The 144,179-nt window shown below is 40.5% G+C and overlaps 6 protein-coding genes and 1 non-coding gene across 18 annotated transcripts in view; 4 read left to right on the top strand and 3 right to left on the bottom strand.

Annotated features, from left to right (window-relative positions):
• Positions 1 to 35,846: 35,846 nt before the first annotated feature.
• bcl11bb (BCL11 transcription factor B b) lies at positions 35,847 to 63,141 on the bottom strand. Of its 4 annotated transcripts, XM_068342559.1 has the most exons (5): positions 62,921 to 63,141; positions 62,489 to 62,793; positions 53,834 to 54,217; positions 36,585 to 38,627; positions 35,847 to 36,019 (listed from the first exon to the last, which is right to left on the bottom strand). In XM_068342559.1, exons 2-5 carry the CDS (start codon positions 62,550 to 62,552, stop codon positions 35,970 to 35,972), a joined length of 2,541 nt encoding a protein of 846 aa, XP_068198660.1. In that variant the 5' UTR covers positions 62,553 to 62,793; positions 62,921 to 63,141; the 3' UTR covers positions 35,847 to 35,969. The 4 variants fall into 4 exon arrangements, with proteins under 4 accessions (XP_068198660.1, XP_068198658.1, XP_068198661.1 ...); XM_068342557.1 differs by having other exon boundaries at positions 62,489 to 62,973; XM_068342560.1 differs by having other exon boundaries at positions 53,834 to 54,214; positions 62,489 to 62,973.
• Positions 62,960 to 75,920, top strand: ccnk (cyclin K). 3 transcript variants are annotated; one of them, XM_068342565.1, is made up of 11 exons: positions 62,960 to 62,979; positions 71,057 to 71,295; positions 71,678 to 71,759; positions 71,849 to 71,980; positions 72,117 to 72,222; positions 72,312 to 72,369; positions 73,163 to 73,332; positions 73,415 to 73,623; positions 73,739 to 73,769; positions 73,984 to 74,055; positions 74,487 to 75,920. In XM_068342565.1, the coding sequence occupies exons 1-11, from the start codon at positions 62,977 to 62,979 to the stop codon at positions 75,032 to 75,034; spliced, it is 1,650 nt and encodes a 549-aa protein (XP_068198666.1). In that variant the 5' UTR covers positions 62,960 to 62,976; the 3' UTR covers positions 75,035 to 75,920. The 3 variants fall into 3 exon arrangements, with proteins under 3 accessions (XP_068198666.1, XP_068198665.1, XP_068198663.1); XM_068342564.1 differs by lacking the exon at positions 62,960 to 62,979 and adding an exon at positions 70,342 to 70,453 and having other exon boundaries at positions 71,060 to 71,295; XM_068342562.1 differs by lacking the exon at positions 62,960 to 62,979 and adding an exon at positions 70,347 to 70,453.
• Positions 75,921 to 76,531: 611 nt separating this feature from the next.
• ccdc85cb (coiled-coil domain containing 85C, b) lies at positions 76,532 to 120,199 on the bottom strand. 5 transcript variants are annotated; one of them, XM_068343353.1, is made up of 8 exons: positions 120,068 to 120,085; positions 118,806 to 119,921; positions 90,665 to 90,744; positions 89,396 to 89,437; positions 84,936 to 85,040; positions 81,652 to 81,744; positions 79,656 to 79,754; positions 76,532 to 78,710 (listed from the first exon to the last, which is right to left on the bottom strand). In XM_068343353.1, the coding sequence occupies exons 2-8, from the start codon at positions 119,521 to 119,523 to the stop codon at positions 78,621 to 78,623; spliced, it is 1,227 nt and encodes a 408-aa protein (XP_068199454.1). In that variant the 5' UTR covers positions 119,524 to 119,921; positions 120,068 to 120,085; the 3' UTR covers positions 76,532 to 78,620. The 5 variants fall into 5 exon arrangements, with proteins under 5 accessions (XP_068199454.1, XP_068199453.1, XP_068199456.1 ...); XM_068343352.1 differs by having other exon boundaries at positions 118,806 to 120,199; XM_068343355.1 differs by having other exon boundaries at positions 84,936 to 85,037; positions 118,806 to 120,199.
• A 1,592-nt stretch (positions 120,200 to 121,791) lies between these two features.
• Positions 121,792 to 127,493, top strand: LOC137613891 (cholesterol 24-hydroxylase-like). Its single transcript, XM_068343347.1, has 15 exons — positions 121,792 to 122,079; positions 122,237 to 122,314; positions 122,512 to 122,593; positions 122,749 to 122,822; positions 123,241 to 123,327; positions 123,542 to 123,680; positions 123,819 to 123,929; positions 124,013 to 124,175; positions 125,307 to 125,372; positions 125,520 to 125,592; positions 125,676 to 125,760; positions 125,897 to 126,007; positions 126,789 to 126,877; positions 126,986 to 127,052; positions 127,141 to 127,493. The coding sequence occupies exons 1-15, from the start codon at positions 121,931 to 121,933 to the stop codon at positions 127,288 to 127,290; spliced, it is 1,524 nt and encodes a 507-aa protein (XP_068199448.1). The 5' UTR covers positions 121,792 to 121,930; the 3' UTR covers positions 127,291 to 127,493.
• Positions 127,494 to 127,630: 137 nt separating this feature from the next.
• LOC137613892 (cholesterol 24-hydroxylase-like) lies at positions 127,631 to 139,501 on the bottom strand. Of its 3 annotated transcripts, none has more exons than XM_068343351.1 (15): positions 139,375 to 139,501; positions 137,414 to 137,488; positions 137,117 to 137,198; positions 136,956 to 137,029; positions 134,596 to 134,682; positions 134,314 to 134,452; positions 134,043 to 134,153; positions 133,797 to 133,959; positions 132,889 to 132,954; positions 132,676 to 132,748; positions 132,509 to 132,593; positions 132,271 to 132,381; positions 130,484 to 130,572; positions 130,304 to 130,370; positions 127,631 to 130,216 (listed from the first exon to the last, which is right to left on the bottom strand). In XM_068343351.1, exons 2-15 carry the CDS (start codon positions 137,458 to 137,460, stop codon positions 130,067 to 130,069), a joined length of 1,344 nt encoding a protein of 447 aa, XP_068199452.1. In that variant the 5' UTR covers positions 137,461 to 137,488; positions 139,375 to 139,501; the 3' UTR covers positions 127,631 to 130,066. The 3 variants fall into 3 exon arrangements, with proteins under 3 accessions (XP_068199452.1, XP_068199450.1, XP_068199451.1); XM_068343349.1 differs by lacking the exon at positions 139,375 to 139,501 and adding an exon at positions 137,640 to 138,068; XM_068343350.1 differs by lacking the exons at positions 134,043 to 134,153; positions 139,375 to 139,501 and adding an exon at positions 137,640 to 138,068.
• On the top strand, positions 139,240 to 139,312 carry trnat-ugu (transfer RNA threonine (anticodon UGU)). The gene has a single exon. It is a non-coding gene; the product is annotated as a tRNA-Thr (tRNA).
• Positions 139,502 to 143,657: 4,156 nt separating the features above from the next.
• Positions 143,658 to 144,179, top strand: part of LOC137613859 (cholesterol 24-hydroxylase-like) — a 4,868-nt gene continuing 4,346 nt past the window's right edge. The window contains exons 1-2 of the mRNA XM_068343314.1: positions 143,658 to 143,668; positions 144,022 to 144,099. Of these exons, the coding sequence (XP_068199415.1) occupies positions 143,658 to 143,668; positions 144,022 to 144,099 (89 nt within the window). The remainder of the gene's footprint in view (positions 143,669 to 144,021; positions 144,100 to 144,179) is intronic.

Below are 144,179 nucleotides of genomic sequence, written 5' to 3'. Positions count from 1 at the left end.
CTCTCTCTGTGAGTCCAAAAATACCTGAGGACCTGGAACTCTTGTATAGAGTTCACATGCCCCTCCCATGTTGATGTTATTCCCTGCAGGTTCTCTGGCTTTTTCCCATTATCCAAATATACACTGTGGGTGAACCGACTTCTGTAAATTGACAGTAGATATGAATGTGAATGGTTGTTTGTCATGGCAACCAACCCAGGATGTAAATCGCTGCTGAAAATGTACGGATGATTGTCTTAAAATGTCATTTGAAACATAATCTGTGAGATCATTCAATGGTAGTAAGATATTCTAAATTCTTCGGATCATATCAACATTGTTTTACTTTTTATATAAAAGTAGTAGACCATTTTTGGTTGAATGCATTTGTGTCACCATGTAAATATACTGTTATGTGGTTGGCAATAAACCAACTTTAAAAAAGTTAGTTTAAAACATTAAAAGAATTGGCATTAATCACTGGAATGTCTGTGGCTAAAACAGTGTTTAAAGAATTTTAATAATGTTCTGAGAATTACCAGGTAAGAACCCTAGCAAAAAAAAAAGTTTACAAAATGTTACCCTTCTTACATGTCACGGTTTGCAAATGTTATTTTCCAGATACTAACCAGTATTCAGACAGTTATTAGGCAAAGTAGAATAGATACCTTAGTCAGCAACTTACATCAAGTGGTCTCTTTTACTTAAAGTACAGTCAAGTTGCTGAGAGCAACTGTGTTGCTGACAAGCACAGGATGTAGTGGAAGTGATGTTTCAATCGACTTTCCTTCTCTATAAATGACATGAAGACTGAATTTCCATAACAAAACCACATTCCCATCCTCACTATGCCAAATCCACACGTTGGCATTCAGGCATGTTGATGCCTTCTTGTAATTGTAATTCAATATGAGTTGATTTTGAGATATGACTCAATTCTGACTGTTTTAAGCAAAAGCTCAAGTTGGTTATTATTTTTTTGTACTCAAAATACATTATGCCTTTATACTCATCTCATTATTCCCCAGCACTAGAGAAAAACAACCATGAGCCAAGATGGTGTTAATATGTGTGAAAGGTGGATTGAAACCAAGGACCTTCCTGCTGTGCTGCAGCTAATATCACACCACTGTTATGCTGTTGTAGTACAGTGTGTGTTAGCATTGTTATAGACTTCCCTGCATTTCCCTGTACAGACTGGGATATAGTCCAGTTCTTTGAAATCTGTGGCATCCTCTTAAAAAAAGTTCATTTATATTTTCAGTTAAAAGTCCACATTAATAATAGTGAATAATCTAGAAGCTACCTTCAATGTTAAATAATACACTTTCATGTTTATGTGAGTCCTTGTAAAATAAGTTATATACTAAATTACAGTACATTTTTTGACATTTTGCATTAATGTATTTTTAATTTTAGAGGGCCATAAAATATTGTATACATATTACAATAATTGTTCTGTAAAAAATAAGAAATAAATGTAATTTGTCATTATTTTTATCAAATATAAAACAACAAATGTTTGATTAATTTACTAACAATGTCTGGAATTTAACAGAGTTCTGTGCATAATTTAAACCCCCCCCCCCCCACAAAAGCAGTGTTAAGAAATTTATCATTTTAAGTTCAATTCTCTTCCTTTTAACAATGAAAGGATACCATCTTGGAATGATTTCTCTCTCTCTGTTTTGAATCTTTTTGGGGGAAATGAAATTTGAAAGGCCCCCCCACACCCAGCTCCAGAGGCCCCTGTCATCTCGGCATAGGCAGAGATTCATCCCTGCAGTTACAGCTGTAGCTGTGCTGTGGTGCTGCTGCTAACGCTACTGTAGGTAAAGCAGGAGCTACTGAATGCAGCTGCTGTTGTGGGTTCTTCAGCTTCCGAAATGATGAGTTCATCTTTGTTCTCTGTAACATTTGCACTGAACGCATTAATTAATTAATTTTTTTGAATACTAAAACTGTTTGAACACTTCAAAATTAATTTTACTTTCTATTGCTGCTGCCTGCATGACAGGCTTCCTGGACGTGTGTTATTGACAGCAAATCATTTGTCCAAAAGTAAATTAAATTCTTGGCAACCATGTCCCTCAGTTTTATGTCACACTATACCTATAAATACAGACACTTTTTTTAATTTTTTTTTTACAGTTTTCAGGGACTCAAATTTGAGTTTTAAATCAAGGCAGTTTCAATGCCTTTTGATAAAAGTGTCTTTTTTTTAGGTGAGAAGATTTCAATTGCCGATTAACAAAATCAGCTTATTGACAACAAAATGAATGACAGAATTAAAGAATTTAAGACAACCACTATTAGGAGCACAGTGTTCAAGTTGCTTTAATAGAGACCAGATAATTGTCATGAAACATCACACACAACTTGTAAAAGCAATAAATGAACTCGACCCTTCTGTATTTCAACATTTGTTCAGGCTGAGGGTATATTTTATTTCTTCTATTAAAGTCAATTACTTCCTGTGTGAACCTGGCCTTGACTGAAAATGCCCCATAATCCAGTTCTGGAGCGAGAGTAAAAAAAAACAACATTGCAACATGCTCATTTTTGGAGGAAGAAACTTTTAATACCCACAGCTCTTAATGACAGCACTGCAATTAGAGTGGCTGCATTTTTGCTCTAGCCGCGAGTCAAAGGAAAACAAATAAAGCAGCTCAATTTAGAAACCTTATTAGACTTTGAGTCCCTGAGCAATTAAAGTATTACAGCTGAAGTGCTTCTGTGAACCCACCAATGGAAAGCATTTATAGGTGGTCTCTACTTTACTGGTGGTCTGTAAATGTTTTTTTTCTCTCTGTTTTTTCTTATTTTGATCCAGTCAGAGCTGCAGTCGTGTCCTTGTTTATATGTAAGCATGTTGTGAAAAGGTATTAAACAATGAGGGCTGTTGATGATTTTCTGCATCTGTCAAGGACAAATTAAAGGTTTTTGAGAGAAAAAAAACACACACGCATAAATAAGGGAAAGGTATGAAATTCGCATAAAGCAAATTGAAAATATGTTTGAAATGTTACGATTTGAGACTTAAACACATCTTATCTATTTAAGTATTCTCTCTTTAATCTGTGATCTGCAGTTTGCGCCATGCAGTGTCTAAATTGGCTTGGCTGTGATGATGCCCTTTGTGATGCAATCTCTCAAATGTGATGCCTTATCAAATTACTAACCCAGAGGAAATGAATGGTATCATCTGTGTCAAGCCACTGATGTAGTTTCACTTAGCCTGAAACAAAATGGTCCTAATTGACTGATTAGATTCCTCCAGATTTTCTATCTTCCTTATACTAATTACAGTTGAAGAGGAAACCAGATATGCTTACATATTATTTCAGAACATAAAGGCAAGGTATAAGGGATGGTGCTTTAATCACACAAGATTTATGATAAATATGTGTAATTGGTTGTAATTAAAAGTTAGGCATTCTAAAGAAAACCTGTTATTCGTCTCCACAGACATATTCTAATTCCATCAGTTGTTACACGTTTTTAGTAGAACACTGATGTAAAACTAAAACCTGGTTTGCCACCAGGGGGGGTGGTGATGCTTTTCGGGCCTGTTGGTATGCATTAAAAATGCACTACATTCAAATGTTCTGTCTCATTGATACACACAATTACCCACAACAGGGAGAGGGAGTGACTGGGTTTAAAGGGGGGAGAATATGGAGAAAATGAGAAGTACAGCAGGAGAATGTGAGCACATGACTGCATGCATTACAACTACAGCTCTATCCTGACAAACTTTGGCGCGTAGTTTCGACCTCCACCGGCTAATGCCATAATCCTTCCACAGTGACCTCCTCCTCTCGGGCCACTCTTGACACCTCCGGCTCGACCACCTCTGCTCCGGTTTTTTCCTCTCTGATCACTCAGCGAGAGTCCCCGCCATAATTGACTAATGACCCCATATCAATATTTGGCTGTGGTCACAGGCTTTCAGTACTGTTGTAATTTAAAGTGGATTAGTGTTCGCCTCAGCACGTTTCTTTTGGCAGCCAGCCAGTGGGACGAGCTTTTGATAACAGGTTCCTTCTTGTGTGAGTGTATGTGTATTGCCAGTTTAAGTGTCTGTGGGTGTGTGTTTGTGTGAACTACATAAGCTGCCCATTGCCCTACGGGACTTACACACCAAAGCAGCAAAAGGGCCTGAAGTTTTTCCTGATGAGGAGATGGGAAGACGCACAGATACATACAGGCTGTGGCTTTCTAATTTACTGCCTGAGCCTGTTCCTGTGAAATCCCAGTCTAAGCGTATCAGTGGCAGTCTGTCACAAGTGGAGAGGGAAACAAACAAGACAACAAATAGAAATCTTTGTTTAAAACAGAAGAAGGAATTGTGAGACTGAGAATGTGTGATGTAAATAAAATGCGTCTCATCAAGAAAGAATGAGTAGTAGAGTTAACCTTTCGACTTCTGGTTCATGTCATCTTCAAATATTATGGCTTTACTCCTCACACAAAATAATTAAGCTGTGTACATTTTACTTCTACATTGCCAGAAGTTACTGAGTTTTCCTTCCTGGATGATTTTAAGGAATAAAATATAGAAAAAAAATATCCAGCAATCCACATCTAATATATATATATTTTTAAAGTCTCCTATTAAATACTGATGTTTTTCTTTTTACATATTTTCAATCATCTCATATTCCAGATGGGAACTGTTACTTTGTTTAAATATGTAAACCACATTAAGACATACAGACCCCCCCCCCAACCCCCCACCTGCACCCCCCGCGCCCCGTCTATTGATGTCTGCTCTGTGGATGATCAGACGCATCCAGGCCCAGACTTGTCAGGACACAGACTCTGTCTTTCTGCTCCGCTAAACAAACCAAGCAGCTTTACGAGGGCAAAACCCGGACAGACAGCAAGACAAACACAAAGAGAGTCTGACCGTGTCTTACCTCGTCTCTGCACCGCTTTTTGTATGCAGAGCGTGGAGGCAAGGTGTTTATCTCTCTCGCTGGTGGAATGTTTGTGTAACTGAATGCAACGCTGATCGAGTTCAAATCACGGCAGGATAATTAAAACATGTTGATCCCTTCAGTCATGGGAAAGGGGCAGATTTATTAATGATACACTTACCACAGCCTGTGGACTGCATGCATAGCTGAGAGATGGTAATATTGCATGAAATCGTTGGTTAGATTGTCATTTACCTGCGGGCCCGTGCCAGTATGAGTGGTATTTCATGTAAATGAATTTGTCTAGAGAAATGAGAGAAATGAGAGATGGAGGGAGGAGTGAGAGATGCAATTAATAGCTCTGGGTCATGGGGATAATGATTTCTTCATGGACCCAGTCAGAGTCAAATGGCCCAGGCATCTTGTTTGGTTTCGCTGAAAGGAGGAATGAATGTAAGGTTGAACATTATATTGAACAGGGGCATTTACTGAATATGTAAACGCATTTGGTTTTATGACAAGGTCTACATGCCAACAACGCTTCCAAATGACCCACTTTGTATTCACGCAATGCAAATTTGCCACTGCATCGTTAGATCTCGTTGATTGAGTGGTGCTCCCATATGTTGAACAACAGAATATATAATTTGCTCGTGATATCAAAACATTGTGACACTTAGTGGTGATTTTTGATTTTTTTTTTTTTCACCTGCAAGTCTCGCTCAGCATAGCAAGTTCAAGTTCTGGTTTGATTTAACTTATGTGCAAGTAGATTGTGTTTCAAGAGTCAAATTCAGCAAGCTTGACATGACATATCCCTCTGGTCTTAAGAGTGAACACACGCATAAAGGTGCAGGTGTGCTTTCTACCCGCACTCATTAATATGTGAATGGTGGTGGCTGCGTCAAAAGCTGCTGGTCAATCTCTTTGCACATCTTTTGTGAAGGGGGCAAGTCTGACAGAGTAAACCAGCACGGACACATGTGAACATAAAGGGCATACCTCACACCCCCACTGCCCCATGCTGAAAGGGCCCACTAGGGTGTGAGCAGGAGGGAGGGAGGAGGCAACAAGGAAAAAGGGCCAAGGCCAGGGTCTAATGGTGGGAACAGTGCGGAGGTGAAGCCGTCTTTTTGTTCGCCACAGATAAAGGAGGCTTTTGAGAGGCAGCGCGTGTTTTTGTTCCACGGAGGGCCATCGAAGCTGGAGGCCATGCTTGTCCTGAGATGTGTTGTTGGGGGGTGGGAGGACAGGAGTGTGGACACAGGCAGAAGACAGAGTTACTCGCTCCAGGGAGAGAAATATGCTACTCCGAGGGTGTTGGAAGGAGGACAGCGTATCAACTGTCTATAAAAAAAAAGGAGGGGAGGTGAGAGAGTAAGACAGGGCTATAGAAAGAGACAGATGGAGGGGGGGGTGTAGAATGTGAGACACACAGAGAAGGGAAGGCGTAAAGGTGCTTTATGGGGTACTTAGTAGCTCATGTATCCAAGGTGCTGTCATTTCAGGTCATACATTGTACTCTGTGCAGCTGTACACACTGGATTTTCATTCGGAATAAAAAAAATCCTATATTCTTAAATATAGCCTCATAATTGCTTGAGTTTGGGCTGAGACTGACTAGTTTCTGTACCTGACTGTGACAATCAACTAATTTTCAACCTGACGGAGAGACAGCTTCAGGCTGCACACAGTGAACTCTCGATGCTCCCTGACCCCTCTGACCTTTCCAGCAGTTCAACTTCCAGAGAACAGCACTGACTGATCTGCCTTGAGGGCCTTCAACCTGCTCCTTGTCTCATCACTTCACAAAAAATATGTGATTCCTGCACTGAAAGCTGATCTTTATATAAAACTTTAACTCAAGAGTGTAACCGTGAACTCTCACGAGGCAAGCCACTGTTTCATCTTTCACAGCGCTACACCTCAAGGCCTGAGAGGATTTCAGAAATCCTGGTAAGTAATCAGTAAATATGTTCTAAAAACTTATTTTTCATCTAATGAAACTCATTTTGCAATTTTGTAATGAAATCCTGGATAGCTAACAAGAAATATTTGCTTTTTGTTTATCCTTTCTGAACAAGGTTATTTACGGCTGATATCACATAAACATGAATAACCTTAATAATTACTTACTTTATATTTAAAAGAAATGAAAGTAGTAAGAGCAAAAAAATATGTCACCGTAGAATTACCATATAATTTGTTGTTATACAGTAAAGGTTAATGCTACAGCTTAGGATGAGAAAAACCAACACTTTTTTTTTAAATTACGGAATGCATTTTAAAATTCAGTGGATTATTTTGAAAATGCCTCACAGAGTGTCACATTTTAACTACAGTAATTACAATTTTGATAGATGATATTCTGCACCTGATAATGATGGATGAACATACACATTGCATACACATGTATAATTACTTGTTCTACACTGCCCATACATGACACTGGACTACAGGAACAAGCAGAAAGCTCTTACAAGTATCAGGTGTCAGATTTTACGGTCAAATCACCATTCTCCTAAATGACCCCGGGTAGCTCCTCTTTAGTCTTTTGACATTTCGGTTGACTGTCAGACATCTAATCTCCTAAAATGTCCATTAAGGTGTGAGCAAGAGTTTGTCTGTAGAGCAGATTGTAATTGATGGGATCAGGTGGCATTTCAAACTGGCAAAGAAGGGATGGATTTCTTTATGAGCTGCACAGAAAAGGAATTAAATTACTGGAAGACTGTAAAATTTACTACTCTTTTGTATAAGCACACTGCAATACTGTATTTTCTGTAATGTATTAAAAAAAAAATCCTACAAATAAAGACGCTGCCTTCAATGGTTCCTTAAATGCACACAAAGTTGCTTCTTTAACCTTGAAGACCAAAGGAAAAGGTGGAGAACTAAGTAAACTGAATAATGCTTTACAAACATATGGATATATATGGATTCTCTGCGTGGGAATGTTTCACTTTGAATCAACACCAAGTTAACCTGAATGTACTAATAAAAGACATAAACAGGACGATGCTGTTCGAATAGTTGCTTGAAAAACGACCTGCCAAATATAAGGTGCAATCACCACAGTAAGAATTGGCGACGCTAATTAGTCTACAATGTGTTTTCCACATTTTACATGGCAGTATATCATGGTTTGATATATTGTTACATGGCCAATTAGCATCTCATAATGCTCAGTCAGCCACAGAGCTCTGGGTCGGAGGTCACGTTCACTTCAGTCTGAGAGAATTGAGACAGAAGCAGCAGCAGCACAGCAAAAAGGGAATGTGGAAATAGACTATTTCAAGGTTCATTTTATTGTGATGGATCAAAGATAACAGAAACTTCTGCTATTATTATTATAAATAGCACTCGATACAGGCAAATGTAGCAAATGGCAGATGATATCTCACCATGACTATGTGTGAGAAACATCACAGTGTCTGGGTAGCCTGAAGATTAAACACTGACTTCCTCAAGCCATTTCTTATCTCCCGTTAGATTCTATCTTCACACAGGTACTGACAAAATGTTCCTAGAAAAGACATTACAATGCACGCAGCCGTCTGTAAAAGGAAAATAAACTTTAATAATAACCTTTATCTGAGCACTAATTGCCATAATCCATAAATTATCATCAACAATTACATCACCTAGGGGCTGTCAAGTTTCATAGATGCATGATAAAGAATTAGAATCACTTAATCACTTGTGACAATGCATAAAAATGACTGAACGACTCCTCATCATAAGGAGCTGTGTTTGGATAAGCTTAGACATGCGATGAGCAAAGAAAAAGGACAAGAGCATCAGGGCCTCACAGCTGGTGGAGGTGAGCAGTGTGTGTTTCAGTGTGTAACCCATTGCATTTCCCATTTACCATTTATTATAGCAGAGCTACTGCAAAAACATTACCATCACACCATTGCACAGTAGTCATGATTTCCCGCCATCAGCCCTTGTATCGACCCAGACCCTCCATTAGCCTGCACGTGTGTTTACATTCTAGGGTTCTGTTCACAAATGATTCAAATGCATTTTTTGCAGCTACTGTTATTTATCACATGCAAAATGGTCTGGGACATGGTGATGTATGCTATCAACGGTGACAACGATAACCAGGACAATAATTACACAAAGCCCTGCTCATCCATCACTGTCACTTATCACTTAAACAATCAGGCATTAAAGAGGAAGAAGGAGAAGGGAGGAAAGGAAGAATCCTAGACTGGGTGTCCTCCTTTTCATGTGTCAGTCAAAGCAAATCCAGCTTGGCTGCCGAATAAACAGGGATTCATCTATGAAGTCATTTCAAGCAACATTTATTGGAATATACAGTGGGTATATTAAAGCAAGCACAATTCAACAACTTCCACTTTTGATTAAGTCGAAGACGTAATTTCAAATATCCTTTTGGAGATATCCATCAGATCATGTGATCTTTGTTTGCTGAGTAGCAGAATGACTGATATTTCTGTTTGTTTTAAGGACTTCTAAGCCACAACGTTTAGGTTCAAAAATAATCTAACTTGAAAAGTTGAAAAGACCTGTCATTGTTTCAACCCGGCCAATGTGATTGTACAACACAAACAGAACCAGCAGGTTTGTGAAGTATTTTACCTCAGGGTGCTGGATCGCCGCGATGTGTCTGAGCTGACAGTGAACTTGAGCCCTGAACACCCTGGAAGAAGAATAAGGGAGTAAACTGAACAAGCCGGAACAACTGAAAAAAGGAGCCTCCCTAGTAAAGAAATATCACTGGTTACAGACATACTAAGAAATCCTCCTCTGCTCTTTCGAGTAATGAGGTTAACACCTCAAGGGACTTATGACTTCTGAACTCTGAACCTGCAGCGTATTGGCTCGCTGGAAGAGACATGCCCACATTCCAATGGTTGAGAAGAGATAGAAAAGGCGTCCAACCTTTGACCTCCAGCTGTGCACTGTGAAACCTCAGCATCATCAGTTTAGATGATCTTTAAGTGCAATGTACATTCAAAATCATGACCTGTTTGAGCAAATGTGTTTAAAAGAATAGAGAAAAGAGGAAGTGACAAGCAAACATCTGCTGCATGCTGGAACCAAATTAAAAGCCCTTTATTCCAGCGCTTCATTCCCTTGTTTATAGCAGCAGGATTGTGAATAAGTTTCCTTTGAACATGATGGATCATTAAAGTAATGGTGTACCATGGTTTTGTTCTTTTTTTGCTTAGATGTTTCTTCTTTTTAATACAAATTTCTATCTGTGTTTGTGTCTCTCCTGAGGACTGCCACTGCTCTACTTACCAGGAAATACTTTCTAGATATGCAAATGTTCAGTCATGAGAGAGAGCGAGAGCAAAAGTGTCTGTGTGTACATGTGCACTGAGAAAGGGAAGGCGGGAGACATGCATGGATGGATATCTTGTAGTATACGAAAGGAGCAGCATTTACTGTAAGTCACACAATGTGTCCCTGAGTTCATGTTCATACAGTTTGTACATGGTTGTGTCTTGTTGTGTCTGCTTATACATGCACTTGCATATTATACCACATGTTAAACAGCTTATCTCCTTGACTTATGGAATATTTCCACAATTTTGGAAATGCACTCATTCACATTTTTCCTATACATTCGATATTAAGCAATAGTAAGCTAAAGAAAGTGTACAAACAAAAAAGACTTCAGCCTTCAGATTGCCCTCTTATCACAACATGTCTCATTTAAGGCTTGAATAGATCATGAAATAGTTGCATCCTTATACATATTAATTTAAATAAATAATTAAATAAATGATATCCACTCAAAAGACAAAAGAAAACCTTGTGACCTGTGGTTTGCTTGTAGAAAATGTTTTGATGTGAAATGGCCAAAAATATATATTTTGCTAGACCAAAATACCCATAGCCTAAGTCAATTACATTCGGAACAGCTCATAGCTAAAGGCAATTGCATTAGAAAGCCAACATTAGGCACAAGCATGCGGTGAATATTATCTGACAGCATGTTGATGTGTTCTTGTTTATCTTCATCATTGGTAAACCAACGTGGCATGCTAAAGCTACAAACTAGTATTCCACAATGAGCAGTAAAGGCTCAACTATCAATTGCTGATGGCTTCTTATCAGGTTAAAAAAAAAGGGGGGGAGGGCACTGTTTTCCCATCAGATGTTGGGTAAAAGTTGGAGATGGGTTACCCACATGAAAGGAAGGACGCCCCCATTAAAGAAGATAGGGCGAAACCATTAAAGGTCACTGGTTCATAACAGCACCAACATGTAGGAAGCCAAACAACCATCCAGGCTCACATTCACAGCTATGGGCAGTACAGAGTCAACACTTCATCTACATCACATGTTTTTAGACTGCGGGAGGAGCAAACACAGTAAAAACATGTAGGTTTCAGCTCAGGATTAGAACCTACAACATTCTTGCTGTGAGTGCTAACCACCACATCACCATGTCTACAACATTAGTGGTGTAATATAAACATAACAGGGCTTACTACTGATTAGCTTCATTTAAATAATTTTCAAGAGCATTCTCGGCAAACCAAAAGCATGCAGTATGACATAGTGACATGTTTGCCTGCTAAGGTTTTTAGGAGAAACCAATGGGTGAGAATAGAGCCACATTAAGGTAGAGTAGAGAAAGCGGTTAGCTGCACGGAGAGGCTGCAGGATTCAACTGACTGGGGAGATAGTCACTTCAGTCAGAGTTACAAAGTAAGTTCTTGTCACCTTTCACTCACAGCACAAATAGAAGAATTGTCCACTGCTGTCACATAATATACAGTATGTAAGGCAGTCAGAGACTGCAACATCCCGCGACATCCCTGAATTCAAAATTTTACCCTGACCTACTTTCAGGGTAGGTCAGGGTAAGTCGCAGGATGTTGCAGTCTCTGAATTCAAAATTTTACCCTGACCTACTTTCATAGGTCTGGTTAAATCAAAGCATAGGTGGATCAAAGCACTAGCTTTGATCTATGGTCTTACTCACGCTGGCCTTCACCCTCGTCTTTCTATCTTATCCGGTTCCTGAGTGTACAAAAGTTGAAATCGACCTTGACCTAGTTTTCTCAAGGTCAAGGTCATCATCTCATTTTCATCCCCTTTATTGCCCGAGTAATGTGCTTTTTGTTTCATCTTTCTATCTGCAAAGATTGTGAAGATATTCTGTGGACTGACGAACGGATGGACGAACACACAAACACTGACTATTACAATACATCCCCTTCACAGGATGTAATAATCTCAGTCAAGTAACCTCGGAAAGTTTAATGTTCCATTCAAACTCTGTAACGTCCCTTCAAAAATTATTCTCATAGAAACCCCTGTGATAAGTAAACACATTTTCTTATAGGACATTGACATAAAAAGTTGCTCCCATTACAAAATTTCCCTTTTGGCACTATTGAGATTACACAGGTACCGGTTTAGTTATTAGAATTTCTATGACACATGAAACATGTTGAATCATGTTTTTATGTAGACTGAATTCCAACAAAATGTGTCGAAGGTAATGATTGACAGTAAACTCTTTGAATTATGAAGTCATTTTGTACTTGGGAAATATAGAATCAATTAATAAAACCAGTTTAATAAAACGATACTCGGCGTGTGGCCTGTTGTTAGAAATACACTCTGTAATTGATCATTAAATTTGCTGATCACAATATTTCTTCAGCACTTGCAATAACAATCCTGTGTCATTTCACAATGACATAACATCACTCCAGGTATGAAATTCCCCTCGTTCATCTTCTGTCGACAGATCAGAGACCACCCTCCCTCTCATGGTTGTGTGTGGTCCCCTCTAGTTTTCCTCCGCCACTCTTTTGAAGCTCAGGGGCAAGTTTATCAGCAGTAAGTGACTAGAATAAAAGTAAGAGTGGCCAGTAAGTTCCCGAAAAGAGTCCAGCCCTATATATTTGAGGGAGCAGTTTCTCTCTGGTGAGACAGCCCATTACATATAATAAATAGGTGCAATACACCCACCTACTGTTGCTGCTGCTGGTGAGGAGGAACAAGACATTTAAATGACAAGCAGAGGTTGTCGTCATTTAACTACAATCAGTAAGCAGCCTCATGTCCACTGCTGAAGATTTTCTCTCTGTTTATATTGTCATGAGATTTTATTGTGATTTCAAGCAGTAAAAAGCTCTGTAACCACAACATCCAACATGTACCATAATGGCCTTCCACCACAGCACTCACAGGCTCGTATTCATCCCTCAACTGTTAATATCTTCACCAGTGTCAAACTACGCAAAGATTTGTAAGACTGAATTACACAGAAAAATAGTAATATATTACCATTTTAATATTGATGGTCATTTTGACAAATAATTAATTTCATTGTTGGAAAGTGATGGGTGTGTGTGTGGCAGTCTTCCTACACATGATGCTGGCTAATCAGGAAGAAACTAGAGAGATCAGTTCAAATCCCATAAACATTACAATACATAACATACATACATACATACATAAAACTAAAGTACTGGTCTTTCCTTTAAAGGTTACCCGGTACTAGGCTACTATAAGAAAAAACTAGAACCAAGGCAGTCAGAGACTGCAACATTCCGCGATACCTTTGAATTCAGAATTTTACCTAAAGCACTAGCTTTGATCTATGGTCTTACTCATGCTGGCCTTCTCTCTCGTCTTTCTATCTCATCTGGTTCCTGAGTGTGCAAAATTTCAAATCTGACCTTGACCTAGTTTTCTCAACGTCAAGGTCATCATCTTATTTTCATCTCCTTTGCCACCAGAGTAATGTGCTTTTTGTTTCATTTTTCTATCTGCAACGGTTGCGAAGATATTTGGTGGACATACTTACGAACACACGGACAGACGGACAGACGGACACACGGACACACGAACACACGAACACTGACAATTACAATACATCACCTCTTTGAAACAGGATGTAATAAAACACTTCCTTGAGGAAAAGCTGCAATTCAGGTAACCAAGTCGAAATGTCTGTGTTTCTTTAAAACTCATCCAAATTAGGCTTTTAAATATTGAGAACACTCTTTAATCTGAACAAACACAAGACAGCAAAATCAACTTTGGTTTTGTCTGGTAATATCTGTCATCAGCAGAATACCAAGGTTGACCTAATAATTAATAAGAAACGTTGTTAGACCTTGACTGACAAAGGCATAAAGGTACAGGGTGTTCTCAATCATTGTTAAGGAGTGTGTCTCCACACCCTGAAGAATGGGTGTTCTGAATGTCCTTAAATCCACTGCACAGCATTAGCATTCAGCAAAAATCAATTGGGGAACGAGAACTGACAGCAAGTATCAAATAACAGGACTACTATAGATGGTTATCATATTGTCAAGAGTACTCTGTCAATACATGTGAAGATTTCTTAGGAATTAACTTATTATTCAGGTTGATTTTTAAGGATTTTTTTAATCTGACTGTTTGTTTGTTTTTTCTCCACAATGAGGAAGTTATTTTCTAATTACCAAATGCGTTGCGTTGAACTTTGTTTGGCTTCAGTTGGCACAACTTTGCTCCTCAAATATTTTGCTGTTGTTGATTCATGGAAATGTTTTCTTGTTGGTGAAGATGTGGCCAAAGATTAAAACAACAGACAGGAGCTTGAGTCAGGTGACCTCCCTTAACCAGCTCTCCAAGTGGCCCACCGTAGTGACAGAAGACCCTGTGGCACCCTTGTCAGAAAGTCAATACATGATAAACACTGCCCTTCACTTGAGCCCCGGTTCACCACTTTAGCAGCCAATTGCCTTGACAGTCATTACCTAACTACTAAATCACCACGACATGGATACAAGTAAATAACACAGTCGCTAAATTAATAGCTGAGTAAAAGAGGTGAACAGCAGTGAGAGGAAACATGTTGCCCTGCATTTTTACACGGATTCCCTCTAAGCAGAACGTGAGCATGTGTTATAGAAAATGAGTCTGTAAAACGTTTTTGTATTTTCTTCTCCCTATGGCTCTGGAAGCAAGTGTCATTCAAGATGTGGCCTTCCTACACACATAAAGAACACATAAAACACACATTGTGCTGTCGTAAAGTACTTGCAGAGGTGAGATTTATGTGCTACAGTCTGGATTTTCAAATAGAGACCAATGGTGTCACTAAAATGCTTTTGATTTGCATTACTAAAGTACTGGCATGATTAACAGTGATGGGAAAAAGGTTAAGATATGTAACCAAAGTAAAACTGCTAACTCCACGTGAAACCACTCCAATACTAAGAGCATTGAAAACCTTACCTATGTAACATAACTGCAAAATTATCAGTGTAGTCATGTTGCAGGAGAATGGTTTTACTATTTGTATGTTGCACTTTACTGCTTTAGAGGTTTAAGGTCATACAAATAAACACAAATATACACTCTGAGAAGCAGAAAATCCCATAAAAGAACATCAGCTCTTTCAGTTCATCATACATTTTGAGTCAAAAATCACCTAAATTGTAGATGGGTGTAGTTTATTGGCAGGTAAAAGGATAAATATCTGCCTTTGAGATGAAGGATGGTTTAAGTAGTGCTAAAGTTATGAATTGCCTAAAACATCGTGGATTTAAATATGATAAATATATGCAAAGATTACAGCACATTATTTTATATGTATTCACTGTTCTAAGCCAGGAGCCTCCTCATAGCACCCTTTGCAAATTTGAAAGGGAGCCCTGCTCCTCCTATAAGCCAGGCTACATGTGTGTGCCATCAGGCATACAGTCATTAAACACTGCTTCACTCATATAAAACTGATACTCTACATCTACAATAAAAAGAACCTGGTGTATCTTAAACTCACTGCCTGAATTAGGACAGGTGCTTTACCTCTGCTTCAGCTGAGAGAGGAACATATTCCTTTTCTGTGTCGCTAACTTTCCTAATATGTCTTCAGCGTGTATAGTTGTCTCACATTCTTGGATGTGGGTATCAAAACATTTAAATTGACCTGCTCACTGGAGGCAGAATCTTGTAAAATGAATTATTGATGCCATGCGGGGCTCGTCTCTGACTGGGAACAATGTAACTTGCCCTGGTGGATTCATCTTGGCTCTTTAAAATCAAGGTCTCTCTGCACACTTTCATGTTCTGACAAGGGTTCAGTCCCCATGCCACAAGACATTCCTTACCGACGATGTCCAAGTCTTCCCTCGGAGACACCTCAGTCCTGTCAGGACAGAGCACGTTATTGTTGGAATACCTGCATAGCTGCATGATTGGTGTCAAATAAACATGGTGCTGAGCTACAGTGCTAGAGGTCTTTTTACCTGCAATTATGGCATGGCTAGCTTTCCACTGTGAGACTGCTGCCAGCTTGCTTTGGCTTTTATGGGGCTTCTGGTCCTTTCTTGTGGTTGTCATGCTGCAATTAAAACTGTCTCCAATCGCTGGGTGGCAAAAGGCGCTGAGACAGACTCTTGTCTCTCTCACACACAGACACACATATGCATGTGTACTTGTATACACACACAAACACACAGGAGCCTCTGGCTGGAGGCAATGGGAAAGCGTATGATATAGGAAAAACATAGTTAATTACATTTGACAGGTATCTATTAAAGCGCATTCTTAGACCTTAGAGGCCTTCACACATCTAATGGAAATACACACTCAACTGCTGCCCATGAATAATAGGGCTTCTCAGCCAAAAGCTTTGGCTTTTTTCCCTTATCTTGCCAACATCAAGCATCTGTCAGCGAATAGACAAATCACCACTAATCAAATCCGCAAAAGTATAAACCAAGGTCTTATACTGGTATTCAGATGCTTTTTAATTAGTTATTCAGGGATTCTTTTCACTTTTAAGTGTACAAGCACTTCAATGTCTCCTCTAGAGAAGCACCAGCTTGCCTGTTTATTACAGACAATAGCAGTATGATTGTAATCATGGAACATTTCCTTGATTTTGCTGCAATACAGATGATACATGCATTGCATATATGCTAAGATCTTGGCTTGCAGGTGAAATGTCCAGATGTACCTGTGGACACATCTCTACGATAAGACATACATGACAGGAATCACTGTGATAAATGTGTATGGACTGTGAATAAGTATTTTGCTCTCTCTTCATCTGTCTGCCTCTCTGTCTGGTTTGGGTTCACCCCCGTCTGCGTCACCATTCTTTACTGTTCTTTCATTAAATCTGCCCGAAGACGCCGTCAGATCAGCTGTCTTGAAAATCCAATTTACGTGCTTGATGCTAAGTATTGCAGGCAACAAAGGAGATAAACTGATTGTGTTAAGAATTTCTGTTGAAGTATCATTTCATGATCTTTGGCAGTATTTTTAGAAATATAAAAATTTAAAGTGTAGAAATATCAATCAATCGATCAACTTTTATTTGCATAGCACTTGATCAAAGTGTGCTTTTAAAGTGTATTTATACATCAAACTAGTGGACGACCTAAAGAAAGCTAGTCAAAATTCCAGACAGGCCTATTCCTTGGCAGAGTTCTTAAAAGAAATTCTTCACATTATCAATGCACATCAACATGAATATGTTAGTTATGGTGAACTATATCATCACCCATTATCAATATAGTCATTGGCAGCAAACATTCTTTGCACATCTATATATTTAATGAGACTACAGTCATCTAGCTTTGCATAGGTTGCAGGAAGTTTCTGCGGTGTTGTCACAGTAAGGCACTAGGTCAGGTACTCATTGTTAAATGCACACAAGACAATCTTGAAAACTACGGACAGCCGCTTTGACCAATAAGACAGATGATCGCATCAGTTGGCTAAAGTTAGGATTTACCTTTGTGCTGACCCCAGACAGTTTGTCTTCCTTCTTCTACGTAGTTTTAATAGAGTAATCCAGTTACATAATATTGATGCCATAAGGAGATGCTGCAGGTATTCAGAGTTGTTTAAGGCATTTGATATTGATAGTGTTTGAAATAATGGCATTTTTGATAAACAGATATAGAATTTTGTTTACTGAAAATACTTATGTTTACACAAAAAGGTTCTGTTTTGAGGCTGACTGTATGTAGTGAATTTAAGGCTAAATCAGCATTTTGTAAAGAGGCTGTATGTCAAAGTATCAGGACACAACAACCCTTTTACCAAACAGAAAAATCCTGTTGTATGAAAAGTCATAATGCAGGGATGGATTGTGGGATGTCTGTTGTCATACATGTTCCTACTGGTCCCCTGCGCACTTAAATGCAACATTTGTTATAGCATACAGAGATCAGATAAATATGTGATTTTGTTTGTTGGCATTTAACTTGAAATCTGAAAACTGTGTTAATCACTGTTTGTAGTGGAACTAAATGACTGATTTATTGATTTGTGAGTCGTCTTTCCCTTTAGTGTTTTTCTGTTCTTTATTTATTCTATTTCTTGGAGCACTTTTATGAAACTCCCTTGAACTCAGTCCTCAAGCACCCTTATGTTCCTCCCTGTCCTATCTCCTCTCATTAGAAGGGCTTGAGAATCACAAACAATGCCAGGGATAGATTATGATGATAGCTTTGTAGCACACCCCAATCTTTCTCTGTCCACATTCCTCCCAAATGAAAGATGTCGGCAATTACCTTTGTGTCTGATTCCTCAAGTCTGTTGACATCACTTTGAAGAACAGGTCTAGTTCCCACCCTATGGCTATAGGTGCAGAATTGTCTTTTGTTCCAATTACTGTCCGTGTCAAGATGGCGGAAAACTGGGAGTGTCATCCTCTTTTGCAAAGTTGCACTGGTTGAGAGCCAAATCTTTTTGGCATGGAAAGCTGTTCTTCATATAAAGGCCAAGCTTTTGTAGAACAATTGACAGAACAAGTTTCTTAAGTGCTGCGGACAGCCTGTCATGATTCACTCAAAATTTCACCACAGGTCAGGAGTAAGGCAGTGTGTGCTATTTAAATAGACCGTACATCAAAGTGTAGCAATTTAGGAGTGACATGTGAGTCTGGAACGTCCTAATAGCCTTCCTGAGCTGATTCCATCCAATGCCCTGCCAATGTCAGAATCCAGCTGAATTTGCTCTCCAAGATGTTCTTCTGAGGTGAAAGCCAACAGTCAGTTGTAGCTCCACTGGTAGCCGTTTCCGATGCTTTGGTAGTAAAGCATCAAAGTCACGGGACACACATATATTCCGCAGGATTAGAGTAGCGTAAAAGGACAGCCCCAGCCCATTCACTGTTGGCACGGCCGCCACAGCCTCGGCACAAGTGAGTTTTTAATGCATTCCATTTAACTTTAATTACTCCAATCTCTGCGAGGGCACACAGGAAGAAAAGGCCCGGGCGTTTGTGCCGAGCAGATTACCCCACTGCCCTGCCAAGTCCGTGGCGCGCTGCATCCTAAGATAGAATTCAAATTCAAATGTGGGCTAAAGAAAGTGCAGCTGTCACCCCTCTGGCCTGCGAAGCCCCAACCGGATCAAAGATGAGCTGTCCTCCTCCCCTGCCCGTGTAAAAATGAGCTGTCCTGGCCGTGCCAGTGTCTCGTCCCCCTGGGGCACCTAATCCTCCTCTCCTGACTCCACACTGACAGTCTGAATAAAGGCATTAAACCCCGCAAAATAATTACCAATTAAAACGGATGGAGAAGTCATCAGGTATCGGCTGGGGGGAAGAGCAGGCAGAGGCGGCAGAGAGATGAAGCTTCGGTGGGTTTCTCTCCTCCCTGCCAAGAACAACCTGTATTTTCTCCTTTATGGGTTATGGTTTTGCAGTTCTGGATGAGTGAGTGACCTTACAGGGTGATATCAGACCAGGAACAGACTTCTGAAAGCTTCTAGGATGTCGAAGAAAGTTTCTGTGAAGCATCCCAACTGTGCGGGAGCCAAAAATCTGTGCAGAAGTTTTATAAGCCACTGGAATTAAGAATACTTGTTTTCTCTGGCATTAACCATCTGGGATGTGCAGACCTAAGATACTGAGAAACTCTAGAGATCACCGGACATCTGTTTGCAGATGTCCGGTGACTCGACATCTGTAGAATGTCAAGTCACCGACAGGACAAGAATGCATTTCACAGCATTGGATATGCATATGGAAGATTAACCTTGAATCCAAGAGAGTGCTTGTTTACTGGCCACTGTAAATGAACGTGTGTCTGCATGTGTGTGTGCATGCGAACCTGTAGAACAGTATTATGAGGGTGTTTGCAGACTAGCGTGCCATGAGGCCCAAGGCACTAATCCACCAGCGCCACACTGCTGAATCCAGGTAAAGTGATCCTAAAGCCTTCTTACCCCTTTCCCTCCTCTGTTCTCCCTGCTCCCCTTTGAGCTCTGTCTATTAGCAGTGGCAGAGATCAGACCAGTGAATATCCACTCAAAAGACCAGTCTGGACCAAGACCCACATTTTGACAACTTAATCTCCTTTTTGACGGCACACAGAAAAGGAGTCAATTGCCATGTGACAAAGCGGCTCTCACTTGACCATATTCTTTTGAAATTTCTTCTTCTTCTGGCATGGGAAACAACCTGTATACTTATGAGTTAGTCTGGCCTAAACATGTTGTTTCAAGCGCATCAATGTCTAAAACATTTTCAAATGTAGATGTTTATCTTAACATTCAAGTCTTTTTTGGAGAAGACACATGGGGACAAATTGGGAAACCGACTCTCACGCACATGTTATAAATCAAACTTACATACAGATATCCTCCATTTAATAATTCTGACTGAGAAAAGTTTCCACCCAACTGCTTGTCAGTCTGAAACTTCCTGTGGTATTCCACTGATGTTGAACAATTTTGACCTGAGGGACAGTTTGCTTTGCTGATATTACTTGTCTTTTACTTTCTGTGTCTGTGCCAGAATCACCCTGGGCTAAGTACACTGGGTGTGTACACTGCTGTGGACGTTGCAATGTGTTTGGTGCTCACATGTGTGTGTGTGCGTGCGTGTGTGTGTGTGTGTGTGTGTGTGTGTGTGTGCGTGCGTGTGTACGTGCATGTGTGTGTCTGCGTATGTGTGTGTGTGAGTCAGCCTGTGAGAGAGAGAACATGAGAGGGAATTACATTTTTTTGGTAACATATATGGAACACATAATTAGACCTTGATCCGCTTCCAAACACACGTTTACTGTAAATGTACAGTACATACCGTGCACAAAGGTTCCTCACACACATTTACCTTCACCAGCGTTTTATTAGAAATGGTCACGTGTGTGTGTCTCTTTCTCTCTGCTTTTTCACTGTGTCTCCATTTTTGTGGTAAGGGATCAATTGAAATCTTCATTTGATTAATCTCAGTATCCTATGTTATCAAATGGTTGTCTTGATTTTACAAATTATAAATGTGCAGCTATTATTTCATTTATTATGCATAAGTACAAGTCTCTTATGTCTTTAGCTCTTCAAGATGAAGAATCCAAACACCATTGGCTAATCCATCCTTTTCCGAAGTCTTGTTCAGTAGGACTGTAACCTTGAGAGAAATAAGCTATTTATCACATAATTAAGGCAAGTATTTTTGGTTGTTATTTTAGATGGAAGACATCTGGAGTTAAGACTGACCAGCACACTGATTACTTTATATGTGTGAATGAGAGGCTACTTTTGTGTTTGCACTTAGATATGCAGTTAATTTAAGTATTTATTATACATTTCTTTGGGGTGTCCAAGTCACCCGTGTGATAAATATTAATGCTTTCTGAAATTAAATGCTTTTGGATTCCCTTCTATGCGACTTAACAGTTTATTTAGTAGTTGGTTAACCCTTAACCACATTTTTGCAAATCAAAAGACGTCAAAGATGCTCTTTAAATAGTGTCATAAGGCAGAGTTGGTATATATTGTCCCCTTTTGTCTGTTCTAACAGACAACAGGCCAGCCTGACATTGTCAGACAAACAGGTGGAGCCGCTTTTGTGCCGTAGGCCAGCTGACGTGTGACAATGGACAATCTGTAACACAGAATGATAGCAGGGAGTGATCTATGGGAAGAACTTCTTTCTATATAAAAGGAGCATTTTTCAAACTTTTTTATTGATCTGTAATCCATTATCTAACATGGAAATGATCTATTAAGAGGTGAGAAATCATCCATAAAGAACCTTGCATAAGTAAAATATTGATGTAAAATGATTAAAAGACATTAGGAAAACATGAAAGTATGTGTTATACTAGCTCAGAAAATGATTTGAGCAATAAAAAATAAATCTTTGTACCCTAGAAGGGTGTGCTTGCTATTTGACCTATATTTGTACTACAAAAGGTGTTGAGAAACAGATAAATGTGTGATTGTCTGGAACTTCTCCACATTGACCACAAACTAATCTGACAGCAATTTTTTTTTAAACTTGTGCAACTCTTGTAATTAACTTTTGTATGTAGACATGGCATTCATACAAACATTGAATGAAAGGAATTGAGTTAGTCATTCGCATGTTATTGTTTCAGACAGCAGCAAACTCCACTTTCCTCTCGGTCAGCTATTCAGTCCTAAAATAAAGGACTCTGAAAACCCAATATGCTACTTAAGTAAACACAGAATTTAATGTGCTTGAAAGTGTCTTTGATAGAAAGATGAGAAACTCTGTGGCATGCTGAGGTCGAAGGACAATTTCATAATTTGAGGAGGGCAAGGATTCATCTTTTCATAAGAAGAAAGAGTTCCATATAAGAGACAGAAAAGTCCTTCAGGTCTTGTCAGCCATCTTCATTAGAAACACCACTTTAATCTTAATGCATCTGTAGACATTAGCCAGGGCACGATATGTCACAATTCTACTCAAAAGTGTATGTACACATTGTTCAAATAATTGCCCCGTGAAGGACAAACAACCGGCATGTAAAAAGGCATCATTATTTAGGTGAAATCATTCGTGGGGACTTTCAGGCATTCCCTCTTCACTGTCATTGTTGTAGAAGGCCATCTGATGTCAGTGCACCTCTGCAAAAGGGAGAATTAGAGTGATTTGCCAAACTGCAACATGAGAGCATCTGTGTAGACTCAAATGTGCTTTAATCCAAGCTGCTACCACCAGGATAAACACTTACATGTAAAATAAGAATCATATTCCCTGGTTCTAATGATGGTTTTCAGAAATGGTGTATTATTGTAGACATACACACACTCACCACTGTATTTTCTGTGTGAACAATACGCATATTTGTTGTCCCCCCCACCCCCAGGTTAAATGCTGGTGACCTTTCACTCTTTTCAGTGTCTCTTTTAATCTTCATCTATTCATCTTCTTCCGTTTCATTCCGCTGCGGCAGGTCGCGGGGGGCTGGAGCCTATCCCAGATGACTGAGGGCGTGAGGTGGGGGAAACTCCGGGCGCGAAGCCAGTGCACCGCGGAGCCACACGGAGACACAGACAAGCACACACGCATTACCTATGGGCAATTTGGAACGGCCAATTAAACTGAAGCGCGTGGTTTTTTTTGTTTTTCCTGCCAAAAGGCATATGAAAAGATTGATAATGAGGTTGTGACTCTATGAGAAAAATGACACCACAGCTAAAGCCTGGTTGACTCGACTTAACAAGTCTTAAACAAGAGGAAACCGCTGGATTGACTCTGTTCAAGGGCTTTGAAAGTGCAATAATATAAATGCCGTGTCTACTTTGTCTTAGTATAATCAGCAGGGAAAACAAATCAGGAATAAACCTATATCTGTTGCGATGACTGTTATTCCCTATGTTTCCTGTATTTATGCTAAACTAAACTTACTGGAAGCTGGTGACAGTGGTCCTTTAATATAGATATTTGGGTATTGATAAGACCTGCACTTCCCTTTATGTACAACCCCAACTGATTAAATCATGAAAATGACGTAGAGACGTGTCTTATTGAAGGAAGATTAAAGCTCAAACAATACTTAATCTGCTCTAAAATTTTAAAATATGGTTATGTGATTCTTTTGTTTTTGTAGGAATGATTTCACTTGATTGCAGCATGAAGATCCTTTAATTAGATGCTTCCACAAATGATGTTTTGCGTTGATATGTAGACTTGAGACTTGTGATGCTGAGGCTGCAGCATAGGTTTGGTGAAGCCTGAACGCTGACTTGGACAGCGTTTTAAGTCATATCCTTTTAAAAGAAGAAGAAGAGGGAGAAATGTACCGCTTGTATGGGGACGGTGCCTTTCTCAATGGTGCCTAGGAGGTGCTCAGGAGTTGAACTGGCAGCTCTCCAGTGCCAGGTCACATTCTGAAATTTTTGGTCCACATGGGCCTTGAGCCGCCCTCCAGTCCCCAGCCCAAGACCTCGTGGAGTGAGCCACTGCCGCCTGTTTTCAAGTAACTGAAAAACAGTATGAGAGCTAAGGTGACTGAGTGTAATACCTATTTTGCCTGCCAAAAGAGCAAAAGCAAGGGTAGAAAAGGACACATCTTTGGCAGTCCTTGATCAAAAGCATAGAGCAGTGGCCACAAGGGGAGACGGAAACAGATTAGAAAAGCTCTTTCCACATTTCCACATAGCAAGGAAGGGTTGTCCAGTAGCGGCGAGGATGATGAGCTGTACAGGACTTCTGTCACCCTCATGGGGTTTTTTTTGCATTGTGATCACAACTGATCGTGAGAGAAATTAATCAATAACAATGCCGCCAGGATGTGTGAATGACACGTGCCATCCCACTCCCTACTTCAACACCCTTTGCCACACACCTCCATTCTCTACCCTCCTTCAATCTCCTCACCCCCATCCATTTTGATACGGGGGGCCTGTTGTTCGCCCACGTCTAGGTGAGAGATTTTTACATCCCCGGCGTGCTTGGAGGAACTCCATATGGCCGGGATCAAAGGTGTTGCTGGGTGCATGGTTCTGCTTGGTTGCCAGCCACCGCCGTTAATTAGAAAACAAGATCAGAGGCGGTATTAAAATCCAATTAAGCCCGTATGAACAGATTGCCAAGTGATGTTCACTAATGCATTACTGAGCACCATGCAAATTTTAGTGGCAGCATTTGGCTTTATGTTATGTGTTTGTGTCATTAAGAGTGTGTGCGTACTTGGGAGTGCATCTGACTGCGTGCAGGAGTGTGTCTATGCACGTGTCACTGGCTATCCACAGCTCTGTGACATTGCCTGATTTTTTTCCTTGATACACGGCTCTAATCGCATATAAACAATCAGCTAAAGCTCTGCAGAGCAAAACACCTATCCACACAATAAGATTGGATGATATTGCTTCTTACAATTAAAGCATAATTGAGAATGCTGAATTATTGATCCATCATTATTGAGTTGTCTTCATTTGATTTGTATAAGAAACAAATTTAATGCACTAAAAAAAATACAGTAAATTTGAATAAATTGCCTGGGAGTATTGAGGTTTGAGGGATATGTAACCTTTTCATTTAGTCTTCACTGGCCATTCACAACCTACAACATATGAACTCTCTATTTAGATCATTTTAAAATTTGATATGGCTGTCAGCAGATATAATTAAACTATGCTAAGGAATTGGATGAGGCATATTTAAAATGCATAGATAAAATCATTCTGCTCAATAAGTGCCAATTTAGTCCATGAGTTTCATTTGCCACAGCAGATAAACAGGGCATCCGTACCAAAGACTGACAAGTGGATGCAGCTGGTGGCCCGTGGCCCAAAGCATCCACATTATCACAGACGAGGGCTGTTAATGTTGGGCTGAATGGAGCCTCTTTTGAGATACAAAATAGCATTCTGATTAGAAAGCCAGGAAACACACATGTGAAGTGCCGGAAATTGCCACAATGCAGAGCCATGGCACATTTGGCACAGTCTCAAGCTGAGTATAGAGGAGTAAGATCTTAATGATGGGATATGCTACCATCAAGTTAATTTACATTTCTCATATATTTGTGCTTTTGATAACTTTCCTCAAAATATTCTCTTTGTGGCAGAGGTTGGGCCACAGTTCTCTTTTTGATTTGATTATGTGATAAATGCTACCGTCCTGTGGTTTTAGACAATTTCATCATGTTGTTCTAATAGTTCCTCATCTGATTCCACATGATTGGTTTTTTTTTTACATGCATTTCATCTTGTCCTGTGTTTGACAGCTCAGAAACAATCAGAAAACTAAAGAAATATTGATGAGCAAAACAAATAAACAATCTCAAACAGCTGCTGTATTACAGAATGGGCAGGTCACACTCTGAATAGTCATTCAGAGAAACTGTAAAACTTGTGTGTAAATAAGATTTATGCACAGAAAAGACAAACAAAACGCAGAATAATAAGGAATGTGCAGAAACAAAAACACAAAATTATGTTAATTTATTTTCCTGAATAAATAAATATAAATTCTGTGTTCTAGCTCAAAAAATGTTTAATGTAATGCCTCATCATTAATGTCTATATTTAAAAAAGTCAGAAACCTGAACTCACTTTTTTATTGTGGTTCAAGAGGAAGGATTAATCCTCATCAAGACTCAGTGACTCCTGAGGATATGATTGGTTAGGGATGGTGACTGGAAAATATCTGTAAACCGTTAACAAGGTCAAGACGGTATGAATTCTGCTTATTCATAACATGATGGTGCTTTTGACATTTCAGGCAACCAGCAAGTCTGTTGCAACTAGTTGTTAGTCAGTTAGGCACATTAAGTAGTTAGGCAGGATATTATCCCAGCGTTGACCAGGTTGATACTGAATCCCCTCAGCATGTTGCTGCAGGTGGCTCATCGTCTCAACAAGGTCGAGTGTTGGTTTTCACGAATGTAGTTATCAGAATATTCAATGCTTGAGATTGTGGTTTGTTTTTCAGGCTGTTTGCAAAACTCCTGCAGATGACATGTGCTGCATCAAAATGTTTAACTTGTGTGGCTGGTTGATTGATTGATTGATTGATTGATTGATTGATTGATTGATTGATTGATTGATTGATTGATTGATTGATTGATTGATTGATTGATTGATGCTATTTTCTGTCAGTTGTTATTTCTTATGTTTAAGCTGATTTTTTTTTTTTTTTGCAGTGTACTCCAGTGAGAATTTCTAGCTAGGAAATGATTAAAATGCTTAAATCAATTTAAAGTAATCAAATGAAATGGTTCATCTGAAGTTCCCAGGAAGGAATTTCCTCCACTTGTGCAGAGAATTCATACGGGAAACATCACAGTCATCAGTCCTGGCAAATAAAGATATCTAAAATTCAAACTTCCGCTGCTTTTACTCACTTCATATTGTATTACCCACATTCCTGTTCCTTTTTGGAGTGCATGGTTTGTGTATTGTAGCTGACTGATATCATTTCGTATAACTTTCTGGCTAGCAAATAAATCCACTTAGAGGTCCAGGTTTGCTCAGAACCCTCTAAAAAGGACTACCAATAGACATTGAGGATAATGGACGTGAAATCAACTCTAAACATTCCTTTCTAATGGCTGATGCATTGTTCAAATGCAGAAGTCTAATTACTGAATATGGGAGCATTGCTCATTCAAATTTCAGTCCCAGCATTAGACACATACCGTGTATCCATCTTCTGATGCAATTCATTAAAATAAGCCACTTTCAAATGTGACTGTGGCTTGAGCGGGGGTTGCCATTAAGGGGTGTCTGCTTTTATATTTTTTTTCATCACTGAGTAAAAGCACATTCATAAACAAATTGCCACGTCTTGTCATGATCTATAGTTAGAGTTGTGTCTCAAACAAGGGTGAATCAATAGCCATTCTGTTACAGTGACATTGCCTGATGCCATTAATGGACAGTGGGCATCCTAATTCATACAGCAAATCACCTCAGAAAGACTCTCCATTGATCTTTAATTAGAAGTAGCTGTTTATCACCTTTACGACTCTCCTCAGTGGCACCATAATGGTTTCTGCAGTGAAGCCATAGTCGTCTGTTCCAGCTGAAGAACAGCAGCATCAGCAGGGTGTTTAGTGTGTTTATGTACAGCACAACACCAGTAATGTATCTGCTTAGGATTTAAGAATATTTTCCAACTGTGATTCTTATTAAATGTACTGTATACCTAAAACAAAAGAATTGCATCTTCATCTTAAACTCCGCAAAAGAAACATCCTAAAATCCTGTTTTTCTCATGGACGTTTGAAGTATAGCGATAAACAGTGACCCACAGGAGAGAATTGACAATTACGTTAGTAAGGTGGCCACTTTACACACCTGTCACAACACAGATGAACCCATCATATGAGGCTGGAGGAGTGGGATAGAAATGAGAGTTCCTCCTCAGAGGCCCTTCAGCTTTCATAGTCTCCCCTCTTCTTCATCCATTAACAACATACTATTAAGACATAAAGGGGTCAGTCCCCAAAAGAGTTCCATCTTCTATCCCTCCCTCACACACTCCAACAGAAACACTATGTGCTGTTTTCTTATTGGTTCTCACCATGCATATACAGCAACATTATAATTGCACACTGGTGTTTATTCGGATATAACGCCATCTTCCGAGATTGTTTTATAACTTGATGTTGGTGTTATTATTATTATTATTATTTATTGTAGTTATATTATTATTATTATTTATTGTAGTTATATTATTATTATTATTATTATTATTATTATTATTATTATTATTATTATTATTATTATTATTATTATTATTATTATTATTATTATTATTATTATTATTATTATTATTATTATTATTGGTAGTGCTATTATTTGTGGTATTAGTAGGAGAATATTTATATTTTTTGTAATTACATAACTATATTATTATATAACTATTGTCAGCATGGTGGTGAAATTGGTAGTGCTGTTGCCTCACACCAAGAAGGTCCTTGGTTCAATTCCACTTGGGGCCTTTCTGTGTGGAGTTCGTGTGCTCTTCCCATGGTTCTCTCAGTGTTTTCAGGATTCACCTCTAAAATAAGCAAGTTAGTGAACTAGTCACTCTAAACTGACTGTAGGATTGATAAAAACACGAATGGATGTTTGTCTTTTTATGTGGCCCCGAAATAAACTGGTGACTTACCTCCCACCCAATCTCAGCTCCAGTGTAAGCCTGTGACCCGGATTCAGATAAGCAGCTGAAGATGAGAGGATTGATGATTGCCTCTTTTTCAAGCAAATGAATCAATTAATAAGTATTGGAGATACTTACATAGATTTTTATTTGCATTGCGTAAAATAAATGTAAATTGAAAATGACTTTGAATATAAATAGATTACAAATTATTTAACTGTTTGAGCAATTCAGGAGTCAGAGCTAAAAAGATTAATTCAATGAATGACAGCAAAAAAAAAAGTCATATGTAGCTTTGCATCTGCCATCCTCCTGTGTAAGTTGATGTGAAAATTAAATCTGGTTTGACTTATAGCCATGTGGAAAATAGACCTATACAAACATGTATTTCAGACGTCTGGTTGTAAAATCCAGATAAAAAGCCACCAGAGAAAATAATTTGCTCATAAAATTCATAGATCCCTTTACTGTAGCATTATTCTTTAAAATGCTTTATGGCTTCCTCTTAAGATAATGAAACAGAAACAAAATCCCACAGGAAAAGATCCAAGTTTCATTTACGATCATTCACATCAGTTGGATTTTTTTTCATGAGATTTGATCATTTGTTGTCAAATTTAAGTATTTATCTTTCTAACCTCACACACTCAATTTGAATCGCACAAAGGATAATGAATCCTTTATTGTCAGTAGATTCCTCACATTTGAATACCTTTGTGGTACGAAAACCATATCATTAAGTGCACCGCAGAAATACAGAAGGCATCGGGTTCCATTATGACCAACAAACGCTTAACACTTTTTGTTCCAGAATATGTAGGATGTGTACAGACCAGCATTGAAAATCTACCTCTAGCCATTGCAAAGGGCCCAATTGCCTTGTGATTAACTCACAATAAAAGAATGTGATAGCTTAAAGAAGCAGCAGGGAAAGCTGCCCAGTGAAAGATGGGTGTATGGCACACTCTATAATTAAGCCAGTCTGCACTTGATGAAAGTAGATCACACTGGCGGGCCACAGCTTCACAGCCAGTTTGTTTTTACGACATAATTACAGTCCAAATCAAATGAGAAGATTTAATATTGCACAACGACAAGCATGTGTCCAATGCCAACAATGACACTGACCCCTCTCCCCCACCTTTTTTTTTCAGCAAGTAGTGTATATGTGTGTGTGTGTGTGTGTGTGTGTGTGTGTGTGTGTGTGTGTGTGTGTGTGTGTGTGTGTGTATGTGTGTGTGTGTGTGGGGGGGGTGTGGTTGTGAGAGAGAGAGGACGGTGAGAGAGGGGCTTGGTTGGGCGTCAGGAATCTATTGGTAGCTATCTACCTGTGTCTGGGCCCACCTGGGAGGTCCGAAACCGGTGGAGTTGCATCCACAGTGGGACAGGGGCAGGAGAGAGAGAAAGGAATTTGTCTGTCAAATAAAAAGGGAGGGGGAGCGAGGAGCAGAGGGAGGGAGAAGGATCTGTGGGTAGAGGCAGCTTATCTGGAAGGAATCTATCTAAGAGAAGCAGACAACAGAGAGGAAAGACAGAACAAAGAACTGAGAAATGAAAATAGATATGAGGGGTTATGACAGTTGGAGCAAGTGAAAGAAGACTGAAAGGAAAGACAAGGAGCAGATCCAGATATGTGGAGGGTAAGGGTGTGGCTGAAGCACAGAGAAATAAACGTGTTTGTGTCCCCGGCGAGGTGATAGCAAACTCGGCTCACGAATTGAATTGTTTCGCTGATTAAAGTTAGAGGTGTTAAAGTAGATCTCTCTCCATCAGTCCTGCTACAAAGGATCACGCGATCTAATCAAAGGGATTGTCTGAACCCAGGGGAGGAAATTATAGAAAACATACATTGTCATTTCTGTTTTGAGATGAATGCCATTGTGACGCTTGATGACATGGTTGTGTAGTAACTGACCAAAACCTCCCACTGAGTGGCTTCAGTGTTTTTCCTTCCTCTGAAAAAGTCTGGATTTCCTGTCCTTTACTTACACGCTCGCCGTGACCACAGAGCCTTTGTTCCTCTGGGTCCGGTTCTACCAGAAGAGCGAATCTTCCTAAGCCACAGCTGTTGAGTGACCACGCTCGACCGCACTGGTCTCTGTCTCCTGACCACCTCCCAAATTGTTCCCCCCTTCATTCATTTCTCCCCCTTTATCCCATGAGCTGGCAGCTGGACCGTATTTACTCCGACTTAGATTTACTCACCCACTCTGCTCATTGGGAGGGCAGTCATTTGACTGAATACTGGTCAGGATCGGTAGATTAGTAACTGGATATCTACAGAGAGGCCAGTGGGGCCTGAGCCTTGTGATCCAGAAGAGACTCGGGTCTCTGCGGTGGCCTTGTGGTTCTGTGTGGCCCAGGATGTGAACCACAGTCCCTGCTGACACCCTGCTCCCCAAGGACGTGGTTTTTCTCAAAACCATGATTTCCCATCTCCTGCACTGCGTCTTACTGTCTGTGGGCCTCTGTCCGGGGCTTTCTGTCGAAGAGGATATAGCACCTCCTCACTGCTGATGCTCGAGGACATTTTTCTCCCACAGAGCTGGGCACACAGGAGGGGGCCTACTTCTAAACAATCTTAAAACAGAGCTTTTCAACCTCATATCACATGTGAACTGTGCAAGATGGGCTCGTGGCAGAGAAGTGGCCAGGATGGGTCTGTGAGCACCCAATTATGTGGTCCCTGATTATACAGAGAGTAGCCCTTCAAAAAAATAGCAGTTCTGCATGGGGACATGATTCTGCCAAAATAGATTGTATAATAAGACACTGAAGGACCTTGCATCCCTGACAACTTTCTCCTGTATGTCAGTTTGATAAGAAAAATACAAGCGGTGTCGTGAAAATTGCATCCTGTTTGTGTTTTAAATACATATTAAAAGTTAGAAATAAACTAAGCATGACATCCTCTAACACTGTGAGCTTTTTGAGTTGCATGTTTTTTTATTACCTTTTTGCAATCATCTGCAGCCATTAAACATTTTGCAAAAAGCCATGCTATTTCAACTGTTATGTCAATGTTTATGCCATTGCTAGGATAAGAGTTGTGGGAATGTGACATCTTCAAAACACGAACATTTCTGCTGACCAGAAGACCAGAATCATCAACATGGCACCCAGATGTCGGCCTTCAGGCACAAACACAAACACACACAGAGCTGGGAAAGTAAAAAAAAAAACAAAAAAAATCCTTCTCAAGACAATAAATCTTCTAAACTTCATATATGTGAAAATATCACAGCTGCTTTCTTGATTTTTAAAAAAAAAAAGTTGACCAAAACAAAGAGGGTATTTTTACATTCTATTATGCATAATGTTTAAATATGCCATTGGTTGTGTGCAACAACAGCTTCTAATTATCAAGAATTCTTCCTGATAGATTTCATCAAACAAAACAACCCTCCTATTCTTTTTCCACTCCTTAATCTCCACTCTATTGATGTCTGTTCTCTATCTCTTACAAATTACCACACACACACACACACACACACACACACACACACACACACACACACACACACACACACACACACACACACACACACACACACACACACACACACACACACACACACACACACACACACACACACACACACACACACACACACACACACACACAAACACACACTATTTCTGTTAAGGTATCCAATGGCCTGGAGGCTCAAGCGAGGACAGGTTTGACTGCTGTTGGCCTGGTATCAAGAATTACCTGATGAGTCTTCACACTCATGCCAGGACTCATTTGTGAAGCATGGGACTGTCAACATCTCCCTTCGGAAATAAACCACATGAGTCACATTCTCATCTTCATTGTCCTTTGAGAAGAAGGGAGTTGTACCTGAAGTCACTTCTAAAACACAGTGTATAGATGGGTCAAGCAACACAGCCTAAAACATATCCTGATCAGGATTTACTACCTTCTATCTATGTGTGTCCTTACTTGCCCAAAGAATGTTTGGCCAAATAGCTGTGAGCAAAGAGATTCCTGTCTGTCAACATATGGGTAAAGGTTTAGTTTCAACCACACAAGCATCAACTCAGAGAGCCATCACACACTATTAGAAAATGCTGGGCTCCTTTTGCATCTGAAAAATTGGCACTTTGTACGATGATTTAATTTTTTAAAAATAACCTGACTGTAATTTAGAGGGATTTTCCCTTTAATGTTCCTTAAAAATATTTTAAAATTGTGATATAAGCAAAAGCACCTCATGTCTTGCAGAAATACATAATGTAAAAGCATGAAGGCAGCAGTAAAGTCAAGCAAAGCGAGGCTGTGGAATAAATGCTTGTTTTGTGTTGTGGTGACTTTTGTCTGACTTGTTCACTCTTCTCCACTGCAGGGAAGTCATTGTTTTAACATTTATCATCCTGACTCATAGGCTGTGTATATGCTGAAGTTACATATCTTTTTGTAGCCTCTACCAGTTTAAATACACCTTCTAGCCAATAAATTCCACATTACACTTTATGATTGATAGGTGGAAATATTAGTCTCTGTTAAGTCTGTGAAGGCTTTGTGTAAAAGTTTATGAGAAGGCTTTTGTTAAATTTACACACTGTGTGGGTCAGCCTGTTGGCACTGAAAATCAATATCAGACTAGAAGTCTAATTCATGCTAGATTAAATTCATCTATTCCTATGTGCTGTGTGATTAAAAAAATTACTATCTTTGCAAATTTACAAAGAGAAATAATAATTTTCTTAGGATATTATACATTTGGTGTATACTATAATTTTGTTGATCAATACGTGTGTGAAGAAAGTAAGGTGAAAAAATCAGAATAAAAAATTGCTTCAATCATAGAGCAATTGCAACATTTATTGAAGTGTTGGCTTTCTTGTATTGATTTTTCAACACATTACAAAAATACATATATGTTCAAAACAGCAGATGTATACTGTTCTGAAATCACTTTTTTCACAATGATGTACTCCCCCCCTCCCCAAAAAAAAAAGACCAAGGAAACTATTTTGTACAAAGAATGAAAGTGAAACTTGTGAAAAGTGAAATATGAAAATGTATTTAAAATTACAGTTGCAAGTGCCACCACAAGACCTTCAACCAACCATGAGGAAAAGCAATATGTTCATGAACATCCCACGAAGTTGATTTAGAAAAACATTCCCGCTCAAAAACTGAAGGTTCTTTCTTTACGATCTTCTTATTTTTCCAATTTGTTTTTTGAACCACTTTGTTTTATATCCACGAAGGATACCTTCACAAAACCAACGGCAAGAAATTTGCTTTTTTAATAATTAAATAAGAATGTAAAAAAAAAAAAAAAAAAGATCAAAAGTCACAAATGGCACCACTCTTTTTGAAAAAAAAAACAAACCCCAAAATAATCTGGTATGAATCTGCAATATTACATTTAAAAAAAATTGTCTTCCCATACAGTGAACAAGTAATCATACAGAAACATATTCATGAAGATAAATCCCTCCACCAGGATAATCATACAAAACCGCTATGGCATTCAAAAACATTTGAAAGAACATTGGAGAAAACAATACTTTATTATCATTTTAAACACTTACACAGAGTATTTCATTAATGGCATACTTCAACACTGTAAACATATTGTAAGACTCTATGTCCATGTGTGACTAGGATCTCTCTCAGGATTCCTCTGTTCATCCATTGAATGTATTTCATAGCAGTTTGGCTCATTTTTTGCCTACCTCTGAGCTGAGTTTTTGCTGGAATTATATACTGTGGATCTCGATATTTGCACTCATGCGTCAATGTGTATAAGCAAGCTAAAGGCAACTCTTTAGTGCTTCTCACTTTTTGCATTAAATCATGTAAATATACGAGCTAGATAGCTTATGGGGAGCTGCTTATGGAGAATTGCATTCAAGAGACAGTATAATCCTTTTTCTATCAAAACAAAATGACACAGATAAAACCTGATAATGGGCCAGCAAAGCAGGTCGAACTCTCAAGCGAAGATGATTTTGATGATGGAGAATTGCAGTGCTAAAATGAAAAATGTCGTCTGAGTCTCCTTTTATGTGGTTTTGCTGTCTCCCTCCCTCTCGCGCTCACTGTGTCTCACTCTGATGGTCCATTATAAGATGTGGCCAGAAGATGTGCATTTGGGTACCAGAAAAGCACACTTTTCATATGCTTCCAATTTTATATGATGACTCTTCTCTCTGGTCAAGGTCTTGCTCTCTCTCCCTTCATTCCTTTCTCACGTTTCTTCATTTCTCAGTTCCAATCTTTCATTTTTTACCATAAGAATAGCCCAGACTCAAGGTCGCACAGCCGTCCCCCGTTGCAGCTGTGTTCAAAATTATCATAACTCATATAACCATTTTTTTTTCTCCACCAGATTCATTTCAGGATGAACGATGCAGAAAATAAAAACTGTAATCCCCAAAAGTCACGAACATGCACAGTGTCTCAAAATCTGTTACTGGGAGTTAAACCCGTATCACTTTGTGAAGCGAATGAACAGGCTTCCTTTTAAAAGCCGCTCTAATGCATGAATCTGAGCTAGTGAACTGTGAAAAGACGCCGTCGGAAAGAGGCTTAGCGCACACTGCAGAGACTAGAACACACACGCTAACACACATATTGATATGAATTTCATTTGAAACAATTTTGTGGAATGCGGGAAGTCAACCTGGGTCAGAGAGATGCAACACCAGAGAGAATGATTTTGTTGCAATTGTTGAAGTGGCTTTCATTTAACAAATTGCCTTGAGTAAGCACATGTGATTTGGGGGTTTGGGGTAAGATAATCAAGTGGATTTGAAAAAGCAATAATGAACGGTAGTTAGACTTATATACTGAGGATGTTACAAGCAGCTGGTCTCCTGATTGTATAATTTTAGGCCATCTTTCACGTACAGTCGGGGCTACTTTAACATTTATTAAAAAAAAGAATATATTTACAAACAATTAACAGGACTGTTTTCCTTCTCACAGTTATCACAAGTAGTCTTAACTTATTCAACATATTAAATATGATGGTTTAATCCTACATTGGGAATGTACTGAGCCTCAGTTAAGGGTATCTCCATTAAGTGCAACCTTTATTTATGTCCTGACTGAAACAAGGACAGCAATACAGTAACTGCATTTGGAATTTTTTTATGTGCCAATATTAAAAAAAAAAAAAAAAGAAAAGCTAATTAAGTGAATAAATTAAATTATTTATCACGTCTCTAAGACAGTGTTGGATTTTTAAAAAATCCATTGTGATGTTTTATTGTCAATCTGACATTCAGTGCTTCAGGCCTGTGTGAGGGAAGGGATTGTAGTCCGCTGCTGCATCTAAAAAATGAAAGAAAATATTTTTACTTTTAAAAGCTAACTGCTTCACACAATATTACTCTCACATGATAATAAGCTTCCTTAAAGGAACAAATCAAATTTGCAATAAGGGTGTGTTCTTTCCAGTTATCTTTTTTTTTTTTAGAAAAAAAAGTTTAGCACATTTCAAAACTAACTCCATATGAAATCCCACAAAGATGTACCTGCACATGCCAAATATCATTACAAAAATCCAATAAATACAGAAATTATTGCACAGTAGAAAGGCTCCATGGATTCCTAACTGATAAAATCCTCAGACAATGTTGCCAAGAAACACCAAGTTGGGCATTCCAGACAAGTTCTCATTAAAGTTTCCCTTTGTTTATATTCTCAGGTGGCAGTTTCTGTGACAAGAAAAAAGATGAACATTAATTAGTCTTTAATTTTTTTTAAGAGAGAGATTATCCAGTCAAGCCGCATAGCTGAAGAAGTGGTTATAGGGATTTTGTGTGTGCATGTGTGTATATGTGTATTCTCTTGTATGTGGAAGTGTTTACGTTGTATAAATGTCTGCAGGCCTAACCTCTGTCTGCCTGCTCTAGTTTGACCTCACTGGCCAACAAATGTTCACCGTGCCATTTCTTCATGTGTTTCTCCAGCGTGCTATAGACGCTGAAGGGCATGTGGCAGATGTCACAACGGTACACCTCCTTCCCAAACTGCCCATGGGTCTTCATGTGGCGGGTCAACTTTGAGCTCTGGGCGCAGGCGTAGCTGCACAGGTCGCACTTGTAGGGCCGCTCCCCTGTGTGGCTGCGTCGGTGAACCGTCAGGTTGCTGCAGTTCTTGAACACCTTGCCACAGTATTCGCAGGTATCACTTCTCCTCTCCTTAGAGCTTGGCGGCCTGCCTGGTCCAGGTCCCCGTAGGAGGTGAGGAGTGCTGCTGCCGCTGCGGCCCGAGGCGCTCCCTCCTTCCATCAACTCCCCAGGCGGGGTGGAGAAGCGGAGGCTTCCTGTCTCTGAGGAGGAGTGCTCAGAGGAGGTGGCGAATGGTGACTGACGAGAATCTGTGAATCCCAGGAAAGGTTCTCTAATGAAATGCCGCGAAGCAGCGTACCCGGCCAGGAGCTGAGAGTAGACATTCTCTGGGGAGATGAGGGGCATGGCTGGGGGAAGCTCCAGCTGTTCCTTCTCTATCTTTATCCTCTTGTTGTTGGAGGGACTTGGGCTGGTGATGGGGGTTGGCCGACGCTGGAACAGCCCAGGGAAGGAGAACGCTTCAGATGCACTGATCCTGCCATTCATCACAGGTCTGTGGTCCTCCTGCTCGTTTTGCTCTCTGTCATGCTCTCTCTCTTCTCTTTCTGCTTCACCCATCTCTCCACCATCTCCATTAGGTTGTCTCTCCAGGCTTCTCTTGTTAGGGTTCAGTTTACGATGATTGTCCAGATGGTTGAACGGGTGCATGATTCCCACTCCGCCACTGTCAGTTACTCTATCTACGGATTTGTCCTCCAGAGACTGTCGAGGACCGTTCTCCCTACTCTGAGTGAATTCCTGGGAGTCCTCACTTAAGTTGGAATCTGGTCGGCTTCCATTCCTCAGTTCTTCCTCCTCTTCCTCTTCCTCCTCTTCTTCTTCTTCCTCTTCTTCCTCCTCCTCATTGTCCATCCCCATCCTTCTTGATTCATCCTCTCTAGTCTTTTCTTCACCCTCTCTTCCCTCTACTCTGTTTCCCTGTTCTGGGGAGCCACCCATAGACCCAGGCTTGTTGTGCATATGTGTCTTCATGTGCCTCTTAAGCTTGCTAGCCTGTGAACAGGCGTGGTCACATAGATGACACTTGTACGGCCTTTCTCCTGTATGACTGCGTCTGTGGACAATCAGGTTACTCTGGAACTTGAAAACCTTGCCACAGAACTCACAAGATTTGGATTTCCCTGGGGTCTGGTTCTGTCCATGGGTGTCAGGAGGGCTGGAAGATCCGTGTCCCCCCTGAGGGGTGGGAGGTTGTGGTGCGTATGTAAGAAATGCTGGAGGCTTGGCACCCGGCTGGAAAAGTGTGGGACTGAGCAGGCGGTGCATGGGTGGCACAACGTTAGGGGAGAGAGGAGGTGTGGGCCCCCCATTATTGGTTGTATTACCTGCCAGTTCCCTTAGACGTCGAGAGAAGTCCATGGAAGTGGGCTCCATGGGGGTCATCCGCATCACCCTCTCAAAGGCACTGGGGTGCTGGGACAGCAGCCCCATCTCCTCAGGGCCCAGTCGCTCTAGAGGGGGTCTAGGGGGTGGTGGAGGGCTGACAAAGGGTGGAGTCGCCGGCAACCGGGTCTCCAAATACCCCGGGGGAGGGGCGTGTTCCCTGAGCAGAGGGGCAGCCATACGGAGGAGGTGGAATGGGTTGTTGGTGTCACCAAGAAATGTTGGGAGAGGGGAGCGAGGCAGGGCATCAGTGCATGGTGGTGGAGGCAAAGCCATGCGGGGAGTGAAGGAGCAGTTTCCTGGTTGGTTGTCCAGGTAGATGCGGATACCGTGAGTGTTCTGGGCGTGCTGAAGCAGAAACCAGGCGCTGGTGAAGGTCTGTTTACAGGTGGTACAGATGTAGATGGATGGCTCATCTTTATCTGTGGGCCAAGAGAAACAACATCACCGTCAAAATTGGAAAGAGCACATCAACAAGAATATAAGAAAGAAAAAAAAAAGGCTTTCGTGTTCGTTAACACCTTACGTGAAGTTAGTAAATATCAATCATGCAAGATACAATGACAACACCCTTTTCTCGGTGCCTGTGTATGTGGATCTTCCGTGGGCTTTGTCTGTGTGTGTCTGGATTTTTGAGTGCATGCTTGTCTACAGGCAAATGCAGATGGCAGGTACTGCCCTGAGGCCACGACACATTATGCTAATTCTAATGTCAGCTAGACTTTAATATACAGATCCATCTCGTCTACTCTGTCATTTCCATATGGAGACAGGGGAGGCCGCAAAGGAAAAAAAAACTCTGATGGGGAGAAAAACGAAAGATGGGAGGAGGGGAAGGAGGTGCAATCTGGCATGAGAGACGGAAGGACGTAAAACGAAGAGACAGGAGAGGTGATGGAGACGATACATAAAGGAGTAAGGACTGGTCTTAATGCAGCATCCACGTTAAATAAAAGTCTACATCATGAGAGTAATAACAACTACAGTAAAGCCATTTGTTGTGGCTACACACACACTCATATAGTGTACATCACTCATTGACACTGTGCCCCTTTAAGTGGCATGACTTAATAATACCAAATGAATCTATCTGTCACTCCAGGATGGCCCTGTCAGCGTACTTGTGAGTCATAACAGCCTCGGTTGGGATTCATCTAATTCAACACAGGCTAGAATTGAAGAGGCTTTTTTAGCAGTCTTGTGTTTGCTCGCAAGACATCTGCATCTACTTTATCATCAGCCGCTACCGCAAGTGGAGTCAAGTTGGTACGGTGGTCCCATAGCTTGGAGGGAAAACAAAGATGGAGAGGTTACTTTTACCCAAAGTCTTATATGATGAAGAAAAGAGCCCTTAAGAAGGCCGACTGCCTCAAAGCAACCATTGTCATCGAATGTAAAACACACATACAGACACATACACAACAGTGTCCTCTTCTTACTTTCCTTTTTCTCCCTCTCACGCCTCTCGCAGCACACTTGAGTGCACGCACAAATTCACACACACTTGTATCATGCAGAACAGATGAGCTAAAGCTGATGTTGGATCAGTATCTGGTACAGGAAACTGATTTGGCGGTGTGATTCGTTTGGCTTTCCCCCGGGGAGACGAGGTCAGAAAAAGTTAATGAGGGGCTCATTCACTGATTCTGTCTGTTTTCCTCTGCTATTAGTGAGGCTCTGGTGTAGCCGTCACTCTCACTGTTTGTGTGTGGTTGGACACGACCTGACTTCCGCTACCGAGTTGTGCGTGCGAGTGCATTTGTGCGGACATGTGTGTGAATGTATATTTGTGCGCGCGTGTGTGTGTGCGTGTGTGTATGTGTGTGTGGCGTATATGAGTAGGGCGAGTGGCGGGCTGCCTGCCCGTGTTTAGTTTGGCTCGGCTTCACACGGCCGCTTGGCAGCAGAGAGCTGGACAGCTTAACAGCTTGGACGGAGAGATGAGAGTGAGATGGAAGGAAAGAGGAGGAGGAGAGCGGGTACGAAGAGAGGTGGAGGGACTTTAAGGACCAGACATGCTTGGGCACACGCATGGTGACATACACGTATAGGGTATTTACATGCCCCCAGGGACCAAGGGGGCTCTGTAGACGTGGTAGCTTCATAATCTCATCAACACGTGACGATCAAGATGAAATTGAGATGTGAGATTGGGACATCTCTCTGGATTATTCGATTTGGGTCTGCACACACGGACTCATTGTAAATCGTCCAATCCTAGAGGGCCGCGCACATGACCTTCCACCCCCGCCGCTACTACAGCAACACATTTGCATCTTGTCATATCTTACACAGCTGTGCCATATGCTGTTTAAGGAAGCATGGCGGCTAATAGAGTGGCAGCTGATGGTTGCTGCCTAATGACGGCCAAAGACAGATTTCATCAAGTCCCAAACAAGCAGGAAGGTGGGGGGAGGGCGAGGAAAAACAGAGGATAGATGGATAGATAGATAGATAGATAGATAGATAGATAGATAGATAGATAGATAGATAGATAGATAGATAGATAGATAGATAGATAGATAGATAGATAGATAGATAGATAGATAGATAGATAGATAGATAGATAGATAGATAGATAGATAGATAGATAGATAGAAAGACAGAACACTTAGTGCTCCAGCCAATGAAATCCTTCATTAAGGAATCAAGGCCAGCCATGTCATGCTTCAGTTTCTAGTAATTATAGTTGTCTGCCTGACACACAAGCAGGAACCCTTCCTCTGCTGACCACCAAGGTCAACTACCAGTTACAATAGTCACATTCCCCTCTCCAGGCAGTCAATGTTGCTGGACCTAATCACCCAATTTACTCTGGCGCATCACAGGCACACACACAGGGACACACACACTGACACACACCCACACTCCCGTTCAGTGATTGTGATTCAGATAAAAGGTTAACTGAATTGGAGTCACAGCAGGTTTCTGTAATGCAGAGTTGCATTATGATGAGGTTTTTACAGCTTTTGGGGCGTATTTGTAGGGGAAGAGCTACCTCTAAGTCTGGAAGCAGCGTCATATCTTTTTCAGTTTCCAGGTGACCCCCCCCCCCCCCGCCCCCCAATTGTCTACACAGGGAAACTTTCCCATGAAAAAGGAGAAAACAATACAGATCTGAGATCATTTTAGGAGGGCAGCTCTTTGTCCTTTACAACAAAACAAGGGCTAAGGGCCAGGAGGCCTGGAGGAAGTTATTAAAACATTGGCACATGCGAGGAGCTGAGGTGGGCTAGTAATAATACTCTCCTTCTCTCCTGGGTTGGTTTTTTTACGAAACCACCGAGCCAATTAACCCACTCTTCAGGGACAAAGATCTGAGCTTTACATCAGATTTTATTCTTTCCAGATTGCCTTTTATAGCCATTATTTTGCCCTAAAAAAGTACAAACAAAATGCCAGTGAATGAAGGGAAGCCATGGTATTGACTGTTTGCATATGGCCGGTGAAGAAAAGTTGGTGTGAGCTTGGCAGGGTATTAGACACCAGGCGCACGGTACAGACATGTGGATTTGTGTTTAATTTAGGAATTCACATATGGCTTTCCTTTGGTCTCAGGTTTGATTTTTACCTACCAAACACAAGTGCTCTCTATTGTGTTCCTATCTTGTTACTTTTTTTCTTTTTTTTCAAACGTCCTAATTCACAGACACATAGGAAGACCAGAGAGGGATGACAAAAATCCACTGGGACAACTTTCTACAAAATGAGCAAACTGGAGGTTTTGGATGGTTATGCCAGTCACTGATATCCAAATTTTCACTGAGCTGCATTCAACTGGTGTGGTCACCTCCACAGAGTAGAAGTTTAAAGCATGTTGAGTAATGTTGGTTGGTAACAAGGAGGAGGCTAGGAACACGAGATACACACTAGATGTACATCTAATTCACGCTCTTGCAACTGTGCCAGAGTGTGAATTAGATGTACAGCTCCCGCATTCCATCAAGGGTGACAGAACGCCACAGGAACAGATTTGCATACTGAACAAAGCCGCCCCCAGGCTAGGCCACTGGGACACAAATCTGCCCGTTCAGCTCCTCCCATGCACTCTTGCAACATGCACACGTGCACGTGCAAACACAAGCCCCGGAGTATACGAGTGTGCACCTGTCAGGGGTTAGCTGACACCTCTGCTGCTGGCAAAGCAGCTCCTCATTAGCATGGCTGTGATCTAGGGGTCCCCAGGGGTCCCAGCCTCCTCACCTCGTCCGCTTGCCCCCCTCCGACACTCGCACACCTCTGCTCCTCTGCTCCTCCTCACATCTCCCATCCCATCCATCCCTCTTCTTCCTCCTCCTTTTTCCTCAGTGCTTCGTTCTCCCCTGCTCTGATGGCTTTTTTTGTTGTGGGGGTGGGGAGTGGGTTTTCGGACACAAAAAGCCATGCAGCAAGCAGTGGTGGACTGTTAAACACGTTTAAAAAAAAATGAAAGAGAGATAAAGAGACAGAAAGAAGCAAAGAGCCTGTGGAGGGTGGCAGTGGCAGGCAGGGGGTAGGGCTCTCACACAGTGTGACTGGCTCCATGCTAACTGAAACCAGCTTCGGCCTTCTAACCATATTCACGTGTGTATGTGTGTGTGTGTGTGTGTGTGTGTGTGTGTGTGTGTGTGTGTGTGTGTGTGTGTGTGTGTGTGTGTGTGTGTGTGTGCGTGTGTGTGTGTGTGTGAGCGCGCCTAGAGTCAGTATGACCAGCTGAAACGTTAGACAGTCTGAGAGACGGTTTTTTTTAAAGAAACAGTACTTCTTGGTGTTTCTTTTTTTTTTTTTCAATCTATTTGTTTATTTATTGTCTATTTTCTCTTTCCACATCTGTCTTTTGTCTGACTCACAATTCCAGCACCTGTAAATGGTATCTGGGTATTCCACCTTGACCCCTCACGTCTCTTGAGATGCGTGTCAAACGGACAATAAAAGGTTTGTGCAACAACTTGATCACAGGCACATATGCACACACACTGAGCGGGACCAGCTGTGCAACAAAGAGCATGACTGAGGGAGCATGTTGCCGTAGTGAAGCAAGTTATCCTGGCTGGGACATGAGGGACACACTAAAAAAAATTTTGAAAAAAAACTGGACAGACGTATTTGTCAGTATGACTTTTGGCTCGGCATCTTGGACAAAAAGTTGTGGGGAGGGAGGGAGGGTAAAGAGGTCCCTAAAAAGGTAGAAAAAGAAAAAGGGGGCTCCATAAAGAGGATTAGCTAAGCTCTCCGTGGCATTTTTCTAAGTCTGACTCATTGCCATCAGCTCCTAACTGGTCCCAGCGCCTGTACTGTTTTGCGTGCACGCTTGTGGGGTCTGCTGTCTGTCATGTGATGCTGACAAGTGTGTGACACTTAAAAATGCTGCAGTTGTAAGAAGATGTAAGAGAGAGGAGCAAGAGTGTGGAATTGGGAGAGGGAAAAGAAAATCACATGGAAACTAAAACTGTATTTTTTTTCTCTATTACCTGCATTTTAATTTAGTATTGCAATAAAATTAGGACTCCTGAAAACTCTCATCTCTCAAACTGTTTATGTAGCCACAAATTAGGATCAGCAGGGACACACAGTGACAAAAAGGGGAATCAATGCCACCATCGCAGAGTAGAACTGTAGGGGTGCAAGCATGAATTAGAGGATAAATCCACCAATGACAAATAGAATAAATACAGAGTGAACATTTTAGAAGAAAAGGGCCCTACTGATCCAACAAACGAAAAAGAAAACACCAAAATGTTTGCATAGGTGATGGCATCAAAAGACTCAAACTCAAACTGACTTTTGTGGACTCACACAATGTTTGTTTGAGGTTTTACATCCAAATGAGCTCCAGTCATACCCCTCTATGACTCTCACTTCGTCCAGAAAGTTAATTTCCTATTCGCTGCCGAATAGGAAATTGACTTTGACATGTGAGTGACACGCAAATTCTGTTTTGTGAGTTTATTAAATTTTTCAGAGGATCAATTATTTTATACAAACAACGCATTAAAAAGCATTTTGTTATACTTTTTGACATATTTTTGTTGAATATTCCATGAAACAGAACTGAATTGAATTGAACCCAGATACATGGAGATGCAGCTCTCCCGTGATAAGCAGGTGCAAAGCTCCTACAAAGCTGCACCTGTATGTGTGTGTATGCATTTAGAAGAGACAGACATTATAAAATAATGTTAAAAAAATAAAAAAAGTTACTGTGTATGAACTGTATGCATATGTTTGCAGGCATATGTCCATGATCAGTGTTTGTGTGTTAGGCTACCATTCTGTAACAGGGTGCTATGTTCTTTCAGCAGTAGTAATGGTCCCCAGCTGGCTGTTGCCCACTGGAGCCAAGCAGCCAGTCCCACTTAACTAGCAGCCCACAGGAAAATACCATTGTGGCCCTAAATGAAGCAAACAGGCCTTTCCATGCCAATCAGCCCGCTATAAAACTTGCCCCTCACATGCTTTAGACATGGCGTAGAGTTCATTCCAGAGCCTGAACATTCATGATCTAATTCAGCATTATTCTACAATTACTTTGGGTTAATGTCTAATTCTGACCACTTAATGCCCGTGAGAGAATAAAGTGCTTTTTCCGTGTGCTTAAATAGCATCATTTGGCGACAATTTGAAAGCCATCTAATTAATGTCAGCTTAATAAAAGGAAATAACAAAAGGGGAGTGTTTAAAATAGGCCAGAGATGTTCTCAGCTCTCTTTTCAATCTTGGAAAAGAGGTTTTCTGAGCCGATTTCGTAAAACCGGATATGCTGGATATGGCGGATGCGCTTGGAGCTCTTGAAGCGATGGTTTTACATTTTTCTAAAAATGCGTAGCTGCTCTCTTGCAAATATGTTTAATCAGGAGACGTTACCACTCGAATATTTGTCTGGTAAATACAAGGCTACAGCCAGGAGGTTGTTAGCTTAGCATAATGCACAAACTGGAAAGTCAAACTGCTGGCTGGCCATTTCCTCCCTGTGTCCACTTTTTGTGCTAAGAAAAGCTAGGGAACGGTTATCTTCATGTTGAAGCTAGCTGTTTAACATGAAGCGTTTAGCTTTAATCTCGATTTACTGTAAGGTGATACTAATTGTGAAACCCTTGAAGAATTTGAGAGCGTGAAAATGCAGACAAACCTTAATTTACAGTCTCTTCCTAACAATAAATGAGTTGTGATCTAATCTTGTGCACTGAAGCAACAGTTCATCTACCTACCCGCAAGGTGCTGTTCTGATCCAGTGAAGGCCGGCAGCTCCACATTATTTGCATTACAACGGTTTTGTCTGCAGGTGAATTCTTTTCTCTGATGTGGGTCCTGTATTTGACATACTTAAGTTGTCTCAAACCATTTCCAGCATCTACCTTCAAATGCCCACACAAACCCACTGACAACACCGAAATGATCTTAGATTCATCCACTAGCACACACACCCGGCACATATTTATAAAGTGACATTTTTTGTGTGTGAGATGGGGTTGACTGTGGCCTCAGGCCTCCCCCAGTGGGTTTTGTGTGGCCTCTCCCTCTCTCCCTCTCTCTGTCATGTCTTTCTTTCTCTTCATTGCTTTCTATCTTTCTTTCTGGCTGTTATCACGTTGATACATTTCCTGCTCTTGGCATGGCTCCTGCATAGCTTATGGTTAAAGAAAGCTTTCATCTACCCACTGCCTTTAGGACACACATACATACTGTACACACGCGCACGTGCACGCGCACATATAAACGCTGGTACGGGCCAGCGCTGCCCCCGCCAGACCACAGGCCCAGACAAGATTCACTGGCACCAATCACACTGATAACATCTTAGGCATTATTTCATTTTGGCTTGCTCTGCCCCGCTCTGGGGAAGACAGACACAGAGGAAAAGGCTTTCTGGAAAAGTATGAATTATGGCAGTACACAGGGAGAGCGAAGCCCCTTAACCTTGAGCGGTTACCTCCCCTGCCTGTAATACCATCTATGGACATGACAGTGCAAGCCCTCTGTCATCCAAGAAAAAGACCAGAGCAGATGTCTCAGCTGTTTTCTCATAGATGGCAGTACAGGTTTTTTGAGTTAAAGAGAAAGTCAAAAACACAAGTTGATTTACAGAAATGAAAAAAAAAAAATGGAGCATTTAGCCGAAACTGAGCTAAGTTAAGGATAACAACTTTCAAGTGTATGCTCACCCAAAATCTAAAACAGTCTGGCCACACAGATAATTCTGCTTTTATTTATTCAGGTTTTGATATATGTGTCTGATATTTCTGCCTCCGTGGTTGATGCATTCCTGTGGTTCCCACAACATTACCTAAAATGTATTTGAAACACTCATCTGTCCTTTCAAATCAGACGTCCCCAGTACACTGGATAATCCACAGACCAAGATCACTGTTACCAGTTTTCACTGGAAAGTGTATGACTTTCCACCTAAAAAAATACAACCCCTCCCTGGAAAAATAATTCACAGCATGCTTTGACTGTTATCCAAAGTAACAAGCGTGCTGCTTCTGGAAATGGATGATGCTGTTAAAATTTTGAAATTATTTTTCAGTTTCATCAAAACCTCAAAACATGTGCAATTAAAACAAAAATCTGACCTAAAACATATTATTTTTTAATTCAATACCGACACTTTAATATTATGTTAAAAAATAATTTAAAAGTTTTTAAAATTTGAATTAATGCCGGACTTTTCTGTCCCCAAATACAATGTAAACTAGAAAAAGCTGCTGCGTATAAAAGGATAAATTGTATATCAATGCTCCATGAATAAACAATATGTTGTTTGCACAATTGATGTTGGTCTTGGCACATCACTGATTTATATTTAGGTGACAAACTGACAAAAAAGGCAGCTAACGTTCATCATGTGTTTGTCTGGGTCCAATGTTCTCTCTCAGAGTAATTGCTTGAGAGAAATAAGTGGATAAAATAGAGGAATCGTAAGTGTACCATGAAAGGCTTTCAATATCTCTTGTGGTGAAGCAGCCTGTATAAAGGAAAATACAGCCATAAACGCTGTCTCCTCATTTTCTTCTCCCACAGTCCCAACCAATCAAAAGGGGGCACTAATAAGATAAGAGGAAAGGAACAACAACAGAGTAGTAAGTAGGATTACTCCTGTCTGACTGGCTAACAAGCACCATCTCTTTTCCTTTTCACAAATTCTAATGGTACCCCTTTTCCTCCCAAAGGCAAAAACAGTGCTCCTTTCCATTAGAAAAGTGTGAGTGAACCACCTCTGTCTGAAAATCTCCCCATTTACTCCTGAAAGGCGTATTTTACATGTTACACACTAATGTCTTACAGACTGTACAATGGAGGAACACACACAGACTCATGTGCATTTTATCTGCATATCCTCAGTGAAGGCTTGATGGTTTCTCTCAATGTGAAAGAAAGGCACACATGTTGCATGGCAGGTTTTTGTTTAGGGTCTTGCATGAGTGAGTGTTTGAAAGTGTACATACACTTGCAGGCTTATATGTAATTATATTGGCTTCTTTAGAAAATACGCAGCATTACTCAGCACTGATGAAAGCACTTGCTATCAAAAGTCCTGAATAACTACAGTGCAACTGTCAAATTACCTTGATTATAGCTATTTATGCAAAGATCATAAACACATTCGTAGATTCCCACTGACACACAAATACTTCTGGTCCATCACAGCGAAACCATGAAGTTCACGTCGGCATTTCACATGGAGCTTCACACAAAGCACTGTGTTTGTGTTGAATACCGAAGCACCATCATCACTCTCCATGCGTAGCAGGGTCGGGGTGTGAGGTTTCTAATGCCTCTTAAGTTAGGCTGTTAAGGAGCAAAGAGTCCACACATCTGGAAGACACAGTCAGTCGGCACATGCTGAAAGTTAGCGGTGGCGCTCGCAGTCCAAATTAGTGGTGAGTTTTATTCCCCCGCTGTGGTAGGAAAATATCAAATCTGCTGCCATATGAGTGCTATAAAGCTAGCTGTGGAGCGTTTGATGCCTTCATGTGGGAGCCTTTAAGATGTGAGTGTATGTGCATGTGTCTGTGTGTGCATGAGCGTGTTTAGTGGGAGATGCAGGCCTTAATGTAAGGCGGGACTCATTGTATGCATTCCTGCATGCACACGTTGAGTGTGTGCCTCTTATTTGTGTGTGTATCCATGTATGATCAGCTTAAGTTCATCGGTACAGAGATTTGGATGCACGTTTTTGTACGTTAACGCGTGGATTTTAGAGCATGCATGCAACCACGTATGTCAGGTGGATGTGGCACCATGCATGTGCAGTTGTGCCATTTTAGCAGGCCTACTCGACTCTGTTGGATATAGCAGACAGACACACACAAGCAGTCAGACGGCCCCTGGGGTGGTCCCGTCTGAGGCACAGTGTTATAAGCCAACAACTTTAGGGGCCCATACACAGGTAGGGACATGTATACTGTAATTGTACACACATACAGATGCGTGTGTAAAAGCACCCACAATTCCCACTCACACAGACACATAACACAAAACACTGAAAAAAAAACCTTATTTAAACATGTAATCATAATTTTTAAGTTAAAGTAACAGCTTTACTTGAAAGCCATAACATTGCTTCTGACGGGCTAAACTTATTGTTTGCTCTTTTATCCATTTGAAAATTTGTTTACAAAATTTATAATGATGGTGTAGTTTTTTTGTGCAGTTACTTATTTCTATTTTATTTGGATGTGTATAAATGATAGTATTATACAGTTTGCTTGTACAGAGGGAACTACATACAAGAGCATCTGCAATTGCAAATACTAAAAAAAAAATATGTGCATAAAATTGGAGATTACAGTCTTAGCTAATTGAATGAGTGTGTGATTTTTGGTTTGAATTATTTTTATTTTAATGTCATAAAATGTTTCTATTAAAATTCAGCCTAGTTTGTGTTTGGTACCGCTGTAGGACAAAGTAATAAAATATAAAACTCTTAAAGATCTACTATTTCTAAGTACAGGTGTTGTCTATTATAAAGTCAATTAATATGAATTATTTTGTCATGCTGACATATTTTCTACATTCCGATGCCTTTTTTAATCATTTAATCTGATGCTTTTCTTTTCTTCAAATTAAAAAAAAAAATCTTGTGAGAAGGAAATACTGGATCATGACTAACTTATTGTTCATGCTTAAAAAATGTTGTATGTTTAAATGGACGACGGGGTGTAATGGGTTTTTCCCCCACAGAGGAATCAGGAAATATTTGCCACACACTCACAAACTGGCAAAAACACACACAAGAGAAGAGAAAATGAAAAGACATGCCTTACAGCAGACACAAGATAAATTATCTGGCAAGCATTCAAAACACTCATATAAGAGCATGTAAACACATACAGACTGCGACAAAATGCAAACGCATGAAAACACATAAAATACTCTCGCAAGTGTGCACGCACACGCACACACACACACACACACACACACACACACACACACACACACACACACACACACACACACACACACACACACACACACACACAAACACACAAATTTATAGGCACCACCTACACAACTGCCACCATGTAACCCCTAATCACAACCCCAGAGCTTGGACATCAAATGAAGCAAGTTTTTTAAAAAAATCATCAGGAGTAATTAACGCATTTTCATATGCAAATGTGATTAATGCAAAACTACAAAGTCATTATGCAAATCGACTTTTCCTTGAGCCTCTGTACAAATATTCACAGCTCAAATCAGGGATCAGTCTCGCCATCTTCCCTTTTTTTATCTCTTACCCTTCTCCCTCTCCCTCTCTCTCCCTCTCTCTCCCTCTCTCCCTCTCTCTCTCTCTCTCTCTCTCTCTCTCTCTCTCTCTCTTGGAGTAGAGATAATGCGTAAGTAGCATGTGAAGTTATTTCAAACTCACTACTGTATGTGTGTGTGTGTGTGTGTGTGTGTGTGTGTGTGTGTGTGTGTGTGTGTGTGTGTGTGTGTGTGTGTGTGTGTGTGTGTGTGTGTGTGTGTGTGTGTGTGTGTGTGTGGGTGTGTTTTCATGCGATGGGCCGGGGCTATGGCATTACACTGGCTGCCTACTGATTACTAGCTGCTTGGCACTGGAGCGAGACAGGGAAGCCGGCGTACAGGGGAAGGTATGAATATGCAAAAGGCTGATTGCTTTTCATGATTAAAGCCTATTTAATATGGAAATGAGAGCAAGCCAGGTGATTAAAGCAGCATTGGGTGGTGGGGCAAAAAGAAAAAAAAAAGATTGGGGAGAAACAGAGAGAGGGAATAAGAGAGGAGAGGAGAGATGTGGAATGTCACAGTTATTTAGTGACAGCGGTGAAACAAGTGTCGAACATTGAAGATTTGACCTCTTACGGCACAAAGGTCATAGTTACTTTAGATTTGTTTGGCGGGTTATATAAACTACTGAGGCATTCACTTAGGAACCATTGTGACTCGTTTAAGAAATGCTGCTCATTGGCTCAAAAAGTAAAATTGACCTCATGTTAAAAGAAGTCTGAACTGTGGGTGCAAACGTGTGTCCGCACCCACAGAAACAGAGCGCATGTATAACCCTTCTAATGTGATCATAATTGCATGAAAAAAGAGAACTTGTATAAAATCAAGCTGAAGAAACAAACAGAAAAACATATATTTTCTTTCATAATTTTATATATATAAATTTTTTTCTTGTCATGTCGGAATTCTCTATTAATAAAGTTATTAATAAATGAAGTGACACGTAAGGGTTATAGAAATACGAGTGAGGATGCCGCTGCTGCTCACATGATCTAATGAAATATTGACTGTGTGATCACTACAAACAGTGTGTGAGTGAGACAGAAAATGACAGGCGGAAAGACAGACAGGTTGACAGGGATGTGACTCCGTCCTCATGTAGTAGATGTCTCAAAGTGCTCCGAGGGGGCCCTGGCTGCTGCCCTGGGAGGGGTTCACAATCTGGCTAGGGGTCGCTTTGTGTGGTAATGCTAACCTAGCGACAACCTCTCACTTGCCTGGGTGACACGTGTCATTCTTCACAGACGCTGCACACATGTACACATACGCAAAGTTGCACACACACATATTAACGCACTCTTAACGGAGCCCACACACATAAACATGCAGACTGCATGCATCAGCAAGAGACTCCAGGAAAATAAAATAGGGCAAGGAAGGGCCATTTTTCATCTGCACCATGCATACAAGAGGGCGCACATGTTCATGCCTGTGTGTGTGTGTGTGTGTGTGTGTGTGTGTGTGTGTGTGTGTGTGTGTGTGTGTGTGTGTGTGTGTGTGTGTGTGTGTGTTTGAAGCTTTTGGGGTTGAATCTGCTAGCCTTGCAGCATGTTTGCAGCTTAAGCAAGCAAACTGACAGACAAAGAGGCCAGACAGGAAGTTATAAAACAGAAGCAGGTGAAAACAGAGGGAGGGGGTTAAGTGTTATGCATGCAGCGCGGCTATGTCATGCACACAACAGTAAATTTGCATGTCCCGATGTATGCAGAGTTTGGAGTTATATTCTCATGCGTGTGTCCTCCATCACATGTGCAGCAAATATTTGAACTGCGATGTTCTCAATGCCATGTGCAGGCAAATGGGATGGTGAAGTGTGTGTGAGCGTGTGAGTGTGTGTATGTGTATGCCTATGTGAGTGTGTGTTGCTAACACATTGGACTTAATTAGACCTTATAATGTAATCTAATTTGGTTGAAACTTCAGACTGCCTTGAGTGGCAATCTAATGTGTTGAACAAAGCTCTGCTCCTCTCTGTCATTCGGGGCTTCGGATGCCTTCATGTCCTCTTCACTCACTGATAAGACTGCCTGCCTTCCTGCCTTCCTGCCAGCCTGCCTGCCTGTCTGTTTTTCTGTCAAACAGATTGACTCACTCACAACTGTCTTCCCTCTGACCAACAGACAAAACTCCACAAGTATTTTTCATTGCACCGCATGTTTTTTCTCATAGGTTCTCTGGGTTTTGATGCTTATTAAATTTCTATAACTGAAAAAAAAATTGCCAATTAGAAAAGGTCACATTACAATCTGAACAAATTAACAACACTAATGGGCTGTCACAACTTTTTCTAATTAGATTACATGACAAACAATCGCTTTCTCCTATTTTTATTTTCTATTTAAAGAAAAGAATTCTGCATGGCCCTCATGCTTTTTATTTATTTTTCATTAGCCGTGATATCTGAAGCTGTGCTGGCGCACCACAGTTTCTCCCACTGCAGAGAATATTAACCACGTACAGACGCTCGTCACACGTTGACACTATACATGTGTGCTGATCTTGCAAGTGATGAAAAAAAATAAAATCAAATGGCTTTGATTCTGAAATGAATAAAACATTTTGCAGAAATTTTGTACCGTTACGAATTTGGTTTTTTTTACAAAATGTTTTGCAGAATTTGACGTGCTTTATTAATCCTAAAGCAGAATGTATGCCGGTCAGAGAAAAATAAAGCAATTTTAAGTCTCTACTGATACACGGATTTCATATGTATGTTCCAATGCTTTGTGCTACTGACTTGTAATGACATGTATTAATTGTGCACATTTGTATTATTAAACAGGAACGACCACAGTCTGCTGCCATGACACTGGATCCACAGTCACACCTTTTACATCATCATTACATGGAGATACGTGCAATGATAAAAATCTACTCTTTATAGTTTAAGCCTCTCAATTACTATTGTTGGCACATTAAAATACCGTGGTGGATATTTTCTGTGTTAACTGTAAAATCTCTTGTAATTCCGGCTGAAAACTTCCACCATGCAGCCGTCACCCTCATCTAACCGCGTCCCTCTTAGTGCTCAGGAGTCTTTGTAATCCTGGATAGCCTTCGCAGCTCTTGGGTGTGATGGTGACTGTCTCGTCCGATAACTTTGAATTGGTTTCCCTGCAGCCCTGGCAGCCACCCCCCTGCCCCCACCGAGAAAAAAACCAACAACACCCACCCACCCCATAACCAGATGAACGGCCTTGCTGCTTTATTAATCCCCTTCTCCTCACCACGCACACAGTTGAATTTTAATCAGCTTTCTTAACCTCTTTTTTTTTTTCATATGCTGCAGGATTTCTCCTCAAATGTGATATGCAGTCACACAGGCAGAAATAAAACACACAAACAAACAGACACACACTGGGGCGGCTCCTCTATCACCTTCTTCCTCGCGTTTTACAATTGGTTTCAAATGAAGAATCTCTTTAGGTCTGGAAGTGTGTTTGTTTGGTGTGTCCGTGTGTGTGTGTGTGTGTGTGTCCGTGTGCGTGTAACTTTCAGGTGCGGATGTGTGTGTGTGATGTTTTACTTTTACAAAGCAGAACAGACATACAGTGCAGCTCTCACTCACTCTAATGAAATCATCCCAGACTACATTAATCCCTCTTGAAGGCCACTGTCAAAATAACAAGCAGCTGGGATTCTTAAAAAGACATATCTGACTTGGACAGGTGAGAAATGAGTGTGTGTGTGTGTGTGTGTGTGTGTGTGTGTGTGTGTGTGTGTGTGTGTGTGTGTGTGTGTGTGTGTGTGTGTGTGTGTGTGTGTGTGTGTGTGTATACATGATTTTTGCAGCTTCATTTGTGTTTTGGACAAGTACATCTATACTGACAAGAGAAGCAACCTCCTTATTGGTTCTTTCATTGTCCTTAAAATGCCAAGTGTATTCTTGTCGCCATACCTCCTCTCTCCTGCTTCGGACAGATCCCCTTTGCTGGTGTCAGCCTCCTCTCCACATCTTTCTCTTCGCCAGGGGTCACCTGGATGCCGATCTCCACTGGAATGGACCCTCTGCCCAGCTCAAGCGACCTGGCCCTGGGAGAGGTGGTAATGCCTGTGATCCCACCGGTCTCCCCGGGCTTGGAGAAGGATCCCAGTCTGCTTCCAGGACCCCGGCAAAGACGTCGCTTGTGCTCAATGAAAACCAGGATATCACCCAGAGGGAAGTTGGTCTGGCACTGACCACAGGTCAGCAGATCATGCTCCCCAATTCCCACTCTCTGAGGACTGGGGGTGGACGGCTCCGGGGATGGCGATCCCGCCCCTGAATCATGATTGGATTCTGCTGCAGAGAAGGGAAGAGGAGGGTATCAAATGTAAATTTGCCATGTTTTATAATGCGTTAAGGAAAAGAGAAAGAAAGATAGCAACATTCAATTAAAGAGAAACAACAAACAACATTATTCAGTTATTTTTAATAATTACCTGATAAATGCCACCTCTCCAACCAACAAGTGGTGATCATTATGTCCATACTATGTGTCACAAAAAACACTCCTGTAGTGCTACAAGACAAACACCTGCAGAGTTTATCTGTGAGGGATCTGTGCAGGTGGGACCAGGCACATGTATGTATATGTACATTTGTGTGTGTGTGTGTGTGTGTGTGTGTGTGTGTGTGTGTGTGTGTGTGTGTGTGTGTGTGTGTGTGTGTGTGTGTGTGTGTGTGTGTGTGTGTGTGTGTGGCCAGGAAGCTATTCATCTCACAGCGCAGGCTGGGTTTCCGGTGAGGGCCTTCGCTGCACTAAGCTGTCATATCTAGACGACTGCTTTCACCACATGGGAGCCCCAGCTTGTGCAGAACAAAGTGTAGTGTAGCGGAGGCCACATCCACCAGCATGCATCTGCGTGTGTGTATGTGTTTGTGTGTATCAGAGAATAACACATGGAAAGGAAAAAATGAGACAGAGAGAAAAACTAAATAAGATGTCTGTGTGAGTGTGTGTGTGTGTGTGTGTGTGTGTGTGTGTGTGTGTGTGTGTGTGTGTGTGTGTGTGTGTGTGTGTGTGTGTGTGTGTGTGTGTGTGAGCCTGTGTGTGTCTGTGCGTGTGAGTGTGTGTGTGAATGAATGGAGCAGCACTCAGGTGAGTTCGAACACTGTATTCTCCACAGACAGAAAATCTATAAAGCTAAACCCGGGGTCCTGTTAGGAGAGTAAATCTCATTCTTCACACATCTGACACGGTCATTAATAACCATTACACACACACCCTCCCTCATCCCCTATGGCATTGACTCAGTCCCTCAGCTTAAGTTAAATCCCTCGTGGACAACCTCTGTTTCTTAACACTACCCTGATGTAAAAGTCTCAGGATGTGTCCTCTTCTAAAAAGCCCAGAGGAAAAGTGAAGCTCCAGAGATTAGAGGCACGTCTGAGCAAGCTGGTACCCAGGGAGAGGTGCCGATACCTGGGAGAGGAGAATGGCAGCACCTGCCTGTCTCCATTGCTCCTACAGCTCCCCTATGCTTCTACATCTCCTCCCAATCCAAACATGGTACCCTAATAATAGCAAAATTAGACAAAGAAGGTGTGTGTGTGTGTGTGTGTGTGTGTGTGTGTGTGTGTGTGTGTGTGTGTGTGTGTGTGTGTGTGTGTGTGTGTGTGTGTGTGTGTGTGTGTCTTCTTTTTTTTTTTTGGATCCTAAACCGTCTTATCCGCCATCTCAAACCGACAGGGAGGTGTTGCTTCATTAAAGTACCCCCGAAAAACCGTTAATCTCATCTGAGAGTTAGGACTGATTGTAGCAAAAAATTTGCCAAATTTGTATAATTTCAAACATTTCTTTAAAAATGTGAATCACCAGCCTCCAGCCGCTCAACCGCCTGCACATTCACGTACGCATTCCAGTCCACTTACTTCGCCCTGGAGTAATGATCCAATGCCAAATATCTTTTCTCTAAATGGAGATAGGTTCCTGGATGCCTGCCAAATAATTTCCATCTCATAATCTTTGGCAGCAAAGAAGGAACACAAACACATATTTACCTACAGTTCACAGCTTGTGACCATAATTCACATGAAGCAATGTTCCAGATTGTTCACACAAGCCGTGCAAGTATGCTTCTGTACATATAAGTAGGACTGTGGAGGAGGTCTCCGCTCGCAATCCATGGCATGTTTTTATTTCTGACGTTGAAAATAAAGCAGGTGTCATTGGGTTGCCTGACACCTGGGCATTTGAACTTGATGTTCTCCATGCAAGACAATTAGATTAGAGCCTGTTTGTTAACCTATGGTTGAGTATCATGGCTTCAGGGCAAAAGGCAATAAATTAACAGGCATTAGCACTGACAGTACGCCACTCGCATTTCAGTCGGACATCTCTTAGAACCAGTATTGCTCTCCTAAACGCGTTCACTCATTTATCCTGAGGCTCACCTTGTGTGAGAAGAACACAGGTGCAAGAAGGAATGGAACAAGGAATGTTTGCAGGAAAAAAAAAAAAAAAAAGACATTGACCGCAAACGCATTGAAATGGAGCACACACACATGTAAAAGGAAAACACTCTAATGTAGCCCATCATCGTGACAGATATTGTCTAATTCCTCCACATAAACTCCTGTGTGAGAGGAACATGCTTGATAGGTAAGAGAGCACAGCAGACGCTCTGTCAAACATGCCATCGTCGAGATGGCGTGATGATAGCATTGAAACCGGCTGTCTTACATGTTACCACACTCACTTTATTTCTCACTCTTGGTCTCTGACAGAAACATACATAGAAACTATCCAAGGAGCTATATTCACCCAATAACAGTCCTGCTGCTCTGCCTTATCAAGTGAGTTAAGTCAGGCAGCCTTAGAGCACCCCCTACCAGCTTGACAAGGAGAGTCAGTCACTCCTCTGCTGCTGCCGCTACTCGCTGCCACTGCACGATATATACCAGATGGGAGAGACAGCTGAAGACAATGAGCCCCTTTCACTGATATTTCCATTTGTGTTAAAGGTGGAAAACTATAATCAAAGAACTGGCCAAAAAGTAGTAAATGAAGAAACGAATGTGAGAGTCGAGGAATTGTTTTATATGCAGCCAAGAATTTTTCTTTTTTTAGGTGCAAATGTAAAAAATGTTTTCCATGCAGCTCTTGTTAGCGTCACCTTGTAATTTCAGTGTCAAATTCTCTGCTATTATTGGTATTTTTCACAGCAGTACTCGGGTGAATGCTGTCAAGGTGCACGCGTGAGGCTCCTCTCATGACTTACCCCTCTATAAATACCAATAATGCGCATTTGTTGAGGTCATCCTGATATTATCTCAGCTTTTTTGTTGATTCTGTTGAGAGATTTGTGCAAAAAAAAAAAAAAAAATTAACGACAAGGTATGACGAGTTCTCCTCTACCCTGTCCTGAAAAGGAGACTGAAAAATGTATATTTGCTGTATTTCTAAGATTTTATTGAAATGACGTCAGTTTGATGAGATTCTTCTGAGCACCATTAAGCAGACACCGTGAACTATTTTCCACTGACACTGAAGCCTTGACCTCACACAACATTTTAATACCAGTTGCACACTCTGTACTGTTCCGAAGCCAGAGTAGGGCCAGGGGCACTCATATGACAGCAGTCCATACAGTATAGGTTCAGACCTGTCTGATTTTCTTTGTTTTCTCCTTTCACATGCAGAGCTAAAAACATATGCGCGCACACACGCATGCACACACACACACCACACACACACACACACACACACACACAGAATTGTGTGTGTGTGTAAAACCCCACAGGGAAAGTTGGGTAAGATTCACGCTGTCATTGAAAATAAATGACACCGGCAACGTTGCAGATGGTTGCAATCAAAAATTCAAACAACAAGCAGCCTCGCTTAGCCTATCCGTTTTTCTCGGATGTGATTGCCAAGGAGAGCTGCAACAGTGTGTAATGTGTAAGGCCAGGCCTGTGTGTTTCATTATCTTATCACCATTTAGTCTGTGGCAGTCTCATTTCTTATCATAAATCTTAGATTATCAGCCTAAAAGTGAGCAGAATACAGCTCGGCAGCTGCCTGTGACTTGTCACTAAATAGCTATAAATAACTTGCAAGCTATGAGGCGTAAAATTTTTAGATACAAATCAAATTTGTCAAACAATTTTAACAGATGCAGTAGAAATGCTAATAAATAAACTCTATACCGTTGTTAAATTTTAGAAAAGTGTTCAATAATATTGAAATATAGGAAAAAACATTTGGGAATAAACTGAAATGCCTCACAGTAAATTGTAAATTGCCCACCAGTCATCTCCAGTGAGATTATGATCCGGTTACCACAATGTGTGTGAATATTTACTGTGGTGCTGCAGTGCATACGGTGGGTTTCTCCCTCAGCATTTGACAGCCATATGGTGCGAATGAAGACAAAAACATTAACTGTTTCACAAGTGGCTTGCCAATTCTGAGTCTAAACAGTTATCATAAGACGTTTCATGGCTGGACGGAAAAACTGCACTCCGTACTAAAATACTGATATTTGATTCAGAAATCCCCGTCTGTAAATGAAGAAGACTCGTGATACTTAACACCCGTCCTTGTGGTAATGTGTCAGACATTCATAAGGATATTCCTGTAATGGTGTTTTTGTCATGGATGAGACTTCTAACTGAATCGCAGGTTAAAAGAGGGAATAAGGGAAGAACAGCAAACTGGAGGTCAGATTTAAGGTTTGATTATCGAGCGTGTGTTTTTAGGGAGATCTCTCTTGTCTTACAGCACATGCTGAAGCTACAGTATGTGCGTGCGCCTGCTTCCTTTAGCTTATGCACGTTAATTGCACTGACTTGTTTGTCCCTTACAGCATCTGGCCTGGCTGGAACATTTCCAGTACATAGTCTTTCACTAAAACATGTCCAGAAATATGCTGATATTCAGGTTCTCTGTGCTTATGGTAAAGTATGACCTATAAGCTCATGGCTGTATGTCTCCAGGCTGAACTGAGCAGACGAGAATAACCCCTGATCTGACATCTGATTGATAGGTGCAAGCATTCAAGATGCAAGCAGAAATCTACCATTATTACTTGTGTAGGAAGACACCTCATGACTGGCCTCAACGATCAACACTGACGTGCTGTATAATCCCGGGACCAATCGATGAAATGTGAAAAAAAAAAAATTAAAAATCAACACTGACATCCACTAAATTCTTTTTTGCTCAATTTCTAGAAGGCTCTCCAACAATAGCGGTGTACATATGCAAAGCTCTCATTATAGACTATGTTGACTCAATCAAATTATAGTTTGGTTTTCCCACAGCTCTCTTCAGATCCTCTAGCCTGAGGTGTGATCCTGGTCCTCTCCAGACCCACCCAGCTTAAGGAAACAGCCCACAGCGACATGCAACTCCACGTTACTGAATGATAAGTACATTACAAGGCTCCCATCCATTACAGCTATGGATCTATTCTCCTTATTAAGATATCCCGTATGATTGGTAAACATAGCTTAAATGCTTTGTGCAAATACAAGTCCATCTGTGCACACACTCTCACACAGAAAGACATTGTTCTCACAGACAGACTATTCAAAAACTTTAAACTTTATTAACTTCATGCTTTATTCGATATTAATCAGGATTTTTCACGTTTTGGTCATCAGCTCAACGTACAGTTTTGGTGTTGAATTTGATGTCACTGACATCGCAATCAGAAAAACAAACAGTATATCTACAGTTCCTCTTGAATCTTGTACTTGTTCATCTCCGGTCATTGTCAGTGCTTCAGGCCACAGTTCATCAAACAGGAGACAGCATGTATCATGTGAAAAAACAGGTAGGACAAGATTCAGGCCCAGGTTGCCCAGCTTTCTATCATCCCACTGTACACACCCTAATAGCTGCTTCAGTTTAACATTGACCTCTGTATGAATGAGCCGAACATCAAACATTTGTCGGCGTTTGCAAATACATGAACTTGAATTTTATTTAAACTGTCAATCCAGAGAGGTCTTTGAGTTCAACCAGTGAAGGCTTTGGAGAAACAGTAGCTCCACCAGAAAATTACATATATGTGTGTATGTGTCTCTCTCTCTTTCTCTCTCTCTCTCTCTCTCTCTCTCTCTCTCTCTCTGTCTCTCTCTCTCTCATATATATATAATTTATTTATTATTGTTTATTTATTTATTTTCTGTATGTAGTCACGGGATACTGTACGTGCATTCTATTGGCTGTTGGCATCCGGAAGTGTGCTCGGTTCCTTGAGTCTCGGACTTACGTGAGACACAAAAGTGCTTTAAACAGTCGATAAGAGTGTGGGAAAAGGTAATTTAGATAGAAATGGTTTAATGTCATTATGGGGAGGGTCATAAATGTTTAAATTACCGTAAATAATAAGATAAATAGTTTGTAGCTCTATTGCGGAATTCATTAATCATGTGTGGTTCCTAGAACGCATTAACGCAAAGAATATAATATTATATATATATATATATATATATATATATATATATATATATATATATATATATATATATATATATATATGAAGCTTGTCCATCACATTAATAATGACTGTAAATATTTATCTATATTCAGGTGCACAGGTTCAGTTTCAGGAATGAACAGGTGGTGCAGCAGGTGCTGTAAAATTTTGTGCACTGGAAGATCAAACAAAATGACCCATAGCCTGAAGGATGGGAGGCAAATATTTAACAGTTAGTCCAAAATTGTACCAGTTTCTCAGAGACAAATGAAAATATGCAAAACTTTGCAATTATTGTGCTAATACATGCAGGTGGATGTCAAACACACACACACACACACACACACACACACACACACACACACACACACACACACACACACACACACACACGCCTAAGGTGAAACTGTAGATATGTAGGAATTTTTTGCACAGTCGTCAGTGTTTCATGGCCGAGAACTTGGTCATTTAAATGGTAGACAGGGACTGTGGTAAAAGACAAAAAAAAAAACCTGTTAGATCAATATCCAAGATGGATCAATATTTGTCATCTGCCTAAAATCTGCTGACGATGCACCAAACGTTTCCAATTAGAAAACCAACACAGCGGTTAGACCAAACGTTTATTTAGATTCGGGTTGCACTGTACGTTTGAAATTACCGTAATTATTTCAACTGAGCGCTCAATAGAAGGTAGTCGATGAGCGAGAGACAGTAAGGGGGGGGGGAATGGGATAAATTAATTAGTCTCATTGCCAAATGTAACGAGTGGGACGGAATGCGCCTAACCCTTTTCAACACGAAACAGATTGACCAAAGATTACATCATGAACTTCTGCAATGAATTACCCAGATTAGGCCTCAATGAAATTGGATTTAGGCAAAGCAGAGCGTTGGGAGATGAAGGTTAGATTGATATAATTGATTCAAAATTGGATTAAGCGACTTTTTAATCATATGCCGACAAAAAAAATAAATCCTGCCTCAGATTAAATATTCTCAATCTAATCACAATTTTTGATCGCAGTTTTGAAAAGCTCCAAAGAAGTTATGACCAGTCGTTTTTAAAATAAAAAGTAGATTGTTGCCCTGCCTGCGCACGCGTCTCTCTCTCTCTTTCTCTCTCTCTCTCTGTGTGTGTGTGTGTGTGTGTGTGTGTGTGTGTGTGTGTGTGTGTGTGTGTGTGTGTGTGTGTGTGTGTGTGTGTGTGTGTGTGTGTGTGTGTGTGTGTGTGTAAAACAGAGAGAGCGACACAGAGAGGTTGCGCGTGCACGCGTGTGTGTGTGCATATAAGTGTGTTGTGTTTTCTTTTTTGTATAGAATTGCAAATAGAAATCGTTTTAATATTCCTGAAAGGATACATTATAGAGCAGTTACAGGCCCTAATGTAAAAAATTATTAACTGCGTGTGTGAGGGTGAGGGTGTGTTTGTGATCGTTTGTGTGTGTTTGTGTGTGTGTGTGTGTGTGTGTGTGTGTGTGTGTGTGTGTGTGTGTGTGTGTGTGTGTGTGTGTGTGTGTGTGTGTGTGTGTTCATTCAAATAAAAATGCCTTTAAATTAATATGGAGGCAGTGAAGCGTCATGAAACAAGTAACTTTTTCCACAGGTGAGATGCTTCAAATGCATAGAAATAAATATGCGTTCATAGACATGTCAACACATTGCAGTATGCCGGGGGAAAATTGAAATTGTGCTCTATTAAAATGTTAGATCACACACAGGTACCCACATGCAAGCGCACAAAAACACACACTTGGTCAGAAAGTTCCAAACTTGTAAAAAGAACACTTTTTACAAACTCAACTGGAGCTGCAAAAAAGTCTGTTTGTGTCGTTAGAATTCGAAAGATATAAATCAATAATTACTATTAATCCCTACATTTACTTGAATTTAATCTAATTAATATATTTATAATGCAGCATCATCTAGTGCATCGTTCCCTTCCTATGTACAGATCTAATTTATTTTTTAACAAATCAATGTCAATAATCGGTTTTCTTGTTTGGAGTGTTTTCGAAGACTCAGCTCAACTCAATTTCAAGATAAATGTTTTTAGTTTTCCTTGAAAACGAAAATTTATAATAATTTGAATCATTTGAATTGGTATAAATTACGCGGAAAGTCTTGTAGGAACGGAACTCACCTTGTATTGTCTCCCTGTGCGTCAACGATAAGTGCTGCGGGTTCACCTGCTTGCGGCGGGACATTGCCCCGGCATTTACTCTGGCATCGCCCGGTGAACGGCACTTGGAGTCGGCTTGGACCGTGGTGTCGGTCTCTCTGGGTCGCCGGTGAGCAACTTTCCCTCTCCTAATCCCTGTTCTATTCACAGTCTTCAGCTGCAACTTCGATGCGCGCTCAGAAGGTGAGGAGTCGGACAGGAGCGCAATAAGGATGGAGGAGCAGTTTCTACACAATGTCCTGCAGCGTCTTCGGAGGAAGCAACACCTGGATTGAGGAAGCCAAAGTGTAGTTTTAGGAAGTAGTTGTTACTCGCCGATACGTTGGTGTGTGCGCAGGGAGGTAATGTTTTGCAATGATCTTTTTTTGCAGATAAATATCCTGGACTGCCCACCTCTGAAAAGACCGTGGTGACAGAAGTCGTGAAGTCCGGCGCACTCCACAGGGGGGATGGTATTAGCTCTTATTATCCTTTTCCTTAATTTTAATGATATGGTTATATCATCTGGGGTCAAACGGCTGCTGTCAAGTCTAGGATTCCCTACAGTCCTTCCATTTCAGCAGCGGTGCGCTAAATTGACCCTTTGGCACTGACTCCTCCAGCGCGTTTTGGCATCGGCGCGCGGAACGGCGAGTCTTGGCTGAGTTGGCAGTAGCCTCGTTGATTGAGAGAGAGAGAGAGAGACAAGGAGAGAGAGAGGGAGAGAGAGAGAGAGAGAGAGAGAGAGAGAGAGAGAGAGAGAGAGAGAGAGAGAGAGAGAGAGAGAGAGAGAGAGAGAGAGAGAGAGAGAGAGAGACAGACAAGGAGAGAGAGAGGGAGAGAGAGAGAGAGAGAGAGAGAGAGAGAGAGAGAGAGAGAGAGAGAGAGCAGGCGGGCAGACGAGACACCTCCCTCTGCCTCTCGTCCAACAAGGAGAGGTCCAATGTTTCCTAGTTAGCCTCCAAGTCGAGGCTACTTGTTTTTGACTCACACGATGAAAGAGAGGCTCTGTGTGGGGAGGACCCCGGGTTGGTGTGTGTGTGTGTGTGTGTGTGTGTGTGTGTGTGTGTGTGTGTGTGTGTGTGTGTGTGTGTGTGTGTGTGTGTGTGTGTGTGCGCATAGTCTTGTCAGCCTATATTTTGTGTGAGCGTGGGTGTTTGTGTGGTTGGGGTTGCCTCCGTGGAGTGGGATGGGGCATTCTAGTGCGTCCGTGACGTTAGGGTGCAGACACAACAAGCGCGCAGGCGGCGAATGACACACGGACACCGGATGCCACTAGCGGCGGCTCCCCGGAGCTGAGCGCCGGTCTCCGCACATGAAGTAATTATCACTCGTTACTTATTTCAAAGGCACCAACACACTGTGAAGTTGGCCAAAAAATCCCTGCATTCACACTCTTTGGCTCTTACATTTTTTCCCCCCATCTTCAACACTCCCTTTTCATGTTTTAATTGATTGACGGGTTTAATCAGTTCTTCTTATTGTCTCCTTCTCCTCATGTGACGCCAGGGAACATATTTAAATGGGTAAAATTTCAGCACCGTTTTCATTTAGATCACATCAGATGAGACTAGTAGGGCAATCTGGGTCCAAAAGTCGCCTCTTCATTTTTTAAAATGTGTTTACATTTTTGTCGAATTCCGATATAAATGCAGACATCCAGCCACTGAATTAACGATGGACAGGCTGTATCTTTGTTGTTGGGCTAATTTAAACATGTTGTGAGGCAACAGTACCCTCTGTTGGCACAGTCAGGAGACATTACAAACCTTTTCAGGAGGTGAAACCTTAACACAGCTTTACTTATTTTTAGAATGAAGCCTCCTTATTATGCCATTTCCACAATTAAGAATCTAAGAGAGTCCTTGAAGAGACCAAGTTCACTCAGAGGCAATTAATGCCACTAATGGGCAATCATTCTGCACATTATTCACTGTATTCATTTAGATCACTGTATGCACAGATAAATGTTTTGTGCAGCTCAACTAAGAACACACTCAAGTGTTTTTTCCTCCACATCTTACTGTGCAATTCAGTTCTGAAATACATTGTTGAATGAAAATATGAAGTCTAATACGGCTTTTTAAAGTTGACACTATATCCTCACGGATCAGGAGATAAGTGTGCAGCTATAGCAATGCATTTTATAGTCCGTCATTAATAAAACATGGTGGGCAATTTTAAGAGCATTAGAAGTTTGATTGCTTCGGGGCAGGCCTAGGGGACTTTCAGGGCAGTAATTATTTATATAAATGAAATGTCATCTCAGCTCTGGCTCAAGTAGACATAACCTCAGCAGACTCCACATGGAAACACTAAAGCACAACAGCTATCTTTCACTGATAGGCCAAGCATGTTGTCAAACATATTGCTTTGACTGGAGTATATAAATTTAGCATGTGGTATCACATGAAAGGTCTGCTTTTTCGATACGGGCCATAAGAGCAACAGTAGTCATGGACATGCTGGATGCTGAAGGAAAACATCATCCTGAGTTCACACACTATCTTGCTGTCCCTGCTGGCTTGTGAGCATTTCCTTGATCCCAACCCATGGGTTTCTCAATAATACATCAATGCCTCCATTATAGCCTGTATCTACTGGCTTCGGGCAAATGCAGTTTAAGATGGGTTGCACAAGGCCAATATACCACAAATACCCTGCTTGTGGACACAGGAAAGGTTTTAAGTCAAAGTGTTGCCTTAAAGGAGACACGAGTCTCGCGTGGGAAGTGTCATTGCTGGGTTGAAGATATCAGAACGCACCGCAGGGCAACACCAGCACAAGAGATCAGGGAATGCTGAGATGAAAGTTTTGTCCAAGTAACAAGAGGCATTATGTGGACATTTTTTTTCTAGAATGACCCAGAATTTAAACAGTTTTTTGATCGTTGTAATTTATGTTAAACCATCATAGTGAACCTGAGGATGATGTTCAAATAGGGATGATCTCACACATTAGTGGACAAATGTGACAAAGGTTGTGACCCAGAGTTGATGTTGGTTAAGCTAATATGCACATTCTTTTATTTTCTGCTTCCAACCCATGTGTATACACACAAAAATATCTTAAATTAAACCAACATACATGACGAAAAGTCTTTGTGCTGAGCCACGTATAGTCTTTAAATTTTTTTTTTTTAAATTGTAATGCAAGGCAGAATATGTCATGCTCGAAGTTTCAGATTTTTTGATCTAGGCAAAGTAAATGATTTGGAGCTATTATTTCTCAGAGGTAAAGCTGGAATGGGAGATTGAAAGGAGGTGGAAGAGGTTAGTTATATCAGCGCTTCCCCTGCAACAGTTAAAGTTAGCAAAGGTTGTGGTGACCAGCATGAGCTCTTGTTCACGATTAAAAAGAGAAAAAGACAAAACGTGAACCTACACGTTTCTCGTATTTCGTCGTATTCCTCATAATTCACGTTAAATCTTAAAAAGGAGGTCCAAGACAGCTGTAAAATGCAGACGCTTTTTCACATCAGTGGACAACAGAACATGCAGTGTAACTTGATTCTGGGTCACAACCTTTATCACATCCTTTTATCTTCCATTTTTCATGTGTCTTCCATCTGTTTATCCTCTCAAGAATACAAAAATTGCATTGCTATCTAAAAATAGGAACATGCTAGTGGAAAGTAGGACTGTTTGGAATACAATAAAGAGATTTTAAATCGCAAAAAAGGAAAAGATGTAAGTGTAAATGGTCCAAGCAGCCATTTTGATGTGTTTAGCCACAGCAGAACTGACAAAACAATTAAAGGTCCACTTCAGGACAGCTCGTGGTGATATGAATATTGCTCTGGGATTTGCTTATAGTCTGTACTTCATTATGCAATGTTTAATATTAATAAAGAAAGTACAAGTATATATTATTCATAAGCTGATTTACTGTGGTCGGTGTGTGTGTGTGTGTGTGTGTGTGTGTGTGTGTGTGTGTGTGTGTGTGTGTGTGTGTGTGTGTGTGTGTGTGTGTGTGTGTGTGTGTGTGTGCTTGTGTTCGTGGACTTGAGTGACAGATTGAGATGCTCCCTTGCTACGGGCAATACAACCAGACAAGGCTCTTACTTTTCTACAGGACACATCCTGACAATTTCTCCCACAGTTAAGAGGATTTGTCCGAGCACTGGTGAATATATAATGCATGCAGATTCCCAATTTTAATTTGGACAAAGTAAATGATTTAAAACTGACTTTTCTCAGAAGTGAGGGTTGGAGAAGAAATAAAAGAGGACACAAGATGTTTCTTTTAGTCTGATCTTCCCCTGCAACAGCTTGAGCAATTGAGGTGATGATGATTATCTCATTCACATCATGCATAGAAGAAATGCGGGAAAAGAAAAAAAAAGTGTTTTGCTGCAGCTAATTGTATCACACCTCATGGACTTTAATCATTAAACCCATGAAATGACATCACGGAAATTATATCATGTTCAACAAAAATTCAGCATTTTTACCTCATTTCATAACTACAACTGTAACTATAACTATACTATAACTATAACCAAAACCATCCATCCATCCTGTAACTACTTACCCTGCGCAGATTCACTAAGGACTTCAGCTAATTATGGCATTATGCCAGAGATGGGGTACACCTCAGACAAGTTCTAGTAAATCACAGAACCACATAGAAAAACAAACAATTCACATGCTTAAAGTTAATTTTTGCCCCTCTATTTCATGAACGTACAAAAAGAAATGTCCCAGATCCTTAAACAACCGGACATGTAATTTCCATTCATTTTTTTCTTCATAAAAAACATTTAGGTCCACTTTATTTAATAAGTTCAAATCCCTCGGAGCATAGGGATGAGGAAGATTAGTTAGCCTGTTTTCTTAAGTATGGATAACAAGGTGCTATCATAGTGTCTGATGCCCTCAGAAAACAAGATTTACTTCAATGTCTAAATTTATAAATGTTAAGAGATCCTACCAAATCTGTTGCCTCTTGTTGATTTCATGAAATATAGGATGTGATCTATGTTACTAAAGAAATTAAAAGAATTACAAGAATGTATTGAAAGAATATAACCTAATGTAGCCGCAAGAGGGCACAAGTTTTATTGTGCTGGTCTCAACCCCGGATAAATACAGAGGGTTGTGTCAGGAAGGACATCCAACGTGAAACTTTTGCCAAATCAAACATGCAAATCAAATCTATGACTTCCATGCCAGATATGTCGAGGCCTGGGTTAACAAAGGCCGCCATCAGTGCTTTTCACCTACAGGGTGCTGGTGGAAATTGGACTACTGTTGGTTGAAGGAGAGGAGGAAAGTTTATTCATAGGAAGAGAGAGAAGATGAACACCAAGTGTATAGGACTGAGAGTAGGGACGGTGAATGTTGGAACTATGACAGGAAAAGGTAGAGAGTTGGTTGACATGATGCAGAGAAGGAAGGTAGACATACTGTGTTTCCAGGAGACCAGGTGGAAAGGTAACAAGGCTTGAAGTTTAGGAGCAGGGTTCAAGTTGTTCTATCATGGTGCAGATAGGAAGAAAAATGGAGTAGGAGTTATTTTGATGGAGGAGTTTGTTAGGAATGTCCTGGAGGTAAAAAGAGTGTCGGATAGAGTGATGAGTCTGAAGCTAGAAATCTAAGGTGTGATGTTTAATGTTGTTAGTGGGTATGTTCCACAGGTAGGATGTGAGCTGGAGGAGAAGGAGAAATTCTGGTTTGACTTTGATGAAGTGATGCAGAGCACGCCTAGAAGTGAGAGAGTTGTCATTGGTGCAGACTTCAATGGACATGATGGTGCAGGAAACAGAGGTGATGAGGTGGTGATGGGCAGGTTTGGTATCCAGGAAAGGAACGCAGAAGGACAGATGGTACTTGACTTTGCAAAAAGGATGTAAATGGCTATAGTGAATACTTTCTTCCAGAAGAGGCAGGAACATAGGGTGACCTATAAGAGTGGAGGTAGGAGCACGCAGGCAGACTACATCTTGCTTAGACGGTGTAAATGAAGGGATCTGTGACTGCAAAGTAGGGGTAGGCGAGAGTGTAGCCAAACAGCATAGGATGGTGGCGTGTAGGATGACTGGTGGTGAGGAACATGAAGAGGGCAAAGGCAGAGCAGAGGACGAAATGGTGGAAGCTGAAAAAAGAATTGTTGCATGACTTTTAGGAAGGTGTTAAGACTGGCTCTGGGTGTTCAGGAGGTGCTTCCAGAAGACTGGACAACTACAGCTAATGTGATCAGGGAGACAAGTAGGAGAGCACTTGGTGTGTCATCTGGAAGGAAAGTAGATAAGAAGACTTGGTGGTGGAATGAGGAGGTACAGGAGTGTATACAGAGTTATAGGTTAGCTCAGAAGAAGTGGGACACTGAGAGGACTGAGGAGAGTAGACAGGAGTACAGGGAGATGCAGCGCAAGATGAAAGTAGAGGTAGCAAAGGCCAAACAAGGGGCTTATGATGACTTGTATGCTAGGTTGGACAGTAAGGAGGGAGAGACTGATCTATACCGGTTGGCAAGACAGAGAGAGAGATGGGAAGGACGGGCAGTAGGTTAGGGTGATTAAGGATATGGATGGAAGTGTATCGACAGGTGCTGGTAGTGTGATGGGATGATAGAAAGAGTACTTTGAAGAGTTGATGAACAAGAAAGATGAGAGAGAACAAAGACTAGAAGAGGTGACTGTTGTGGACCAGAAAGTAGCAAAGATTAGACAGGATGAAGTGAGGAGGGCATTGAGGAGGATGAAGAGTGGAAAGGCAGTTGGTCCTGATGATATACCTGTGGAGGTTTGTAAGTGTCTAGGAGAGGTGGCATCTACTGCCTCTACTCTACGTTTCTGACTGGGTTGTTCAACAGTATCCTAGATAGTGAGAAGATGCCTGAGGAATGGAGGAGAAGTGTGCTGGTGCCCATTTTTAAGAACAAGGGAGATGTGCAGAGTTGTGGCAACTACAGAGGAATAAAGCTGATGAGCCACACAATGAAGGTATGGGAAAGAGTAGTTGAAGCTAAACTAAGGGCAGAAGTGAGCATTTGTGAGCACCAGTATGGTTTCATGGCAAAAAAAGAGTACTACAGATGCAGTATTTGCCTCGAGGATGTTGATAGAGAAGTACAGAGAAGGCCAGGGAGAGCTGCATTGTGTTTTTGTAGATCTGGAGAAAGCTTATGACAGGGTGCCCATAGAGGAACTGTAGTATTGTATGAGGAAGTCTGGAGTGGCAGAGATGTATGTTAGAGCGGTCCAAGACATGTATGAGGACTGTAAGACAGTGGTGAGGTGTGCTATAGGTGTGACAGAGGAGTTCAAGATGGAGGTAGGACTGCATCAGGGATCAGCTCTGAGCTGAGTTTTGAAATTCCAGACAGGAGGCCTAGAGGAAGACCAAAGAGGAGGTTTATGGATGTAGTGAAAGAGGACATAAAGGTAGTGGCGTGAGAGAAGAGGATTGAGAAGACAGGGTTAGATGGAGGCATTTGCTTTGACGACCCCTGAAGGGAAAGGCCAAAAAGAAAAGAAGAACCCATCTTTATAATATTAATTCCAGTATCCACATCAACCCATCCCTCAAATCTGTACCGTGACATTTGGCTTATATGGCAACAACCTATGACAACAATCTGCCTGCCACTTGTTCTTTGCCTCCCTCTAGCGGAAATAATGAGACACGACAATTTTATTCATCATACTTATGAGAGATGACATTTCCTCACTTGTCCATCATGTTGAGGTTCTTCAATCTAAAACAATTTTAATCGTGGCACTGACAATCAGTTTAGCGGAATGGAAAAATTACAAGCAAAATTGAAACGCAGCCCACGTGATAATTTACGTAATGACGTCGTCCAAAAATTCTCTGACGTTTTTTCATAATGGCGGCACGCTTGTTACAATGGGTAGTGTTGATCACTTCTTAGCCTGTTTACTGTAAATTATTTCAATAAATCTGTATTGGGCGATTTTACTCCGACGGCTACATGTTAAAGGTAAGAGTTGCGTTTCTCTACGAACATATAGTTAGTAACATAGAGTTAGTTGAGGAACATTGTGACTGTTGGACTCACTTCTTCACCGGAGTGAAGACATCGAGTGGAGCAAGTTTGCTAGCCGCTAGCTAGCGAGATGTAACTGTCCGTCAGTGCGGACTCTTAATTTGAAGCGTGATCCATTTCGTCGTCATTGTATTTAAATGAACTCACACTCTTACTTCTAAGCTTATACATATTCTAATTTACTAATTTACACGCATTTCGTTACGTTAGCTTAACCGATTTAACATTAACGTCATTAACGCTAGCTCGGCTAACAATTGGACAACAGTTTCGTTTTTCACATTCAGCTCAATGCGGTGTTGTCTTGTCGTTGTCACCCACTCGGGAGACTTTCATCTGCTTAGCATCAACCACTATTCATGACTTTAAAAAAAAAAAAGATATGTTAGCGTTAGAGTTTTTGCTGTAGTATCAGTGTGTTTAACAGTTAAATGAATTAATTAGCACAAGTAAGTTGCTTCACTTGTGCTGTGTTGGCCTGTTTGTCAGTGACTGGTGATGAGCTCACACCGGCGGTCTGTCTCTATGTCGTGTCAGCAGTCCAGTGCAGCGGGTCCCTCAGCCGTAGCCTCTCCTCAGCCAATGAAGGAATCCAAGGACAGCTTGGCAATGTCTGGTCAAGGAATCTTGGACCACATCAAGCCATGCTGGTACTGGGACAAGAAAGATTTGGCCCACACCCCGTCTCAGTCTGAAGGTTTAGACCCCGGCACTGAAGCCCGATATCGCAGAGAAGGAGCTCGCTTCATATTTGACGTGGGGACCAAACTTGGCCTGTATCCTTGATTGATTGACTGATTGATTGATTGATTGATTGAATAATGTTAATACCAGAAATAACTGCATGAAAACATAAAACGCTGGTACATTGATTTTCACTGTGCTCAAACTTTTAGTTGCAGTTTATAAATAGCTTCCGGATTATGAAAACATTCTATAGACTCTAACCCTAACATGTTATGTTGCACACTTGAACAGGATCAACGCAAACATTTTATTGTGATGATAGGCTTGTTAGCAGAAAATAAAAATTAATTTTTTGTATGTCATGATCATAGCTGTCAAAGTGAATCATGGTTCAATAGGATTGTCTTGATAATGTGTCTTGTAAGTACTGTAACTATAAAAAGTTTCCTTGACATCTTTGGCCATCTTCAGACACTACGACACACTAGCAACTGGCATCATATATTTTCATCGCTTTTACATGTTTCACTCATTCAAGCAATTCCCCAGATATGTAAGTTACATAGACATTTCATTGATCTTTTCTATTCCTACATATAGATTAGATGTGTGGGATTAATTGTGTGATTTGTTTGTCCACAGGTGACGGGTGCTTGCTGTCTTTTCCTGGCAGGGAAAGTAGAGGAAACCCCAAAGAAATGTAAAGACATCATTAAAACGGCCCGCAGCTTATTGACTGATGTGCAGTTTGCTCAGTTTGTAGATGATCCAAAGGTGTGTATCTGGTAACTTGTTTAAAAGTCATTTATAGGTGCAAAGCTGGTGTAGGGGTTGCATTTGTTCTCCATGTTTGGCTCTGAAGTTTTCTCTTAAACACGGATCTGTGTGCTGTCGGTATTTCTTTCAACAGGAGGAGGTGATGGTGTTGGAGAGAATCTTGCTCCAGACTATCAAATTTGACCTGCAGGTTGAGCACCCTTACATGTTCTTGCTGCGCTACGTCAAGCAGCTCAAAGGTGAGATGAGACAAGAAAGGTTTGGATTCAAAAGTTCAATCATGTTTTTGAGACTCTTGAATGCTAATGGCTGCTTTTCCTTGTTAAAGGTGAGAAGAATAAAGTGTGCAAGGTGCTGCAGATGGCATGGACCTTTGTCAACGACAGGTAAGCAGCTGACATGAGAACTCTTTGTATTACTGACACGTTTTGTAATTTAATCTGTTATCTGCCTATTTGGTCAGCCTGTCAAAAACAAACTCCGGAAATGAAAAATCGTACATTTGATCCAAAGAAAGAATAATTGTTGAAGTTGATAAATCCCCAAAATATAAACCTGGATTATCCAGATTATTGAAATAAATATGGACCCAACAATTAAAACTAAAGGTGGAACAGCCATTGGACTGATAATATTGCTGAAGCAGTCTTAACACTAGGAAGATTTGTTTATGAAAGGCGTCAGCTGGTTTCAGACGTACACCACATAACCATGACATCCCAAATTCAACAATGGCATATAGACACACACACACACACACACTAACACACACACACACACACACACACACACACACACACACACACACACACACACACACAATAACTGCATGCCAAAAAAAGCCAAATGTACTGTGGAACTCAGAGCTGAGAGGAAGAAAACTTCTCCACCAATGTACAACATTTACATAGGGGATGGTAATAGGTAATGAATTCAGGTTGGAAACAGTTGTTGTAGTTGTTGAGGTTTCTGACATATGTCGGCTGTTTGTAATTGTTGTTTGTAAATTACTGAAATTAAATGCTAATGTTTTGTGGTGATGTTTTGTGTCACCTGGAAACAAGACTTTTTTTTTGTATCTGCTACCACAGATGTGGTCGATGTCTTGTAAGGTTAGAGATATTGACTTAAAAATAATTTTCCTTGTGACTTACCAACCTGTCTTCTCTGTCCTGGTAGCCTGTGCACCATGCTCTCCCTGCAGTGGGAACCAGAGATCATTGCAGTAGCTGTCATGTACCTGGCTGGCCGACTCTGTAAATTTGACATCCAGGAGTGGACCACCAAGCAGTCGTCACGCCGATGGTGGGAACAGTTTGTCCAGGATGTCCCCGTTGAGCTGCTTGAAGGTACTTCCAATGGAGCCACCACACTTCTTATGTTTCCAACAACTTTTATTTCAACTCCTCAACAAAAAATGTTGTGGTTCAGACATTTGCCACCAGATCCTGGACTTGTACTCTCAGGGAAACAAGCCCATCCCTCAGCAGATGCAGGAGAAGGAGCGGGCGTCTGCTCCTCCAGTTCCTGCACCTCCAGTCCCGCAAGGACAACCAACAACTACCAACCCTCCTCCTCCACCTCCAAAGAAGACCTCCCCACAAGCAGGGAGCCCAGCACGGCAACTCAAACGAGCGCACGTGAGTGGATGCTTGATTCGTGCCATCTTTGACTAGTGCCATCTTTTATTCTGCATTTATTTGTTTTGCTGCTGGTCTGTGATCAGAGTTAATAATATTTGCATTCTCTTTTTAGACGTCTCCAAAGGATGAACCAAAAGCTCCAGGTGAGACTTCTGTCACTACATCTGCTTGTGTTTCAAAAAGGTTGAAATCTTGTTAATTTTGGTTCATCGACTGAAATATCAACTCGAAAGGTTGTCTGGTTACTATGACTTCATTTAAAGGGGTCAAAGTCCTGTTCTTTAAGAATTTTACACATTAAAACCGTCCTTTTTGAATAACTTTGCTGTCTCATGGCCCGTTCTGTTTAATTTATAGAACAAGTTGGATCAAAGATTCCTCGCCTGGAGAGCCCGATGCCCCCTTTGCCTACATCGCAGCCTCCCCCAGGTGAGTGTTGGACCAGTCTAGTGTGTGAGGAAGGTAATGAATTCCAGTTTGGATTAGAGCATAAGTACATGCTTGCGTCCCCAGCATTTCGCTGTCTGGTTGCATGTGCCACCAAATAGGCCAATAATGAGTATCCAGGACCCCCTGCCAGAGACCGAAGCTCAGACGGAGAGCCAAAGTCTTTAGTCCTCTCAGGCTGCTTACATAACCAGCAACTCGCCTGGACACGATGTTTCCCAACACACACACTCCTAACCTCTCCCAGACCAATCTGATTAGTGCCTGAGCTCGATAATGAGACCTCCTATCCTGATGGAAGCCGCGGGAGCTTTCCTGGTCTGGCTGTGTGCTCCCACTCTGGAGGATGAGGAGCGCTGAGGTCTGTCAAAAAGATTTTACTAAACCCCTTTTTTCTCTCTGTCGCTAACTAGACCGCAAAGCTCCTGCCCCAGCGCCGCCCACAGAAGCAGAGCCAGGAAGCGAAGCAGCTCCTCCTCCTCCTCATGCTCCTCCTCCTCATCAGCAGCCGCCTCCTTTGCCCCATCGCCCACCTCCACCTCCACCTTCGAATTACATCATGTCCACCAGCAGCTCCTACATGTCAGGCGAAGGCTTCCAGAGTCTGCAGTCGATGATGAAGACAGAAGGCCCTTCCTACGCCCCCATGCCGCCCAGCTATGCACCCCCAATACCGCCATATCACCCACACGTTTATCCCCCGCCTACCGCCCCACCTCCGGGCCCACCCCCTCCTACCACCTACCCGCCACCCGCTTTGCCGCCGTCATATCCGCCACCGGGTTACAACAGCTACCCTCCTCCGCCGCCCCCACGAATGCCGCCGGGCCACGTCCCCCCTCCAGGTATAGGTCTTCCGCCTACCGGATACCCTCCACCCCCTGTGCCACCAGGACAGCCGCAGGTGTCCCTGCCTCCTCCACCTGTCATGCCCCTGAACCGCGGCGGGTGGATGAGATGAGAGTGCGACGAGTCTCTGAGCATCTGAGCGGAGCCACAGCTGGGAGTGGAAGGAAGAACCAGGAAGGTGGTGTTCCAGTAGAAACCAGAGTAGAGCTCTGCTCTAATGTGGTTTTTATCGAAGAGCTTCTCAATGAAATATCATCCACACATTGTAGATGCTCCAGAAACACCAGGATATACTAGCAGTTTGCGTTTTTGACCTTCTGTCAGACAGAAGCAATTCATTATCGTTAGAGGATGAAATGTAGAGTTTTTACTCTACCTTAGACGATAAAATGTTGAGCCTTAGATTCCCGTCTATCACCCTTATTTTATATTTGGATATCATTGAAGATCCAGTGGTACCAGTGCTCCTGTAATCTTTTTTTCTTCACATTCCCACTGGTTTACGGAGAGAACCCTGCATCATCAAACTCGAGATGTTTGAGAACAGTAGGTACATTAAACTGTCAGAGTGAAACGTGTGAATGAGCTGTTTCCTGTTTCACTTTCTCGTCTGTGAAAACTGTGAGGCCGTCTTAAACATGTTTTTGCCATTACTCTTATTTTCTCTCCCATTTAAAATTATGTGCACTGCAGACAGTATTAGTTGCTACACCAGTCATGTCTAACACTGGACTAAGGTTATATTTGTGTGTCTGATCCTAATGTTTAGACATTTTGGGAGGTTTTGTCCATATGTGCCTTAGTCAGGCTTCTGTTCTGTGTGCTGAATGCAGCTTTGTTTTTTTGGCTGTCAGAACAATAAAGACCCATTTTTTCTTACTACAATCTATCGTGTTTCAGCAGGCACTGGTCAGTAAAATAAAATTGTCTACAGCAATGGTTCCAGTATTTTTGACTGATGTTCCATCATAGCTATATTAATATCATTTCACCACTCATGTCCCTGTGAATGAATAAAAAGTTTTCTAATGTTCAGTGGTTCATTTGTCAGCAGGATTCCACGAAAGCTAATACTGTATATGGATTTCTCCAAAGAACACTGGAGGGGAGGACCCCATTAAATACATGCAGGTCAATTGATTCTCTCGTAATGGCATTGAGTTTTGTTGGCCATCAACCGTAGAGCTTGAAAATCAGCCATAGATCCTTTGGCGTGGTGAAGATCCTTTAGATTAAATTTTTACATTGGGACAGTCATTTTACTGTGAGTGACAATTTGGTTTTGGATCAGCCCTGACTTGATCTGTTTTGGGCTTGAGGAAAAAAATACTTGAAAGTGTGCCTCCAATTGACTTTTTTTTAAAGCAAAGTTATTGTGCCAGTTTCTTTGTCAGAAAGAAATGAACTCGCCTTCCTGTCACACAGGAAGGCGGTTTCGATGTTTCAATCAAATCACAATGTTCGTTGATAAGAAGGTCGGAAAACTGATATGCACAACGTAACTGCGCTTCAGTGTAGTTCCAGTACTTCACCAGCAGGGGGCATGCGAACTCATCCGCTGAGAACGTATACTGCAAAGAAAATCCTGCAAAGAAAATAGAGACGGCACTCTCATTAAACAACTTTATTTTATTCCAATTTTTTTTTCTAAAAGTGGCCTATTCACGTTTTCGTCTGTCAAATAATTCATATCAGAGGAATCCTTGGAAAAAAGTTACAGCCATGCTATTTACTACCAAATTTGACATATACGCTGTAGATTCTAGAATTCTGTACTGTGGTTTTATCATATATGCAAAAGAAAACACTAGAGGTTTTTAAAAAACAAAACAAGAGAGTTGTGTTCCAAATCAAAACACCATGCAGAAAAAGTGGCACATTTAAAATCAAATGCCATACATCAAGTTTTCAAAATTGTATCATGGCTTCAAATCAGTTCCTAGAAAAAAGGACACTTTTTAAAAAGAAAAAAAAAACCCCCACTTTGATTTATTTTCGACCCATTATTGGAGAAGACTGAGGGTAGCCCCAGAAATGTTCTAATTTGGAACAAACAACACTGGAGATGGGAGAGCCTGAGCTGTCAGTTACTAAACTTGTCTACTATTGAGTAAATACATTTAAACACAACAGTTCGGTTACTGATAGCTCTCCCATCTCTGACACCTGGCAATAAATACTTTCATAAACAGTGTTCATTCTGACATCAAGAAATACTCGCTTTTAAATGGTAGTATTTTTTTGGAGACATCTAAGGGAAGACTTACACTCTACAAAAAAAAAAAAGATAGGACTTTAAGAAACATGCACTGCGTTAAAACACCTGCTGAATCTATGGCAACAGGGGAGGAGCTCACAAAAACTTTTTCATCTCCTGTGAGGTAAATCTACACAATAGGAATTGGGAATGATCCAAATCAAAACACTGGGTTTAATACTGAATGTTTTATTGCCATTAATGTGATGAGACTTCAGCGTAGATTCAGCAAATGCCTTCAGCAGTCATCAACCGAGCTGTAACCATTAAAAAAAAAAAGATCTGCATGCAGATGCTACAGCTGCAAGAGAACCAGTCATTCTTCATCCCATGCACTCAATGAACGCAAACACACACACACACACACACACACACACACACACACACACACACACACACACAGTCACAGATGGGCAAAGGTAAAGCTGTAGCCCTCCCAACCTGAGAAAATGATTGTCAAGCATGCACACAGCTTGAGTTCATTTCACAAAGAAAGATAATTATCTGCCCATTATTATCCCATGGAGATGCTTTGATTAGGTAATGACTTGATACATTTTCAGAGAATACAGAAAAAATTAATATTAGCCATCGAACTGGAAAGGAATTCTTTAAAAAAAGAAAAGAAAAAAAAAGCAAACCCTGTGTAAGGTCCGGTTGTGTGTGCTTGTCGAACTTAATCATTGATCACATGGCCACACTAGTATACAAAATAGACAAAGCAAAATCAACAATAACAATGAAGTAGTGCTATGGTTTTATACATAATATACACAAGTTAACAGTAATCTCTAGATATTATTATCCATAGACTTGTCTTATGAGAAAAAGGCGCTAGGTCACAGTGGGTTTCACGTTAGTAAACACTTTTGATCGCTAATGCTAGTTATACTTGTTGACCACTAGGGGGCAATACATGTGACAAGAGCTAGGGTCTCTATAGGAGGTACTAACATATCTGAAGGTACTGCCATGATGCTGCCTTCACTTCCCAGCGACACATAAAGGGATCTCTGCCCCTGCGGTTTTTCGGGCCTGTGCTTAAAACCATGTCATATTGCTAGCTTGGTGTAGCGTAGCTGTGCTATGCGATAAAGGAATACAACTGAAGCACATTTATCGCTTTTACAGAGGGAGATCAGTGTGTAGCACGGAAATCTTCCCAAAGAGTGATTAAAAAGTGGCAAATCCGTAAAACTTGAAGCCATTTGTGGATGGTTCTAAGCTTTTAAATAAAAGCAGGATTTTACATGTGAATGACAAACTACCAGGTCCATTTATTAACCAGCTTTATGAGTGTTCACTGAAGATATACTGTGTGCTATAGGCAGTCGGGAGCACGGCATGATGGGTTATGTAGGCGCAGATAGTGAGAGCTGTCTTCAGGTGAGTGTGGGCACTGTAAATCCGGAATTCTCCCTCTCCTCCTCCAGTTGCCATGCTACAGTGGACCTTTGAACTGATTCCCAGAGAGGTGCTGTCTGACGGACATCTTTGATCCCGCTGCATCACCCAGCTTTCTCCACACCACCTGCAAACAGACACAGAAAAAGAGGAGTTGACAGAGGAGGAGAAAGATATCCAGAAAGAGACTGGAGGACTCAGAGGCAGATAGTGAAAGAGGATGGCAAGCCAGAAAAAACAAACTTCAAATGTTCCCAGTTTTGACTTTGAGCTGCAGAAACTTCGTGTCGAGTGCACATACACACACATACACACAGTGAGGCTGATCTCTGGTGCTGAAATCTCTCTGTGAGAGCCAGAGGGGCCCCCAGGGACCCCGATGATATAACAGAGGTGCTATTGTAGGACTCCAGATTCCTGCCCTGTCACATACCTCAGCCGAACCCAGCTGGGCCAACTCTTTTTTTTCACTGTAATCAGCAACCCTTTATCATGGTTTGGGCATTTCAGCACCAGCTAAAGAAGATGGGGGAGATGACAGGGAGGATGGAAGAGTGGAAGAATGGAGGGGTGAAGCTTAGAGGGGGGAGATGATGTGCTCTTTTTCCTGCCGCTCCCATTTAATTGCCGTGACAGCTCAACTACGAGCCCCTGCTCAGTTTGGCTGTGGAACAGAAACGGGGACGAGGGAGTGGAATGGTGGGGAGGGGTTGATAAAGAGACAGAAAGAGACAGGGGAGGAAAAAAGAGGGTGCGTTGCGTACACGGTGACATTCCAAACCAAATGAATCAAAATGAGGTTTCCTCATTAGTGAAAGCAGCTCAAACTGACCTGATTTGAACCCAGAAGAAGAGAATGCACAAACTGACCATTAAAGAAACAGCAGTATCGTGGGAAGAAGGCTCCTTTGTTTAAAGCAACGCAAGCCTACAGTACAGACATGTGGTAGTGATCCACTCTGTTCTCGTGTTCTCTACCTCCTCCAGAGGAGCTTTCCTGCTTACAGGAAGCTGGAATCAGAAAAAGACGTGCTCAGGTACATCAGGAGAGGAATTTTTATATCAGACTTACGTTGCACATCTCTCGTACAATGGCCTTTTCTTTTTCGCTGAGATCATCCTCGTAGTCTTCTGGAACCTGTTTGTCCAGGTTCTCATGCACCTCCAGCACCTGATGGCAGACAGAATCACGAGTGTGTTGTTTCAGTTCTCATTTGTTTTTGTTTTTCTACAAGATATCTTGAAAAGATGCAAATTGATTTTAAACTGTTGTGTAGGGGTGGATGTTGGAAGAAAGATGAGTTGATTAAGTTTTCAGGAGGATTCTGGCATGGAGGCAGATTGCATAATAAAATCACAATATCATCCCATAGCCTGGGCCCAAGTAATTGATATGTCTGGAGGAGTGCAAATAAAGGTCAGCGTATGGTAAGAGAGCAGTAGAAACATGCTGTTGTCACCATAATGTAATTATCGAGAGAGCCATTGTGTTAGAAAACTAGTTTTTGTTCAGGTTTGGGTGATGAGACACAGATTTAGATTTGCTGAGTGCAGGCCTTGTTTATTATTTTACTTGTGAAGGTGAGCCAGGTTTTAAACTGTGATTGTATGACTAAAAGTTTGGATGTATTTCACATTTATCATCAAACGAATTTTGTTACCTAAGGAAAACAGGTAGTCCTCAACATCCAAACATTTGACTTACAAACACTTGGAGATACGAACAAACGCACATCACCACATCTAACTTTTGTACTGCAGTTCCCCTTTCTGCCACAACCCCCACGGAGCAGCACAGGTGCGTCCACGCATCTCTAACACTCATCTCCCCCACTTGTTCTTGTTTGTTGTTGCTTCTTTGAGCATCAAACAGCATCAGATACATCTTGGATACTTTACTGTGTTTCATGGATGATAAAGTAAAGAAGAGTGAAGCTAGTGGTGGCTATCTCTCTGATGACAACTCTGCCTCTCACCAACAATAATTACTTCGTTTGCTGTATTATTATTGTTTTATCGTGGAATTTCCACAGGTTCCTGCTAGTTGTAATATAACATTATATGATTTTCATTTTTATTTACTATACAGTAACTTGATATTATGTACATTTAAGAGTTTTAAGACTCCAATACTTGTGGCAGACAGATGCAAAGTCAAGTGAAATGACGTACACTTGATTATTATGTTTCCATGTATTTTTTTTAAAACCATTGTACAGCGCGCCCTCGCGCATCCACGCACCAGCACTCGCGACTTTACCTCATGGCAAATTTTTGGTAGAAAGTCATGTGATACTGTACACACATTCTTTTGGCTGACGGCATCTGGAAGTGCGGTACGTTCTGTCAGTCTCGGATTTACGTGAGACACAAAAGTGTTTTAAACAGTCAGTAAGAGTGTGGGAAAAGGTAAAACAAATAGAAGGTGGTTTAATATCAGTATGGGGAGGGTCAAACACGTTTAAATTACCGTAAATAATAAGATAAATTGTTCGTCGCTCTATCGTGGAATTCGTTAATCGTGTGTGGTTCCTGGAACGCATTAACTGCGAGGAACGAGGGGGCACTGTATGATCGAAAATGACTTGGATTGAAATGAACCTGTATTTTATTTCATTATGTGTTGTTTTTACATCCTGTTTTGTTTCCTGTTTTATGCCTAGTTTCTGGTAAATCTTAAGGAATAGTACTTTTGAATTTGGAGTAGTAATCTTATTTAAATAACCTCAAATGACCTTATATATTTAGATTGAATAAATAACGACTTATGAGCAATTCATCTTACGATCAACTTCTCAGAACCACTTGTGTTCATATTCTGAGGACTACCAGTATTCTGGAATCAGTTCCCAAGGTCTGTTGGTTGTGTCAAATGTCATCAGATTATGAAAAGAATATGAAGTCATTTTATTTTGAAGGTATGACAGCAGTGATTGGGAGAATGTAGAAAATCACCACAGAATAGAAGCCCTGGCTTTGGTGAAACTAATATCAAAATTGGAGTCTTTGAAGCAACATTTTCCAATTAAATTTTCCCTTAAGTCTGATCAACATTGTGAACACACTACCTTCATGGCATGAACCACAGCCTCTGGCTTCTGGACGCAGGACAGGTAGCCTGTGGCGGGGGACGACTCACTCGTGGGGAGACGGCCGGTGCCCTGGGACAAGAAGAGGAAGAAAGAATATTTAAATAGTTTTGTGTTGGAACATTGATGTATGGTTTAAGGGATTCCTTTGCAGCATCTAAAAACCTCATCTCTTGCCGTAGAGATGAAACCACAGCACCACACACCTTCATCCTACACAATCAAAAATAAACCACAGTCTCATCTGAGGGTGTTTAGTTGTGATCCTACAAGAGAGCTATATTGTAATGTCGCAATGAAAACGCCATCCCTTTCATCCTGGCTCACATCTCCTCCTCTCCATCCCCTCTGGTATTCTCTCCCTTTCTGCATTCAGAACTTATTCAGCTCCCAGCCAGGTCTGCTACCTGCACACTGTGATTTAACCTGGTGTGATGGGAGCAACCAGCCAAGAAGAGCACCAGGGGTTGCCTGACTCATCCTACTCCCCGGTTAGTTCCAGACAGTGGCTCTCTGTTAGAGGGACACAGAGATCTCTGGGACACACAATAGCACCATTCACAGTAACCTGGCATCAGGGCCTTGCATTAGACACAGCTCCGTGGACCTGTTAGCCACGGAGTTCATTTCTCCTCTCGCCGACGATGGGTTGTCAGATCCCTCTGCACCTGCAGGTCCCATTTAGGCTCCACACGGTACAGCAATAACATAATAATCCCACCGCAGACATATTAATGATATCTACTGTATATAAAGTTGATATTAATCACAGATAGTTATTGTCTAATAGCAAGGTAGATGAAAGTGGGTCTCATTTATAATATTTCATTCATGAGGTCTGTTTCAAGAAAATCACAAGCAGAAAGAAAATAATACAAATTAGGTAATTTTAAAACGTTCCTGCTCCACATCAAGCTGATATGTCTGAGCATTCCATGAAAGCAACACTTCCTACTTTAAATCATTTCTTTCGTTTGGTTTGAATATCGAAGCAATGCTTGTTTAAGTGCCTTAAGAACTATCATTGTTAAATTTCACAACGGAGTGTTTTCTGAAAACACAAGAACATTTTCTAAACATTTGTCTGAATGATTTCGGATCTTAAATTGAAAACAACGACAATAATATTTACACCTGACTCATCCTACTCCCCAGTCAGGGGAGGGAAAAAAATATATCTATATATACACAGTATATAGTCTGTTTGTGATGTCTCAGACTTCTATGTCTTTGTTTGGCAGGTTTTACACATTGTTGTTTTTTCCACCTATAAACGTCATTTCTACTGAATACATTGTGATTTTAGTTTTCTTTAAGGTTAAAGAAGCCATTGTGATTTTCTATGAAAGTCCTCTAAGGTACATTTTGAAGTTAAATAGTAAAATGCAAATTGTAAATCACTGCTGCCTCCTTTTGACGCACTCCTCTCTGGGTTACAGCTCTTGTTTGAAATGTGGAAACACTTTTCGTTAACATCAGGGCCAGATTTACAGTTTATTTTGATTTGGAGGCGCTTGGTAAAGAATCACATTTGGATGGCGCAGAAATGCAGCCAGCTCCAGGCAATGTTTATCCTTCATATGGATGTACATTTGGAGTCGACTCGCATGTACAAACACGCCTGATTTAGGTCTTTCAGAATGACGAGTGAATGAAAACGCTGTCAGAATCCGTGGTCTGTAGTTTAAGCATAGAGAATCTGAGCAGACTGTTAAGTGTTTGTGAGCCGCTTCCTTTCTCTATCCATCTTTTCTTTTCTTCTTTCTTGCATGTTTATTAGTGACAGCATCATGGACACTCACTGACCTGAATTTGGGCCTGAATGAGACAAATAACGAAACCTAAAGAATGAGCTGACGGACTCATAAAGGCACTGACAACAAGTCTGCTTTGCTCAACTTCTGTCTTTACATTCTCTGGATTCACTTCTTCTGTTTTCCTCAGTCTCCACTGCCTCGCCTTCCAGTAATGTGCTCTCACACATGAATGAATCACATTAGTGGACAGGCAATCAGTCAGTATACAGCTCAACATGAGTACACGACAGCAGAGCAGTCACAAGAACAAGGTCAGCGGAGTCACAAAATAAGTTAATCAGTTCTTTTTTCCTGAATTTATGCTAAGGGTATTAGTTTCTCATCTAACGATCAGGAAGCAACTCCAAATATTTTTAGGAGTGTGTGTGTGTGTGTGTGTGTGTAGCATACTCCAGGCACCTGTACTACCTCTGTCCTGGAGCAAATGAGTTCTATGATGTCATAGTTGGCCTCAAATTTGAACAGTTTCATGGAAAACCATGAAAAGGTTTCGTATAATATGGAACTTTTTATATGTTTGGGTATACTGTTTCATTTTAGTGGCATTTTTTACATCTTCCAAGTTCACATTAAATAGTCAAGAAGAAAAAAAAAAGTTTGATGTTAGGTAGTTAAGAAATGGGTTCACCTGCAAGTTAATGCAGTAGATATGAATATTAAGCAATAACTAATGTCAGACGTTGGTGTGGTGTTGTTATAAAGAGGCTCCTGACTGAGCGTCACTAAACTGAGTTACAAATAAACTATTCTGTCCTCTGTCCTAGTCAGAATGTCACATTGGCAAATATGTGTCAATACCATGACCTTGTTTCATGTGAGCCCACACTGAGATATTAAATGCAACGAGACAGCCATCGAGACAATTTGCAGTTTGTCCTTCATCCCGTGGGGAGAGTCTGTTCTTGGGGGTTAAAGTTCACAGATATTGCTGAACGGCATGAACTTCCATGAGGAGGCAGGTGCGACCCGCAGGCTTAAAAAGGTGGGATGTGGCTCTGAGCGCAGCTCACATGGGTCCTGTGATTAAAATACAATATTGATTTCTGCACTGGGATGGTTTAGTCTTCTAGTTAATGGTATGGCCCCGCTCTGACCTTCCTTAAGCAGTCAGAAAACAATTACGCAGCCTCTCCTCCCTAGACACTGGCAGGGTCAGGGATGGCAGTGGATTGAAGGGGATTATTACTTTCATAGTGGGAGTCAGTTCAAACAGGCTCCGGGAGGGACGGAAGGAGTTGAACGTGAAAAAAAAGCACTGACTCCATTTAATTTTCATGTCTTCTTCCTCCATTCTTCTTCTAGTCTATCTCATCTCTCGCCTGCCCTAACTTCATCCTCTCGGTGTTTTTTCCCGTCTCTTTTTTTTTCTGTGTGTGTGTGTGTGTGTGTGTGTGTGTGTGTGTGTGTGTGTGTGTGTGTGTGTGTGTTAGCCTTTTGGGTACTGACCATGTGCATGGTGTCCTGGCGTTGGGGCAGTGAGGACAGCTGGGACTCTGAGTGGTAGAGTGTCATTCCCTTCCTCAGGGCACGAAGGTCACCTGGGTTACACTGCTGAGCACACAAACAACAGAGATACACATAAGGCTTCAATGTCGTGTCACATAGAAATACACTGTGTACTGCACCAAGAAATCAGATCTATGAAACCCAAAACAAACTGAGAAAGATGTACTTTGAGTTGTGTCTTTGTAGTAAAAGTACAATACAAATGAATGAACAGAAGATCACATTAATTTATGTGATGAAAAACATTTACATATATACATACATATTACATAAAGTGTGTTAATTGGTGACAAGAAGCTGTTTGTAAATGTGAGTGTGAGTGGTCGTTTGTCTTTCTTGTGGCTCTGTGATGAGCTGGCGTATTATCCGGGGTGTATCCTGCCTCTCGTCCATGGCCAGCTGAGATAGGTTCCAGCAGACCACACATTAACATTTCAGTTTAGCCTGACTGATTATGGATTTCTGAGGCCAACACTAGCTTTATTTGTGTATAATGATAAAGAAATAGCACAACAGAAAACATGTTTACCATAGTGATCAGATAGTTAAGCTTAAAGTCGAGCAACAAACCCATCAGTGCTCTCTGGTGGACAAACCTCGCCATGAAGCCACTGTTTCTGAACCACCTCACACATCTCCAGCATATCTTTGCTGCAGCACTTTGTATCTTATTACTTATTAATAGATAAGAATCTATGAGAAGTTCAACTACGCTCACATTTCTGCCAGCCAGTTATCGATTCAACTTTACCCTTTCACTTTATAATCTATTCTAGATGGTGGATACCACTGACTGCCCCAGTCTGCCATTAACATGTGTAATTGTCATTAACACTAATCTTTAACAACTCTAATGTAAGTTGTTTAAGAGGCACAAGTCTGACTTAATAGGATAGCATTAAAAAAAAAAAAAAAAAAGAATCATAATGGCACCATTGCAAATGTTGCAATTCTTCCCCAAATCTTCCACATATGTAGATTTGGAGAAAAAAACGATATGCCATGTGTACTTGGGACAGATTTATATTCAACAAAAAAATGGGGGGGGGGGTTGCCTTTGATAGTGACAGAGGTGACAGGAAACATTGGAGAGAGTGTGGTGGAGACAGTTCCTGCCTTTCCCGTCTCCACACAGTAAAAAGGCTGAAAAATGCCCAAAAATAACTTGGAAAAATACTGAGAAATGCTTCATGCAATACATTTGATGTAACTGAATTATTCATAAAGAACCCTGCAGTCCAACAAGCACACACACTCACACCAACAACCCATCTTGGATAACATGACAAGTGATACATAAGTTTATAACTGGTCAGGCTCTGCTGTGTATATGATGATGCTCAGGCATGGCTCATTCCGGGGGTCCTTCCCCGACCTACACGTACACACCTGCACACTTATGTCATTGCTCCGAGCGCTTCATATGAGACGTTGATTTTTGTTTGCTGAGCCGTGCTACAAAAAAGGCACATCGGTGCTCTGGGATGTATTAGCTTGTGTCATCATCAAGGATCATTACACAAGAACAGAGCTTTTAAGATTTGTCCTCATTAGCAGCTGAAGTTCACCGGCTCCTGGGGGCGCTATCCAGCCTAGCGTCCCACTGTGGGCCTGAACACGACAACGCCGCGGCTCCTTATGACATTTCTCATGTCACGCACCAGCATTCCCTGTGCAGGACGCAGTGTGTGATCACAAGTGTGCCTGGGAGAAGTGTGGTGATAAATGGCCCAATGAGCAGTGGGTGCAAGTCTGAGAATGTGTCGTCTACCTCTGTACTATCTGTGTGTTACATCCACATATACACAAAACTAAAATCAGCATTCCCCTTGTCTTCTCTATTCCTTTTCTGCAGCTTAGCATCCTGCTCACAATCCTTCACAATCCTCCCATTGGCAATCTCTATCCTTTGCTTTTCCATATTTATGCTTTCAATACTGCACCTTTGCTTGCATCACTGTCAATTCCGCAGGATCTGTGTCTTTCAGCTGGCTATGCCCAAAATGTCACATCTGGAGGAGTAGCAGCTTTATAGACCAACATATAACTTTTTGCTCCATCTCTTGAGATGACCTTCACCATGGCCAACTGAGTGATTTGTTTGCCAGACCAGCTGGGATGGTTGACTCTGTGCAGTTTTCTTGGCTAAAACTCTGACCCCTCCTTCAATCCATCCATCACAATGTACTTTGTGCTGACAGGGAGGGGCTGGAGGCATCACGCATCGTTTATTGTTTGACTTATGACAGCCCAGACTGGTGCCACCTTGACAAAAGTGTAGAGAGGATAACTGTGTGGTTGTCTTGTCCTGTAATTTAGTGGAATACCGTGCATCATTTTTTATTTCTGCATCATTTATTTGGATCATAACTGGTGTGACAAGAATGTTTTTGTCCGTGTTAGTCTAATTTTTTTTGCAAAATACAATGGAGAATTACTCAACAAATTCAGAATCAGTAAAATCCAAATGATTCCAAAACCTAGAGACCCATAGTGTTTTTTTTATTTTATTTCAGGATTGTCATTTGGAACCATTCATCAGCAAGAGGGGATGTTTTCAACTTCAACGCTACAATAGCCTACAGCTAACGGAGGGACCTCTGAACCTGCCATATAAAACAGTTAACATCCCAGAGTCACTCAGAGAAGTACAAGTTTATGGAAAAATGGACGTGAACTTGTAACACGTTTCTGAGTTAATAGAGATAAGTTCAAGATGAAAGGCATGAGGAGATTCAAGTGTGAGAAAAGTCAAAGAGCAAAATTGTGTAAACGCGTGAGGCTCGGAATGTCAGAGCACGAGCGATGGCATGTGTCCACACCTGTTTTTCTCATAGTGCTCTCACCTGTGCTTCCTGGACTTTGTCAATAGTTACAATGGCACCTTGCAGTTTACTCCTTCTCTTCTAAGTACGGTTACATTCTTCAGTAAGGCTGGTTCAGAGGGTCCACATTCCAGCGATAAGAGGCTATTGTTTCGTTTAGGCTGGACAAAACTTCCACCGGAAGAGTTTCATAACACTGGAAGTTAGGCAATATGTCCACTGAGGCAAATAATCCATTACTAAGTTATTGCATAAGAGTCAAACGCCATCTCTTCCTCAGTTAGGCACAAGAATATATTTCCATTACGTCTTATAATCAAATAAAAATACAAGTTTATTTTTGACACAACCATTAAGACAGTATTTTTAACTCCAAACAGATGTTCCTTCATTTCTCCGTTGCACTCACCCACCTGTTGTTAGCCATGCATTATAGATACCTTGATCTACCTGTGTAGCCCCCGCATCTTTAATTATTCAACCCACCAGACGTCTCGACAAGCTCAGATGAGCACCAAAGCACAGTACAGCATTCATTCACCTCTGGTGCCTTGTGCCAAACACTGCCGTGTAAAAACAAAATAACTCCGAGGACAGAATGAGACTTTCTTAACAAGATAGACACACACAACCAAGGCGACCTGTGCTCAATCATTAGCATAGCATCGCAGCAGTGCATGGCAGAGACTGGACACAGATGAATACCTCTTCAAACTGAGGCAGTCTAATTCATTTAAGGTTGAATCACTGTGTCACTGTGAATCAAGTGTGATTCACCTCTATGGCATTGTTTCAGATGGAACATTGACGGATTGGATGGCCGAAATTCGAGGGTCACCGATTAACCTGACAGTTTGTTCATTTGCCAAGAGTTAGAATTCAACTCCACTTCATGTCTGTATGACTGAACCAAAGCTACATTCAGCAGCATAACGTTAATAAGGTGATGAGTGATTTTGTAGAGGTTTGATTAATTCAAATAGGACAGTTGGGAATGAGCTATACTAAGTTCCATGGTAATAAACATTTTGTATTTAATGAGTTCAAGCCATTGAAAAATGAAGGTGTCCCTGTGAGAGATTATCTAGTTAGAGTGACTTCCTGGAGACGTATCTCCATGAGGTTGCCAAGTGATCAGAAGTCATTCCAGCACAATGTGTGCACTTTAGGCTTTGTATGAATTAAAGCCAGCTGCTGGCGGTAGCTTAACAGTGCACAGACATGGGAGTGATCTCAATCATTCCATCAAACTTGGCATCACAGCGAAGAGGCAAATTACGTCAACTGTAAACCTTTTCCAACAAACACTACAGGATCAATAGAGTTGATTCTGCACCTGTGCGAAATGGGTCTACGTGAACTCTACATTGCACCATCCAATTTTTCTGCTGCCGAGTGAACGCCATCCTACAGGCATTGCTTTTCTTGTGTCCACACTCTGCAATTTAAGAACAAACAATCTCAAAGCTGTGAAGAGGCCCCACCACCGAAAGGGTCAAAGAGAGAAAAGGCAAGAGAGAATGAACCGACTGATCAGCAGAGGAGCCAAAAGACAGTGACATTTCAGAGTGTTACCTTTTTCGTCTGTATCTGTGATAAGCTATACCGGTTATAAGCCTAGGGAGACAAAAACACGATTGTGTATTGATTCAGCACTTGAATTGAAGCAATGGTTGGAACTGTACTTTTCCTGAAGAGACAAGATATGCAAAAGCAAAAAAAAAAAGATTTTTAAAGGCAGTTTTCAAGTTTAAGGCAATACGTCATTGTTTTGTAATGTCAATTTTCAGTTTCTACAATGAGTTCTATCACTACACACACATACCAAACTCAAATCTAAAGAGAAAAAGTACATCATCACTTAAAACATGAAAAAGAACAAGAGCTATTATTGGGTTTTATGACAGGGTCATATTACATGTCCTGAATGCTGTGAGACAATAGGTAGCAGCTAATTGTAGCAGTTAAGGTGTAATTAAAAGAATCCTTTAAGTTTCTATCAGTGATAGCAGCCTGCACTCTGGCTGCGTGAGAATCTGCTGAGGGGTGAGTAAAAGTGGAATCACTTTAAAAAGAATAAAGACTTCAATTCAAAAAGCCATTTAAACTGTGAAAAATCCGGCTCTGACCGTCTGCGGCGTGATTCGCATTCGAATGAACCCAACAAGTTCGTAAAGCAGAATAAGTGACATGTAAGGATGTGTGATCTACGACTTTTTATCAATAATTGATGAGCCTTAACTTTGAATTTGTTACAGTTTGATCCCTTTATCATGACCAATTAAAATGTTTCAGCCTGTGCTTTCATGTATGCAATGCACAGCTCTGCAGACTGACGTGTGAACTCTTCGTGAACCACAGCAGAATATCCACCCTCTTCAATCTCACACCCCAACCTCCACTCACTCAGCTTTAGATCCTTCGAATTTGGGAAAAGTCATACTAAGGTCAACTTTGAGAGAAATGTACGCTACTACTGTCACTTAATGCTTCGCTCCTCTCCTTCTTCCTCCTCTCATCTCTCGTCTGTTCCCGCCATTCGCCTCAAGGGGCTAACATCTCTTCTCAGAACCAAAACTTACAGACTCCCCATGAATTAAACATGGGTAAACACATTCTCCAACTAACAGGCAGGCTGTTTTGAGGGGGTGGCTTCGGAGAGGCATCAGGCAACCACTTCATCTCATCAGAGCGGATTATCACATGTTTTGGTTGGGCTGGCTGGTAAGTTGCATGAGGGGTGTGTCATGAGGCTCCAAGTTCAAACGGTATTGAACTCAACTCCCAGTTTGCAACTAAGCAACACGAACGTGCACAGAGTGTATGTAAGTGGGTGGACCTCACCTGCGAGAGGAGCTTGTTATTATCGTCCTCCAGGATCCGCACTTTTGTCTCCAGCTGCCTGATGTAGTTGGAGGAGGAATCTGGAGGAGACAGAGAGAAGAAAAGAAAGGGCAAGGAGAAGCAATTAGCATTTCAAAGACCTCAGACGAAAAACAGGCGGACATGACTACTGGAGCAAAAAGACCACATAACGCTATGAAGGTTGCTGTGCAACCGAACACTCATGCTTCAAATAAGAGATCTTATGCAGCACTTAAATTCCAAATCCCACACTTACAAGAAATGCTAAAGCTGTGTTTTGCCCAGACTGCTGGTTTTCAGTTGAATCGTATGTTTACTTACCAACAAACAAAAACTGTTTGTCACTTTATTGCATATCATTGTCATTGAAAAGCCTTACAAAAAATAGCATGCAGAAAAGCTTGAATCAAACTCTAAGTAGCAAAACTTAAATAATTCAATTAAAAACAACATAAAAAACTAACATTTGCAGCCTTTTGTCATTCCACTGTTACAAAGAAGGTCAGTGATTTTTTCCCCAAGAAGCTTGTCTTCTCTTGTCAATAACCTTAAAACAAGATACACAAATACCCAACATGCAAAATAGAGGACACCTGAAAAACTTCACTTCTCATCAATCAATCGCATTTTGAGATGCAGGAGACACCAAATACTAAGGTCTTTTTCTATTAATTAACTTTGGGCTTCTCTGCATTTAGGGAAATGTACTTCCTTTCAGCTTGTCCCTTTAGGGGACGCCACAGCATGTCATCCTTTTTCCAATTTACCGGTAGATGAACACGCATATTTGTTTGTTTTCATGCTGGATGCCCTCCCTGCCACAACCCTCTGCATTTATCCGGGCTTGGGACCGGCCTACAGTTGACACTGGCTTGTGCCCCTGTAGGGCTACAGATGTCAGGGACTGAACCCAGGGCAGCATACATGCAAAGCATGCTCTCTACCACTGAGCTACAACCCCAGCATGTGTTATTCTGCTCATCCATCTACCTTTTGTAGTGACTGGGATAAAGACCACTTCCTGAAAAACTTGTAAAACACTGCTATAAACTACTTGTAGCCTGATGTCAAGGGTCAAGCACTGAGCATTCCCACTCAGATTAGTAGCGCATGACCTAATTTTTAACCCCCAACTTGACTGGGACCATTTTCCACGCATTCTCCTGTGCCACTCATTCATGTGATGCATAAATCATTTTTATATTTGATGAGGTCTCTTTCAAATCTGTCTCTGTGCTGTGTACCCCTCACAAACAATGCAACTGCAGTTTAATTGCTCGACAGAGATTCCCCCAATTGCTGTTGATCCAGATAAAGCAGTGTTCTGCACAGCTATAAATCAACCCTGCAGAGTTCAAACTCAGGACAGGAGCTGTGTGAAGAGTTGCAGCTAGACGCAGTAGGTGGCTCAGAGCCTGTTATCTTAAAAACGGCATGTTTAATTTACAGTCAGATCAAAGCTGAGGTACGCACAGGAAGTGCACTCCGGTAGCACAACACAGCGCACACAGATTTATTCTGTTGTGCTTTTTAAATGGAGGAACAGACAGACAGAGAGGAGAGGAGATAGAACAAAGACCACAATGTTGCAGATACACACATACTCATGCATAAAACCACAGCTTGTTGCATCAGTGGAGCAACAAATAAACTGACCCAAATAAATCTAACTAGCATTGTTATTCGTGTTACCGAGTTGATCACCATTTTACCGAATCCCCGGAACAAAAGCAGGCATTCAGTGATGACCTGGATTCTGCACAGCCTGGATTGTGCACATCCACAGACAATAAAAACCCTAACCCACACATGTTGATGCTTGTTTAAATGGAATTTACATTTAATACTATTGCCCACTTCCTGCAGGATCAAATACATCAACTATTTTGTTTTTCTTTGTCTTACTCCGTGTCCAATTTATTTATTAGTTTTGAATCATATTTAGCCATCTCCATACAACTGGTTTACATTTTAGTGAACTAAATGTCGGAGCATTTTAGTCTTACTTTAGTAATTCTAATTTTAGCCAAAATAAAATTTTAACTTACTTTTCTCGTAGGACATCAGACTTATCTGATGACCAACAGGTTAAATGATTAAGAATGGAGCCGTGCAGAAAGTGTTTGGTCTGATGGCATCTAGAGTTTGAATCATGCTCAGTTTTAAGCCAGGGAGCTTCTAACCCATTGAACCTCATCATTTTGACGAAGATGCTTTTTGTCATTTTCCATCACTAAGTGCAATGTAGCCCAAGTTGTTCTCTGCTTTAAACCCCTTGGGGTTTGGCATTTTGTTCAGCTCACTCAGGACACTTCAATGTGAAAACTGCAGGGGTTGGGACGGAACCACTCATTTTCCAATAAGTAGCGACCGCTGTAGATCTTAAGTGAACAATCTACTTGATGATTCCGTTCCATTCCCCCAAAATCCAGGCCTGGCAACCAATTCATCTCTCAGTTCTCCTGCAAGCAGTTTCCTGTGTCTTCACTTGGATATGATTCACTATCTTTCAGGTCCTGTTGAACGCTCTGTTGGTGATGGTGATCCCAAATCAGGCAATTTACATATTGGTAGTTTTTATTTTTAACGAGGCTTTAATGTAACCTCTCAGACTCTCTACTGGATGTTGATTTAGTCTTAAATTACAGTTCAATGGAATTTAACAAAATTAACACTACCGCAGGATCCTCATTTTCGTTTTGCTTTTTAAAAATTCAGACACTTACAGTATACTGTGTTCTGTTTCAAAAACCAAGTGTTCAAATGTTCTGTCCTCATTTAGACACTGGAAAGGATGCGAAGGCAGATGCTGTGTGGATGCAGATGAGACAGTCTTCCATTTTTTTAGATAACGTTCTTTCATTTATTGTAGCACTTAAGACTTAAGTTTGAATTTTCCCTATTTGCACACTGATTTTTCCCCTAAGGACTGACAATAAATATGGGAAAGTGAAAACAACCTATGTCAAGCCTTGTCTTTTTTGTGGGAGTGCCGATGTAGACAGGATGACATTTGGATGAGTAGAAGAAGAAGAGGCTGCAATGGCTAGAGCTGCTAATCCTCCCTTCCTGCCTTGTGACCCTCTAATCTGGATTCATCTGCTGTCCTGACCTGCGGACAGATCTCAAACCGATTAGGGTGAAGGTTCCTTCGCTTTACCGGTGGATTCAAACAATAAAGAGAGAAGACTCAGAAAGAGCAGATGACAGGAAATGAATACTGTATTCACTGCTTGCCCCCCCCCCCATCCATGGACTGTATATTTAGATTACTTCCAGAGAGTGAGATCTGTAATCGAGCAATTTAAAAAGTCATCTGAATACAGTGATACCTCTACTTACGAATGTCTCTACTTACGAGATTTTCTACTTACGAAATTTCTCAGCAGGAAAATATTACCTCTACTTACAAAAGAAATTTCGAGTTACGTAATGTAAAAACACAGTATCAGCTGAAACTCCAATCTCCCACAGGTTCCTGAATGCAACATTCTCATAGCTGCTCTGCTATTGGCTATTACCTATTACGTATCTTCCTGGCATTGGCCAAGAGGGATGCCACTCCTCCTCTGTGTGGAGCGAGATCGGCGCTTATGGAGTGTCTACGGCGTTCGGCACTCGACCTGTGACGTGTTCTGATAGTTTTGCGCAAATATAATAACTTTTTGAGTACGTATTCGCTATGGACCCCATGAAAGTGATGGTAAAGAAAAGAGGAAAAGAAAAGCAAGAGATCATAGAAAAGCATGAGAAAGGGATGCGTTTGGTTGATCTCGCAAAGAATATGGCCGAAATGCATCTGCAATTGTCACGTAATTAAAACAAAAAGGAAGTTTAAGGAGTTTAAGGCATTGCGTGGGTGGTTGGAGAAGTTCAAAAGGAGGACTGGAATTCACTCTGTTGTTCGGCATCGTGAGATAGGAGCACATGAACCAAAGAGGGCAAAAGACAATGGGGACAGCTGACCGTCATTATTGTTCTTTACTTTATTCTTTGGTTTTTACGTTATGCACAACTCTCATTTATTGTGTAATAATCTAATCGTAATATGTATTTGCTACATGTTTTGATGCATTTTTATGCTTTATAAAACATTTCTGTTGGAATTTTTGTGGGCTTGGAACGGATTAGGGCATTTGAATGGAAAACGTGTCTCTACTTACTTAATTTTCTACTTACGTAATTTCTTCCGGAACCAAATAATTTCGTAAGTAGAGGTACCAGTGTACATCCTGATTTTTTAAAAACCTCCTTCGACCTAATTAAGCAAAAATCAAACTATTAAATCGTACATAAATATTGGTATAAAGCTTAGGCATTTTGCATTTGACAAGAGAAACACAGAATTGGCAGACAGTGAGGAATTTCACATTCCACAACTCTGCCTTCCACTCCCCATCTCTGAGATGTGTTACAGGCGGTGGGGGGAGGGGGGTCATGTTAAATTTCAGAGAGCATCACTTCACCACCACAAGACATGATGAAGTGGTTCTGCATAAATATATGTGGATCCACCGTGGGAACATTAGCAGCGAGCGACACGCAGCATGCACAAAAAGGCCTCGACGCCCCACAAACACACATGTGTCACAGGGATCAGCAGCCACCCTCGTTTTAACGCGCGCCTTGAGAGACTCATTCTGTTGGGAGACGGGGGTCAGGCTATTAAAGTGGCTCCCTTCAACACCCCCCCCCCCACTATTCCTCCATCCTTTTAACCCCACCATTGCTCTGTGTTCACACACCCTCCTCACTGCTGCTCCATGAAGCAGGAGCAAAGTCCATAGTTGGACGCTGAAGCCGACACTGCGTCCACTTTTACACATAGCAAGCAACAAGAGACAGACCATAATTACTTATACATGACCTGAACATGGTCTAAAGAGCTAATAAAGTGAGGGCAAGGGGTGCTAGGAAAGTAATAGTGTCCAACTGAGCAGTGAAACAATGCAGAGAGAGAGAGAGGAGGAACTTAAAGGAAACTATTTTTACTGCTGCACAAATGGTGTTTACCTAATGAATTGAGAGCGTGTGAGAACTGTTAATGTGAGAGCTTGTGTGTGTATGTCTGTGCGTGCAGGACAAGAAGGTGACGCAGACAGTGGCCCGAGTCCATCTCGCTCTCTGTACGTCACTTTGAATCACGTCAGTGCTGCTGTGACCCACTTCCAGCGGCCACTCCCTTCTTAACAGTGTTCAACTAAGTTACTCTCTCTTATGGCTTTTATTACATCCCTACACTTTAACTTTTGTTTATTTTCTTCTCTTAAAATGTGTGAAGTCACTTTGGAAACTGATGCACTGATTTAAATAGCTTTTATTGGGGAAGGGGTTGTTTTCTCAGTGCTCTAACAGAGCAGGACTTGGAGCAATCCTTTAAAAGGTCATGACCTGGACTGGTTCGTCTTTGTGTCCCGCTGAGCTCCAGACATGCCATCCCCATCTGTCCACTATAACCCACTAAAGCTCACTTCGCTCCTGCACTAGGGCCAGCTACTCAGCTTCACATTTTTCATTTGATTTTACAGCTAACTTAGGAATGAGGCACAATTCTCAACTGAGAATGCAATATTAAATGCTTGCAAGAAATTTTGTGTTGTTGGAGGGCAAACACCTCCATGTCTTTAAAAATCTATGAGATCTGGATTCGTCTTGGAAACTGTTATTTTAAATAATCCAAAAGGTTGCAGCTAGATTTTTTTTCTTCATTAGGAGGTCAAATTTTCTCAGTTGTCAGTGATAGGAAATCCATTTGTCAGGGAAGACTGAGGACAAACTCTGTGGTAAATTTTTTTTTGTTCACTCAAAATCTCCTAAAATTTATTCATTACCATGATCTTCTGCGATGCCAATTTGGGCAGGCTACACCGCCAACTACTGGCCCAGCATGTATAGTACAGCTTTTTCAACCATTTTTATAGAACCAGATGAAAAAATACTCCTTCCAAAATGTTGCAGTCCAAAAGTATAACAGAACCACATTTATAAATTGGACCTGAGGCGTGGTTGATTTAGTTTAGCTAAGGCTTTATCTTTTTCTTTATAGAGCCATCTTCTGTTTGCATTCTATCTATTGTTTCTTCTGTATGTGTGTTCCAACCCATTGGGACGCTAAGTTTATAGTAAGTCGAGGCGGGCCACTCTTTGAGGAATAGATAAGTAATAGCAGAAAGTGCTGAGTCTGGCATTCAGTTAAAGGTGTGCTGCAGTAATTACACCTACATCTAAAATCAGACCACATATGTAGGAATTTTGAACGGGCATTTTTTTTACCTGATAGTGACAAATATGTTGCAACTCCACACTGTTGATTGTAAGGTCTTTGCTACATCAAAGTAGCTTCAGTAGAATTATATGGATGGAAAAGACTTTCCATGTGTTTTCAAGTCAGATCCCACAGCCCGTAGAAGCAGCGGTGAATTGAAATCACTCCGCTTTTATTATTCCCAGCTCAGCTCAAGCGTTTCATCTCCTATTCGCAGCTGTATCACAGAGTTTCAGCACAGAGACACGAATACTCTCTCTGCAATGTGAGCACATGTGTGTGGAGCATGAGAGCATGTTTGTGTGAAGCATTCCTATCTAAGGTATTCGTTTGTGAGGGAGGGAGAGCAAACGAAAAGGGTTTGAGCAAGAGGGAATTTTTACGTGTATGTGTGCTCAAGGCAGGAGGTTGGGTCAATTACCTCAAGATGTTGAAGAAAGAACAGAAACAGTCTCTCCTTTCTGTGAGCCAACACCCAAGTCAAAGTACAGTGAATTCCGTGAAATGTGACCTCGCCAACTCATTTATCATAGCAAAACATTTTCACTAACCAGCAACACTGAAAACCTTGAGAAGAAATATATAAGAATCTGATTGAAGCTCATCCTAAAAACTGAAAAAGAGAAAAAGGACAATATAAAAAGAGAGGGTACAATGGGTGTGGTAAAACAAACAAAGAAAAAGCGAAGCACTAATGTCTCCTGTAAACACTAATACCTTTGTGACAGGAGAAACGGGTGAATTGCTGTGACACAAGGGTTGCAATTAACATTTAGCTTTATTGACTATTGATGAACAGTTTATGGTGAGTTTAGTCTACAAACAAAAAAAATAATCAGAGGTTAATGAGAGGCGTTCTGTTGGATCAACAATCCAAAACACAAAAACATTGAATAAATAACTGAAGATCATTGATCATTGTCTTATTACAGATCCTTGCACACTGATTGACCACATGGCCCAGCCATGTTTTTATTGTATGTATCACGTGTCAACATGGGTCTAGTACTCTCACATCCGTACCTAGTGTGTCTGTATGAACAATCCATGTGTGTGGGTGTGCATGAATGGCCACAATGCCAGTGCACCTCCTCTGCTTGGCTGCCCAGTGGTTGGTCATATTGAGGGCAAGCCGACCACAGGAACAGAGAGGAACAAGTTAAGTAAGCAACCATGCTGCATTAATGAGGGGGATGGCAAAACCTGGCAACCAAAGCACGCGAACCACAAGCCTCTGGAGGGGGCCTCAAAGGTTCGCCTGGCTCATCAGCAGGCAGAGAGCTAACCCCATCTGACAAGACATGGCACCCGCTCTAAGGGAGAAAGAGCCTCGCCTCCCCACACTCTATAGTGTGTGTTTGTGTGTGTTTGAAGACATGTTTTTTCACATGCATGTTCATGCTTTTTAGTGTGTGTGTGTGTGTGTGTGTGTGTGTGTGTGTGTGTGTGTGTGTGTGTGTGTGTGTGTGTGTATGATAACAGCACAGCAGTACTTCATGCTTGACGAGAGATGAGCCGTGCTGAGTGACTATTGTGAAAGTGCCAAAATGATTACACTTCAGAAGGGCTGCTTGTGTGTACCAACAGCTTAAAAACGAGGTGATGCCGGCATTTTAATAATTTCCTGCTCTTCAAACGCCAACACAGGGCCGACCGTGGACGGCGCAGGTGAGTTTAGACCAAACAAAGAATGTTCTGACTGATAAAAAGGAGCAGAATACAAGAGTAGGTGTCACAAACAAAACTGCTTTTACTACATGTTTGTGCAGCAAGTCAGGATCATAGTTCTATGAAGCTCAGCCACTGGAAATAAGACTGCTAACTGGCTGTGAGAACTCATAAGACGGATTACACACAAACACAGTAACATGTCAGTGGTGTTTTCTGATGGTCAATCTTGTTTTCTTCTGTTAAAAATACTTTTCTCACAACTGTGAGAAAATAAAATTCAGGTTTTGGATTGATCCAGATTAGTTGTCTATAAACATTTTAGCCATTCAAGAATAAGAAAAGAGTAATGAATGAATGCTATTTGCTTATCCAATCTATAACCAAAGTCACACACAGCTTCTTAGTCAAATAAAGTGGTAAGCATGAACTGAACAGTGAGCAGCTGTCGCCTGGAACCTCTAAATAGGATTATATTTTCTGCTTTCCTGTCACAAAAATAAGAAAACTTCTGAGTTCCTGAAAAGCCTCTGGGTCCCTGATAAAGTTCCTGGAATGGTTAATGTGCTACAAATGATCCAACTACCCAACAAGACTGCAGACAAACTTGGAGGTGTCACACACTGATATTTATATCCTCCTCCATTGCCAGGAAGAAACAATTCTCCATTTGTCTAGACGTGTTCAGCATAAACACATTAAAAAATAGATGCAAACACGCAGACTGGGCCTCATTTCTGCTCACATCTCCTGATATAAATCAATCAGTCTGTTTAAAACAAGGAAGTTCATGAATAATCAGTATGGACTTGATCTAATTACAACCTAACCACAACATGTTTCATTCATAATTGGAATTCAATTTCTTGCATCAACTGCGACTGTGTGGTATTGTATGAAAATGGAAGGCCAGTATAAATCTCCCACCATCTAGACATTAACTACTGTGTCAACAGTCTTGATAGGAGAGAGAAAAATGTATACAACATGATCCAATGCATTGAAAGGTATTCCAGCAAACAGCGACACAACCAGTCTGACAACGCGATGCGTCCCTTTCTGTCTCCTTGGCTCGACGTCAGCACCTTCACAGGGTCGGCGTACGCCTTGGAACGCCTGCGCCTGGAGCAGTGGGAAGTAACATGAATGTGTCTGTGTGATGTCGGTGTAGGCCTGTGAGTATGTGCGCATGAGCCTTTTGTTAATGTAAGCTGTAAAAGTTCACACATTAAGTGGACAAAGGGAGTACAAATTTGTGAGTGTGGTGAGGAAACAACTGTAAAAAAAAAAAAGGATGGCTTGACTGTAACATAAGATATCAATGCAAGACTATGGTATATAACCTTTCCCCAAAAACTTCAATTCTTTGTTCTGTACAAGAATAAATGTCAGGACTATGATTAAGCTTTGAGTATGTTTTCCATTCTTCATAGCGCAATATTAATAGCTAATAATGATATGTTAAGGTTCTGGGCTGAGATATGCATAATAAGACTCCACAACAAAAACGGTGCACGAAAGCCGGGCTCACATTTCAACACAATGAGGCTGATTTTAAACAATTTCACACCTTCTGGCAACCTGAAGAGAAAACCAGCATGGAGCTTGAATCGGCTCTGATGATGTGGTAAGATAAGAAAAGATAAGAAAGGTCTTTATTCCATTTGTTAACAACAGTATAACGAAAAATACAGCAACAAGTTGTAAGAATAAAAAATGAATAAGAGAAAGATAATAGGGCCTACACACTACTGCTTTCAATTCACTGTCTGATCATTTATTTCAAAAGGTAGTAGCTAAATCAAAAAAAAAAAGAGTCAACATGTTTATCTAAGTGCAATGAGGTATAGATGTCGTACATACATGTGCTTTTTGTACATACATGTACATCATCAGCTGATTTGTTTGCTTACTCGGCTGCTTCTCCAGAGATCACATGAGACAGTGCATTCACTTCTGATGAAGTTATGTGTGTCGAGCTTTGTAATTTTCAAATCTGACTTATGTGCACATTTGGGATTAAAGAGAAGATGTGGAGATTTACAAACAATGATTTACATGTTAATTTATGTTAAGTCATTTGCATAACAGTCCTTAAACTCAACAGACACACATATATGTTGCCTATAATCACCTGGGTGTTATCACGGTGATGCTACACATTAAGGCTTTGCAAAAGTTGCTTGAGAAGCTGGTTGGCTTTACTTCTCCCAACCCACAACCACCCACAGTGTGTAAACAAACACCAGAGGGCATTGTGGGTAGAGAACATCGTCCTGGAGCTCACCGCCCCCTGTAACCTCATTCCTTTCTCCGTTACCACAGTTTCACCACCGCAAACCCCATGGCAACTCCATTTGCATAAATCTGCATTCCTTTAAAGCGGCTCCCTGGCTGCTGAGGTGGCAGAAGTTGTGCTCATTTGAGCAGAGGCTGGAGTCGAGCAGTAAGATGGTAAATACAGAGAATGTCTTCAATAAGTATAACCCTGAAACCCCTTTATTACCGGCTTCTGAAAATCCCATCTGTCGTGTGGGTTCTGACGCAATTTGAAAACCATCACTTTTCATCGAGTGAAAATAACCTTTTCTTTCCATTGACATCATCGAGCGGTTTCATTAGTGTTTACATGAATAATAACTAGCTCTGACTTCACTCTAATGCACATAAGGCTAGATGAGGGAAGAGGCAAGCTTCAACTTGTGGCTATTCAATCCGAATGCTGAGAAAAACCTAACACTAAAGTTTTGGTTGACTTTGTGTCCAAACAAAGCATCACTTCTGACAACATACACAATTTTTTTTAAAAACTAGTTAAAAAAACACTGATGCATTAATTCTTTGCAATGATTTCAAGAAAGGCTATAATTACTGTAGAGAAGTCAAGACTCGCAAATGAAATGAATGAGGAACAAAAGCCCGTCTAGTGTCATAAGGAGTTTTACTGGCTATTAATGAAGCACTGATGGATAAAAGGCCTCTGTGATTGGCTGTTAGGACAGTAATTACCACATAGAAAGAAAGAGACCTTACATAAGACACATCCCTACAGCCATTTATTTCATCCTAACCACAGATGAAATTGGATTGATGTTGGACCAGAGTTCCACAGCCTTTGACTTGCCTGAACAATGGCGTTCTGAGACATGGTGAAATTAACTGAACGCGACAGTGCTTATACTCTGCAGACATCAGAAAAGAGGCCATTAGAAAGGAAACAGGGAAACAAGAGTGAGACTTACATGTAGCGGGGGTAAAGACAAGAGAGACTGTGATACTGAGAAAAAGGAGTAATAACCAAGGGAATTCTGGTACAACCAATTGTGAATGGTTACTGGCTCGCGGTAGATGGCACAGCTTCATCATGGTCTCTTCTTCAAAAGAAAATCCGACTAAGAAGCACTTGTTATCGAGGCAGCTGAATTCTGCAGCTCTAAATCGCCCATTAGCAAAGAATGGCCGATACCCCTCTTTAGGCCAGACTGGTGTGCATCAAAAAAAGACACCCTACTGGTTATTTTTAACCAACATGAAATCACCTTGCAAAACGCAGTAGCAGCAAAATCTGGTTACACAGAAACTATGTCACACTCCTTTCACTCCACCAGCAAGATAGTCCAGTCAGATGAAGAGAGAAACCAACAAGGTTTTCTGTTCAAATACGGGAGCAAAAGATGTTGTCAAAACGTGTCAGAAAAGAAGACCCAAGTGAGCTTTACTGCCAGCAACCTTTTTAGAGATTAATTTGTACAAGACCTGACAAGCCAACATAACATCTGCCACACTGAAGGATGGGCCACACCAACAACCCTAAACATACAGTCTATTCTTCTTAGAAAAGAGCTGCCTGTTCTTGTCTAATTGTGTCGTGTTTAAATCCACTTGGAACATGGTGTGACTTCCACAACCTATACTTAAATATCTTGGATGAAAGCTTTCAGGATTTGCATGATTACCAGTAAGTTAAAAAAATGAATTAACTTGTAGCAATTTTTTTTCCAATTGTTAAAAGGTTTTTAAGAATAAAAATGCCCAACTAATTTCTACAGTCATTGAAAAAAGTAGGGGTTTCTAAATATGATATGACTAAAGAAAGTGTATTGTTTCAAGTTTTGACAAGTCTTGAAAAAGGTGTGAAGACTTCGCATCAGAAAATGTTTTTTAATTTCTTTTAAGTCAAATTTGGGTTGGATGAAGAGCAGCAATCTACAACCGACATTTAAACAGTATCAGATTGTGTATTATCAGTAATACACAGAATTACAGAAGACAAGACTGACTGCACAAACACAAACACATGGTGTCCTGGCAGAACGAATCTGACGATAAACAAGCATATCTCCAGTCATGAGACGGTGATTAATTACACCAGTAAATATAGTTAACTGCAGCTAATGAAAGGCTTCATCAGCAGCATCCTTACAAACATCAACGCTTTCACCAGCTATGGCTGTACTACCACTGCTGCGCATGTCACACAACTACAAAATTTAGGGCACTCCATTTCATCTTATGATGCTGTGGATTATGGCATTATATACATCCACTGCATAGGAAGGGTTTTAAACGTCACACCATACGGGGTCCAGTTCCATAACTGCCACTGCAGCAATGGAGCGCACCATCCTAATAGGCCTAAACCCCACCTCTACAGCCATTAGGTTTATTAGTTCAGCTTGTAAAAACACACACACACACGCACAGAGAGACACACACACAGCAGAATGTCAGCGACAAATTCCATTAGGAGTCCATTGGTTTGAGCCAGATGGTTAACCTGCCCTGAATCAATCTGATGAAGACTACAGTACAGTAAAACGGCATCTCTCTCTCTCACACACACACACACACACACACACACACACACACACACACACACACACACACACACACACACACACACACACACACACACACACACACACACACACACACACACACACACACACACACACACACACACACACACCTCATAAAGTCTAATGGAAACTCATCAACTGGTAATTTTATTATACAAGACCTCCCCGACACCCCATTGCTACATCATCAAGTCAAGTTTCTCACTTTATGATGCATGGTGCTCATTTACACAGCAGGGTGACAGCGATGCAGTTTGGTCTGAAACATCCTCTGACAGGGCAATCTTACCATCCCAGACTTTGAACATCATTTTGAAGACTGTGACCCATAACTTAAATGAAAAATTGCTAAACTCTGTGGCTGGAGAGAAGTAGCTGTGGTTAAAACTAATGGTAGATTCCAAAGGCACTGAAGTCAGAAGATTATTGAAGGAAATATTCCAAGTTCTTGGGCAACGTTGATGTACCTCCTGAAAACTTGGACTTAACAAACGCAAAAATTCCAAAATTGAGTTGGGTTACAAATTTAATGTTAGGTAAATCAGCCCACCTCAGTTGACAAATTGGACTAGCTTTGTTAGTTTAATCTTCTGCTTATATGCCTCTAAGCAATATTTTTCGGGTTAAATATCCCAACTACTAACATTGACAGTTATGATACTATTGATCCCAAACTGTTGCCTTAATGCTAGAACTAAAGCTACAGCTTTATTATAAGAGTGTTAGCTTTACTGAAACATTTAAAAAATAAGGAAACAACAACTAGCAACAATCCCTGCCAATAAATAGCCTGTTAATACCGCGACCTGCCTCAGCAGTACTTATGGACAGTCTCAAGATTATGTGACGCACTTAATAAGAGTCATACATATTAAATGCTATGTGAGAATAGCAACAAAATGCATCAACAGCATGAAAGACTGAAGATAAAAAACGTGTTATTTTTAGTGAATTACACATTTTACGCTTCTTTCCTGCTGGTTTATCTGCTAAAAGCAACACCTCCCTCACCAAAGCGACCTCTGCAACCGGAAAACAGATTGCCAGACTAATTTTACCTTTAACTGTACAGTCAAATCAGACACCTCCTGGTCTCTGTCGTCTGCTGAGGAGCCAGCTGTCCTTTTGGAGCAGCTGTGTCACCTCCTATTAGCAGTGAGTGGCACAGATCATTTATGGCCAGGTGGTCCACCTGAGGTCTGACTCATTGCATCGTACGAACGGACTAAGCGGTGAAATGGAGGCTTAGTGGCAGTTGAATAGGAAGAGGCTATTTATACACCAATTGTAGACATTTAATCAAGATCTCAATTTTTATATAGTTAAATAAAAGTGATTCTAAAATGAGAGATGTTTAAAGTACTCCTAAATAATCCATTTATGCCTTTTTGTAAATGGCAGACTATCAGTCCTTTAATCATCTTAGTCTGAACCTCGCAGATTAGCAAATGTGAACATATGGAGGCTCTGTCTTCAATCCCCTTTTTCTTTTGCTTCAATGTTTTCTTAATTCATAGTTTTTAACTAGTGGAGCTCTTTCCATGTAGTTAAGTGTACTTGCTCATCTTTCCTTCTACAATGAAAAATACAATCGGGTCAGGCTAATTGGTGACTGCAAACTGCCTGTAGGTGTGAACATGTTATCCTGTCAGCCTGTTCACTACTGTAATGTCCAAATTCAATTGGCACCCACCCATGGAAAGAATGCAGCCATTCTGTTCAGATTAAAAGTGGGGGGTGCGTATTCATTGCTAGATTATTGATTTTATTTCACTTCTGTAGTGTCAGCACAGTGCCCAAAAACAAAAGATGCAAGTCTGGCTTTTTAATTTCACAATGCTCGCTCATTAAAGTCTAAAATGCTGCAAGCCGACATCTGATGTCAGCATATTTATCTGCTTTACTTGCTTAAATATCAGTTTCATTTCCATTTATTTACAACGTAGTTTTTTTTTTCTCTATAGTGCTATACTGCACTGAGATGTTTAAACAAACTAAAAGACAACAAGTTACTTTTCTCTCTTGTCATTTGTGCAATAGGAACTCTATTATGACCCCACGTTCACATCTGGAATCTCATGAGGCCATTCATCAACAGGACATCCTCACAGACCCAGAAGCCTGGTTTACATGAGCAGCTGTTTTTCTTCAATATAATCATAGTATGATGTGTTCACTGGACTTTTCTTCCAAGTTTGTGTCAGCATAATCCCTCTTATCGACTTTTCAAGTTCCCACCCAAGATCTATTAACATCTGTACCCTTGAAACAATGACAATTCTCCATCAAATACCCCACAAAGAAATCATACCCCATAGCAAAATGGTAATAAAGTCATCTTCAGACCAACACTGAGAAACTTAATGACAGTAATTAATTCAAACAGCTGGAAACAATACAAATATAATCAGTTAAAAGACACATCAATGGGAATGTGCAAGTCTAAAAAAAAAGCATAAACCACAACAGCTAAGACAAGTGTTGCATTCAAGTGATGGAGCTGTTGTAGAAGGAGGGAACAGCATGTTTGTCTTTCTGCTCCTTACATCACAGGACTCCCTCCCATCATTTGTAAAGCAGAACCACATTTTTAGCAGAAAGAAAATTCCCTCAATATCCTCAGGAAAAGACTTTTTCGGGAAAAGTTCTTTTGGGCTGCCAAAAGACTTGAAATCTATTTTCTTTTGAGTTTTTTTTTTTCTGGGAAAATTTTTAAAAGTTGTTGCAGTACCAGTTGTATGAGGGATGAAAAAAAATATTTGTTGAAAAATTCACTCCTCCAAAAATAAAAGTGGGAGAAATTGACACTTGGCAGTGTGTGCACCTTTCACTGCTCTGCAGGTGTAGTGATATTTCTGGTGTCAGTGTTTATTTCTACCCTCACCTCCCCTGGGACAGCAACCAAATTTTCAAAGATCCCCAATTTCAAACTGTACTTTGTGTGACTGGCACGTTCCTTAATGTTCTCTTCATTTCCTGTATTCTCCTGCTCCTTCTCCTCCCTGTCTGTTTGTTTAATCTTTGCTTTTTCACACCTCTCTTCCCCTTTTCACATTTCTTTCTCATCTTTCCTTCTCCTCCCCGTGCTATCCATAACCCCCAGACCACCATTCATCTCTCCAGCCAAGTTTTTATGAAGCCTCTTCTCCTGAGCTCTCATCAGCTGATGGTCAATGATGTGGGCCCCTCAAAAATCTCCATCGTCAGCCTTTCCATCCATTTGGTGAGCCGCGCTACCATGGCTGTGGTAACTACAACATCAACACAATGGGAATTTGTTCCATGTGTCTGCATTCATTCTACTTTGACAGGCCTTTCCCTCTTCCAGGAGTCAATTATTAAGTTCTGCATGGAAACCACTCATATTGCAGCTTCCATCTTGTTCCATGTTAAACAAATTATGCGCCATATGTAGCAGCGGTCTGGAGAATCACTAACTTACAGCATATGGTCACAGACTGCCTCTTCCTCCATTTTTATATAATGTCTACCTTTTCTGTTTGTTTTACATGTACCACGGAGGAGGCCCTAAAGGTGCACATTCCACATATTCTCTTTGCGGAGCAGAGATTTAATGCCACAAGCGGCGAGAAAGTCCCTGGATTTAGGTACATTCCTCTACAACAAGATCCAACTCGTTTAGAAGAATAAAATTTGACAACTTGACACTTGTCAAAAGCAGGGAGAGAGTTGTACAGTAAAAAACAACAAAGCTGAACTCAGTGCCATCATGAAGAGAAAGGGTGGTTAAGAATACCCCATAAAATGAATAACCTGCACAGTATCTTAGCAACAAGCAAAAAAATTAGATGCTTACTTTGCAGTGACCTGTGTTGCACTGGATCATCAACCTTGATCCTGTGTTTCAGATGTTATCCTCGACAATGCCGCAGGAGGCACTTTCCTCCTGCTGCTCTGCCATCCTTGATCCTTCAACTTGAAGATGCCCTGTTCCACTTTCTCACTTTCAACAAGCATGCAAGGCATTTGACACCGTTATGTCTTCTAAATGGTTCAAAAGAGTCCTAAGTTCATTCAGTTCATATCATGCGTAGGGCTACGTGCTGAGTATTTCAAAAGAGTTGTGGGCAGAGGAGCAGTCCTGAATCCCGATCTTCAAATCCCTTTAATGAAGACGTTCACCCCTCCAAACTCTTCACCGTGTTTCAGAAAGTCACGTCAGAGCTAAAACATCAATGGTTTAATCCTCCTACGTCTTTTGTTGAGAGAGCAAGACAGAGAGGATGCACAGTAGATAAAGCACCGAGAAATAAGTCCAGAAGTCCTTGTTGTAAGATTTGTTAGTCAGTATATTCCCTTATTAATAAAATAGTGATATTTAGCTATAATTAGGTTTGGCTGGTCACATCATCATAGAAAATGTCACAGGTGTGTCAAGAGTTTCTGTTATGTTTTTCTAAAGATATTCAATCACGGCCATCTATTTACCCTTAAGAATGGATGTTTGCCATGGAAATGATGGTGTGACCATAGAAATCAGGACAAGATTGTAACCCAATGTTTTGCAGGTTTTCACTGTCCTTACAGGAGCACCACGGTGTCTTTTGCCAACACTGTCTATAGTACATGATGCCACTCTAATTTCAAGGGTATGCAGAGAACTCCAAAAGAATAATACAGAAAGGATTATTTTTATTAAACATAAACAATTAAGAGCTTTCCAGTCAAATATTTTCTTATCCCACCTGTAGATGGACAGACTCCCCCTATGGGGTCCTGAGTAAGTCATAAACATTTCTCTATGAATACAAGAAGCAAAAAAATATATACAAGCTTCTCACTTTCCAGGACTTGTCTACAAAAAAAAGTCAGACATCTTCCACCAAGTCAATTAATATATTGAAGAAACAGTTGGTTGCGACACACAAGTTCATTTGTTAAATTTGTAAGGAAGCATATTTCTCTTCACCCCCCGAAAGGCTATTGCTGTTTTTTTCACTTTCAATATTATACCTTCATTGTCCAGTGAGCTATAAACAAAATCAAATGTGACTGACAGCCACATATCAAATGCAATTTCGTTTTATGTTTCAATCTCAATTGATTTATGACTTTATGATTCAAAATGTTGCAGAACTCTCCCAATATCAGCAGCAGAAGAGAGAGCAATCTGATGGCCCCAGTGCTGAAGAGGAGGAATAAACCGTAATGGCCTTCCTGACAGAAAACAACCGCAGAACAGAAACAGTGGTTGGCATACCTTCCTTTTATCCTCGATCCAAATACTCTTAAACCATAGTGTCCCTTTCCCCACTTCCAACCCATTTGCCATTTATCAAACTCCACCGCATCCCCTTTAAAGATCAGTCTCTGCGACCATCCAGAGCTAAGCAGCTTGTGTGTGATCAGACATTATCTGAACATCAGCTGAACCCGTAGCAAAGTCTGATAGTGATAAAGAGGATCGAAGGGAGAACCAACATCTTTAGAGTTTTAGATAATCGTGTGCGTGTCCCTGATGGACGTTCCATGTACAATAATACATTTTCAAACAAAAATGCAAAAACAAGGATAAAATGTATGTGTACTTGTGCATCTCCTCTGCCAGTCATTGATTTGGCCAAACAGACTGCTTTCATGATTATCAGCTCATACCTAAGCGCTTTATGAATGTGCCCGTCACATCAGCGGAATCGAACGCTCCACACACACGCCGTTGACTTCAAACAAATAATGACTTCAATCAGCTCTTAAAATCCAGTGCCAATCCCAGTTAAGCAGAATGGTCTTAATATGTTTACCCTAGAATTTCCACAGCCATCAGATTGTTGCCAAGTATTTGTCAAGGACAGCACCACAGGCAGAAAGGGGAAAAAAAATCTCATGTGATTTATTCAGCAAGCTGGGAAATATGATGAATTCAAAAGCTGGTCTCTAACTATCCTCATTTGACTCTCTTATAGTTTATCTTTCCATATTTTACCCACTAAAGCACAGGGTGAAAGGATTGATATAACAAGACTGTTGATGATCCTTCAGTACTTTTAATGTAACCCATAGAGTCCATTCCAAAAAGTGAACGCTTCAGCATTCATGAAAAGTCAGTGAATGAAAGTCAGTAAAATTCAAGCCACAGTGTGCCCATCACCATGGATGCACCAAATGGTACATTATGTTCATCCACCTGTTAAATGTTCAGACATTTCACTGGATACAAGTGAAGGTTTCGATATGCTGGTAGCTGTAGATGAAAATGACTCTGGTTAAATCCACCAAAGACATTTATCACTATTATAACTAGTCTGATTATACACTTGTCAGATGCTTGTGATGTAGATAGTCTTGAAACAGACTGACCATCCTAAAAAAATGGTGAAGAAGATTCTCTGTTAAAAGCATCAATTTTCACCAAGGAAATATCCAAACATATCCAGCAAATGTTAATAATGATCTTCTTTTTGAACTATGAAACTGCTTAGAAAAGATATTCCCATGTCAACCCCCCACCTAGAACATTTAGAGTGCCGTGAAAGAAAACTCTTTGATGGGGTGTCTTTGTAACACTGTGTGAGTAACAATAGGTTACACTGACAGATGGCCATGGTGACCTTAATGTGGGGCATCGCTGGAAAGGAGGAAGGGGGCAGTTGCTCTGTGAACTGTAGAACACTGTAAAATGCCACTGCAACACCAAACTACAAAATATAATCACAACTCAGTTCTCTTTTTTACAAATCTGGAAAATAAAGACAGCATTTCTCACACACATAATTCATTTTGACAGCCCAATCGGTCCACTGCTTCATCTATTTCCTCTCTCAGAGCTCTAACGAGAACAAGTTAAGAGAAATGCCTGCCTCAGGCAAATCCCAAACTAACATTGTTACATGTTTTCCCAAGTTATTGAGTTAATTTTTGATACTTAAAACTAGTCTGCAAGAGGAAATTAGATTGCAGAGTGGCAGAGCAAGGTTACCTGAAACCAATCCAAAGAAACATCCTGACGATAGCACAACACTATCAAAGTGATTCAATTCTTTCCAGATGCTTCAACCAACTGAACTCCACATTATCACATCCATCAAAAGCACTCACACTTTCACATTTTTCCTGGCTCTTCCGTTGTTCTATCCTGATTATGGAGTTCTTATCAGCTAATCTGGCAATTGGATGTGTCACAATCTCAGAATTTCAACAGTGAACATTCTGTTCAAATTCCCATATAGTTTTGCTGTCAGCTTGTCAATAAATCAGCTGTTCGCTTTACGACCAACCAAATGTGTTCCCATAACCACATGTTAATCACCGAAGAGGAAAAATCTATAACTATTAAACAGCAGCAGGAGTAAGACAACAGCAGTATCTAAATGCAAGCAAGGTGAAAACATCTGCTGACTCGTCTCCAATGTCACAGTAACCAAAAGCAAAAGGCTGACAGGCAGAAAATCCAGATGAACGCCTTGTTCCTCCCAGGCCACGAAAGAAGCTGATGAAGAGGTGTTCTGTCTAAGAGTTGCTGACTTTTGGCAACCTGGGACTGTTCCACTGCTGAAGGTCACTGGGTGTGTTGCATAGACAGAACTGAACTGCTGATGGTGACTTTGCGGTGCAACACCAGATGGGGATTTGTCGCTGATTCACCTGAACCCTGTCACTCTTGGAAATACCCTTCTCATGTCTGTCATTTGCATTTTAATAAGTCATTTTATCTGGCATATATTACAAATCAGTGAGTCTTTGGGTACAGTACTACTCATTAAAGTCACATTTAGTCAGATAGGAGGTTAACAAAGGAAGAGAGGACAAGTGAGGGTCAGTAATGTCTCTAAAGTGCAGAACAACCCTGCAGACAGATAGATAGATAGATAGATAGATAGATAGATAGATAGATAGATAGATAGATAGATAGATAGATAGATAGATAGATAGATAGATAGATAGATAGATAGATAGATAGATAGATAGATAGATAGATAGATAGATAGATAGATAGATAGATAGATAGATAGATAGATAGATAGATAGATAGATAGATACTTTATTAATCCCGGAGGAAATTGCACATATCCGCTGCTCAGGCATTACATAATGAATAAATACTGGGTAAAAACCAGGGGGGAAAAAAGAAACACTGACATCACAGATTTAAATAGATTTAATAGATTTCATTTAACTGCCTAACTAATTGTCAGGAACTGCCAAGTTAAATATATTTTTTCCTCAACATTATGAAATATAGAGTAATATAAGAGTAATGGGTACATTATCCATTTCGGGTGACTGTGGTAATCAAATCTAATGTCACAAATCGATCAGTTAGTCTGAAGTCAGATTCTATAAATGAATCATAGTGATGAGTTGTTCATAGATCTTAAAAAGTAAATAAATGAATACAAGTGTAGACATAGTTTGACAATTCTGTGATGGCAAAGTAATTAATAGATTTATTTTGCAAGCAACCAACTCTTGAATGTTGACTTCTACTATATACATTATTTGCTATCCAAGTTGTGAGCTAGTGTGCCACTTTATCCAATAAAAATTTGAGAGTATAGTAGCATAACTCTGTTTTACTATGAGTGAAAACAATGACACCATGTTTGTCTCTAATGAGCAGACACACTCACAGAGACCTGACCTGTCTCAAACTGGCATCATTCTGCGTGGGTCAACCAAGCACAACTGCACCCAAACCTATACCCATCCCCCTATCTCTGTCTTCCCCATGCATCACTGAATCTTAGGCTAGGCGTGGGCTCTGTCCACTCGCCCCACTGATCATTGCGGTTGCCTAGGCGACTCAGCAACTGAGCCCCCCCAGCAACCACCCTCCCAATGATCAGTGAACAAGGACACATTTGTGAAGACTGACACAAGTATCTGGGATTGTCTTAATATTTGTAAGTTGACACACTATTTCCTTGGAATCAGGCCATATTTATGTGCTTTAGAAATGTTAACCACACAAATGTGGCAAAGAAGGCAAAACTTGTTGAAAATCTAATCCATGTCTGCACGTTCAAGGCTCACTCTGGCTCTACAGCCTCATTCTGTCAGCTCGGTTTTAATGGGCGTGAACGGACAGCAGATCAGACAGCAGGTTCACAGGATCGAGACAGAGATGGATATGTGTGGAGGGAGAGGGAAGGACTGGAGAAGCGAAGTGTGTCAAGAAGACGAGGGAGGGAAAAGTTCAAATTGGAAACTAGGTACCCAGGCTTTCCATCATTTTTCACTGCCCTGTTCCTCTTCCCATGCAGCCTTGATCCTGCTGTGTCAGTAAGACGAGACAGACCCACTTCCGCTTTTGTTTATCCAGGAATGTGGGGCACCCTGACAGGCTGGCTTTTCATTGACGGTACACAGCTGAGAGTTCCCCCTGTGGCTCTTTCTTTCAGCCACTGCTGTGTGTTTCTATTCCATTATCTCTGTTATCAGCCGACCAGACCTCACACAAGACGACGGGGTGCTGGGAAACACAAGGCATGCAGGGAGAAGAGCAAACACTAATACCAAAAAACACCTGGAGTGGTAAATGATCGCTAAATTTAACTGTCCAGTTTGGTGTTTCTTTGCAATTAAATTGCAAATTACACAACTAAACACTGGGGGAATTCAGATGCAAGCATTTCCTTTTGGAACTATCAGTGCAACTACTTTTAGCAATTATAATAATTATTATAGCTCTACACTTTTTTGGAATTGAGAAGACGCACCATAAAGGGGTCATTCTTAACAAGACAACAAATCAGTTTCATAGAGTAGTTTGAGTGGACAAACAGGATATGAGCAACAGAAACATCCTATTCCTGCTTTGTTGCCCTTTCTGAGCCCCGCCAACGAACCACACAATGACTTAAAGCACAGCCAAGAGGAAAACACCATTGTACTGTCAATTCTCTGGTTTCCTTTGAAACAAGACAGACGCCCACAGTCTGACTTTAAATGGGTTTTGACTGAAGTTTATTTTCAAAAGACACAATAAATAGAACAGGTCTCACTCATTGTTTTGGATTTTGCGGTGATTGAAACAAAGTAACAGGGCTTTTGATTAAGGTACTTGAAAAGTAACACCAAGAGATCTTTTAATTCAAGACTGTTCTCTTAATAAACAAATGAAATGCATGATCCTACTAGTAAGTTCACTTGTAGTTCAGCTCAGAGGGAAATATGAACAGTAATCAAGGCACTGTCTGAAGTTTGCTGGGATGACGAAACACACAAACGCTAGTAGCTAACTGGGAGGGCTGGTTCTACAGTTTCATTGTGAGCTTTTAGGTCACGTCACTCCCCAAGGGAAACAGAAAAGGAAACTGAAAAGGGGAGGGAAAATCACTGTGGTACTTTATATATTATCACACTGAAAGGCCTAAAGAGCCCAGTTTAAACTTGCAATGTGACTTCATTCGGGCTAGTTTGATCTCCAATGTCTAGGTATACATTGTGCGTCAACAGAGGGACTAGAGATAGTAGGGCACTTCTCAGATACAGCTAGTTGATCAAGCAAATATGGAGGATGAATATAAATCTGATGACAGCTTTGTGCTCAATGTCTCATGAAAGTTAGTCACCAGTGACTCATTAACCCACCTGACAGGTTTCTGAGAGCCAGAAGCAACAGACTAGACTGACTGATTTGAGGTGATGAGATTGAAATGTACAAAGGCCCAGTCGTGCCAGAAAGTGGCTTAGTAAAATGTGTCTTTGCAAAATGTTTAGCTCTGAAAGATTAGTGACATAATGCAGTGAATCCCAACCAGGAGCTGTACATCAGAATATATTTCTGCTGCTGCCAAGGGTGGAAAACTACAGCTCAATCTGAAAGATTGATCACATTAACACATTACAACATTTCACATATGGCATGCGCTGTTAGATAAATCAAAGACTTAGAAACTTTAGAACCATTAATGTACTGCTCTAATGGCTAGCTGGTGAAACTCTTCATCTGGAGTGAAGAGTTTCACTACAACCCTAAACTGCCACGACATACTAGCACTAACCAAACAAAATAGCCTCTTGGGCTCCTGTCTACCTATGCCAGAGCCACCCAACCACTGGGTCACCAACCAGTATCAGGCAGTGGACCAGTTGGTCCTGGGGCTCACAGAAATAATGAAGTTGTTCAAAATTACATGCATTTTCATTGGTCTTCTAGGGATATTATTTTGAACATTGTGTCCCACTCCTGAACTTTTCGCAGTTGCAAGTTATTTCATAAATCAGGAGGTCATCAAGCAAACCCTCGCCAAAATGGCCAGCAAACAAATGTCACCGGAGAGCTTCTTGGAACACATAAAGAGCCAATGATGTGCCACAAGAAGGTGTCAGAGTCCTAGTAAAAAGAAAGCTGTATTTTAAAAAAATATACCAAGACAAGCTAGATATTAAAGTCATAAAGCCTTCAAAACTACTTCACCACATAGAGTTAAGCACACTGCATTGAAAGACAACCCTTTGGAATTTTATGAGAGAAAAAAAAGAAGTTATTGAAGGCCACAACTTCAACAAACGTGTATGCTCTTAAAGAATCATTCTCTTTGGTTGATTGCATGGTTAAAGCCCTTCAACATTGGTGAAGAGTTGATTTCCCCAATTGCTATGGACAGTTTCAGTGAACAATTTGGAGAGGCCGCAGTTAAAAAGGTGTAACATATTTTCTTCTTTGGGTTACTACTTTAACAAGATGAATTGATGAAGTAACGGAGGATCCCAGAAAGGAGAAGGAATGGATCCACAACCCATTTGTGAACAAGCCAGGTGAATCAACTTTTAACCTTATTGCCAGTAAGTCAGCTACTGGAGATTTCAAATGTCGTTGGCCTTGAAATTGTTCGGAACCACTTCAAACATCTTTGCATTCCACTTTTTTAATTACGGTAATATTAATAATAAGTAAAATGTGAATCGGGCAACACAGCAATAGCTGCTTAATGTTAGATCTTTTTGTTCCCTGTTGGTCATGGCAGCTTGTTATTGGTAATTACTATAGTTAAACTCAACACAAGAAAAAAAATCCAGGGATTTAATTCAGAACTGCATATATATTCACTGGACTTATGGTGGTTTTCTGGCTATTTTATGTGCTGGTATGACCAAGCTTTCAGGTATGAGAGAATAAAAGGGAGTGAGGCCACTGTGAATCTTTCACTAGAGAAGGTCCTCCATTTGAGTGCTCCAGCTCCAACAGCTCACACAAGCCAGGCCTGATTTAGCATCTGTCTGGTGCACATGTGAACATATACATGCCGGTTCATGTGCAACAGAAGGTTAAATCCTCTGCATTTCCATAAATATAGAGAAAATGGTCTTGGTTTTCCCTGCACAGCTGGACTGAAGTCCATTTTCCAAATCAATGTTTTATTTACTGCATCTTTTATTTCCTCCCCTTAGACTACACAATGCAGACCATGACCTTACTCACATCACAAAGGATATGACATCTGTGTTTTAATAAGTCTGATATAAATCTGCTTTAATGGGGGTCATATAATGTTTTTATTGAAAATTCAATCCTCTACTAGGTACACCATTGTCCCTTTGATTATATCAAAGTATGAGTATGGGTCTGATGACATTCTCTTTCTTTGCCTACTGTAATCTCTGCTGAGAAGCTTTTTATCTGCCTAGTTCCTTTAAAACCATGTGGCAGATAGAATACCAGCAGAATGTGTGAGGGTCTGGAAAGGTCAATAGGCATTGCTGCAGAGAGTACTTCTATCAGTTCATCCGGACAATGTCAAGGCAACAGTTCGCTGCTTTATTTGGCTTCACTTTGTCTTTATCTCTCAAATGCACTGAGTCTGTGTGCCATTATAGGAGAGCCTAATGCAAGCTGTCTGTGACAGCATTATATTTCAGACAGTCTTTGACAGGAGTTGGGTTACAGACCACCAAAAGTAAATGCAGCCATTGAGAAGGCTGGAAATAATAGTCCCAATTTATGAAACACAGGGGTAGCAGATTCCAATGTCGCCCCTGCTGTTGTCTTTTTACAAAATTTCTTCAGAAACGAAGCCCTCGTTACTCACACACACACCCTGTCTGAGTAAGCATACACATCAGTGTATAGTCCCAGAGAGGGGGGGGGGGGGCGGCGGCAATGAATTAAATTAAGCAGACAGCAGGATATCTCTGAAATCCAGTCTTCTTTGAGACCAATATGCCAACCACCACCCCACCCCCAGGCCTCCCAGCCAACCCTCAACCGCCTTTCAACCACTCCCCCTGCATCACCAAGACCCATTGAGGGCCCTTTGTTGGGCCCCCTCTTTCAGAACATCCTCTTTCAGGGACTTTTTCCTTTGCAGACCAAGAGTTCCAAATTCATATTTTACAAAAAGACCCAAAAGAATAGAACTGACCGGAAAGATGTGAAACATGAGCTTCTAACTCAAACTCCTGGTTGGTTTTACTCCACAGCCACCAAGTGCATCAACATACCCATCCTGTTCTTCCCATCTGTGCATTCATTTGTGCTACCAGTTAGCTACTGATTAAGCACTGGAGCGGCAGACCTCACGCTTGTCTCCTAAATGCCCATGGGAGCCAATGGCATTTGGATGGCATTAAATAAAGTCACTCTGCAGACCTCACACCATGGTCAGACCTGACCTCACAACATGGTCACTCGGCTTGGATTTCAGAACAGGCTATTGGCACAGATTTGTGCTGCTCATAAATTATCTTACTAGTCAAAACCTGCAGGAGCTGGTGCAGAGCTACAGGCAATTAAATTTCACATTCAAGCATGTTTTTGAGATGTACTCATTGAAGGAAGTAATGAACACTAGTTTCCTCCAGCTGTTTCTGGTCATAGCTATCCAGCTTATGTAATGATAGATTAGGATCAATGGACGGTAGTATCGCTTTGTTGTTTTATTTATTGATTGCTGTCTGAGGCTATTTCACGTTGCCTTATCAGTTTCAATTTCTGCATAGAATTGTTTGTAACCATGTAAAAGCCAGAGAGTTTGTTCAGGAGTACATTGAGTTCATTATGAATTCACTGGTTTTAAAGGTGAAAAAATAAAAACCTCCCAACTGAAGCGGGTCGTTCCCATGCTAGCCATTACATATGTGTATCAGCATGTCACTGACAATGATGAACACCGAGTCAGGGCCTCAGGGGCACACAATGTCACACACATCCTGCAAAACAGCAGGCTGGGACACTGCGGATACAATAATGATGTTATGTAATGGCAGGCAAACATTATTCAAAAGTGTGTACACTGGTGTGTGAATGAACGTGTACAAAGCATGTGTGTGTGTGTGTGTGTGTGTGTGTGTGTGTGTGTGTGTGTGTGTGTGTGTGTGTGTATGTCTGTGTGTTTCTATAATTAAGGCCCTCCCTGATGTGTCCTTCAACATTCCTAACCTTCATGGTTTTCACCATCCACAATTTCAGGAATGTTTGCAGGATAATGTGATGTATGTGACCTGATTTGATAGTGCCGAGACCCCGTCCTTGTAAATCAGGGTGAAATGAAATATATAATGTTAAACTGGATGAAACAGAATTTATCCCCCTTGCCAAACAGATCATGGCGAGTTATCAGGCCATAGCTAAACGAGGCTTAGTGTCCTCCTATTCCATCAGGACATTTTCATTCCAGCTCGGAGCTTTCAGTCGCGTATTTAGGTCTTTAAACAGGGACATTGATTTCTGGTCCCATGCCATGCATTTCCAACAGGCCCTAAGCAGGCATGAGTGCTCTTTCAAAACCAAAAGACTACAATAATAATCAGTGAGCAACCCCAACAGTGATAGACTCCTTTGAACCCCCCCCCTTTAAAAGCCATTCAGTTAAGTCCTCTTCCTTAACGACCGTGAGTGCAGTGACCTAAATCAGCTCAGATCAACATGATGAGGAAGCTGGGACTGAGAAGGCTACCTAAGGATGCTGTGTGTACATATGTCTGTGCGTGTGTGTTATAATCACCCCAATCAAGACTTCACTACAGGATTATGCCTCCCCCCCAAAATAATAATCCTTTGCAGTAATTTTGATCAGCATATGTTATGTGTGCAGTCACCTAAACATAGTAACCTTTCAGGCAGAGGAGAACAGTTGCAGGAGGCCAGGGGCAATTAAAGAGAGACAATAACAACAATATGAGAGTTAAACCACCCCAAAGTATGAGCGCAGCTTGCAGACATAAAAAATAAACAGGACAAATTCATGAGAAATAAGATAAATTTCCCTTTTTTTTCTCAATAAAATAATAACTATTAGGTTGGAGATAATGGCTGGCCTGAAAGGTCTGAACCTGGGACATGCATTCTCATGAATGAACGAATGCTGAATACCAAAGGGAAATTATTTGAAATGTCAGTACTGTATATGTTAGAATGGGTACTCACCATTTAGTCCATTGGGGATGCTCCTGTGATGATGCGGTGCTGACAGGTCATCCATGGACCTCCTCATGATGGGGCCCATCTTACTGTTCTCTGAGGGGGGCTTGTGTATGTGGTTGTGGTTGTGATGGTCGGGGCTCCCTGCACTACCTGTGCTGGACGTGCTACTCCCGTCTCCAACATCCCTGACCGTTCCGGTACCACCGTTCAGGTTGGTTAAACTGGACTGACTGTCTATGGAACTCCTGGAACCTGCTCCATTCCTCTCCTCGTCCAGCATGAGGATGATCTCCTTCAGCTCAGAGTTCTCCCTCAAAACGGTATCCTGATTGGCCTCCAACTCCTTCAGCTTCATCATGTAGGTGCCCACTTCCTTCCACATGGCGCTGGCAGTGTAGCGGCCGAAGCGCTGCCACTCTCGGGACAGCTTTTTACCCTTCTGCCGGTCGTCGTCCAGGAAGCAGCAGAGCTCCCGGAGCTCGTGGTTGTCATCTTGCAGCTTCTGGTTGATCTCCTTCAAGCTCCGGATTTCGTGCAGATGCATCTGCAGCCGCCGGTTGATGTCTTTCATCATGTTTCCATGCTCGATCATCAAGTTCATCTTCTCGCCGTCGACCCTTCTTAACCTCCGGACCAGCTCGTCTTTGCTGCACCGTAGCAGCTCCTCGTCTGTCAGCTGGCTCACATCATCCTTCGGTCCCTCGGACAAATTTTTAGCCATGACTGTATTGGATGAGTCTCAGTTCATTAAAAAACAAAAAAAACAAAAAAAAAACCCGGATTTAACTATCAAAACTCATTTAACCAAGCTTTAAGATTGCGTGAAATTGCATTGTTCAAAATGTGAAAGTATCAGTATCCCTCTTCAACAGGCCGGTCATAAGAAAATAATAATATGATGCTAGGGAATTTAATAAAAGACCTCGCCAATACTTCACTGATGGAATCCTCTATGAATGTCGGCTATAATCACTGGTTCTTGAATTCCAATTGCACATAATTTTGTATTGATTACCAACGATTTTCGGTAAGGTCTTCGTCGGCGAGTCCCATCAACACAAACCGCGTCCCGTCGCAATGTGTGCCGTCTCTGCTGGGCATCACTCCATTCAAACGATGCTTCATACAAAAAAAAAAATTAAACCACATTAAATCTGACGATTCCTACCATCTACTTTTGATCTCATTGATGAAAATCCACGTAAAAACAACGCCTCTAAAAAAAAACACTTTTCACCATCGGCGCATTCCTAGACGCGCTTTACCGTCAGCGACGCTCCTCGGATAAGCCTCTTTGCTGAGGGGGGCGAGTTGCTGGACGGAGGATTCAAGCTGTTCTAAGCAGCCAGTTCGGGATCAGCAGCCGACCCCCTCCTCCTCCTCCTCCTCCTCCCTCTCTCCGAACACTCCAGTTTGAAATCATTCAAGAGGATTTTTGCCAAGATGGCCAATCAAGACGCGGGAGAGAGGAGTGGGCAGCAGGTACACCACAGCGCGCACAGGCTCGTCCTTCTTAAAGAAACAGCGACAAATACAATACATTTAACTTGAAAGATATCACAGCATTATATGATGGCGCATAAGGATATGCAAAACATGCATCTTATTTGCATCTAGAATGTTGACATAGATATCTGATGGCACTGATTAACATTTACCAGCATTTAAATCATGGTAGCAGTAACAAAATTCTGACACCAAACTTATCCGTGTTAACATTTGAGCGTAAATTCTCTCAAGGAGACTTTAACAGGTGCGTTGGTTTATCTCTTTCTAAACTCGCGGCGCCCCCTGGTGGTACATTGTTAGTAATGAACGAAAAGATTGCTGCATGAGTTCATCATTAAAATCACAGCACAGAAAGCAAGTAAAAAAGATAAAATGTCATATTTAATGTTCAGTGAATTAAAGGAACACAAACATTCATGGTTCTGTAAAATCGTGACAAAAACATTTTATCCTATAATTTAAATAATTTGTTTCACACTAGTTAAGTCACTATTTTATATTAGGGCTAAAAGTGAAAAACCCAAACATTTAGCTAAAAATAAATTCAATTGCTAATGATACTGGAAGCTACCTAGTCCCTCATTATTTCAAGAAAATTAAAACTGAATATATTGTGAATATTATTGTAATGAGCAATGAGAAAGCTAAGAAAAAAGAAGTGAAAGAACATAACTTTTGGTTAGGTTAGAGTACAAATTGAAATTTCTACTATGAGTATGATACTGTATGATTTATTTGTTGTGATTCCTGTGGATCACGTAGCACATCACTCCACTCTTCGGCCTGAGTGATCCAGTGTCCACGATGTCACTCTTTTTGATGTCCAAAAGAGTGACCTCAAACTTCTGGAACAGCTTGGCCATCAGCCACTTTAGCTTCCATCTGTAATCATCACAACGCCCACTGACTTAACTCTGCATTGTTGTCAGGTTATGTGTTTTTGTTGAGTTTCATGACAGTCACAACCCACCTGAGCAAAGTTCTGCCCCAGGCATGAATGTGGACCGAGGGGGAAAAGGGAAGTAGCAGTAATAAGGTCTGGAGATCAGAGAATTCATAAGAAAAGAATAACATTATTTTATAAGGATCAAGTGTACAGTTAAAAGGGGGAAAAAAGTGGTAATAATACAAAATTAACTTGCAATTTTCTGCTGCCTATGAGAGGTGGATAATGTAGAGCTTTAAAGATTTTGTCAAACTATATACTGTACTGAACTACTGTACTGTATTTGGAACATCAGCAGCATCATAGCTTAGTCATCAGGATCGTTGAAGAAGAAAGAATAATAAAATTTGTTTGCTTTATCTGGTATGAAAATAGTTATAAAATACATATTAATCACAGGAACACGTTTTGCACGATTTTATGAATGTACATATTAGAGGACTACCGTTGTTGAAAACGAAAGTAACTCTTCCTCTTGTCCATAGTGGGGATCGAACACGTGACCCGTGAGTTCCAAAGCGACAGTCGTACCCGCTGATCTACAGAGGACATGACGAAACGGGACGGATGTACCCTTTAAAGTAGGCGTTCCTGTTTTCGTGTTTGACAATAGCCACAGATGCCATTTCGACGCTGCTGACCTGCTCTCCCACTTCTGTTCCAATCGACTGAAATGGCTTTTTTCCGTATTATTTTAACCTGGGCTCTTCAGGCTGTCGTAGTTTTGCTCTTTATACTTTTCATAGTCTTTCTTGGATTCTGCCTCTATATTAAATACATTCATTTGAAGTATGACCACATTCCTGGACCACCGAGAGACAGGTAAATAATCAACTTTAGCAAGTTAGTTGTAGGGGCTTGGTTATTGGTTTAGTATCAAACTAGCGGCTGTCAAGTATCTATGGAGATACGTTTACTATTATTCTTTTTTGTATTATCCTACTATTATCTGGCACCTACTCTTTTTTTTTTATTACAGTTTTTTCTTCGGACATGGACTTACGATTCGCAAGATATTGCAAAGAGATGAATTCCTACACCAGACATTGCTGAAATGGTAAGCACAGAAGTTTCATTCATTCAGTAAAAGCAAAAAAAAAATTGTTCATGTTTTGTTACTTACAGTACACCCCTGCATGGGCAGCTGCAAGGTGATTGCACAATAAGTACAATAAGTATGGTATGCATGGTTACTAGTTTCAGCGTGTGCTCTTCCTGTTTTGATAAAACATAATTTCATTACATGATTTACAGGGCAGAGATTTACGGGCCTGTTTACAGAGTAAACCTATTACACATTGTTCTAATCAATGTGTCATGTCCAGAGGCAACCAAGGTAAATACTTCGCACAGTACCAGTTGTGTGTAGAGGTAGTCCACATAAAATAATTTAAAATTGGCTTTAAACTGCCAGCTTCTTACCATTTTGATGAAAATGTGTTGCGTTCTAATGATACAGTATACAAAACACTGTCTGGTGATCTGTTGCAGGAAGTCCTGATGTCCATAAAGTACAAAAAAGATAAATTTCTCCACAACAAACTTTTCTCCATGTTTGGTGAAAGGTAGGTTGTCTGACTGACCTTTTTTTTTTGTTATTCATACTGTATACATCTCATACACATTTATTGTCAAACATTATTGACAATCTGGCATAAGAACAGCAAAGACACACTTTGATACAGTTCATGGTTCAGTTGACCTGTGTCCCAGTAAAGCAACTTGGTTGGACAAAAGGAGTCATTAATCATCCTTGTTACCTGTTATGACAAGTCAAATTACTGCTTATGCTGCTCGTTCATTCCTGTAGTCACATTACAGATAGCTAGTGAACAACGAAATGTTATGTCAATGTATATTTATATGTTTTGGATACTTTTTTGTCTTACCAGTTAATTAAGAGCCGAAGACTACCATTCTGTCAAATTATTTACATGCTTTTTTTTGCTTATATGAAAGGGTTTTCCATGTCTTGTCTTCAAGGTTTCTGGGTAATAGCGTGATAACTACACTGGACAACGAGCAGTGGTATAAACAACGCAGAATTATGGATCCTGCATTCAGCAGCTTGTGAGTAGTTAGTTAGTTAGTTAGTTAGTTAGTTAGTTAGTTAGTTGGGAATAATCACAGAGTTTGTATTTGCTTTGCAATCATTGTATATTCTGCTCATATAATGGATCTTTTTCTAAATTTCTGTTGGACAGTAGCATCCAGTTCCATCATTTATGTGGAACTTTATTGCTCTATTCTGAACACTATGCATAAAATCTACCATAAATTCCAGATATTTGAAAGGCCTTGTGGACACCTTCAATGAAATGGCAGAGAAACTGATGCATAAACTTTCTGAAGTGTCTGACAACAAAACAGAAGCTAACATGCTCCACTTATTCAACTGTGTTACCATGGATGTCCTTGCTAAGGTATTGACCAAATAGTCTGTTTAGAAGCATCCTCTGCAGGAGCCTCAATTCAAAAAGTTTGTTTGAGTGTCACTAAAGCAGCAGTTTATCACTAAATGTTACTTTCAATGTGTTAATGGTGATCTGGGTAACTGTCAGGTTGCTTTTGGTGTGGATTTAAACCTGCTGCAGAACACATCACCTTTCCCTCGAGCTGTTGAGACCTGTCTTAAAGGGATGGTTTGTAATATCAGAGATATGTTTTATCAGGTAAGATCTTACTGCTTCTTTGTTTTTAATCTGTTTGGCAAAAATATTGAAAACTGTTTGCTCATGAAACCATGTATTGACAGTTAAATCCAAAGAACCGACCATTCATTAGAGAAGTCAGGGAGGCTTGCCGACTGCTGCGCACATCTGGAGCTCAGTGGATTAAAGAGAGGAGGGCTGCCATGCAAAATGGTGATGATGTCCCCAAAGACATCCTGACACAGATCATCAAAGCTGCTGGAGAAGGTTATGATCAAAAGTTACATAATAAAATTAAAACATCCTGTTGTTTTTCTGGGGTCATTGCAGTTTCAAATAACAGTTTTGAAAAATCCAGATTAGAGCTGAATATTCAATTTAACTATGAAAATATAGCTTGCATGTGTGTGTCCGTAAACAAACAGTAAAAAATAAAATTTAATTCAGAAATATATTTAATCGTTCATCTTCTTTAAGAGGAGACCATTGTGATAGTCTCTTTTTCATTTGCTTATCCAACATTCAGCTTGCTGGTGTTGCTGAAGCCTATCTAAATATATTGTAAAATATTGGCCTAATATTTTGTTACAGTACAGTAAAAGGGACTTAATTTAATTTATTCCCACATTTATAAATATTAACAGACTAAACATGCTTCATTTTCATTCATTGAAACATATAGTTTATTTTTGTAGAAATTTATCATAAAAAATCTAAACTTCAAATCTTCAAACGCTATAAACTGAGATCACTTTTACTTGACTTTCACAAAATTTTACCAAAATCTGACATGGGCAATCACATAACTTCTATCAGTTCTGTTAGATGTGAACTACAAGCGTTATTATAGGCACCTCAAAAGGTATTTGACATAGCATAATTATAACAGAGCAGAAGTGCAAACTTTACAATCAATTACAGTCTTTGGAGTATGTAACTTAGTTTGTCTTTGGGTCCAACATAAATATTCTATCTTACTAAATATAAGTGTAAGGTATGTGGGATTGGACCCAAAACCATCAAACCACAGGACAGACGATGAGCAGATGGTGTCCAACAAGTAGTAAAGAACCTTGTGGTTGTGGATTTTAGTCTAGGTTCTCAGGAAATTAACAAAACTAAATACTTGAAAACAGATAGGGTTGGAACCGAGAAGCCAATCAAAAATGCTGGAGAGTCTCATATTAGTGACAAAGAATAATGTGGCAGAGAGTGCATGTTGGGGAGGGGTTTAATTGGAAACCTGAGGTAGCCTGGGCAAATGGTGAATGGATAAAATTCTGATGAGTGCCTGACCAAACAACAAGTAAAGGAAGGTGGAGAGTACATACTTTGACAACATGTTCAGACAACTACTTTTTTGAATTACTAGGTCAATTTATATTCTCCTAATTACAGAGGAAAACATGACCCCAGAAGATGAAGAGTGCATGTTGGACAATTTTGTGGCATTTTTCATTGCGGGTGAGTCAGCATTGTTTCTACAACAATGGGAGGATTTCTCTAAAATAAGGATAAATGAAGAATACATTTTAGTGTGTTTTAAGAGAACTATTCTCTTAATCTTCACTTTTATGCTGTTAATTCATTTAACTGTCTGTAAAATTTTAGGCCAGGAGACTACAGCCAATCAGCTGGCTTTTTGTCTCATGGAACTTGGAAGACATCCTGACATACTCGAGAAGTGAGAACTAATGCACAGAAAAGCAGCTTTGTAATGAAGCTGTTGAGTGATGGTGTCTTCTGCTCCCTTTTTTTATTTCTCAGAATACAGAAAGAGTTAGATGATGTCATTGGGATGAAACAGGACATCAGTTATGATAATCTGGGACAACTGGTCTATCTTTCACAGGTATGTTTCATGAAGAGTTTCTTCTATGAAGCTCACCTCTGCAGCACGTTTTCACTTTGTTTACATTCACTTATTTCCTTGCTGCAGTCCTACTAAACCTTATCTAATCTATTTTCTATTTTTGAACCTACACAAGGTTTTAAAGGAGAGCCTGAGACTTTACCCACCGGCCCCAGGCACGTCTCGTGATCTACAGGAAGACCTTGTCATTGATGGCATCCATGTACCTGCCGGAGTCATATGTATGGTAAGTCAGAAGCCATCAGCTGCATAAAACCACTCCAGCATGTGATTCTAGACAATTATGTTCTATAAGGCATACACATGCAACATGTAATACAGAAGCATATGTTACCTTTTACATATGCACTTAAAAAACAAAGCTTGTCAATTTTATAAACCAAGCTATCTATAATATTAATAGTCCATGTCTTAGTTCCATGTCACTTAAATCAACAATTAATCACAATCAATAGTCATAACCATGCGCTAATTTACTGCATTGCAATAATATTAAAAACTTCAACTTTTCTGGAAAAAGCAATGAGTTAGATCTGTAATAAACAATTTATTAGTCAATGGTGTGTGAGAAATAAGAGAGTGTATTACTTCAGTGTATTTCAGTAATAAATAACTGGCTAGATTGCAGACAGAATGCCCTACATACTGACCAAGTCTGTAAAAGGCAGTATTTAAATTGATACTTTTGAACATGTCATTGTGTCCTCAGTATTCTGTGTTGCTATGCATGGAGGACACGGATATCAGTCACTTTAAAATATAATTTACAAATACACAGGATAAGATGTTATCTATGATGAAATATACTCAGAAGCTGTCACTGAAATTAAACTAGCAAGCAACCTGGCTCTCCCTTTAAGAGACCTTTTTGGCAACCAGTTCAGTAAGGTCCGTTTTGTTTATCTTTAGCCCCGGCTTACAAACATTTCAATATCTTGTTGGCATGCTGACAAAGCATAAAAATAATCTCCTGCAGAATTATTAGCATATATTATTTTCAAACTCAGTTTAACCCCTATGTGACTGGGAGAATGGATAGATTCTTCAAGGACCCGCTAACCTTTGATCCTGACAGATTTCACCCAAATGCACCCAAGTAAGTAGCATAAAGTTAATGCCACATATTGACATCCTTACACTGATCATTGGTTAGAAGAGTGAAAGTGGTATGTACTGAGTGAACTGTCCCTTCTTTGATCTCCAGACCTTATTACTGCTACTTCCCTTTTTCCCTCGGTCCACGTTCCTGCCTTGGACAGAACTTTGCTCAGGTGAGTTGTGACTGTCATGAAACTTAATACAAACACATAACCTGACAACAACACAGAGTTAACCCAGTTGGTGTTGTGGTGATTACAGATGGAAGCTAAAGTGGTGATGGCTAAGCTGATCCAGAGGTTTGACTTCACCCTTTTACCAGGACAGAGTTTCGAGATCCGTGATACTGGAACTCTCAAGCCGAAGGGTGGAGTGATGTGTTACGTGACCCACAGGGATAAAAAGAAATGATAGGTCGATTCATAAAGTTGTTGGGAAAACCGTGTAGCTTACAGAATTATTCATACCTAAATTTGTTTTTAACTTAAAATTTGGCTTTTGAACATTTAACATTAATATAAAAATGTTGGATTACAAGTTTTAAGCAAATAAAAATAAGTCACAGAAGAATTTTTCTGTCTTATAATCACTGAGAAATAAATATGATAATTGCATGTATTGTCGGTGACTGAATCCCTCTTTCACTTGAAAATTATCAATTTTTGTCAATTGTCTTCAGTATGTAGGGTAGGAGGTTGTCCTCTATTATTGGCAATTTCATGAAGAACAACACAAAAATATATCGTAGTCCCTCTCAGGGGCTATCCTGAGGTGACGTAGGCACTGGAAATGGCCTTTCAGCAGAGCCATGGTCATCTCCACCCGGGCTCTCATCCTGCAGCGAGCCCAGTTGAAGGTTGTTGGAGCGCCCCCCTGCCTCCACATCAAAACTGGAGTATTCAGCATTATGTATGATCTTGACAGTGCAGAGAATGACAGATGTTAATTTAACTATGATGCATTCTTTAGCATTTTGAGACAGTAGCCAATCTACATGTACTTGCACATTTATCCTGTGAATGGACTTCCTATTCATGTAATCAGCCTCACTATGTGAGGAAGCGTTGATGGGAATGTGGGTGCCACCTATACAGCCAAATACATTGGGAAATCCTAGAAGAAATTTAAGTTGCTAGCCCAAGTCTGAGGTTGCAGCACAATATCATACATAGAATATAATTTCAAATTAATTCATCAGATTTTGACATCATTCACTTGCAGTCCTGTGAAACTCCTCCTTGGTGGGTCTGTGTCTTATTTTCAGGTAAATTGACAGCTACAATCACATGTGACAATACAACAAGCTTTTTGTGGATTATTTTACAGCTGGGCATTTTGAGTTCCACCTGTGAGAGAGAAATACAAGGACATATTCAGTCAAAATAATTAATGGCCTTGACCTGCAATTTGAATGCTAGCTACATAACATCATGTCTGCATGCTCCTCCCATGTGGTGGGAGCCCTAGACATGTGGTGGGCAGTTTAGATGTGTTGAGACATACAGCGTTTCAACACATCTAAAGTGTGTTGACCTTTGAGTCTAAATTCTCTCAAGGAGAGTTTAACAGGTTTGCTTTATAAGGGCGCCCCCCTGCGGTAGGTTAGTATTAATGACCAAACAAATTGCTGTTAATCATTACCGCTAAGCAAAAAAGAATCAACTGGATTTGCTTAAGTTTGATTGAAGATCTTTCACCTTTCATGAAAGAGGCTTCCTGAGTTGTTACTGGTAGAGAGGCCAGAAAAAGCAAATGACTGAAACTACCAAAACAATGAGTCTCGTAAGGAGACATTACTATTCATAAGGGAGTTGTTCTCCTTTATTAAGAGTAATGTCTCCTTATGAGACATTACTATTCACCTTCATTTGAGCTGATTTGGTGAGCTGTTCCCAGGTGTGAATGGTGTTGTGGTTTCTGGTGATTGAGGTAAATACTGTATTGTAAGTAGCAAATAGATGCACTATTCAGAGATAATTTCTCCAGTTTGGCAAAACTGTTTTGCGAAGCGATTGTGTATCTCACCAATGCACAAGTCACTACATTCTTCACTGCACACTGTTTGTGTCATGGTTTTCTGTCCTTAAAGTGGACCTGCTTGTGTTATAGTCTGTTACCAGGTTTGAAATGTATGTGAATCTTCTGTCAAAAATTCTCTTGCAATTTTCTGAAAAGCAATATAAGAGATGACAATGTGTTTCCATTTGTCCCCCCTCACCTGTTCATTGTTGTCTTAGTTGTTGCATTTGTTGGTCTCTCGACAAATGCCCAGTTCGGATAGCCACGTCTCCCGAATGTGCTTCTGCTCTTTGACTTCACCTTCTATTATGGTGGGGATGTTTTGTTCAATGTTCTGAGGACCCCTTACTTGTGCTTCAATGGGGGGTGGGAATTGAAAAGCAGATACCTGTCGGTATTGATTCCCATTCTAAGATATACTGCACAGTCCAAGAAGGACAGGATGTTGTCATTATTATCTTCACAGGTGAACTCGGTGATGCGATCCACCGTGTTGATGTTGTCTCTAAAGGCTCCCAGTTCTTGGGTCCTGATTTTTACCCAGAAACTACAACAACTACTCACACCTGAGAGTAGCTCACATAATGGTGAGCAGGACAACTCCTTTATGAATAGTAGTGACCCCTAACAGAACTTGTTTTCTGCTGCAACAGGAGTATCAGTATCTGGACTTTCTGCCAGTCTGTTAGAAGGGAAGTAGCCTCTTGGATGAGAGGTGAAACATCTTCAACCAACCTTAAGGAAGTCCAGTTAATTCTTTTTTCCTCTTCTTCATTTACCTCATTCTAGTTGACTGAGAACCTACACAGTCAAATCACTGAACAGAAAGCATGAAAACAAATAAAATGACCATATTTAATTTTAATTAATGAAAGGCACACAAAGATTTTATGATTAGTAAAATAATGACAACAATCTTATTCTCCTGTGATTAATGTAATTTGTTTCACACTTGTTAAGCCAGTATTTTCATGCTGAATGTGCAAAAGCCGAACCTTAAGCTAAAAACAAATTGAATTGCTAATTATACTGGAAGTTACTTATCATGCATATTGTTGTAATGAGCAATGGGAAAACAATTAGAAAAACTAATATAATATAACTAATAGAGCATAACTTGATTAGAGCAGAAAAATAAAATTCTATTATGAGTATGATACTGTGTGATTTATTTGTTGTGATCCCTGTGGGTCACATAGCACATCACTCCACTCTTCGGTTTGAGCGGTCCAGTGTCCATAAGTTCACGAGTCTGTCCCGGCAAAAGGGTGAAGTCAAACCTCTGGAACAGCTTGGCCATCACCACTTTTGCTTCCATCTGTAATCACCACAACACCCAATGAGTTAACTTTGTGGTGTTGTCAGGTGTGTGTTTTTGTTGAGTTTCATGACAGTCACAACATACCTGAGCAAAGTTCTGTCCCATGCATGAACGTGGACCGAGGGAAAAGGGGTAGTAGCAGTAATAAGGTCTGGTGATGAGAGAAAGGACAATTCACTCAGTACATACCATTTTCCTTCCTCTATCTAAACCAACAATCGGTGTCAGGATGTCATTATGTGGCGTTAGCTTTATGCTACTTACTTTGGTGCATTTGGGTGAAATCTGTCAGGATCAAATGTTAGCGGGTCCTTGAAGAATCTTTCCATTCTTCCAGTCACGTAGGTGTTGAACTGAGTTTTAGAATAATATATGTTAACATTTACACAGAAGAGTACTTTTATGCTTTTTCAGTATTCTACTTTTAAGTGACTGATGTCTGTCACTTCATGTATGCACACACACAAAGCTGAGGACACCATGAGATGTTCAAAAGTGTAAATTCAAATACTGTTCTACATTCAGTTAGTGTGTACTGCAATCGGTCTACACAGAGAGCAATCAAGTACAGTAAGTCATTTTTCACTAAAATACTGAAATTATTTATTTATTTATTTAAAAAAGAATTTTCATTGAAATACGCTCAAGTCATCCACCCTGTCTTCATCACATGACTATATATAATGTCACCCTTCTCCTTAATATGCTCATGTCTTTCATACCAAATTGACTGACAGTTGCTTTGGCTGATTTATGACTTTGTCCCCAAGTCCTGCAAGCAACTACAAAAGTTTCTGGGTTTTACTAATTTCTACAGGAGGTTCATTCATGGGTACAGTACATTCTATGTGCCTCTCACGACCCTCACATCCTTGAAAGTCCTTTCCTGGCTGTCCCTCCTGGCTGATAAGGCTTTCCAGACTCTCAAAAAGATTCAACTTCTCCCTCTCCTATCGTTCCGGTTCTTACAACAACAAATCCAATGGCCTTTCCCAAACACTTCCCTGGGAGGGAGAAAACCTCCAGCTCCAACACCATCCTCCTGCTTGGTTAAACCACTCCCTACCATTCAGTGACTGCCAGATTGTTTCATTACCTAATGCATGGCTTTTCAGAACTGAAACTTTGTGTTTTAGATTTTGACCCTGCCTGTTCCTGGGTGTGAATGCACGAGTAGGCTGCAGCTTTACTCTGCTCTGTGCAAGTGTTTATGTGTTTTTAATACTTCTACTTTTTTAAAATGGATAGCACTAGTTTAGTGCTGTGCTGTTAGGGTGCTCTAGACTGCTGTCACAAAGCGCCACAACAAAGAAATTCAGGTCCTACTTTGTACCCCATGCCATCAGGGAGTACAGTGACTCAGTAGAAGAGGGGTGGAGGCGACTATGTTGGTAGCATGTGGGTGAATGGAGGGTTTGTGCTACACTCTGGTGGAACCAGGGTGTTAATGGTGGGACGATGATGTGTCTTACAATGTAAGAGGGATGTGCCGTGTCCACATGTGGACCCACTCCTATCTGTACTTTTCTAGTCTTTGTACTTTTCCTTGTTTAGTTTAATTTTTTCAATAGTTTATATAGTTGTGTAGTATACCCACTATAGTGTTAATGTTATTCTCTCTGTGTGTTCATTTATTCTCTATTTATTTGTTTGCATTTATGACTGCTGTCTGTGGAATGTGTGAATGTATATGAGCAGTGGATATACACAATGTCCTCTCGGTTTAATAAAGTATCTATCTATCTATCTATCTATCCATCTATCTATCTATCTATCTATCCATCCATCCATCCATCCATCCATCCATCTATCTATCCATGATACCCGTTCTATTCCCTTCCTGGATTTTCTACCTCTACCTCCCCCTTGTGTGTGTGTGTGTTTGTGTGTTCAGGGACTGTACACACTAATATACTGTATATGCACGTGACTAACACTAGAGTGTGCCACTAATTTCCCTTCAGGAGTCAATTCAGTATATGAAATAAAATAAAAAATATCTAGAATCATGTGCTGGAGTGGTCTTATACAGTTGATGGCTTCTGACTTACCATACATATGACTCCTGCATGTACGTGGATCCCATCCATGACAACATCTTCCTGTAAATCACGAGATGTGGATGGGGCTGGTGGGTAAAGTCTCAGAGTCTCTTTTAGCACCTTGTGTAAGTTCAGACGTAAAAATAGATGAGATACAGTTTAGCAGAACTACAGCAAGGAGTCAAGTGAATGAAGGCCAATTGAAAACTTACTGCAGACGTTCTTTGGGGAAAAAAAAAAAACATACCTGTGAAAGGTAGACCAGTTGTCCCAGATTATCATAACTGATGTCCTGTTTCATCCCAATGACATCATCTAACTCTTTCCTTACTCTGAGGAATAAAAACAGCTGATGAAACCATCACTCAATAGCTTCATTATGAAACTGCTTTTCAGTGCATGGTTAGTTCTCACTTCTGCAGTATTTCAGGTTGTCTTGCCATTTCCATGAGACAAGAAGCCAGCAGATTGCCTGTAGTCTCCTGCCCTAAAATGTTACAGATAGCAAAATGAGTCATCAACATATTATTGATAACCCCCCTTCACCCCCGAAAAATAATTATATATATATAATTTTTTATTTTTTTATTTAGCTATTCTCCTATTGTAAAAACAATGCTGACTCACCCGCAGTGATAAATGTCATAAAATTGTCCACTATGCACTCTTCGTCTTCTGGGGTCACGCTTTCCTCTGGAATTGTAAGAATATGGATTGACTCAGTAAATCAAACCACCAGTCATCTGATGATATACTTATTAAAATTACTTTCATTACATTCATTTCTTTGTTTAATAGATTTTTATTCCTGTAACATTTTGACTTCTACATGTGTTTGCAAATTTGCAATTCAGTTACTTTTTCACAGTGCTCCAGTATTACTGGATATGGATGTAACTTCTTTAATCAGGTGAGTGCATATTGCAGTGTTGTGGCTCTCCTAAAGTCATTGATAAGTGATGATATTTTTTCTGATAAACAATTATTGATTATGAGAATAGTATTGACAGAGAGCAACAATACGAGATTTTTTCTCTGTTTTTGTAGCTTATTGTAAGTGAATGATAAATATTCACTTTTAATCTAGATTTTTCAGAACTATATCTGAAACTGCAATGACCCTAAAAAAGACAGGCATGTTTTTTTAAATTTATTTTCTTATGTAAAAACAAACAAAAACACAAAAAGTCTTGCTGCCACCTTGCAGCGAGACAGTTCTGGGTTTGATTCCTGTTTTGTGAGGAGTTTTTATGTTCTCTCCGGGGTTACATCGGTTCTCTGCAGCTTGTCCGGCTTCATGCTACCTCCAAAAACATGCACTTCAGGTGAATTGGCCAATCTCAAATTGTGTGCGTGTTGGATTGTTTGTTTTTTATGTGGCATGGTGCTGCACCGGTGTTGCGCCTGGAGTATACCATGTCTGTCGCCCACAATTCCACAGAGATAGGCTCCAGCAACCCCCTGATCCGCAAGAGCGGAAACAATAGGTAAGAAAATGAATGAATGAATCTTCTCATGTAACTTTTGCTTATTACCCTTTCCAACAACTTTGATCATCTGTGTCAGGATGTCTTTGGGGACATCATCACCATTTTGCATAGCAGCCCTTCTCTCTTTAATCCACTGAGCTCCAGATGCACGCAGCAGTCGGCAAGAATCCCTGACTTCTTTAACGAATGGTCGGTTCTTTGGATTGAACTGTCAATACATGGTTTTAAGATCAAACCGTTTGCAATATTTTTGGCAAACAAACTGAAAACGAGCATGCAATTAGGTCTTACCTGAAAAAAGACATCGCTTACATGGACTATCATCCCTTTAAAACAGTTCTCAACAGCTTTAAGGAAAGGTGATGTGCTCTGCAGCAGGTTTAAATCCACATTAAAACCAACCTGATAGTTACAAAGAAGATTCCCATTAATACATTGAAGGTAACACAACTTGATGATAGGACCTTTTGTGATAAGCTGCTGCTTTAGTGACATTCAAACAAACTTTTTGCAAGGCTACTGCAGAGAAAACTGTAAAATAGATTACAGTACTACTAAATACCTTAGCAATGACATCCATGGTAACACAGTGGAATAAATGGACCATATTGGCTTCTGTCCTGTTGTCAGACACTTCAGAAAGTTTATCCATCAGTTTCTCTGCCCTGTCATTTAAGGTGCCCATAACTCCTTTCAAATACCTGGAAATCACGATAGATTTTAGACATGGGGTTCAGAACAGAGCTATAACAATCCACAAGAATGATGGAACTGGATGATACTGTCCAAAACAGGGGGCTGAACAGACATTTTGTTTTGTGTCTTTGATCATTCAATAACTCACAAGGTGTTGAATGTGGGCTCTATGATCCGGCGCTGTTTATACCAGTACTCATGGTCTTGTACCGTTATCAGCCCATTACCCAAGAACCTTGAAGAGAGAATAGTTACATTTACAAAACACTTGAACAAACATTTGAACAGAATAAATATTTGATCTTGAACAGATCACAAAAGTCTCTTCCAAGATCATTGAAATTCCAACCAGATCCCCGTCCTCCATATACGAGAAACAATAAAATCCTACAAGACTCCTCACATGCTCTACACTCCTCCTTTGAGTTGAACAGCAACGATGAAGTTTTGTTTTCTTAGCGTATTGGCCATATCACTGTCTGGTAGAGGTGGAGAAAACACACATACACACACACACGCACACACACACACACACACACACACACACACACACACACACACACACACACACACACACACAAACACACACACACACACCAGTCAGTCATCTTCAGATTACCACTGCTATATCCGCCGCAGCGGGTCACGGGGAGCCGGAGCCTATCTCGGCAGCAGAGGGCGTGAGGCGGGGGACACTCCAGGCACGATGCCAGTGCACCGCGGAGCCACATTCTCAATTCTCAATTCAATTTTTTCTTTTGCTGCGGTAGCGCAGTGGTTAGCGCTGCTGCCTCACAACACTTCGGACCCGGATTCGAGTCCCACTCTGTGCGGTGTGTGTGTGTGTGGTTGTCTGTCCTTGTGTGTGGCTCCGCGGTGCACTGGCGTCGTGCCCGGAGTGTCCCCGGCCTCCCGCCCTATGCCAGCTGAGATAGGCTCCAGCTCCCCGTGACCCTCTACGGCGGATACAGCGGCGGTACATGACAATGATGAGTGAATGAATACATAAAGCGCACTGGATTATAAAGTGCACTGGATTATAAAGCGCACTGGATTATAAAGCAAACTGGATTATAAAATGCATCTGAGAACTCATCTTCAATGGTCTATTTTAAAACTTTTTTTCATGTATAAGGCACATTGGGTTATAAGAAATTGAGAAAATTAAAGGCTTTTAGGTACGCCTTATAGGGCGGAAAATACTGTACTGGTAAGATAGTCACATGCGCCTTTCTCTCACACAGCAAGCTCTATTCTCATTTTTCCCCTGAAAGAGACACTTTTTATTTATGCTCTCTGAAGGTGTTAGTGTTTTTTTTACTTGAAGCATAGGCCTTCACTTCTTTAGGCTGGGACGTATTTAATTTACGAGAAAAAAGGGTTAATCAACTCTGTTTGTGCTTTGTAATTTTTTTCAAATTCTGAGGTTTGTGTGTTCTTCAATCTCACATAAAGACTTTACATTTATTTGCCCGGGTCTACTTTTATTTATGGTAAAAGAGCAAGCTGTGCACTCAGTTAAACATACCCTTTATTGAAAATAAACAATAGATATTGTTGAAACCATGAAAATGTGGAAATAAGACACAAACTGGACTTGGGTTCGGACGTTTTACTAAGTGGAATAACTGGACCTCTGTGAGTTTTAATTTAAACCCCTGTTCCAAACTAACTACGTTTTGAACTCACTAGATTTTGAACTAATTAGGTTCTGAATTATTATTAAACATTAACAGTGTATTTATGCTATTTATGTTATTATTTAATGATTCATGTTTATTGTTTATGTTTACACTGTTTATGTTAGATTATTCTTATTATCTTATTGAACCATGTTTTGAACTAACTAAATAGTTTTGAACTAAGTTTTTAAACTAACTAGATTTTGAACTAACTAGGTTTTGAACTAACTAACTAGGATTTAAACTAACTAGGTTTTGAACTATGTTTTGAAGTAACTGGTTTTTGAACTAACTAACTAACTAACTAACTAACTAACTAACTAACTAACTAACTCGGTTTTAAACTAACCAACTAGGTTCAACTAGTTTTTGAACTAACTAGGTTTTAAAGTAACTAGGTTTTAAAACTAACTAGGTTTTAAAACAAGTTTTTGAACTCACTAACCCACTAGGTTTTGAACAAACTATGTTCTAAACAAACTAGGTTTTGAACTACCGGTAACTAGGTTTTTGAATTATTATTTAACAGTGTATTTATGTTACTATTTATTCATTGTTTATGTTTATTGTTTATGTTTAAACTATTTTTACACTATATGTTTGCATTTTTAAACCAGTCCTGCTTTATATGCTTTCAATTGTCCCTTGGGGAAAAAACAAAGTTTTTTGAATTTGAATATGAACATGTCATAGCAGGTAGCAAAGTTCTTTGAAAGATTGCCACACTCAGAGAAGGTCCTTGTTTGTGCTGATAATGAGACTTCAGTAAACTGAGCTATTACTTTTATTAAACACACTGTTTTTTTCTTAAAACTGATAGTCTGACCTTTGACCAAACACACTGAAGAGTGTCTTGTAGACAAAATTATCTTTTGGATACTTTGGAGACAGCAGGATTGTCTGAAAGAGAGCATCAAAAGTATTAAGAGCAATGCAAATACGGCTATAATGAATTGTAAGACTTATATTGTATAGTGCAGCATTTACTTTAGTTGCCTCAGGAGAGGTCACAACGATGAAAACATAATGCAGAAAAGAGAACTTGTAAACAGACCCAAAAACTTCAGCCCTGTAAAAAAGAAATTTTTTTAATTTAATTAAAAGTACTCAAATAATAATTGGCTTCCATTCCTAAAGAGACTGCACTGTTAACAATTACCACTGAAAAAGTACATGCCATGAAGCGATGAATAAAGGACAACACAAACGAAATAGGAAGAACACACATTAAAACTACAGGCATAGTTTTATCCATCATAAGTCATGGAAATATTTTTCGCTTACCATTCCAGATATTTGTCATGTACAAGTCCATTTTTCATGATGTGCATAATCGTTGGTGAATTTCCAAAGAAGAAACTGAAATGAAAACAATAAGAATAAGAATAAGAATAAGAATAAGAATAAGAATAAGAATAAGAATAAGAATAAGAATAAGAATAAGAATAAGAATAAGAATAAGAATAAGAATAAGAATAAGAATAAGAATACAAAGAAACAAATTATTTACCTGTCTCTCGGTGGTCCGGGTATGTGGTCATATTTTATATGAATATGTTTAATATATATGCAGTATGCAAGAAACGCCGCAAGGAGTATCAAGAGCAGAAATATGAGGGCTTGAAAAGCCAAGCTCAAAATAAAATGAGCCATTTCGGAAAAGTCCTTCCGATAGTTCTGGATAAATTGATATTGTCTTGCACTCTTATAGTAGCATGCATGTCTTTACTTGAACAATCTGTGGTCCCACTTCTCTGGAATGAAGAAGAGTTATTGTGGGTACAATGAAGATTGCTGCCTTTAGGGCAGTGATGGAATGTGCTACAACTTGACATAATTGAAAACACTCCATTACAAACAAGTGTTGCACAGTAAATGGAGCATATGACATATAGATTATATGTCTATCGTCAGCTTGTGGGGGCTGACCAAGCTTCCATCACTGCTTCACTGCTGGTCAGAAAACCAGGGAAACCCACAGATCATTGGATCATCTCAAAACCACTTCCAACATATGCTTTGATGACAGGTTCACCCGCAGTGAGTGAGCAAAGATGGATACGTTTTCTGCAATTTTGGGTGTGTGGGGATCGTTTGGGACAGGTTTGGGATCGAGTCCTGTTTGGCTTGCAAATTGACATCCAAGTACATTTGCAATGACCTCCCATATCTTGACAAGAACCCCCGTCATCCCAGTGGGGAGAGACGTTCCCAGAATCTTAAGGCTGATGGAACAAATCCTGCTATAGATACTTGTGGGAAATGCAAAAGGGAGATCCCATGGCTATGAGTGCATTACATTGTGAAATGTAATGTACTCACTCACTCACTCACTCACTCACTCACTCACTCACTCACTCACTCACTCACTCACTCACTCACTCACTCACTCACTCACTCACTCACTCACTCACTCACTCACTCACTCATCACTACTTTCCCTTTCCCTCTTCCCCCCTTCCTTTCTCTCTAACTCTCTCCCCTACCCTCTCTTCCTCTCTGTAATCCATACTGGTCAAGGCAGACCATCATTCTCCAGGAGCCGGGATCTGATCCAGGTTTCTGCCTGTTCATAGGAAGTTTATCTCGCCATTATTTGCTCCTAGATAATTCTGTTAGGGTTCTGTGAATAGGCTTGAGAGACTACTATACACAAGTTCTATATGGAGAGAATCATGAGATGACATCTGTTATGATTTGGCGCTATATAAATAAAATTTGACTATGTTTTTTGTAATGTTGTGCTACAGTACTTCATACTACATTCACCAATACATCTCAACAACCAAGGAAAAATCCCACGTGTGTTGATCTCTTCCTAAAATGACAAAATGACCAAGTGATCAGATTTCCTTGATGAGCATCACAATGTCTTCATTCACATAACAATAGTGACCTTTCATAGGTGTTGGATAAAAACCTTCCTGCCATTTGGCCCCGTTGTGAGTGCCGGATACCCCTAGGGCCATTAGACCCAGCCATGGTAAAATAAGTGTTTAAGTGACCAAACATCACCAGTGTAAATGTCTCATGTCACTTCGAACGGCAAACCGGACACTTAATAACGAAGTTTAGTTAAAAACGTATGTGCATACACCATTAGAACGTCGGGCTCCATAGCTCAGTGGTTAGAGCACTGGTCTTGTAAACCAGGGGTCGCGAGTTCGATCCTCGCTGGGGCCTGTGACTTTCTTTAATTTTCTGCTAAAATTATAATTATAATAACCGGCAAAAAACGTTCCTACCTTTAATATTTGTTTTGCATCTATTTTTTATTCCACACGTACTGACAAAAACGTGTTCCCTTATATTGCCACTCAAAGCGCTACAAACTGCTGGATGAAGCTGTTTGGTGAATCACATCGATATTGCTTGCTTGAAAACAGGAAGAAAGACGTAACTTCTTCTTGTTTGAGACTATGGTCATATATAACATATAAGGAAACAACTGCGCCCCTAGAGGCGAGGAAGAGGATCAATATACACCGTTTGAACACAACGCATATAGTGTACTGAAGACATACCCCTCTTCCTTTCTTCAACCATTAAAGATGTCCTCAAACACGGAATTCTTTTTAACATTTCTAAACGCCTAAATATTTCTAGTGTAGACCTAACTGTTGGCTGCGGGCTTGTTAAGAACACAAGAAAACATTTATGAAAAGCAAGGACCTGGGGGATGTTTTGACTTCCAAACTCATGAAAAATAAACCTTCATTTTTCTGATTTTCTGCTACATATTCATCAATACTAGGTGATAAATTATCAATGGCGTGATTAGCTCAGCTTACAAATCAACGATACAGTTTTTATTACATGATTTATTTGGTGTTCACAATACTTGGTACAACCCTGTATGCAAAATAGGATAAAGGTATCGCAACTGGCCCACCTCTGCAGGTATTCGCCCCTGCGCCCTTAATGTGAGCCAATGGCATCGCTCCATCCATCTCTGCTTCCCTCAAGGCACCGACGGGACTCTGCATGGTTCCTCCCTGAGCCAAGGCTAAGTTTGACTGCATACCTCAACTAGACAGGAGTTGGGTGGTTCCAGCAGGTTGATCAATTATGTCTTTAAAAAAAAGCTGTACTGTACTAGTAGATCTCAAGTGATCTTCTCTGCTTTAGTCAGGGAGTAATCTTCCTTCTCTTCCTTGCAAGTGTGCTCCAAACCTGACCAACTGTTGCCATTCTCATTGGAATCTGCGTCAGTCTAACTCCAAAAAAGGGACAAGAAAAGCTTCTTGCCTCTGAGCCAATCTACTGTGGAAGATTCAAGCCCTTATCCTTAGCCAGGTCCATCTCTACCTCCATCTGGGGCTCATCCACCATCTAAATGGTTCTCTGAGTAGGAAAATAATGTCTTTCTGAAATGACCCATGACTTTTTCTTAATATATGGCATCGTATAAAGTACCTCCAAGTTTATTGTGCAGCACTAATGCTTATCTTACATGCCACTCTAAAGAAATCAATTATCTCATTCTCAGATGAATGCAGGAGATTTTCAGCGAGTAAACCCACTTTCCAGAAGTCATCAAGCCGAATAAGAGCATGAGCATTCAGTGAACATTTCTTATACCTTTCATTACCTCTGTATGACTCATTCTAGGTGATTCACTGGATTTAAAGGCCTGCTTCATCCAATGTGAAAACTAGGCAATAAGTTGAATACAACAAAATGTTGTACTTTAATAACTTGATTCTGTGACTGAATAATAAAATAAATCACTTTAATCATAAATTTACATTTTAGACAAATAATTCCTGTATTACCCAAAAGTGCAAGGGAGGCAACAATAGAAATATGCATCAGAACTTGTGTGGCATCATTTAAGTCAGTTTAGAATACTTGTCAGGTTGTTTTTAGTGTGGAATTAAACCTGTTGGAGAACACATCACCTTTTCCTGAAGCTGTTGAGACCTGTCTTAAAGGGATGATGCATAATATCAGAGACATGTTATGTCAGATAAGATCTCATGCTTCTTTGTCTTCAGTTGTTTGGCTAAAACATTGGAAACTGATCTTAAGACCATACATTGATAGTTTATTCCAAAGAACTGACCATTCTTTAAAAAAATCAGGGAATTTGCCGACTGCTGCATGCGTCTAGAGCTCAGTGGATTATGGAGAGAAGAGCTGCCATGAAAAACGGTGGTGATGTTCCCAACGACTTCCTGACTCAAATCATCAAAAGTCACGCAGTACTCAGGTTTAATGTTGTGTTGCTGTAGTCTTGTGAGAGTTGAAACACATAGAATACACATTGATCAGACATAATGACAGGTTAGTCTCAAATTTCAGTGTGAAGACTTCAATCTCATAAATAGCATTATTGTAATTTCAAAAAATTCTGGCTTGTCCTAATATTTAAAAATAGTGTTTGCCTTCTGTTCATGAAAAGTTGTTCTTCGTAAAAGACAAATATTCTGTTGAAGGTACCCTCATATGTCAGTATGTAGATTTCTTATTTATTTGCAGCTGTTTAATTTCAATTAAAACATAAACAAAATATTTTCAGATCCACTTTCAATTGTAACACGCATTCTTCTACTTAATAGAAATTGCAGCAGCAGCTACGACATGAAGACTTTCACTTGTTTAAAAAAGAAGACAAAAATTACTTTTACTTATTACAAATTAAAGTAAATTCCCTTTATCTGGAGATGAGTTGGAGAGTTCTCACAACTTTGAATCCCCCAGCGTTTACCCACCCATCAATCATTTAACAGGGGAATTCCTCCGTGATTGAAAATAGGCTGAGTACTGTATTACCAATCGGAGCATAAAACTACATAGATAGAAGCACTTCACACATCGCATCTCACTTATTTTCACTTCAGAAACTACCCCATGGTCCGTACAATTACATCATCGTCCAGCAGCACTGGAATGACAGAATAATGTTTGAGTCACCACAGAATATCATGTAGGTTTAATATAGAGATGCCTACAGGAGGATAAGTGACACAGATGGATCATGTAAATCAAATAAGTTACGGTTGCACAAGTAAATATAACATCTAATATGAATAATACACATTCTGAGGGGATAAATGGAACAAAAGCACACAATGCCTGAGGCAGTGAATAGCATGCTAATGTGATCATCACCTCAACCTGAGGGTGGCGATATACATTATTGGTATTTGGTAAACCAAGTGATGGGTTGAATTTTTTAAGCTAAAATCTTACATATGAACTAATTTCAGGTCTTAAACATCAACAGCAGTTCAGACAAAACCTTTGAGGATTGAACTTTGACATATCAACATTCTCAAAGCAATAAAAAATTGAATAATCAGGTCATGATAAAAATCATCAGCAGGTGAAGACCAACAATATTTATGGGACAACAGTCCTATAATAGACGTCCAACATGGACAGTCTATGAGCAAAAGTTCACTTATTGAACCATTTCTTGAAAATCCAAAATTAGTCCAGTACAAATTAAAGTTATTCTTAAGAAGATGATAATTAAGACTGAGTTTTGGTTGAATGCCTGCAGTTTCAAATCGAGGAATGCAACTGAGAAGCCATATAAAGTTTTGTGCACTTTGTCATAAAGAACAGCAAGGAGTGCTCCTAATCAACATTTGAAGAATATGAACTGGAAACCTATAAAGGACTCATTGTCACGATGTCAGGCCTAAATATTTGACTATTAACTGCATTTTTAACTTGACTTTCTATTCTGCAATGTGATATCTCTGACCTCTGACAATTATGATCCAAGGAAACTAAGAAAGTTCTTTATTCTTATTTATGCAATCCATTCCCTTGCGATCCTCCCGTTGACAAGAATATTGATGGATTAATGAAATAAGTGAAGTTTTGTCTGCCTACTAGGCGGTAGTAATGCAGGGCATTGACAATTTTATTAAATTATATATTGACCTATTTGGCATATCAGCATCATCATAGTTATATAGTTATAAGGATTGTGTAAGAAATTTCATCAGTTGGAAGAAAGAACACAATAGAAATTTGCCTTTTCTAGATGGAATAAAATGGCTGCTAGAGGTTGATTTGCAGGACTAGCCATGTTTCATCAGTGGACCATTGTGAGCTATTTTGTTTTTAATATTACAATTTAATTCTCCTAATATTTAAAAATTTACATAATAATCTTGCAAATAATTTTTTACAACGCTGCCATCATACTGTGTCCATTAAAACTCCGCTTAGTTTCCCAGAAGCCTTTTAGGTAATGTTGGTTATGTTTGGATTAGCCTCTCTTATGTGATGTTTTTTTTTTTTTAGGAAAAAAATATACCCATGTGTACCACTATTATTGAATACGAAAGAAAAAAATACAAATGGATGTGATTGGTAATGTTTATGGAAGAAAGTTTAAGAAAGCTATAATGAAGCTTTCCGCAGAATGACATACTGTAATCACTTCTCTCTTCGTATAACTACAAGGAATTGGCCACTTAAAGGCAAATATTTACAGCAAGTCAATATTCCCCACATTAGAACTGGTTGTGATGCGCAGGAAACTGGTTATGTTATTTTGTTTTACTTCATGTATGTGTGGTACACTGAGCACAGATGCGATTTTGACTCTGCCGACAGACTCACTTACAACTGTCTGAATCAACTGAAATGGCTTTTTTCCATTTTGCTTTAACCTGGGCTCTTCGGGGTGTTGTAGTTTTGCTCTTTATACTTTTCATAGTCTTTCTTGGATTCTGCCTCTATATTAAATACATTCATTTAAAGTATGACCACATTCCTGGACCACCGAGAGACAGGTAAAGAATTAGTTTAAACAAGTTACAGCAGATTGTTTATTGGTTTAGTACGAAAATAAAAACTAGCATTATGTGTTTTACTATTGTTTTATTGTATTTTGCTTCTATTATCTGGCACTTTCTTTTCTTTGACAGTTTTTTCTTCGGTCATGTACATACATTTCAAAAGATATTGCACAGAGAAGAACTCTCTCTCGACACATATCTGAAATGGTAAGCAACGAAGTTTTATTCATTCAGCAAGAAGAAACATTTGTTCATGTTTTGTTACTAGATTTAATTTGGTGTACGTC

This window comes from Antennarius striatus, chromosome 19 (genome assembly GCF_040054535.1).
Source record: "Antennarius striatus isolate MH-2024 chromosome 19, ASM4005453v1, whole genome shotgun sequence".
NCBI lineage: Eukaryota > Metazoa > Chordata > Actinopteri > Lophiiformes > Antennariidae > Antennarius > Antennarius striatus.
The sequence above is the reverse complement of the archived record's forward strand: the minus strand, read 5'-3'. Positions and strand labels throughout refer to the sequence as shown.

Coding starts and splice junctions, on each gene's coding strand:
- LOC137613892 (XM_068343349.1), bottom strand. CDS start 137,782: ATGGCTCATTTTATTTTGAGCTTGGCTTTTCAAGCCCTCATATTTCTG. Junction 137,030..137,116: donor CCTCTCCTGAGGCAACTAAA/GTAAATGCTGCA, acceptor GCTCTCTTTCAG/ACAATCCTGCTGTCTCCAAA. Junction 134,154..134,313: donor CCATGGATGTCATTGCTAAG/GTATTTAGTAGT, acceptor TGTAACTATCAG/GTTGGTTTTAATGTGGATTT.
- bcl11bb (XM_068342559.1), bottom strand. CDS start 62,552: ATGTCCCGCCGCAAGCAGGTGAACCCGCAGCACTTATCGTTGACGCAC. Junction 38,628..53,833: donor TCCGAAGCAGGAGAGAGGAG/GTATGGCGACAA, acceptor CTTGGCCCACAG/ATAAAGATGAGCCATCCATC. Junction 36,020..36,584: donor ACTAGAGCAGGCAGACAGAG/GTTAGGCCTGCA, acceptor TTCATTTTTTAG/ATGCAGCAGCGGACTACAAT.
- ccnk (XM_068342562.1), top strand. Junction 71,296..71,677: donor GTGGGGACCAAACTTGGCCT/GTATCCTTGATT, acceptor GGCCATCTTCAG/ACACTACGACACACTAGCAA. Junction 71,760..71,848: donor TCAAGCAATTCCCCAGATAT/GTAAGTTACATA, acceptor GTTTGTCCACAG/GTGACGGGTGCTTGCTGTCT.
- ccdc85cb (XM_068343352.1), bottom strand. CDS start 119,523: ATGGCTAAAAATTTGTCCGAGGGACCGAAGGATGATGTGAGCCAGCTG. Junction 89,438..90,664: donor ATAACAAGCTCCTCTCGCAG/GTGAGGTCCACC, acceptor TTGTCTCCCTAG/GCTTATAACCGGTATAGCTT. Junction 78,711..79,655: donor TTGTACGAGAGATGTGCAAC/GTAAGTCTGATA, acceptor GTCTGTTTGCAG/GTGGTGTGGAGAAAGCTGGG.
- LOC137613891 (XM_068343347.1), top strand. CDS start 121,931: ATGGCTTTTTTCCGTATTATTTTAACCTGGGCTCTTCAGGCTGTCGTA. Junction 122,823..123,240: donor TTCTCCATGTTTGGTGAAAG/GTAGGTTGTCTG, acceptor CTTGTCTTCAAG/GTTTCTGGGTAATAGCGTGA. Junction 123,328..123,541: donor GATCCTGCATTCAGCAGCTT/GTGAGTAGTTAG, acceptor CATAAATTCCAG/ATATTTGAAAGGCCTTGTGG.